Source organism: Homarus americanus, unplaced genomic scaffold (assembly GCF_018991925.1).
Source record: "Homarus americanus isolate GMGI-L3 unplaced genomic scaffold, GMGI_Hamer_2.0 scaffold46583, whole genome shotgun sequence".
Lineage (NCBI taxonomy): Eukaryota > Metazoa > Arthropoda > Malacostraca > Decapoda > Nephropidae > Homarus > Homarus americanus.
The window spans coordinates 1,866,974-1,970,748 of NW_024731675.1; the positions used below are offsets into that span (position 1 = coordinate 1,866,974).

Sequence of the window (103,775 nt, forward strand, 5' to 3'; positions counted from 1 at the left end):
CTGCTAAGTATTGGGGCAGCTGTGTTAGCAGCTTTGTTTTTCCTGGTGGTAAGGTCTTGATGATCAAGTGTTGAGAGATATTGTCACTGTTGTTCCAGATGTCTTTAACACAAGAGATTCAGTAAGGTTAATTCTTGTCAGTCATGTTATTGTAAAAGGTGATCTGCAGGTCCAAGTATTTCCTTCAGATAGTAAACAGAAGTTTTCTGTATGTTATCTGTTTCAATAATACAGTTGCTGCATCACACTCATGTTATCTGTTTCAATAATACAGTTGGTGCATCACACTCATGTTATCTGTTTCAATAATACAGCACACTCATGTTATCTGTTTCAATAATACAGTTGCTGCATCACACTCATGTTATCTGTTTCCAATAATACAAGTTGCTGCATCACTCATGTTATCTGTTTCCAATAATACAGTTGGTGCATCACACTCATGTTATTCGTTTCAATAATACAGTTAACAATTATCTGTTTCAATAATACAGTTGCTGCATCACACCATGTTATCTGTTTCAATAATACAGTTGCTGCATCACCATGTTATCTGTTTCAATAATACAGTTGGTGCATCACACTCATGTTATCTGTTTCAATAATACAGTTGGTGCATCACACTCATGTTATCTGTTTCAATAATACAGTTGCTGCATCACACCATGTTATCTGTTCCAATAATACAGTTGGTGCATCACACTCATGTTATCTGTTTCAATAATACAGTTGGTGCATCACACTCATGTTATCTGTTTCAATAATACAGTTGGTGCATCACACTCATGTTATCTGTTTCAAAATACAGTTGGTGCATCACACTCATGTTAATTAGTCAATAATACAGTTGGTGCATCACACTCATGTTATCTGTTCTAGTCAATACAGTTGGTGCATCACACCTAGTTATCTGTTTCAATAATACAGTTGCATCACACTCATGTTATCTGTTTCAATAATACAGTTGGTGCATCACACTCATGTTATCTGTTTCAATAATACAGTTGGTGCATCACACTCATGTTATCTGTTTCAATAATACAGTTGGTGCATCACACTCATATCTGTTTCAATAATACAGTTGGTGCATCACACTCATGTTATCTGTTTCCAAATACAGTTGCTGCATCACACCGTTATCTGTTTCAATAATACAGTTGCTGCATCACACTCATGTTATCTTTCTCATAAGTTGGTGCATCACCATGTTATCTGTTTCAATAATACAGTTGGCATCACACTCATGTTATCTGTTTCAATAATACAGTTGGTGCATCACACTCATGTTATCTGTTCAATAATACAGTTGTGCATCACACTCATGTTATCTGTTTCAATAATACAGTTGCGATCACACTCATGTTATCTGTTTTCAATAATACAGTTGCTTAACACCATGTTATCTGTTTCCAATAATACAGTTGCTGCATCACACTCATGTTATCTGTTTCAATAATACAGTTGCTGCATCACACTCATGTTATCTGTTTCAATAATAAAGTTGGTATCACACTCATGTTATCTGTTTCAATAATACAGTTGCTGCATCACCATGTTATCTGTTTCCAATAATACAGTTGCTGCATCACACCTATGTTATCTGTTTCAATAATACAGTTGCTGCATCACACTCATGTTATCTGTTTCCAATAATACAGTTGCTGCATACACTCATGTTATCTGTTTCATTCAATACAGTCTGCTGCATCACACTCATGTTATCTGTTTATCATGTTGCTGCATCACACTCATGTTATCTGTTTCAATAATACAGTTGCTGCATCACACTCATGTTATCTGTTTCAATAATACAGTTGCTGCATCACACTCATGTTATCTGTTTCAATAATACAGTTGCCTCAGTGTTGAGGTCACCAATAAGTAACATGGTTGGTCTCACTCAGATCTTGTCTCTGAATGTGGTGGAAACCCTGGGTCTAGTGTTGAGGTCACCAATAAGTAACATGGTTGGTCTCACTCAGATCTTGTCTCTGGAATGGTGGTGTAACCTGTCTGGTGTTGAGGTCACCAATAAGTAACATGGTTGGTCTCACTCAGATCTTGTCTCTGAATGTGGTGGTGTAACCCTGGGTCTAGTGTTGAGGTCACCAATGTAACATGGTTGGTCTCACTAGATCTCTGAATGTGGTAAACCCGGGTCTAGTTGAGTCACCACAAGTAACATGGTTGGTCTCACTCAGATCTTGTCTCTGAATGTGGTGTAACCCTGGGTCTCTGGGTCTAATGTTAGAGGTCACCAATAAGTAACATGGTTGGTCTCACTCCAGATCTTGTCTCTCTAGATGTGGTGGTGTAACCTGGGTCTGGTGTTGGGGTCACCCAATAAGTAACATGGTTGGTCTCCTCCAGATCTTGTCTCTAGATGGTGGTGTAACCCTGGGTCTAGTGTTGAGGTCTGTCCGTGTATGGTTGGTCTCCATCAGATCTGTCTCTAGATATGGTGGGTGTAACCCTGGGTCTAGTGTTAGAGTCACCAATAAGTAACATGGTTGGTCTCCACTCCAGATCTTGTCTCTGAATGTGGTGGTGTAACCCTGGGTCTAGTGTTGAGGTCACCAATAAGTAACATGGTTGGTCTCACTCAGATCTTGTCTCTGAATGTGGTGGTGTAACCCTGGGTCTAGTGTTGAGGTCACCAATAAGTAACATGGTTGGTCTCACTCAGATCTTGTCTCTGAATGTGGTGGTGTAACCCTGGGTCTAGTGTTGAGGTCACCAATCAGGACAGTAGGTTCAGTGTGTACAAAGTGTGGGAGATCTGTCAACTTAAGGTGATCTGATAGATCATAGGCATTGAGTGTGGAGTTACCCAGTGGTGCTGAAGGTTGTCTTTTGTGATACAACAGTGATTTGTTAACATGTGTAAGTTGAACTATACACATAATTGGCTTACCATTAGGTGTGAGACACACAATATTGATGTCCTCAGTCACAACTTTGTGGTGTAGGTCAGTGATGAGATGTTCCACCATCACCTCTGTGTCAACACCGGCCATATGGAGCCCTAGGTTCTTGGAAACAGTTCTTATACAGTACTGTACTAGTCAGCAGTACTGTACAGGGTATTTCATCACACACACTCTGGTCATCCTCACAGTTATCTTTACTGTGTATGACCACAGTAACACTGCTCCCAGTGCTTGATCATGATGGTTGTTGATTATCAACATCTGGTACAGTACAGTACATGTGTGTTGCCCCATGATGATCCTGTGGCCAAGGTGTTGCCCTGTAGCAGTAGTGTTTCTTGAGGCCTGCCTGCAGGGTGTTGGCTGTAGGGTGTTGCCCTGTAGCAGTGGTGTTTCTTGAGGCCTGCCTGCAGGGTGTTGGCTGTAGGGTGTTGCCCTGTAGCAGTGGTGTTTCTTGAGGCCTGCCTGCAGGGTGTTGGCTGCAGGGTGTTACCCTGTAGCAGTGGTGTTTCTTGAGGCCTGCCTGCAGGGTGTTGCCCTGTAGCAGTAGTGTTTCTTGAGGCCTGCCTGCAGGGTGTTGGCTGTAGGGTGTTGCCCTGTAGCAGTGGTGTTTCTTGAGGCCTGCCTGCAGGGTGTTGGCTGTAGGGTGTTACCCTGTAGCAGTAGTGTTTCGTGAGGCCTGCCTGCAGGGTGTTGGCTGTAGGGTGTTACCCTGTAGCAGTAGTGTTTCTTGAGGCCTGTCTGCAGGGTGTTGGCTGTAGGGTGTTGCCCTTTAGCAGAAGTGTTTCTTGAGGCCTGCCTGCAGGGTGTTGGCTGTAGGGTGTTACCCTGTAGCAGTAGTGTTTCTTGAGGCCTGTGTGGGAGCCTTAGGATAGCCAGAGTGCTACACAAGGACCACATCTGTTTTACAGTTTATACACCTCTGTTGAATGGTTCCCCCTTGATGAACTTTATCTCTACAAACCTGCATTGTGAGCAGAGACCACACCATGGCTTGGTGGGGTGGCGTCACGTGGCCGAGGCGTTGACACTTCTAACACCTGATAGAGTTACCTTCACAGTCCTACAGGCACCACTGTCTCTGGTAGGCCCCTGAGCCAGTCCTGTCACCAATGACTGTGTTCTTGCCCCCGAGTTGCTTCATCCTTCTATTATTGGGATTCTTTTCTTGCTCTGTGGTTGAGATGGTCGTTCCATGGTTATTCCTCTATGCTATTGGCGAGGAGATCTTGTTTAATATCTGGGTCGTTTTTCAGCAGAACGTGATCTTGTGTATTAACTCTGAACTGAAAGCCAGAGTTTGGTTGTCTGTTATATTAAGCTTCAGGTGGTGTACTACTGGGAGTTAGTCTGGTTGTCTCTGTTATATTAGGCTTCAGGTGGTGTACTACTGGGAGTTAGTCTGGTTGTCTCTGTTATATTAGGCTTCAGGTGGTGTACTACTGGGAGTTAGTCTGGTTGTCTCTGTTATATTAGGCCTCAGGTGGTGTACTACTGGGAGTTAGTCTGGTTGTGTCTGTTATATTAGGCCTCAGGTGGTGTACTACTGGGAGTTAGTCTGGTTGTCTCTGTTATATTAGGCCTCAGGTGGTGTACTACTGGGAGTTGGTCTGGTTGTCTCTGTTATATTAGGCCTCAGGTGGTGTACTACTGGGAGTTAGTCTGGTTGTCTCTGTTATATTAGGCTTCAGGTGGTGTACTACTGGGAGTTAGTCTGGTTGTCTCTGTTATATTAGGCTTCAGGTGGTGTACTACTGGGAGTTAGTCTGGTTGTCTCTGTTATATTAGGCCTCAGGTGGTGTACTACTGGGAGTTAGTCTGGTTGTGTCTGTTATATTAGGCCTCAGGTGGTGTACTACTGGGAGTTAGTCTGGTTGTCTCTGTTATATTAGGCCTCAGGTGGTGTACTACTGGGAGTTGGTCTGGTTGTCTCTGTTATATTAGGCCTCAGGTGGTGTACTACTGGGAGTTAGTCTGGTTGTCTCTGTTATATTAGGCTTCAGGTGGTGTACTACTGGGAGTTAGTCTGGTTGTCTCTGTTATATTAGGCTTCAGGTGGTGTACTACTGGGAGTTAGTCTGGTTGTCTCTGTTATATTAGGCCTCAGGTGGTGTACTACTGGGAGTTAGTCTGGTTGTCTCTGTTATATTAGGCTTCAGGTGGTGTACTACTGGGAGTTAGTCTGGTTGTCTCTGTTATATTAGGCCTCAGGTGGTGTACTACTGGGAGTTAGTCTGGTTGTCTCTGTTATATTAGGCCTCAGGTGGTGTACTACTGGGAGTTAGTCTGGTTGTCTCTGTTATATTAGGCTTCAGGTGGTGTACTACTGGGAGTAAGTCTGGTTGTCTCTGTTATATTAGGCCTCAGGTGGTGTACTACTGGGAGTTAGTCTGGTTGTCTGTTATAGTAGGCCTCCAGGTGGTGTACTACTGGGAGTTAGTCTAGTTGTCTCTGTTATATTAGGCTTCAGGTGGTGTACTACAGGGTGGTCTGTTGTCTCTGTTATGGTAGGCCTCAGGTGGTGTGCTACTGGGAGTTGGTCGTTGTCCTCTATATTAGGCCTCCAGGTGGTGTACTACTGGGAGTTGGTCTGGTTGTCTCTCTGTTATATTAGGCTTCAGGTGGTGTGCACTACTGGGAGTTAGTCTGGTTGTCTCTGTTATATTAGGCTGGTGGTGTGCTGCTGGGGTTAGTCCTGGTTGTCTCTGTTATATTAGGCCTCAGTGGTGTACTGCTGGGAGTTAGTCTGGTTGTCTCCTGTTGTGGGCTTTGGTGGTGTGCTACTGGGAGTTAGTCTGGTTGTCTCTGTTATATTAGGCTTCAGGTGGTGTACTACTGGGAGTTAGTCTGGTTGTCTCTCTGTTATATTAGGCCTCAGGTGGTGTACTACTGGGAGTTAATCTGGTTGTCTCTGTTATATTGACTCAGGTGGTGTACTATAGCAGTTAGTCTGGTTGTCTCTGTTATGTTAGGCCTCAGGTGGTGTACTACTGGGAGTTAGTCTGGTTGTCTCTGTTATATTAGGCCTCAGGTGGTGTACTACTGGGGAGTTGGTCTGGTTGTCTCTGTATATTAGGCTTCCAGGTGGTGTACTACTAGCAGTTAGTCTGGTTGTCTCTGTTATATTAGGCCTCCAGGTGGTGTACTACTGAGGGAGTTAGTCTAGTTTGTCTCTCTGTTATAATGGGCTTCAGGTGGTGTGCTACAGGGGTGGTCTGGTGTCTCTGTTATATGGGCCTCAGGTGGTGTACTACTGGGAGTTAGTCTGGTTGTCTCTGTTATTAGGCTTCAGGTGGTGTACTACTGGAGTTAGTCTGATTTGTCTCTGTTATATTAGGCTTCAGGTGGTGTACTACTGGGAGTTAGTCTGGTTGTCTCTGTTATATTAGGCCTCAGGTGGTGTACTACTGGGGATTGGTCTGGTTGTCTCTGTTATATTAGGCCTCAGTGGTGTACTTTTTGCAAGGAGTTAGTCCTGGTTGTCTCATTATATTAGGCTTCAGGTGTGGTGTACTACTGGGGAGTTAGTCTGGTTGTCTCTGTTATAGTGACCTCAGGTGGTGTACTACTGGAATCTGATTTGTCTCTGTTATATTAGGCCTCAGGTGGTGTACTACTGGAGTTAGTCTAGTTGTCTCCTGTTATATTAGGCTTCAGGTGGTGCCTGGGAGTTAGTCATAGTTTAACCTCTGTATATTAGGCTTCCAGATGGTGTACTACTGGGAGTTAAGTCTGGTTGTCTCTGTTATAATAGGCTTCAGGTGGTGTACTACTGGGAATTGGTCTGGTTGTCTCTGTTATAGGCTTCAGGTGGTGTACTACTGGGGTTAGTCTGGTTGTCATTATATTAGGCTTCCAGTGGGTATTACAGGGAGTTAGTCTGGTTGTCTCTGTTATAATGAGCTGGGTGGTGTACTGGTGCGTCTGGTTGTCTCTGTTATATTAGGCTTCAGGTGGTGTGTACTGGGAGTTAGTCTGTGGATTTGTCTCTATGTCATTGGGCCTCCAGGTGGTGCTACTGGGAGTTAGTCTGGTTGTCTGTTATATTAGGCCTCAGGTGGTGTACTACTGGGGAGTTGATCTGGTTGTCTCACTATTTATATTAGGCCTCGGTGGTGTGCTACTGGGAGTTAATAGCTCTGAACATCTCTGTTATATTAGGCCTCAGGTGGTGTACTACTGATTTAGTTTGTCTCTGTTATATTAGGCCTCAGGTGGTGTACTACTGGGAGTTGGTCGGATTTGTCTCTGTTATATTAGGCCTCAGGTGGTGCACTACTGGGTGGCTCTGGTTGTCCTGTTATATTAGGCCTCCAGGTGGTGTACTACTGGCGGGTGGAGTCTGGTTGTCTCTGTATCAACCCAGGCCTCCAGGTGGTGTACTGCTGGGAGTTTAGTCTGGTTGTCCTCTGTTATATTAGGCCTCCAGGTGGTGTACTACTGGGGTTGGTCTGGTTGTCTCTGTTGTATTAGGCTTCAGGTGGTGCTACTTTGGAGTTGGTCTGGTTGTCTCTGTTATAATGGCCTCGGTGGTGTACTACTGGGAGTTAGTCTGGTTGTCTCTGTTATATTAGGCTTCAGGTGGTGTACAGGAGTTAGTGGGTTTGTCTCTGTTATATTAGAGCTCGGGTAATTGTGTGCTACTATGGGGAGTTAGTCTGGTTGTCTCTGTTATAATAGGCTTTGGTGGTGTACTTCTACTGGGAGTTAGATCCGTTGTCTCTCTGTTATATTAGGCTTCAGGTGGTGTACTGCTGGGAGTTAGTCTGGTTGTCTGTTGCTATTAGGCTTTGGGTGGTGTACTACTAGCAGTTAGTCTGGATTTGTCTCTCTGTTATAGTAAACTGGTGGTGTACTACAGCAGTTTATTTTTATTTTACCCGTGTTCAGGTTGTAGTTGTCAGTCGGTAAGGGCCTCTGCCTTCCTATTGCCGGACAGTTGTAGATGAAAGTCATCCTCTCAATTGGTGTCAGCACCATGTGGCTCAGGAGGGCTAGAGAGTATTCCAGTAACAAGACTTGACCCTATATGACTGTGTCAGAGGCACCCAGCTGGGAGGCATAACCCTCTCACATGACCAGCTGGTAACTAAGTCGCCTCCTTCTTTATCATGACCCAGTTTGTGTCCATCAAAGTGAAGGAACACTACAGAGTAAATCCTCACTCTGAGGCGCCATCTGCTTGTAGAGGCTCTTGATGTTGTTTCTTCTCTACAACACTGTTTGTTGTACTCCAGTCTTGGTGTGTTCGTGGTCATAACCGACAGTTATTGACGGTGAAAATGTTTTTGTGTTCGTGGGAACTGCTGTAGGGCGTGTTCCCCTGCCGATGAATTGTTCCATTGATCCACATTGGAAACTGATCCACCGGGAATGCCTTCGGGTCTGTAGGCATAAACACAATACTTAGCAGTGACTAAAACAACTGTAAGACATTCTTATGGTCATGATAGTGAAGCTGCTTTACATCATCAACTGTACTACAATATTTTACATAACTGCCTTGGTCAACTCAATGATGGGTTTGGTGAGCATAATATTAGACTACTTACAGTAATTTATAGTCCTTGGCCAGAATCCAGGGATTGTGTATTACTTGGTGAAAATCTTGCCCCATCAGCTAAACTCGTAGGTGTCCACACCGAGTCGTCTCTTCCGGTAAGTGAATGTCGCGTGTCGTTTCTCAAATGGACTGCCTCATATACACAAGCTTTATGCAGCTGCCCTGATATTTGGTACAAGCACTGCAATATGTGAACACTCCTTCTCAACTGCCACCTGCTTACACCATACAGGCGTTCAACGACTCCTCGTAGAAAAAGTAACCTGGTCTTGCTTGAACAAATTCTTCACACTTTGGCTCTAAAAAAGAAGGCAAATTTTATTGTATTGAGTCACAAGGCAGTAGAGTACAGTACTGTACAGTAGTATTTTCTCTCCATGTTACTATAAAACATTATCATTATTGTCTTATTTGAGAACAAATACTTTTCTTTCAGTTGTTGGTTGGCGTACAGTACAATACAGTACTTTACTTTATATAATTCTTTCCTATCTTATATTATCATTACTACTATAATAATTCATAAAATGTTGATTTATTAGTTGTCATAAATAAAGTTCTCTTGTATAATTGGTTATATTTCCAAATGGTTTCATTACAAGTAATAATGTCATATATGGTAGAGCCATTAATAAACAATCTTGTCCCCCAGGTCAGGCTATCAATGTGACGATGGGTCTTGCAGATAATTTACTATTTGATAAACAGGCAACTCCCACAAGCCGTCATAACTAGGGAGTCAAGTATAAGAACATACAGTAAGGTTCACTCATTAACCAATACTACTCAAAATAATTGTAAATGTATCAAAACTCAAACAGTATTATGGGATTTGATTCTAACAATATGATTCTCATTATTTATACTGTGTATAGAATAGGTTTAAGAACCTATTGAGCCAAATGTCAAAATAAATAAGGTATTTGTGCAGATAATAGACTCAGGAATCTGGATAGTAAAGCCTATAAGAAAAAAGACAATATTTATGGCAATAAAACCCCCAATATGAGGCTCTGTCATTTATTGACAAGTTAAGTAAGACAGGATTCAGTGTTTATTGACTTAAGAGCGCACGACAACACTGGCTGCCACGTCGTGTCTTTTGGCAGATGGTCTACGGTAAACGGTTAATTTTTTGGCGTACAGAACACGTAGAGACGTCAGTTTAGTGTCGCGCGATCAGTTCTTGACCGTGTTTTACCACATAATTTGCCTCATGCCCTGTCCACTACAGGTGATTTATGTTCAGAGTTAGAGAAGAACAAAAAATACTGGTACAGTATTTATAATTAAAATAAAAACTTGTATCAATTTTATTAATTAATATAATATTAAGACATTTGTGGCCACCCAAAGATTGTTAACCATTTTATGGTTGTAATCAGTAGTTTTGACCATTCTAAAACACTTTTCTTCTATGGCATTTATGTCACAAATTAAGTACTGTATAAGAAAGATAGTTTGCATTTTATTAATTTTTGTGTTAACCAATCAGATCTCGGTATAGTGCATGGTTAGGTTAAGTTGAAGTAGGTTAGGTTAGGTTTCCCTAAATTAATTATATAATCAATACTAATACTATAATAATACAAATTAATTACCTACACTGTACATAGTTTTCCCATAAGGTTATTGACAATGTCCAATTTTTCCCCCAAATCAAAACTTTTTAATTATTAATTTGTACCAAAAAATGTAAACAATAAAATTGACTGTATATCACATTTTAGAGCCATCAATTAAAGTTCCAAATGGTAACAAGTGATACTGTGTGGTTCAGTGGTGGCCACCAAAGGGTTGGTTTAACTATGACAGGATGCATTACACTCACTGTGTTAGGTCAGTCTATACCTTCAGGTGTAGTATTAACAAATGGATTTAGAATTTAATCAACTTTTATCTTCCTTTTATCAGTAATTTTACATCTCAACTTGGTCGATTTTGTTACAATAGTTTAAAGTATTTTCTGTGGCCACAGTTTATTTTATTATATGTTAGTTAATAATTGAAACACATTTATACAGCAAAATCAGACGTAAATATAATAATTATTATACATTATATAATTGAGGGTAAACTCTAACCTGTGCCAGGAGAGCCCTTGCCCTAAGGGTCTCTCCCTGCCACCATAATCCCTGCACACATCTCCTTCACATTAATCAATCCTCACAACACAATATTACACCAACACAAACCAATTTACTTCACCAGACGAAGCTGCTGTGTTGACATGGCGGCCCAGGCTCACGCTCCCTCTCACGGCCAACACAATGCAACACTTTTACCTTACATTTGATAATTAAATACTCTAAAAATTATAAAATTACTATATAATATTATTAATTACCTTTAATTGCGTAAATGTTGTCTGTGTGTTCTTCACCACTAATGTCTTCATAGTTTTATATAAGGCCTCCCTCAAGGGCCGCAGGATACTCCTCACTAAATGAACCGAGAAAAATAATGACAACTTAATTATTTTCTTGACGATAATCACATTATCAATACTTTTGGAACCATAGTTTTTTGTGTGTATGTATTTAGATTTATTTTACTCATATCTGACCCTCATTTTTTGGGGCAAATGGGCGAATTTTGTAAAAAAATATATTTTTTTTTCTCTAAAAGATTCACCCGTTTGTACAATAAATTAAGGTCATTCTTGCTGTTTATCCCAAATTTGCTAGCCCATACTGATTAGTCTTCAATTAGAATATGACTCCAATGTATGTGATCCACTGACCTATATATGCTGCTGGTGAATGTGATGTATTTCCTTCTTTGTGTATGAACCTCTGTCCTGCGTGGCAGTGAACAGTGGCATTACCCACATGAATCTGACCTATATATAGTGTCAATGAATATGATGCATTCTTTGTGTACGAACCTCTGTCCTGTATGGCAGTGAAAAGTGACATTACCCACATGAATCTGACCGACGTATATGTATGTATGTGTGCGTGTGTGCATGTATATGTACGTGTACATGTATATGTGTATGTATATACGGATATGTATGTATATGTGTGTGTGTGTGTGTGTGTGTGTTTACATATATGTATATGTACTGTCAATGAATATGATGCAACTCTTTGTGTACGAACCTCTGTCCTGCATGGCAGTGAACAGTGACATTATCCATATGAACCTGACCTATATACATTTATAGTTGTTAATGAATATGATGTATTTCTTTGTGTGTGAACCTCTGTCCTGCGTGACAGTGAGAAGTGATACCACCCTCAGTGTCAAGACCTGACTGAATTACTCAGAATAGGCAAACTGTACTACAAGCCCTGCCAATAAATTTGTTAAACTAAAAAAAGGTCAGTTTTGAATAAAGCAAATCTAAATATATAAGAACCTAACCTCACCAAACTGCCCACAATGCTGATCCCCTTCAGAGCTCCTAAGACAAAAGTTCTAACACAATAAATATTTCCTTAATGCACAAATTATGCCATTATATAAAATAAACAATAATAGAGGAGGTTTTTACTATCAACTGGAACACCGACCATTACAACCCATTTCTTCCACCCACTGACTTACCATCATAAAGAACTTTACTGTACATCACTGAATTACTTAATTTGTCAGCACTGGTGTGACTATTGTTCATTATAATCAATATTATGTTGCCATCAGCCGAGTGTTTGATGCAGCAGCACCAATGAATCTGTTTCAGTTGCACAAGTTGGGTTTGTTAAGGAGTTATATAAGAAACTAAGGAGTCTGCAATAGGCCGGTTGGTCTGTGCATGGCAGCTCCTGTCGAGAGTTACTACCACTCTCTATCATCCATGAATCTATCTAGCCTCCTTTTAAAACTTTCCAGCATTCCAGCACTTACTACAAATTTGGTAAGCTTGTTCCACTCGTCCACCACCAGTTCCTTCCTATCTCCCTCCCAAACCTCAACTTATGTGTTTATTTTTCTGGTCCCCGAGGTTATACTAGAGACTGTCGGTTGATTGAAAACGTCTAAAGGAGGACCACCAGATTGGTGCCTGCTCTACAGAACCTCAGTTACCCAGAGAGATTGGAGCGCCTGCAACTACCCAGCTTATACTACACACGGGCGACCTAATCAAAGAGTATAGGGCACACTACTGGGTTGAGTGTACATACCTGGAGCTGGCGGACGTCTGCCCCACAAGGGGTCACAGCTCAACCTTGAAGAAGCCACAAGTCCAGAAAACTGTGAGGGCAAACTTTTCCGGCGTGAGAGTTGTGAACTCTTGGAATACTCTGGGCAAACTTTTCTGGTGTGAGAGTTGTGAACTCTTGGAATACTCTGTATGAGAGTGTGTGATTATTCTCTTAATACTTATATAAGTTAGGTTGTCTCCCAAATTTGCCCTGGGAACAGGTCACATTTACGAGGAACATCACTCATGTAAAGTGGCAACTTGTTGACAGTTATTTCCTATATTATAATAAACAAGGTTAAAAGAGCACTGGGATTTATCAGTACTTTATTTATTACGTTTGTAACAGGATGGTGCCACATCATACAGTGTGTGAGGTAATAATGAGCGAGGTACTGTAAACAATGGGATGATGAAACAAGCCTGTGGGTGGTGCAGCATCAGTGTGAGGTAATAGATGGGTCCACAGATGATGAAGCCTGTGGGTGGTGCAGCATCATACAGTGTGTGAGGTACTGTAAACAATGGTCCACAGATGATGAAACAAGCCTGTGGGTGGTGCAGCATCATACAGTGTGTGAGGTGTAAACAATGGTCCACAGATGATGAAACAAGCCTGTGGTGGTGCAGCATCATACAGTGTGTGAGGTACTGTAAACAATGGTCCACAGATGATGAAACAAGCCTGTGGGTGGTGCAGCATCATACAGTGTGTGAGGTACTGTAAACAATGGTCCACAGATGATGAAACAAGCCTGTGGGTGGTGCAGCATCATACAGTGTGTGAGGTACTGTTAACAATGGTCCACAGATGATGAAACAAGCCTGTGGGTGGTGCAGCATCATACAGTGTGTGAGGTACTGTAAACATTGGTCCACAGATGATGAAACAAGCCTGTGGGTGGTGCAGCATCATACAGTGTGTGTGCGGTACTGTTAACAATGGTCCACAGATGATGAAACAAGCCTGTGGGTGGTGCAGCTTTACTCTATACAGTATGTTGGCTGCTTCTGTACTGTATATAATTGTATATTGTTTACTGTAGTACTGTACTGTATCTATCTATAAAAGTATACATTATATATTGTTTACTGTAGTACTGTACTGTATCTATCTATAAAAGTATACAATTTATATTGTTTACTGTAGTACTGTACTGTATCTATCTATAAAAGTACACATTTTATATTGTTTACTGTAGTACTGTACTGTATCTATCTATAAAAGTATACATTTTATATTGTTTACTGTAGTACTGTACTGTATCTATCTATAAAAGTATACATTTTATATTGTTTACTGTAGTACTGTACTGTATCTATCTATAAAAGTATACATTTTATATTGTTTACTGTAGTACTGTACTGTATCTATCTATAAAAGTATACATTTTATATTGTTTACTGTAGTACTGTACTGTATCTATCTATAAAAGTATACATTTTATATTGTTTACTGTAGTACTGTACTCTATCTATAAAAGTTTACATTTTATATTGTTTACTGTAGTACTGTACTGTATCTATCTATAAAAGTTTACATTTTATATTGTTTACTGTAGTACTGTAGTACTGTATCTATCTATAAAAGTTTACATTTTATATTGTTTACTGTAGTACTGTACTGTATCTATCTATAAAAGTATACATTTTATATTGTTTACTGTAGTACTGTACTGTATCTATCTATAAAAGTTTACATTTTATATTGTTTACTGTAGTACTGTACTGTATCTATCTATAAAAGTTTACATTTTATATTGTTTACTGTAGTACTGTACTGTATCTATCTATAAAGTTTACATTTTATATTGTTTACTGTAGTACTGTACATCTATATAAAAGTTTACATTTTATATTGTTTACTGTATTACTGTACTGTATCTATCTATAAAAGTTTACATTATATATTGTTTACTGTGTACTGTACTGTATCTATCTATAAAAGTTTACATTTTATATTGTTTACTGTAGTACTGTACTGTATCTATCTATAAAAGTATACATTTTATATTGTTTACTGTAGTACTGTACTGTCTATCTATAAAAAGTTTACATTTTATATTGCTTTATCAGTACTGTACTGTATCTATCTATAAAAAGTTTACATTTTATATTGTTTACTGTAGTACTGTACTGTATCTATCTATAAAAGTTTACATTTTATATTGTTTACTGTAGTACTGTACTGTATCTATCTATAAAAGTTTACATTTTATATTGTTTACTGTAGTACTGTACTGTATCTATCTATAAAAGTTTACATTTTATATTGTTTACTGTAGTACTGTACTGTATCTATCTATAAAAGTATACATTTTATATTGTTTACTGTAGTACTGTACTGTATCTATCTATAAAAGTACACATTTTATATTGTTTACTGTAGTACTGTACTGTATCTATCTATAAAAGTTTACATTTTATATTGTTTACTGTAGTACTGTACTGTATCTATCTATAAAAGTTTACATTTTATATTGTTTACTGTAGTACTGTACTGTATCTGTACTGTAGTACTACATTTTATATACATTTTATATTGTTTACTGTAGTACTGTACTGTATCTATCTATAAAAGTAACATTTTATATTGTTTACTGTAGTACTGTACTGTATCTATCTATAAAAGTATACATTTTATATTGTTTACTGTAGTACTGTACTGTATCTATCTATAAAAGTTTACATTTTATATTGTTTACTGTAGTACTGTACTGTATCTATCTATAAAAGTATACATTTTATATTGTTTACTGTAGTACTGTACTGTATCTATCTATAAAAGTATACATTTTATATTGTTTACTGTAGTACTGTACTGTATCTATCTATAAAAGTTTACATTTTATATTGTTTATGTAGTACTGTACTGTATCTATCTATAAAAGTTTACATTTTATATTGTTTACTGTAGTACTGTACTGTATCTATCTATAAAAGTTTACATTTTATATTATTTACTGTAGTACTGTACTGTATCTATCTATAAAAGTATACATTTTATATTGTTTACTGTAGTACTGTACTGTATCTATCTATAAAAGTACACATTTTATATTGTTTACTGTAGTATTGTACTGTATCTATCTATAAAAGTATACATTTTATATTGTTTACTGTAGTACTGTACTGTATCTATCTATAAAAGTTTACATTTTATATTGTTTACTGTAGTACTGTATCTATCTATAAAAGTATACATTTTATATTGTTTACTGTAGTACTGTACTGTATCTATCTATAAAAGTATACATTTTATATTGTTCACTGTAGTACTGTACTGTATCTATCTATAAAAGTTTACATTTTATATTGTTTACTGTAGTACTGTACTGTATCTATCTATAAAAGTATACATTTTATATTGTTTACTGTAGTACTATACTGTATCTATCTATAAAAGTATACATTTTATATTGTTTACTGTAGTACTGTACTGTATCTATCTATAAAAGTTTACATTTTATATTGTTTATGTAGTACTGTACTGTATCTATCTATAAAAGTTTACATTTTATATTGTTTACTGTAGTACTGTACTGTATCTATCTATAAAAGTTTACATTTTATATTATTTACTGTAGTACTGTACTGTATCTATCTATAAAAGTATATTTTATATTAGTTTATCAGTAGTACTGTACTGTATCTATTCATAAAAGCATACATTATATTGTTTTACTGTAGTAATTGTACTGTATTCATCTATAAAGTTTACATTTTATATTGTTTACTGTAGCATTGCATTGTATCTATCTATAAAAGTATATTTATATTGTTTACTGTAGTACTATACTGTATCTATCTATAAAAGTTTACATTTTATATTGTTTACTGTAGTACTGTACTGTATCTATCTATAAAAGTATACATTTTATATTGTTTACTGTAGTACTGTACTGTATCTATCTATAAAAGTTTACATTTTATATTGTTTACTGTAGTACTGTACTGTATCTATCTATAAAAGTTTACATTTTATATTGTTTACTGTAGTACTGTACTGTATCTATCTATAAAAGTTTACATTTTATATTGTTTACTGTATTACTGTACTGTATCTATCTATAAAAGTTTACATTTTATATTGTTTACTGTAGTACTATACTGTATCTATCTATAAAAGTTTACATTTTATATTGTTTACTGTAGTACTGTACTGTATCTATCTATAAAAGTATACATTTTATATTGTTTACTGTAGTACTGGGTACTGTATCTATCTATAAAGTTTACATTTTATATTGTTTTACTGTAGTACTGTACTGTATTCATTCATAAAGTATACATTTTATATTGTTCACTGTAGTACTGCAATTGCATCTATCTATAAAAGTATACATTTTATATTGTTTACCAGTAATTGTACTGTATCTATCTATAAAAGTTTACATTTTATATTATTTACTGTAGTAATTGTACTGTATTCATTCATAAAGTTTACATTTATATTGTTTACTGTATAATTGCAATTGCATTCATCTATAAAAGTATACATTTTATATTGTTTACTGTAGTACTGTACTGTATCTATCTATAAAAGTTTACATTTTATATTGTTTACTGTAGTACTGTACTGTATCTATCTATAAAAGTATACATTTTATATTGTTTACTGTAGTACTGTACTGTATCTATCTATAAAAGTTTACATTTTATATTGTTTACTGTAGTACTGTACTGTATCTATCTATAAAAGTTTACATTTTATATTGTCTCACTGGTAGTACTGGTACTGTAATTCATCTACTAAAGTATACATTTTATTATTTACTGTAGTACTGTACTGTATCTATCTATAAAAGTATACATTTTATATTGTTTACTGTAGTACTGTACTGTATCTATCTATAAAAGTTTACATTTTATATTGTTTACTGTAGTACTGTACTGTATCTATCTATAAAAGTTTACATTTTATATTGTTTACTGTAGTACTGTACTGTATCTATCTATAAAAGTTTACATTTTATATTGTTTACTGTATTACTGTACTGTATCTATCTATAAAAGTTTACATTTTATATTGTTTACTGTAGTACTGTAATTGCATTCATCTATAAAAGCTTAATTTTATATTGTTTCACGGCACTGTACTGCATTCTATCTATAAAAGTATTATTTTATATTGTTCACCGTAGTACTGTACTGCATTCATTCATAAAAGTATACATTTTATATTGTTTTATCAGGCAATTGTACTGTATCTATCTATAAAAGTATACATTTTATATTGTTTACTGTAGTACTGTACTGTATCTATCTATAAAAGTTTACATTTTATATTGTTTACTGTAGTACTGTACTGTATCTATCTATAAAAGTACACATTTTATATTGTTTACTGTAGTACTGTACTGTATCTATCTATAAAAGTATACATTTTATATTGTTTACTGTAGTACTGTACTGTATCTATCTATAAAAGTACACATTTTATATTGTTTACTGTAGTACTGTACTGTATCTATCTATAAAAGTTTACATTTTATATTGTTTACTGTAGTACTGTACTGTATCTATCTATAAAAGTTTACATTTTATATTTTGGTTTAAAATCTACTACAGTTCTGTACTGAGGACAGTCATACACACTCCCAATGCACCAGAGCCGGCCAGTGTACATCATGTCAGCCTGCAGCCTCCATGGCCAAAGGCAGTGTACATCATGTCAGCCTGCAGCCTCCATGGCCAAAGGCAGTGTACATCATGTCAGCCTACAGCCTCCATGGCCAAAGGCAGTGTACATCATGTCAGCCTGCAGCCTCCATGGCCAAAGGCAGTGTACATCATGTCAGCCTACAGCCTCCATGGCCAAAGGCAGTGTACATGATGTCAGCCTGCAGCCTCCATGGCCAAAGGCAGTGTTGGTTATTTTATTACTCAACATTACCCTAAGGTGAAGCTTCAAAGTTGTTCTATATTTGTAAAACTCATTTGTCCAAGAGGTAAAGGTACAACTGACGTCCAAGGAAGAGATTATACCCTCTGCATCTACTGTACTCTACTCGTTACCCACAAACTAGGGATGATTTTCCTCCAAGTTTGACGTAAGTTTAGAGGAAATATTCCTCCAACAAAGGTTTTTGGAAGGAACAGGAAATAGCCAACTGGAGGATATCAGCCGGGGACATTTGTTCTGTAATACAATTAATTTTTACTCCATTTTGAAATACATTTGAGGAATACACTTTATTTACATATTCAGACATTTTATATAAACACAGTAGTCAGGTTTTTTCCGAGCTGGGGGATCCAGGGAAACACCCACCTGGGAAGTTTTTTACCCTATTGAATTTAATATCTTACACTGTTACTCATTTGGTCAGTACCTAATAGTTAAAACACACAGCAGCCCAAGTCAAACCTGTATGTTTATTGCAACAATACTTTTCATGCACTTAATAATTCCTTTACTAATTTTTGTTGTTAGTAAACTTGAATTTGTTAAATATTTTTAATTGTGCAACATTATTGAGAGAAAATAAACTAAAAGGTAAGATTTTTTTTGATATGTATTGTCTGAGAATTCAAAATTGAACACTCACCAAAGGGATTAATCTCTAATGCACCAGCAACTGGGGTTTCAATAGTTTGTGTAGTACTAAATCACAAAACATAAGCAAGTCTCATGATCTATACAAACAAAATATTTAGTTTTCTTTCCCGTGTTATATTAACTTATTTGGTTTGGTTTTATTATTAGTTTTAATTGCATCAGTTAGTTTTATCAGGGAGAGTAAACACTTGTTTTTGTTGCTGGAAGGCCTCTCTAATACTCCTTGATTTTTGAGACATTTCCTCACACAGTTTTCTTTGACTCTGTTTCTTTATCAAAAACTTCCTCTTATTTTTTTCCTGCTACAACCTCTTCTGCTTTAACATGCTTCTGTACCTACTGCTGGAGAGTTTTATGTTGCTACACATCATAGGGTCCTCCTAGTGAGGTACACATACATACCTTACAGCCCTGACCTCCTAGGGGGGACACAGCCTACAGCCCTGACCTCCTGGGGGACACACACAGCCCTGACCTCCTGGGGGACACACAGCCTACAGCCCTGACCTCCTGGGGGACACACCTCCTGCACAGCCCACAGCCCCTGACCTCCTGGGGACACACACAGCCTGACCTCCTGGGGGACACAGCCCAGCCCTGACCTCCTGGGGGACACACACAGCCATGACCTCCTGGGGACAGCCCACAGCCCCTGGACACACACACACAGCCCTGACCTCCTGGGGGACACACAGCCCTGACCTGGGACACACACGCCCTGACCTCCTGGGGGGACACACAGCCTACAGCCCTGGACCTCCTGGGGGACACACACAGCCCTGACCTCCTGGGGGACACACACAGCCATGACCTCCTGGGGGACACACAGCCTACAGCCCTGACCTCCTGGGGGACACAGCCTACAGCCCTGACCTCCTGGGGGACACAGCCTACAGCCCTTCAGCTCCAACAGCTGAAGAAGAAGCTCAGGAGGATGGCAGCCGAACAACCTAAGGAGTGGCCGCGCTACATTGGCCCACTTCTGTTCGCGTACCGGGAGGTGCCACAGAGCTAACTCAAGGTGTCTCCCTTCGAGCTTATGTATGGCAGGTCCGTCCGGGGACCTCTACAGGTTCTTTGGGAACTGTTGGATGATGAGGAACCAGATCCGGAAGTCAAGACCACTTATACATACGTCATTGACTAAGCTGATCGTCTCCAAGAAACCTGTCAACTGGCAAAGCAAGAGCTGATAAAGGCTCAAGAGGTCCAGAAGACTTACTATGACAAGAAGGCCAAGCTTCGTTGTTTCAAGCCAGGTGATCAGTGCCTGGTTCTGTTGCCTACGATGCGCAATAAGTTACTGGCTCAGTGGAAAGGTCCATTCGACATTGCAGAGCGTGTCTCGGATCTGACTTACATCGTCCAGGTGGGATCTCGACGAAAGAAGTTCCACATCAACATGCTGAAGAAGTACTTCCAGTCACCGATCGGGGGTACAGTCTCCACTGAGGAAGACAGGGACGAGCCTTCCCAGTGTGATTCAGGGGTAACTTGTGCTGCCACAGTGATCTCTGTCAGTGATGAGGAAGATGGGCCTGTCACTGCACGTTCCCGCCAGAGTGAGACTTTCACGGACGTTGAGGTGAACGGAAATCTATCGGCAGAGGAACGAGATGCCATTGGCTCTCTGTTGCATCGCTACAAGGACATCTTCTCTGATAAGCCAGGAGTTGCCCGGATCGACTGTCACACTATTGAACTGACCAGCCCTACACCTGTTCGGGTAAAGCCCTATCCTATACCTAGGCGACTACTGGACACTGTCAAACAAGAAATTGAGGAAATGGAAGCAGTAGGAATCATAGAGAAATCATCGTCTCCATACTGTAGTCCTATGGTAGTCGTCCGAAAAAAGGATGGGGGTGTCAGGATCTGTGGGGATTATAGGAGAGTAAATGCCATTACCCAGGTGGATGCTGAACCTATGTGTGATCAGAAAACTATTTTTTCAAGAATAGCTGGTTCCAAGTTATTTACCATACTTGATCTGACCAAGGGGTTCTTCCAAATCCCACTGGACCCGAAGAGTCGGCAGATCACAGCCTTTGGCACGCCAGGGGGTCTCTATCAGTACAGAGTCCTTCCCTTTGGTCTCACAAACTCCCCTGCCATCTTCAACCGTGTCATGAGGCAAGTCCTAAACGGCATCAAGGGAATTGAGGCATTTGTGGACGATGTGTTAATCCATTCAGCAACATTTGAGGAACACCTGGAACTCTTAGAGGAGGTGTTCCGGAGGTTCCAACAAAAAAACATGACCGTGAAACCAAGCAAGTGCGAGATCGGTCGGGCTGCAGTACAGTTCCTCGGACACACTGTCGGCAGAGGACGCTGCACCTGTCAGAATGAGAAGATCAAAAAGGTCCAAGATGCACCACGGCCCACTACAAAAAAACAAGTGAGGTCATTTCTGGGCCTCGTAGGGTACTACCGGAACTTCATCCCAAACTTTGCCGTGGTGGCTCTCCCTTTATCTGACCTGCTCAAGAAACATGCATCTAACAAAGTGCAATGGGGACCTGAACAAGAGGATTCTTTCAGTGCCCTCAAGAACCTGCTATGCAAGCAACCCATCCTTCAACTGGTGAGGAAGGAAGAGCCTTTCATCCTCCGGACCGATGCTTCACAGGATGGGGTTGGTGCAATGCTACTACAAGAGGCAGATGGCGAGGTTTTTCCAGTTGCGTATCACAGTCGGAAGTTGAAGCCTGCGGAGAGGAATTACAGCATGGTCGAGAAGGAACTTTTGGCAGTGGTGGAAGGCATCAAGAAGTACTACTACTATCTCTACAGAGGTGAGTTTGTGTTGGAGACAGACCACATGCCGCTCACCAGTCTCCGACCATCTAAGAATGCAAATGCTCGTCTGATGCGGTGGGCACTGTATCTCCAGCAGTTCAACTTTGTCCTCCGGTGCATCAAGGGCAGCCTGAATGTGAGGGCTGACCTCCTATCTCGACTTGTAGGGGAACCAGAGCAACTGATTGAGAGGGCATCTTCCCAAATGAGTGTGGAGTTGGTCTAGACTCCAGTAGACTCGAGCCTCCAAGCGTCTGGCGGCTCGTCATATGTCATGTATATTTTTCTCACACCTTTCTACACTTGAGAACATAACACAACACCTGTGCCACCTAAACAATGTCTACATACCCTACACCACACAACACGTTGCTCTAATGTAAACGTAGCGTGCTTACGCTTAGCATGAACTATTGCTCGGGAATTGTCACCCTCGCCGCGGAGTTTTCCTCTAGACAGAAAAACTAAAGTAAATGTTGAGGTTTTCCCTCAGTGGCGATTGGCGACTATATTCCGTTGCAGTGTTAGTGTTAAACACACACCACAGTGTGAATGTCGAATTGTGTGTCTGGGCTAGGCATTCTTTTGATTGTATACAGGTGCTGAAAATTTATTCTCCAAGAGAAAAATTTTTCTTAGTAAGGGCGATTCTCATGGGTTGCGTTGGGCCTCCCGCACAACCCATCCCAAATGTTTGTTTAGGGTAGAGATAAGGCAACCGGCCAGCCATAACTGGGACATTTGTTTTCCATTAGTGGTATGTTAGCCAGCCGATAGGGGCGGGGGGAGGGGGGGGGGAGATTACCAAGTGCATATTTATCAGTCATATAGAGGGAGTTTAAGTTTTCACTTGTAAAATGTCACTGGCTTGACTTAGCACTAGACAAAATTTGTAGTAATTAACTTAGTACATTTAAGTACAGGTTTGCCCTTAGGACAATTATTTCTTTTACTTTTTTCACAATATGTATTTAGGATGGTGTGTGCATGTAAAGAATAAACGAAGAAAATTACGTATATCTACCCGAAAATACGAGTTGAAAAAGAACCATAACGCCTCACAGTCTGGCCCAGAAGCTTGGTGGTTGCAGTGATCTAACCTGACTACAATGCCACGATTAATCATTATTAAGTATTATTATATCAGTAAACACTAATAATAACAGTGAAATATGGCAGGGAGGGAGGACACTCAACCAGTCACTTCCCTTACCCGCTCCCTCTGCCAGACGTACAACTGAAATATGTACGGGAGAAATACAATACTATATTGTAGTCTAATTTGAAAATGTTGACAGACTCAGTGATAAACAAATTATATAAACCAAGCATTTACCTATGATAACATAATAAGAAACAGTGTATCCTTACTAGAGTGAGTGAAATGTTCCCACAAACAACAAATAACAACTGTTTGTTTCTCACCTGTGGCCGACTGGTCAGCCAGCACCCATGGTCCCAAGATGTTCTTTGTTCTTTTACTTTACTTTTTTACTTTTATCCTCTTCTGTTTTGGGGATGATTCTTAGGGAGGCGTCTTGGCCCAGACCTCCAAATTTTTTGTCCGAATCTTCCAAAATCCGGATTTACAGGGTCCGAATCTTCGAGGGTTGACTGAAATGATGAATATACTGTAATTATTGAGAGCGAGGAACAACAAACAATTGTTATAGTATATGGCACAGTGTGTGAAGGACTGTATGGTTTATTATAACATAACAATAGACAACAAGAATATATAACACATTGTTTTCTCTATCGAGTACATTAGTCCATTACATTTACCCATACATCATTTATCTTACAGTTACAGAAAAAAGTCTACATTGGAATATTATTATGAACTTCACATTAACAGTCATGAAAATTATGAGAGAATTAAACATATGAATTGAAACATTAGCCAATTAAGGCCCATACAGTACAGAAGGTCACTTACAAAAATTTCAGACAAAAATGAGATGAGAATTTACTAATCCAAATATGTAGAGTACAGTTTACTTCACAGTAAGATAAGAGGTGTTTACTTGAAGCAACAACATAAAAAGATTACTCTGTGGCATGTAGCACTATGTAAATGAAACTTGAAATTATCACAACTGATATAAAGAACAATTATGAACAATGAACTGAACATTTCAAAGATTATTTCAGATAACAAGTAAAGACAAAAAACATTAGAGGAAAAAATAAATAAAAGAATTCTGAATAATGCCTATAACAAAAAGGATACGAGTATACTGTACACTGTGTTACTAGACATGTACAGTATGGGTAGTAATAAGGCAAGGTTATTGTAATAAGCAGTAGAGTATACTGTACACTGTGTTACTAGACATGTACAGTATGGGTAGTAATAAGGCAAGGTTATTGTAATAAGCAGCAGTATACAGCTAACACTCCATTAACTGGATCGATGGGTGTAAACCTCTTCTGGGAATGAAACATTACAGTAAAGCCTCCGATAACGACGGTTCAACTAATGAAGCTTCATCTGTAAGACCCTGGTTAATTTAGGACCCAATTCAATTTATGCCATAATTTTCTTCGTATTTATGATGAAATAAAAAAAATATACACAGTATTACATTTTCGCATAAATAATAACTAAATCCCGATATTATAAAAAAAATTAAAACACGCCTTGCACACGGAGGCTGCCGGGCTTGTTAGTGGTGATGCCAGCATCACTAGTATAAACAATCGCAGCTGGCGGGCCCTTTGTTTTCACTCATCTGAACAGGAAAAGGAGAAAACTTTCTCAGGTTTCTTACAGCATTTTTGCATCCCTATTCAACAAGAGCAAGAGAGCAAGTGATGGTAGTGCTGGTTCAAAAGCTAATAGAAAGTGTATAAGCTTAGCCGAGAAACTAGATGTGTTAAAACGATATGAAAAAGGTGAGAGGTCTGTGGATATTATATGGAGCAAGCAATGAACATATTTTCTGAAGTGGATCCATTAACAGAACAAAGCATTAAAATTTAAATAAACACAAATGACCTCTACATAAAGATGTTTAATGAGAAAAGAAAGCAGCTGTGCAAGGTTCTTTTGACAGCTTTATTATTCAAAGGCCTAAACCATCAACTTCAGCTTCAGCATCATAAGCAGCTTCAACAACAACTTCAGGTTCAGTAACAGTTTCAGCAACAGCTTTATAGAAAGCTGCAGCTTCAGCCAGAGTTGAACCTGATGACTTTGTCATCCGAGTAAAAACTTGCACAATATTCATTGCCTGTCCTTATGTTTTAGACTTTACCACCATTGGCGAGTAGAATTTTTGTTTTACATTCGTAAATATTATTTAAAACATATATGAACAGTAAATAACTATTGCTTTCATATTCTTATGTAGAGAAATGACGATGTGTTTTCACCTGTACTCACTGTACATACGTTGGCGTTCCCAATCGTCTTGCTCTATTTCTTTACCATTAGTGGTTAGCTACTTCTAGTGTTCCATTTATAAACATTAAATAACATTACTTAAAACATTCATATATGTATTCAATTTTTTTACATTAAGGTCACCTCAACTACAACCAGGGTCTTATATTCTTCAGTTTCTTATGTAGAACCATCGTCACTCATGAAAACAATGCCGTCTTGTCTCCTCTACAGTGATCCCTCGGTTAACGAGCGCCTCGGTTAACGAGCGCCTCGGTTAATGAGATTTCGGTTAACGATTTACCTTCCATAAGATTCTTAGCTTCGGTTAACGAGCAATCCCTCGATTAACGAGTTTTTTACGAGCCGACCTCAACATGTTTTCGCTTGCATTTGGCGGTCCACCAGCTGTAGTATTAGTCCGCCAATACAGTAATCGGTTTTAGGGCTTAAATTCCTTACTATTTTAGTAAATATCAAGAAGTTTATACTATTCAATAATTTTAAAAGTTTAATATTAACTTTTTTTAGTCATTTTAACAATTATTGAACATAACTGAAGGTAAAGAAACTAGTTTCTGGTGCGCCATCCAGCCTGTCAACACACAAACAGGCGTTAGTCTCTCTCTTTTCACTGGAGGTAACATATTGCTTGAGACTCTCTTCAACTAAACGCTTTTTTCTGTGTTTCCAAGCAAATTATTGGTCATTTTGAAATTTATTTTACATATTGACAATATATAATGCAGTGCAGTGTTGATTTAAAGAAAATAATCTTGAATTACACCAAGAGAACTATAATTTTATGGGTGAAATAGCACCATGGGGTGACTTCTCTTCCACCCCAATGCCTTCTCTTCTCCCTTCTCCTCCACCCCCATTCTAATTCCCATCATCATCATCATCCAGGAGCCTTCTACATACACACCTCAAAGTAAGTGTACTTTTCTACCTTTTTTGTTGAATTTAGGCAATTTTCGGTGAGCTGGAACTAATTACCCAAAAACCCATTGAAACAATGGTTTCGGTTAACGAGTTTTTCAGTTAACGAGCAACCTGCTGGAACGGATTGTGCTCATTAACCGAGGGACCACTGTAGTGTGTTTTAATATGCTACGTATTATTAATAAATTGTGTTGTTCATTTTGCACATATAAAGATTAATTCAATCAAATACATATTCAGTAATAAACAAAATGAATCTTTTGTACATATTCTTAAAAAGATAAATGACGCGGTATCCTTAAATGCACACGTATATGTTGGCGTTCCCAATCCATCTCCCTTATTTTTTCTTTACGATTTAGTGGTTAGCTACTTGTATTGTTCCATTTATTATAATTAAATAACATTATTTAAAACATACTTACTATTAATTTTTTTACATTCATTTTACTACAGCTACAACCAGGGTCTTATTTTCTTCATTTTCTCGTGTAGAACTATCATCCCGGACTCCCGGCTGTAAACACAAACGAAAACAAAGGCGTCCCATCTCCTCTTGTGTGACATTATCATTACTGATATATATTGTAAAAGGTGCAGTCATAAACATTATTTAAAGAATATAGTTTGCATTTTTCATTAATTGTATTGTTTTGGGGGAAAAAGGATAAAAAGCCACACAAAAGATATGAAAATGTCACACTTGGGAACACATCTCATTAGTATTGCTTTATTTTAATGGTAATTAATGATTCGCGAGACGATGATTCATCTTACACTGCAATATTGGAGGACACATTACCGTCGTTATTTGAGGCTTTACTGTACTGGGTATTGGGACGAATTTTCTCTTCCTCGGAAAAAATCCCACATCCCCTGAATTTTTCCGAGTACTGTACTGGGTAAAGATTTAAGAGTCTAAACTACTCATCTTGCATAACAGACAAAGAGCTGTATATTTATGCAAACACAACTGTACAAGTACTGTAAACCGTATGGTATTGTAAATAAAATATACTATACTGTAATGACCAATAAATGCTTTAGTCTTAAACTTGTGGTAAGGCAGGCCATATGATGATACAGGATGGTCTGCCTTTGTCCTGGACCCTCTACTAGAGCAAGTGTTACAATCATTTTCTCCCTCTATGAAGGAGGGATTGTACACATACTGTATACTTTACATAGACCCCTTACAAACTTGCCTACAGTAGGCATACACTGTCCACTCTGCTATGTACAGAACTTTCACTGTATGTACAGTACAGTTTATGTAACTGTACAATATATCTACTTTTTATGTCATAACACTGCTTTAACACTGTATTCTTGGCTGATCCAGTACCATACTATCTATATTGTGTTATGTAACAATCCTGTTACATAAGCAATAGAAAAATACTCATTGATAAAAATGATTGTCTATAATTTACATTGTGCAAATCATTCTAATTTATGTTTTGCTCCAACAGATTCTACCAGAAACAAGGCTTCCTGGAGTAATAGGTGCCATAGTCTGCACACACATACCCAGGTAGAGCAATGGGTGAAATTTATAGAAACAGGAAGGGCTATCACTCCATCAATAGCTGGGCCAGGTTACAAAATATCTGCAACAGACCAATGGCAAGTATCTTGACATGATGGTAGAATTTTTGACAATATTCAAAGTGAAACAAGTGATGGAAGCTGGCAGCCATGGACATCTGATTGGGGACTCTGCTTATCCATGCAGGCCTAACATTTTAACACCTCTGAGGAATTATGTCAGCAACCTTGAGTGGAGATTTAACCACAGTTGATCTTCTACAAGAATGACAGTGTAATGTTGTATTGGTACCCTTAAAAGAGTTTCCTTGTCTTGGACACCAATTAAGACTTAAGAAAATTCAGGACAGTATTCATGTTACTGTGTCCTGCATATAGTACAACAATGTAAGAGGGACATTCATGTACTAGTCATTAACATTGAGCAGTACAATTTATTGGCACACATGACAGATGATCCATCACATGTTACCAAGAATCAATAACACCTAATTCACATAAGACACTTGGAAAATGTATTTTTATTCACTTTATTCAGTGTATAGGGTGATTCTCAAGTGCATACAATATATTACAGGGTGTATTCCTGGGACAACTGTAAAGCAAAAGGTTGGCATCCAGATAGTTTGCTAGCTACAGCTCTTGAGAGATGTTGAGGTAATGACAGAGAGATTGGAGTGAACCATCAGTATACTTTTGTGTAATTTACTGTATGTAACTACACAGTGTGATACAGTTTGTTATTACTGTACTATATGTTTAAAATTCTCTGCCTCTGTACCTTACTGTGTAGCCATTAAATAAAATAACAAGAAAATACTTACAATTTTACCCTTTAATCTATGGCCAACATTACTGATAAACAGTCACCAGATCTGAGGTTGACGAGTTCCACAATAATTTAAATAATGAGTTACTTAATGCACAAAGGCAGTAGATACCATACAGAAAACTCAGATCAAATAACAATGACCCTTAATGGATATATAACTTTTCAAAGAATATTATTGGACAAAGGAAGGCTATAGGCAGGAGAATAAATCGTGGTGAAGTTTACCTCCGAGATTGTTATGAAGTATTGGCCGGTAGGGTTAAGACCGAGATAAGAAAAGTAAAGAGGAATAATGAACTGAAGGAAGCAAGGGAGGAGAAGTCAAACCCCAAGGGATTCTATCAAATGTATCAAACTAAAACACGAGAAAAGATTGGACCAATAGTCAGATACCGGCGAGCTAACTGATAACGACGGAGAAATGACCAATAATCTGAACAGATATTTTTCAACAGTTTTCACCACCGAAAATTTAAACATGATACCCGAGGCACCGACTCTATACAGAGATAGTGAAGAAAATAAATTAAGCAAGATAGTAGTGACTAGTAACGATGTTATTAAGGAAATAGACAAACTAAAGCCTAATAAGTCACCTGGTCCCGATGAGATATTTGCCAGAGTATTAAAGGAATGTAAGGAAGAGCTTAGTATGCCCTTAGCAAAGTTGTTTAACAAGTCCTTAAAACAGGTGTAGTGCCAGTTTAACATCAATTGTAGGCAAATTACTGGAAGCAATAATTTCAAACTCTATTCCAAATCACCTGGAGAAGCACAAGTTATGAATGTGAGCCCTTGGTGTTCACTCTCTGTATTTCAGTGAACAACAAGAGACATAAAACAAATCTCAAACTCATTCCTGAACCTCTAGTCAGCTACTTGTTTGAAGTGTACAAGATGGCCGAGTCAGTAATGTATGGGCCGAGTTAGTAATGTGTGGGCCGTGTTGGTTGTATAAGATGGGTCGAGTCAGTAATGTGTGGGCCGTGTTGGTTGTATAAGATGGGTCAAGTCAGTAATGTGTGGGCCGTGTTGGTTGTATAAGATGGGCCGAGTCAGTAATGTGTGGGCCGTGTTGGTTATATAAGATGGGCCGAGTTAGTAATGTGTGGCCGTGTTGGTTATATAAGATGGGCGAGTCAGTAATGTGTGGGCCGTGTTGGTTATATAAGATGGGCCGAGTCAGTAATGTGTGGGCCGTGTTGGTTATATAAGATGGGTCGAGTCAGTAATGTGTGGGCCGTGTTGGTTATATAAGATGGGTCGAGTCAGTAATGTGTGGGCAGTGTTGGTTACTTATGGTAACCCTTAGGCCCCGGGTAACGTTCCAGAATGCGCACCTTTTCCCGCCACTGTTTAAATGGCCAGCGCGGGTTATCAGGTTCCAGTGTGACTAGTTGCCTGTCACGCCACCCCTCGGCCACAGGGAAGCTTCCTGGACATAATTACCTACTTTTGTTTGTTTCATTTTCAATGTTTGTCCATTTTATCATGTTGTATCAAAGTAATATTACTAAAAGTAGTGTAGTTGTATTGTATTGTAGTATTACTGTAAAACAATGCTATGATTATGTTATAAATGTATTTATATGTGGAATTATTATTATTTGATGCACTACTTGCTCAACAAACACAAAGACAGACAGGCGACCAACTGGTGATTGTTGCCAACCACCTTTTTATGATAAATTATGAAAATAAAATATTCTAAATGAATTACTTATAACAAATAAGTATTAAGATCAGTAAATACAGACATTATTGGCCACCTCGGACACAAAGGCGAGTTAACAATAGCTGCTAAGAGAGGAAAGACCACGAGCATCAGCTGTCACACCAACTCTGTCTCCCCCCCTTCCTCCCTCTGTTCAGTCACTTTTTTTACTTACTTTTATCCTCTTTACCATTGATCGGCTCGTTAGCCGCCCTGGCGATCGTTCACGTCTCTGTTACGCACTGTTGGCAAGTACTGGTCATGCAACACATCTTCCGGTGCGATAAACCTTCCGGGCTCAGCAATTACTGATGTTCGTTATCGACATCTAAGATGTACGACTGATTTGTGAGAGCTGAAAATATTAATAAATACAGTAACGGAAGGTTTTGAATGAATTTCACATTATATCTTGGGCAAACTGACTACAGTATAAGGATGATATGAAACATACTCACTACCAAAGACAATGAAAGCACAAAGTGAGCAGTGCTTTGAACTCAAAGGAAATTGTGGGGTAAGAACACAAAAAATGAACCAATCAAACCCAAGGAATCCTGACCTAACCTGACCTAACCTAACATTACAAAATCTTACCCAAAACTAAGCATTTACCCCAGAAGGTTTTGTGCACGGCACCGGCTCCTGAATGTACCTGAACCTGCTCCAGTGTTGGTCAAGTCTGGTCTTGAAAGAGCTCACACTCGGTGCCGTCACAACACTCTCTGGTAGAGTGTTCCAACAGTTCACAACTCTCACTCTGAAAGATGGTCAATATATAGTTCTTCTTGTTTAATTTGTATTGTTTTATCATTTTAAAAGGTTAAACAATATTTTTATTAAAGTTGATTTTTCTCAATTTAACCCCGAGTGTGTGGGGGGTACTGCCACCAGCACCCTAACCCGGGGCTTAGGGGGTTATTAAGGAGGGCCGAGTTAGTAATGTGTGGGCCGAGTTGGTTATATAAGATGGGCCGAGTTAGTAATGTGTGGGCCGATAAGCACACAACAAAAGTTCTCTAGCCCTGACAACTTAGGAACATATCTCATATCTTGATGGAGGATTAGACAGTTAACCATCACATCCTTCACATAAAACCATTAATACTTTGGGCTACTCTAAAACACTGATTGATTAACTTGACTCACGGACACTCACCAGTGAAGCAGCTCAACCCCCCAACACCACACACTAAATTTACCTCCTGTGGGGTCCAACACTAAACGCTTCACACTTTTCCCTTAAGTTCTAGTACAGAAACCAGATAGTGAAAACTCTTCGAATAATACAAATTACACTAAGAAATGCCATAGAATAATATTAATAAGTTATAATAATGCACAAACTAAAATATTCCATCTTCTTTCTTTTAATTACAGGGGTAACTAATATATAACTCGTCCACCTTACTACACATATAGTTAAACCAATCGCTGTACATTTGACTATGAAATTCAGTGTCACGGATCAAGTGAATTTCTTACATCTATTGTTACAATCTAATCATAGGTTGAGCTTGACAGGAAAAGGTGAAATGGACGTTAAATACACGCTGACATCGTTACTTTCACGGACTCAGCAGAGGTACAAACAAGACTCTTCATGGGGTTGAGGGTGCCCATAGTCACCAACCCGTTTCGTCACCCCGTTCATTCCCATCATTATATACTCGAAAATAACTGTTGCTTGGATAAAATAATAAAAAAAAACACTAAGACAATTTATTAAAGACGAAAATATTAAATAAAAACATTGTTAATACGCCTGCAATCATCTCACTGCTCGGTGGTTTATGCGCTGGTGCCAAAATCACCTTCATTTGTACTGTATTTTGCTTATTTACCATTGTTGAATAGTTTCTTCATTAAATAATTAATATTCATGTTTAGTAATAACACAAAAATTCTTCATTTGTTCTGTACTTTGTTTAATTATCAATGTTTTATTAATTTTCTTCATTAAATAATTAATGTTCATGTATAATAATAACACAATACTTCTCGAGTGGTCTGTATACATGTGTAATTTATATTAGTGTAAAATTATAACTTACAATTTGACACTAATACCAGTAACTGTTAGTGATGACGAAATGAATTTGATATTGGTGACGAACCGGGTCGGTGACGATGTGGATTGGTTACGAAATGGGGTGCATCCGTGGGGATACGTTAGACCCTGGAGATTTGCAGTTTGAGATTCTTTTCAGGAAATTAATTGCTTACTTAAATAGACAACTGACAATAATCAAACTACAAACATCGGATTCTCTTATCTAATTTCAGTAGCAATTGGAAACTCAGACATCTCCCACTTATTTAACAAGTTTCAGCCTTCAGCATCATTCACAAAAGATCCTGAATGTTTCATCTGTAATCAGCCATCAAATACAATATTCTAGGACGGGTTTCTCTCTCAATTTCCAATCAATGAACATGGTTTGAGTTCTTAAGAAATAACATAGTTTCAGAGATACAGGTTTTATGGACTACTGAGCGTTAATTTGAATAATTTAATTTTACCTTAACTAACACATACAACCGTGGTCATTACAACAGAGAGCCAGTACTTAACAACAGTGTGTAACAGAGAGCTAGTACATACCTAGTACTTAACAACAGTGTGTAACAGAGAGCTAGTACATACCTAGTACTAGCGTTTATGACCGGAATAACCAGGTGAAGTTTAACCACCCCTTCACTATTTACCTTCTTTGTTTACGTCATATTCTTGGTAAGGGAAAGTACAATATTCTTTTATAAACTTAAACATTAAAATAGTGAAAAAAATTCTCTTAATAACACTAATTCATATTATATATCCTATTATATATCATTAATAATGCTAAAAATAATAATATGAGTGAGTTAGGAATAATATAAGACAAGATAAGGTTGTACTCAGCGGTGGGATGAACTAAGGGTGCGGACGGCCTGCTTCAAAACGTATCTGCGTACAATTATTCTTCCTGTCCGTACTAAGCTTGGTGGCGTCCGTATGGTAGGTTAAACTTATTATTTCACGTGTTTTAATTAATTTTATTATGTTTGTTAATGTTTTAGTGGGTTTAAGTACCTTTAATCGGTGGGATATGTTTACTATAGGTATGTGGTGGACCCTAATGGATGTAAGGGTGAATGGAGGTATTTCTATGTGTATATTTTTGTATGTGTATATTATGTGCATACTATTAGACGATTATACTTAATAAATGTTTGTTTATAAATAGTTTCATCGATTTGTGTCGTGTATTTGAATGATTTATTTAGTTTTGTTCTGGATGAGAATTCTATAATTATATGCAGAAAAACCCCATTTAGTGGACTATAGAGATGGAAGTGCATTATATTGAGGGTCTGTTACTTATGAAACCTCCATCTAACAAACTATATATAGAGAGAAGCCATTATCTGTAGGTGTCAATGTAATTAATACTTTGTGGGGGTAAGGGACAGCTTGTGGGTACAACCTTTAGAAAACTTTTGTGTTGAGGATAACTTTTTGGGGGTATTTTTAAAGATCTTTTGTGTTCCTTAACTACTGTACCAACTTCTGGACACGTCACTATAGAAAGATTCTTTAATTCGTGAAAATGACAAAAAAGTTATGAGGTTTGGTTAGGTTAGGTTTCATATCTAACACACTCACAATATAAGAGACTCTCTGTTAGATGGGGGTTTCACTAAATCAATGTAAAGTACAAGAATTTAAGGTAATTCTTGCTCTTAGATGTTTCAGAACAGCGGTATTTGCAAGAGTTAGTTTATAATAGAGAATTTCTTTCCCCAGATAGTCTCCACTGATTGGTTGACCTGAGAGCTAAAGAGGAAGAGTGTCTTTGTAAGCTGAGTACAAGGAAGAGGAGTGATTACAAGCTTGGTACAAGGAAGAGGAGTGATTACAAGCTAAGTACAAGGAAGAGGAGTGATTACAAGCTAAGTACAAGGAAGAGGAGTGATTACAAACTGAGAATCTCTACTCCATTGTGGTTTGTGTCAAGGAGTCGCCAACACTCCTTACTTTTAGACTCGAGTTTAAAAATCTTATTAATAATTTTGTGTTACATTAACCTCAGAAGTAGATGATCTCTTTTATCCAGTGTTTAGTTTGGGTCATTATAGTTGCATCTTGTCAGCCACGAGTAAAGGACGATGTGTTTTTCCCCGTTTGTTCTCACAGGTTCAAAGACTATGAACTTGTGTGTGGTCCAGTGTTTGTGGTGGTGTGAGTTGGTGACCCTTTAAGATACTCCCAGCGCTGAAAAATCCTGAGTGGTGAAGACTGTCAGTTGTGTCATACTCAAGGTATCAGTATGGAACTCTCTGTGGCTCTGTGTGTGTGTCAACAATACTCTGGTGTCTCATAAAAGCCGTGGGAGTCGTGGGTTAATTTTTATGTTAAGTTTCAAAATCTGTAGAGTATATTAAGCACAATTATTTACCCCGAGTTTTGACGGGTCTTGGCCGTTTATCTTGAGGGTAAATAACGACATTATTGTTACCGTGACAACATGGAGAGCAGCTGTACGAGTCTTATACTGAGAACTCTGCCCCCGAACCTGAAGGCAGTCGGGTCCAAGCTGATCGAGGCGTCGAGAGCCACCGAGGAAGAGAGACGCCTCAAAGGTCGCAGTCATAAATATCGTAAACACCACGATGGCCTGCGGAACAACAACAATGGTGAAGAGCAGGACGAGGAGCAGATAGCCAAAAGGAAGATGAAGGCAGAGAAGGCAGCCCAGCCCCTCGCTATAGCAAGACTGGTGATGGAACTGTGGTCGCCCCGGATGCGTCGCCATGCCGAGAATGTGATCTTGAAGAGAGCGGTCGAGGAACGGTACCTCAGAGATGATCACCTGAAGTGGGTCCATGCAGTCGAGGAGGAGGAGTGCGGCGACTCGGGATGGCTCGTAGAAGATGTAGACGACCTCATAGTGGAATTAATATGGAACAAATTCAACCTAGAGAAACACTTCCAGCAAGTGGCCGAACACCGAAAGTGGGTCCAGAGGAGTTACGACCGTCTCAAGGACTTCATGCCGTCCCTCCCTCCGAAAATCGTCGAACGTCACGATTTAAGTAAGTTTGCCTTCAGTCAGGCTATTGGCTACACCTTAAAGTGGACCCACAACACCCACCATGACATATGGAGCAAGGCGTGTGACCTTCATCTTCACAGTGAACCTCATCACCCCAAGATGTGGAGCACACAGTACACGCCCCAAGAGAAGCACCAGAAAATGACTCGCTGGATGAGGGACGTGTGCGATTTCCACGACGGCCATCCGTACGGGATGGACGTCGTGAACCTCGACCTGGAGTCTGAGGATTTTCCCAAACCTTTCCTGCTGGAGAGTTTTGTGGACATGGTGGGAGTAGAGTGGGAGAGGAAGAAGGGAAAGAACCTGGACATCAGCACGCGGGAGCTGGTCTACATGGACGACAAGTTTCTGGCCCGATACACCAGGAGGCAGCACTGGACTATAAAGGACCTCATGGACGAGATCATTGCCTCGGACGACACGCTCGACAAAGTCGTGCTGACGGAGAGAGAGAGAATGCTGATGACCACCGTACCTCGACTCAGGCGCTCCACCTTTGTGTTTCAGATCGAAGTCCAGAAGAAAATTGAAGAAAAACGGCTGATCGGTTCAGCCTTAACGGCCAAGGGAGAGAATGGGGCCGCCGACGTGTTAACTAATAGGGCTCATGACACGGCCTACCTCATCATGGTGAGTAGAGCGGTGACGGAGCTCTGGGGGCGACCCCTCAGACAACAGGCACAGAACGTCATCCTCCAGCAAGCCATAAAAGATAAATTTATCACCCAAGATCAACTCAAGTGGGTGTTAGTGTTTAATAGTTTACCCGAAGATGCCGAGAGTCAGTCCGAACGAGACCTGCCCGACGGGCCGACCAACGACGACTTTCTGCTTCGTTTACTGTGGGTCGACTTTAATATTAGGGAGCACTTCTCACAGGTACACTCTCACCGCCAGTGGGTGAGGCAGAGTTACCGCCGACTCTCTCGTTTTATGCCAGAACTGTCGGAGGAGGTGATAGAGCGCCACGACCTCTCCAAGTTTGGGCTGTTACAGTGCGTGGGATACACCCTCAAGTGGGTGCACAACATAAACCATTCCATTTGGCGCAAGTCCTGCGACCTCCACCTCAACCACGAGCCGCACCACACGCAGATGTGGTCCAACAGACACGCCGTCGACTTTAAACAATCTTGCTTAGACTCTTGGCTGTCCGCGAAGGACGGCGCGGAGGTCCTGGACCTAACCTCAGAGAACATGGCCCGAGCGTTCCTGCAGGAGAGCCTCGTGGACATGGTCGCTATAGAGTGGCAGAAGAACAAGGAGGGTAAACCTGACCTGACTTACTCACAGCTCATCTACATGGAGGACAGATACCTCTCTCAGTACTCACACCACGATAAACTTTATTTACAGAATCTGATGAGTGTTATTAGTGATGCTGATCAGAATATAACTGTCATCACCTGAAACACCTCTACAGTACAGTGTTAGGTGACAGTGACTCACAATACTGTACTGTGCTGTAGTGTTTTGTACTCTGTAGTGGAAGTATAAGAATCACTCCCAGTAAAACCAAACCAACCCAAACCAAACCAACCTATAACCTACCTATATAATTACATAATATAAACGATCCACGAATTATCCAAAGTACAATGTTGTATTATTATATTTAGTTATTAATTTATATATTTTTCTAGATCTATATTTAACTTACAGAAAATATATTGTGATAAGAGTTATTTTTGGTTGAACTTGGTGAAATCTACTCATTTGTGTTCATATACTTGCACCATCTATGTAAATTGTATACCTGCTTCTAAATAAATATCTCATAATTTATATATTATTTATTTACCTTATATATATAAAAATAACTCAATTTAAGTAATATGCAGACTTAACATCCACATCTTACACTTATACTGAAGGTGGGAAGTTATTTATATACTGTGCACGTGTTAATACGTTTAGGAAGTTGCCAGTACACTGTAGTTGTGGGAATAAGCATTGTACATCCAATACAACATGTATACAGAGAGCACATTGTGAGTTTCCTTTCTCCATTCCATCCCGAGTGTGAACCAAATATTCTGAACCCCACAAATGGTGACCCCGGAGTGACCAGTTTCTCCTCCATCCTGTGTGAGTGAGAATCTCCGGAGCACCACGTCCTGCCGACCCCAGCACACCCGTCCTGCCTCAGACGCCGACCCCGGCCCAGCAGTAACCCCTGCCGCCCCTGCTCCTGACGCGGACCAACACACCCGTCCTGCCTCAGACGCCGACCCCGGTCCAGCAGTAACCCCTGATGCGGTCTCTGTTCCTGAGTGCGGACCCACACACCCCTCTTTTCTCCCTTAGGTACTCCCTGCTACTGTCCTGCACCCTGCTGCTGTCGTGGACCCAGCTGCTGTCACGAGCCCTCATCCGCTTCTGCTGACGCAGCCCCTGCTCCTGACCCAGGCCCACACACCCCAGCAGGCACATCTGACGACTCTGTACCTGCCATGAGGGAAGCACAACGTTCATCGCCTCCACACACCCTTTTTCTCCCTCTCTTCTCCCACAGATAGTGTGTATCTAGACAGTTGTATCCAGCGACAGGCTCATCCACGCCATCGCCGTTGTCTCACATGAGGCATGCACTGCCCGTTCTGCCTCACATGTGCTAAGCAACCCTGCAGACAAGTCTCCTACACCGCCTGGAGGGAAGGGGGAGTATTGTAGTGGATTTCTCCCCTACAAACGCTGTTTGTCGCTGAGTAATCGACCCCACCAATTCCCTAGTGTATGCCTCGTGGTCTAGGTCAACCAGCGCCGCCATACATCACGGAGCGGGGGTCAACTATTAAGCCACGCCTACCTCCGCTATTTAAGACCTGACCTCGTGGTGACCTACCTCTTCTTCTAGCTACAGCCGCAGCAAGGAACAACACCTCCGCCTGCCTGGCGGCCCTCGCTCCTCCTCCGCCGCTGCCTGGCGGCCCTCGCTCCTCCTCCGCCTGCCTGGTGGTCCTCGCTCCCGCCGGTGAGTATGGCGACCCACAAGCTGGTCCTCCTCTGAGCACCCTCACCAACCAGCTCTCTCTACATCACGCTTGTAACCACGCTGCCTTCCCAGCACCAAGCTGCATTGTACATCCAATACAACATGTATACAGAGAGCACATTGTGAGTTTCCTTTCTCCATCCCATCATGAGTGTGAACCAAATATCTTGAACCCCACAATAACAATAAAAATAACAATAATAATAACAATAATAATGATAATAATAATAATAATGACAATAATAATAATAATAATAATGACAATAATAATAATAATAATAATGACAATAATAATAATAATAATGACAATAATAATAATAATAATAATGACAATAATAATAATAATAATGACAATAATAATAATAATGACAATAATAATAATGACAATAATAATAATAATAATGACAATAATAATAATAATAATAATAATAATAATAATAATAATAATGACAATAATAATAATAATAACAATAATAATAATGACAATAATAATAATAATGACAATAATAATAATAATAATAACAATAATAATAATGACAATAATAATAATAATAATAATAATGACAATAATAATAATAATGACAATAATAATAATAATAATAATAATAATGACAATAATAATAATAATAATAATAATAATAATAATGACAATAATAATAATAATAATACAATAATAATAATAATAATAATGACAATAATAATAATAATGACAATAATAATAATAATACAATAATAATAATAATGACAATAATAATAATAATGACAATAATAAATAATAATAATAATAATAATAATAATGAAATAATAATAATAATGACAATAATAATAATAATGATAATAATAATAACAATAATAATAATAATGACAATAATAATAATAATGATAATAATAATAATAACAACAATAATAATATAATAATAATAATAATACAATAATAATAATGATAATAATAATAATGACAATAATAATAATAATGATATAATAACAATAATAAATAAATGACAATAATAATAATAATAATGACAATAATAATAATAATAATAATGACAATAATAATAATAATAATGACAATAATAATAATAATGACAATAATAATAATAATAATGACAATAATAATAATAATAATGACAATAATAATAATAATGACAATAATAATAATAATAATGACAATAATAAAAATAATGACAATAATAATAATAATGACAATAATAATAATAATAATAATGACAATAATAATAATAATAATAATGACAATAATAATAATAATAATGACAATAATAATAATAATGACAATAATAATAATAATAATGACAATAATAACAATAATAATAATGACAATAATAATAATAATACAATAATAATAATAATGACAATAATAATAATAATAATAATAATAATAATAATGACAATAATAATAATAATAATGACAATAATAACAACAATAATAATAATAACAATAATAATTCTTTTGTTGGGTGGTAAGTCTAAAGGTGAACACAAGTGAAGATCAACATTAATGAAGTTGAACGTCAATAGAGATGAACGCAAGAGTAAATGAACGCCAGTGAATATAAACGTTAGGAAAAATAAACGCTACTAAAATTAGACGCCAGTAGAAATGATCGCCAGTAAAGATGAATGCTAGGAAAAATAAACGCTACTAAAGATGAATGTCAATTAAAATAAGCAGTACATGACGGGGACGTGACCGACTGCCCAAGGGATTAACGAGTTGGCTTGTTGGGTGATGTTGACATGTTGAGGGCTGTTGTTGGAATGTAATGACGCAGTACGGACTTCTCTCCTTATTTACTGGATATGTGGAGTTTATTACCCTTAAGTTATGTAAATAAAATAATAATAATAATATTCTTGTTGTAAAAATAATCCCCTTTAATATTTACATCTATTTGTGTTACCGTAAAGCGTTATCATAGTGAGGAGACTCATGTTACTATAGATACCATGATCGTCATTACCATTTTGGGCTATAAAGAATTGGAACCTTTTATATAAATCCACATATGTATACTAAAGAGCAGAGTGAATGTCTTTTGTTGTAGAGTTTATAGAATCTGATCCTACTTGCGTTAGGTTTAATAATTTATACTGGTATATTGATTATTGCAGGGACTAGGGAGGGTAAGAGCGTAGTCTGAGTTGAGGCTTTGTGCTGTGAGTGTCTCTGCTACTACTACTACTTCCAATTACCCCAAGATGATCATTTTCGCTAAGAACGGAAAGGAGAAGGAGAAGCTTGAGAAGCCCCTTGTGGTCAATGAAGTTCTGGTAAGAGCTAAAATACATAAAGCCACAATAAAGGTTCAAAATGTCGACCCCTTTAACCTCGCCCATTTTAGCTTTAAATCGTATCTAATTATCCAATACCATTTTTATTCCATTGTTTAATTCATAGTTAAAGTTAGGATATTTTAGTAGTATCTTCTTATTTTAATGACTGTTTTGGTAAATATCTCTATAAATCATTAAATTACGTTGTTATAGTTCTCTTAATTAATTCCTAGTTAAATATATAATACCAATATTTATATAAATTATCCTTAATTATTGGCAATAAATTACTATAACATAATTAATTACCTTCTCAATTACTGTAAAATAATTAATTACATCTTGGTGATGCCACGGAAAGGAATGACCTGAACTGTAATGGCCTGACTTTGTAATGACCCGATGATTTCTGACCCTGTAATGACCTGACCTCTGACCCTGTAATGACCCGACATAACTCCTGAACTTGTAATGACCCGACATAACCTCTGACCCTGTAATGACCTGATGTAACCTCTGAACCTGTAATGACCCAACATAACCTCTGACCCTGTAATGACCCGACATAACCTCTGACCCTGTAATGACCCGACATAACCTCTGACCCTGTAATGACCTGATGTAACCTCTGAACCTGTAATGACCCAACATAACCTCTGACCCTGTAATGACCCGACATAACCTCTGACCCTGTAATGACCCGACATAACCTCTGACCCTGTAATGACCTGATGTAACCTCTGAACCTGTAATGACCCAACATAACCTCTGACCCTGTAATGACCCGACATAACCTCTGACCCTGTAATGACCCGACATAACCTCTGACCCTGTAATGACCTGACATAACCACTGACCCTGTAATGACCCGACATAACCTGACCCTGTAATGACCCCTGTGACCCTGTAATGACCTGACATAACCTCTGACCCTGTAATGACCCGACATAACCTCTGACCCTGTAATGACCTGATGTAACCTCTGAACCTGTAATGACCCGACATAACCACTGACCCTGTAATGACCCAACATAACCTCTGACCCTGTAATGACCTGACATAACCTCTGACCCTGTAATCTGACATAACCTCTGACCCTGTAATGACCTGACATAACCCCTGAACCTGTAATGACCTGACATAACCCCTGAACCTGTAATGACCTGATATAACCAATGAACCTGTAATGACCTGACATAACCTTTGACCCTGTAATGACCTGACAACCTCTGACCCTGTAATGACCTGATCTGACCTCTTTAAGCTGACAGTTATTGACGTATATTTCTATTAAGCTGAGAGTGTAACATTAAGCTGACACAATACAGTACATTTATGTATTACAAAGTGTGGGGTGATCTGTAGATTAACCACCCCAGCTTATTTTAACTGGATTACTCACTCTTAAAGCTCTCCGGAACTTTCCAAAACTGTATTTGAAACTGGCTCGGAATTTTCCAGAATAACTATCACTTCTGGGTCTGTGAACAAGTTTTCTAGGTTGAAAATGAGGCACAGCTTCCGTGAAATTCCAAGAAAACTTCCGGAAAATCTCGGCAAATTCTTTTTTTCCGGCTCTGGGAGTAAATTCCGAGGTTGAATGAATTAATTTGTACTTCTGGGAAATTCTGAGAAGATTCTAGAAACTCTCTCCAATCCCCCTCCTCGTGCCAGGAAACAAATTATGAAGATAAAATTATGTTTAGACTCCAAAATGAAATAAGTTATTTCTTATTATAAACTTGATTATAAGCGATGTGATTATATATTTTAATTTCTCTATGGGAATTTTTTTTTAATGTACGTAGACGGAAACTACTTACTATTAATTATGGGTTAGGTTGGGTTGGGTTAGGTTAAGTTAGATAAGGTTAGAATAGATTGGGCTAGATTAGGTTAAGTTAGAATAGATTAGGTTAAGTTGGGTTGCTTTGTCTCCCTGTATAAAAATCAATAACCCCTCAATCTCCTTTTGTTTTGATTTGTTCATTCCGTCGATGCATACTCCCGATTCGTTACATTTTAAATAAAGAAAATAATTATGTGATTTCTTTGATACACTAAACCTTCTCAATCACGGACTTCTCAATAACAGAATCCTCCCAACAGCAGACAGGGCTTGCAAGAATTAGTCCAGTATTGGGAGGGTTTAGTGTATCTGTATAAATGATTAATAACTTTTGTTTTAGTTGAACCATATACGAGGTCTGTCCGGAAAGTATCCAGCCATTTACTATTAAAAAAAAATATTGCTTACCTAGGACAATGGTGCCTTAGTCCCATTCCAGACTGTTTTGAAAAGTGGAAGGGATGCTGGGAGAAGTGTGTGAGGTCCCAAGGGGAGTACCCTGAAGGGGACTAAGGCACCATTGCCCTAGGTAAGCAATATTTTTTTTTAATAGTAAATGGCTGGATACTTTCCGGACAGCCCTCGTATATGAGTCTGGCGGTTCCATCTCCTCACACTAATTGTTCTTATATATTTTTCAGAAAGCAGTGAAGGTTTGTTAAGGAAATGGTATAATAATATAGTTAGAAGTATTATCATGTTGGTAGTGTAATAAATAGCAACTTGTACTGTAATTATATGAAATGCTATCAGTGAAAAGGAAGAGTTATATGTACTGAGTGTAATAAATAGCAACTTGTATTTATGAAATGCTATCGGTAACAAAAAAATATTACGTGGAAATTGTGTAAATTATAGGAAACTGTAGTTAGATTATTTATGAAATGTTATTAATAAGCATAAAATAATGTATCAATAGACTATAGTAAACTGTATAGTATTTATATAATAAGTACTTAATATACCAAACTTATATGCCTCAATATAGTAAGTTGGGGCTGGTCACTTATAGCTGCTTAGACTGTATGACTATGGCCTGACCCAACCTTGTGTAAACTAGAGTAGGAATTAATACTGCCATATATGTGTTGTGTTTCGTCTGGTAAATACTGTGGACTTTAGGGAACACCTGAAGATCAACCCCCCACTTCCCACCCACCCATCCTGGTTTATTTGACATGGTGATAAAACTTCTGTTGTTATTTAGTGGGTTAGGTTAGCTTAGATTGTGTTACTATGTTAGGTTAGGTTATATTTAAGTTAGGTCTATTTGAGAGGTTAGGTTAGTTTTCCCTCGTCTAAAACTAAACATTGATAATTTTCTGCCTTGTATAAAATTAGTCCAACTTTATCCCACCAGGGTTCAGAATGTGGGGTGGACCACACTGTACTGGACCCCAATAGTGGGGACGTGGAGGCGTGGCTGTCACCCAGCACCCGTCGTCGAGTGTCAACAGCCACCACCATCTGTGTTTTCATCACCGCTCTCTTGGTGATGAGTATTGGCATCATCGGCGGTGTGTACCTCTACCGCGCCTTCTCTCACCACCAAGTACGTCTACACCGGGCGTCATACTGTACAGGGTGTCTCATAAGTCGTGTTACAGGGTGTCTCATAAGTCGTGTGTCATACTGTACGGGGTGTCTCATAAGTCGTGCACTATAGCAAGATTATTACAGTACTGTCATTTTTTTTATCTTCTTAAATTGAGGGAATCACAAGGAGAAAATTGAATTAACAACACCTAGACATTAGTGGTATTGAGCCATCTTGTTTTCTGTACTTGAATATTAAACTGAATCTTTGTTGTCAATATCCACTTCACCGCTGATTGGTCTGTCAGGAGCTTGGTCACGTCTCCGTTAATGCTGTTCCTTCGTGCCGTCGAGATGTGTGATAAATCTACTTACCGTTGGTGTGGTTTAGCGCGGCCTCTTGCGTTTCGTGACGTTGAATCTTTTAACAGCCATTCCAGTGACCAGAGTTCTTTCAGTAGCTCTTGACAGTCTGTTTGGTTCTTAATTTCTCTCAATAACTTGGCGTCGTTCACAATACGTAGGGACAAATAGCACGACATATCATTTATTTCTCTCTTGTCTTCACTGATTAGTTGTGATTCTTTTAACCTGAAAAAGAAAAAAATGGACATTATAATTTCCCTATAGCACTTAACCTATGGCACAAGCTATACATTAATGAGGTGTAAGTGAGGAGCCTATGAGCCTATAGCATCAGTGTGTGAACCTATAGCATGAGTGTGTGCGTCGTGGCTGTGAGAGAGAAGTCTGTCAATTGGCTATTATCGGGAAACCATTTATAAAACTGATTAAATCGATCTGTTCTGTTTCAGGAGATGACACACCTCTTGGCACAGTATACAATAAAATATTAATCATAAAACCAGTACAGTATCTTGTAATGTTTTTGTATTCATATTACACATCAATCTCCATTCTCTGTAACTCTGTATGCATGCTGAATTCTATGTATACATTTCGGCATGTATGTAGATGATACATGTATACAGAACACAACAGAAGTATACGTACACACCAGCATGTATATAGACAACACACATACACTTTGTAAGGTTAGCTAATGGTAGTTTAAACACAATGAGAAGAGAATATACTTGTGTAGCATTGATTAGATAGTGACTCAGGTGTATAAGACCTATGTCATATCACCACCACACTACATTAATCTCACTCCCTTTATCAGTGTTTTTTCTTTATTCATCACCTTCCTTGCTACTGCATTCTTCCATCATTTCTTTCCTGTACAATAAACCTTTTTCTTAGTAACCCCGCCCCCCCCTCCCCCATAATGTGCTTGTCTGCCTCACATCCCACCATATTTTCACCTGCCATTCTGTACTATATCATTATTTCCATTGTAAACACAGAGCATCACATAGTTGGTGTGTGTGTGTTGCAGGTGTGTGTGTTGCGTGGTAGGAAAGGGTTACCAGTACAGTATCAGATAACAACACCCTCACCTAGTCACCACTCCCTTGTTCGATTACAATACTGGCTTGTGTTGACAGTTTGACTCGCCAGTTATCGATACCGACTGGTTGTGTTCCGTGTATTGTGCTGTAGAAGTTGTGGGGAATAAAATCTATATAATGAATGTTCGTATGTCAGGAAGGTTGGGTTAGGTTAGGTTAAATTGGGTTAGACTAGGTTAGGCTAGGTTGGATTAGGTAAAGTTAAATTGGGTTAGACTAGGTTAGATTAAATTGGGTTAGTTTAGGTGTGGTTAAATTGGGTAAGGGTAGGTTAAGTTAAGTTATCATGAGAGTGAAATCATGTAGAAACTGTGTACGTGCACAACTAAGTGGCTCAGAAGCCCTATAACTCAGTGGCCCTTATGTGCTTCTGTGTTGAGTTTTTCAGCGCCATAAAATCAGCGACTATTAAATGTTGGTCCTGAAGGATAGAATAGAATTTAAGTTGATGTAATGAATAGGAATACTGCAGTGTGTGTGTGTGTGTGTGTGTGTGTGTGTGTATGACCTTTAACCTTTGACCTCTATTCACCAGACGTCTCGCTTCCGTGGGTGGTGCGGTATTCCCTTCGAGCGGGAGTCCCTCAGCTCTATGGGTAACCCTAAGCTGCCCCTTGAGGGAAATCCATCCATTTATAGGGTAAGTTCCTCCTTGTTTGTTATATTGACGTTAATGTAAGGTTGGGGGTGATTAATCTTCATCTGATCCTCTGGTGACCATGGAAACATACCAGTGAGGAGGGGAGGGGTGGGGAGGAGGTGGGGAGGGGTGTGGGGGTGTGGGGGAGGAGGTGGGGGGGGAGGAGGTGGGGTTGTGTGGGGGAGGAGGTGGTTGTGTGGGGGAGGAGGTGGGGGGGGGAGGAGGTGTGGTTGTGTGGGGGAGGTGTGGTTGTGTGGGGAGGAGGTGTGAGGTGTGGTGGGGGAGGAGGTGTGGGGGAGGAGGTGGTTGTGTGGGGAGGAGGAGAGGAAGTGATCAACCCACAACAGGATTTGATTGACCCTGTGTATGTGATGAAGGATGGCCACAGCAGCTGTGTGGCCCTGACAGTATGGCCCAACCACTGGCCTGGTCTGTCCTGCACCGCCACTTAGATTAAACCCCTCTTGCACTCACAACCTTTCCACAGTGTTATGTCAAGTTTCATATATTTTAGTTTGTCTCCTTAACACCAAATACTTCATTAAAACTCTAACTTATTTCATACTTACTATAATTGTTTCTTTGCTTTTAAGTTTACATTCTTAGGTGGAGTTAAAAGCTGTTTGAATAGGGCAGAAGGAATTAGTATGTTGTTTATAGAGTGTGGTAACTGTGGTGGTGACTGGAGCTGGGTGGAGTGTAGGGTGACCCATGGCTGGTGCTCTGTTTCTGTGTTGTAGTTAGTGGTGTGTGTGTGTGGGGGGGGAAGAGTCAGACATACAGACAGATTCAAGGCTGCCTGTGCTTCAATATTATAACATTTCTTAGTAAATGTGAGAGAGATAGGAAGGAGTGTGTGAAAGGAGGGAAGGAGAGAGTGTGTTAACAATTTGATCCCAGCCAGTACAGCACAGTATTCATATCAGTCAGGACAAATAAAAATGTTATGGTTATATTTAGCCAGATTTTGATATACGTCACGTCCTGGGGACCAGCCGGATGAAGTATAGTGTTGGGGGAGGGTAAGATGGCGCTGAGCATAAGTGAAAATGATGACAGGAAGCAGCTCAAGGTTATAACCAACTCCTCTGCTGTACAAACTGGCTCATAACATCAAGTTCATGCATGTAAGCAGTACCGAATGTCTAGCTGTTTTTTATTCTCGCTCGGTCTTTACTTGTTCGTTCACCCTGGTAGAGTCGTTAATTAGAGTGTTAATTTATCTAACTCGTGGTCTTTGATGCTATCCTCCTCTCCTAGCTCGACCCACATGTGTTCCAGAACTTGTGTTGGTCAGGTCTGGCCTTGAGGGAGCTCGCACTTGCTGACATCACCCCAATGTGCAGCGGAGTTTTCCAAGAGTTCACGTCCGTGTGGCCGACGTATATTTCGCCTTAATCCGGGGTTGTTATCTGCGCCGGGCGAGTGTGTTGCTTCAGTACACACACTTGGCAGGCTTTAGAGGCCCTCACTTAACTGAACATTCTCACTCACCAAACCAGGACCCCAATTATCACATGGAAATTACACAAAGATGGTGACGACAATAAGACTGGTACTACTTGCTCTTGGGTCTGTTGGCTGGGTTTACTTTATTAGTAGTTGGTGTAAATGTCACCACTGTTGGTAACTTCCTGAGTGTCCCACAAGGCGGTGGTGTCCTGGTTCCTTTGTTTATAACTGGTGGAACTTTATCAGGGAGATCTATATGTATGTCTTGTTGATCTGTCTGTCTGTCCCAGTTGTCTATTAACAGATCAGAGGTTGATGGCCGAGTCTACCAATACCACAAACCTTATATTCAATCTATCCCCATCCCCTCCCTCCCTACCCCACAGAATGATGATATAGAGGGGCCATCAGAGAGCCTGTTCAACGAGGAGTTCGAGTTGGACCTCGATGAAGACATGTACGAGGAGATCCACGTCCCTGACTTTGGATTTGGTCGTCAGGGTCGCTTTATCCACGACTTCAAGACTGTAAGTTGATGGCGCGGTAGTGGGAGGAGACGGTGGGGGGGTTACTTTTCTAGACTAAATCATGATCCCTAGATACTTGACTGTTTAGAAAATGTGACAAATTGTAGAAAAAATGACAAATTCTAGTTTAAGAAGAATAACCGTCACATAATCTGTTTTTATTGTTTTTGTTTAATCTGCGTTTGGTTTACAGAACATGACCGGAATCATCGACCTGAGTTCCGGCCACTGCTACGTGATGCCCCTCGACCGCACCCACGTTCTGCCTCCACGCACCATCATGGACCTGGTCAAGAAGATGTGGTTGGGTACGTACAGATCGTCACGGGCTTGATGATAAACGGACTGTGATTGTTTTACACCGGGCAAGATTTCAATGAGGAATATAATCATTAGTTTTGTGGATAGATTATAATACTAAACTTGATCTGGTCTTAACCTTACAGGCTACTACAACGTCGACACTCAGGTTCTTCGTCAGACTATGCGCGTCACTCGTCCTCCCGTCGTTGACTTCACATCCCTGGGAACGTTCATCGCCCATGACTGTGCCACTTATCCCACCTTCCGTCTCAAGCGCATCTACACCTCTGGTAAGATGATGTTCTTTTCCTAGTATGGAGTTAAAAGCTTTGTCATTCCCTCATTTTCAAACCTCTCGTTGTTTTTTGTTTTAAAATTAATAACCCAAGCTTATTTGACACTCAGATTAACCACTAATAAACCAAGCTTATTTGACACTCAGATTAACCACTAATAAACCAAGCTTATTTCACACTCAGATTAACCACCCAAATGCTAAGCTAACATAACCTTACATAACATACAATAACCTAACCAGCTACCCTAACTTAAGCTCAACTACCCCCCAGCTTATTTTACCTCAGGATTAAATACTCTAAACTTAACTTAATCTACCCTAACTCCCCCCCCCCAAATCTCCCAGCTAGTATTAGGGTGTTCAATCCTCAGGTGAAATAAACTTGGTGGCTAATATTCAGGTAATTTAATATTTTCTCGGTAATAACAAGAATCTCACAACTATTCTCTCAAATATTGTACCTCACCACACACACACACACACACACACACACACACTGTGGTAACATACAGGAGTAATACACATACGCCCTTCTTGCAGACTTGAAGAAACGCAGCGTAGACAATCTGGAAGAAAGCAACAAAATCGACTTCGTGGAGTTTGCCGGCAACAAGATCATCAAGTTGACCATCATTGACGACAGGAGTGACAGTGAACAGTGAGGAAGACCAGCGTGAAATAATTAGGGAGAAAAAAAAAGAAAAAAAAAAAAGAAAATCCTCCGCAAGAGATAACAAAAATGAAACCCAAACACATAAGCTTTGCTCAGACTGATGATAGTGGTGGCGAGTGAGTGAAGGAACGGCGGCCGTCGAGTCCACTAAAAAAAAAAAAATAGTTCACACACGAATGTTTAGAGTTTGTACAGTACCGAGTCGAGCGTTTCGTGCCCTCGCTGCATCCTCGACGTCCGGTTAATACGACAACGGACGAGCTCACAACAAGGAGGTGGAAGAATGCCCGAGGTTGTAAGAATAACTCTGTGAAAACTATAACCTTCACTAACTTAGAGTACAGTATTATACACAAGTTAATTAAGATCACAGAACAAGTGTGTGGAAAGAATTAATTGAGACTTGTGGAAATAATTATGTTTTGTTTTCCCCGGAGATGAAGGGTACGTATGTAGGGGAGATCGCCATATGGTCGGGTGGGTCGGTTAACGCTCGAATCGTCGCGTCGTCGGGTTAACGTTGGCCCGGTGTTAGAGGTACTCGGAGTAATACGGTCATTTATGAGATGCATGCATGTGTGTGTCTGGGACCTTGACAGAGATATTATTTAGACAAGGGGGAGCATGGGCCACTTGGTAATTCAGATCATTATAAAAGTATCGTAGTAACATCGAGAAACTTTAGAGGTACAACAAACTTTCTGAAGAGTTAATTTTTCATCGGGGAGTGAGTGGAGCCTCTTCAGTACAGGAACCAGAAGTGTACGTACAGCAGTTTACGTCCTTTTGCCGATGATGATGACGTTCTCTTTGGTTTATTTCCATTTTTGGGGTTGATGTTTAGTTTTTTTTTACTCGGAGGTTAATTTTAAGAGGACGGGCCAACACAAGTACATGTATTAATGGAACTGCTTATTGAAGATTTGTTTCTCCTTAAAACTGTATAATGTTTGTATGATTACATTCAGTAGCTGACTCTTGGGTTGCTGCTTGACTCTCGGCTCGCTGGTTGACTCTCGGCTCGCTGATTGACTCTCGGCTCGCTGGTTGACTCTCGGCTCGCTGGTTGACTCTCGGCTCGATGGTTGAGTGCACTTGTGTGGGTTTTCTGTATGTATTTCTCAGCTTGACTGATGTTAACTGTTATCAAAACTGGTTGAAGAATTTGGAACACGACGAGGTGACATTATTACCGGGAATATACTCTAATAACACATCACTTTTACTCCATCTAAAACTTTCACCAGAGTCAAGATAATAATTTCCAGATTTATTTGGGTAGTTTGTCGCATCATCAGTCGCCTCACAGTGTACCCATTGACGTCACCGCCCGCACATCGACCGCCACAGATGCCATCGCTTTCAAACTCCTGCGGGAATGTTGGAGCGATGACCTTAATTATTTTTTTTCTTTTTGTGCCAATAAAAACAAATAATAAAGTTCCTATATATAGTTAATTGTGTTAATGATGGTGGAGCACGTTAGGGGGCATGACTCACCTGTATAACTGATGGGTCACCTGTATAATTAATGGGTTTCATCAGGTAGACATATTGCGAGGAGAGAAACTATAGTGAGGTAATTTAAAGTCTTGTTTACACTCACCGGAGGCCGAGAAGAACAGACGTGACCGAAAGACTAAACGGACCCATCGGTGACGAAGAGGATTAAGTAATCATAAAAATGGAAAATATTATCTGTCGGTAATTAAAATGACAGACAGACACGAAGTACTACTGGAGACGAGACAGTATTATTTTCCCTGTAAGACACTGGACAAGGTTCTTTAGGGTACACTGTATGGTACCTGAATTCTGCAACACAGTTAATTAAGACTGATTTAGGGTGTCAAGAGTTTGTGTAATTCAGTGTAGTACCTTTCTTGTTGTATTGAATATAAATGTTTATTTATTTTTAAGAATTTGGATTAAATATATATATATATATATATATAGACAGAGATATATACACCTGTTAATGTTTCTCTATACCCCCTCCCTCAGGGTACAGTATGGTGTAGTTACCTTACATGGATCAGGGGTACGATGGTCAATGTTCGTCATAACTCAAGATGTAATGTTGTCCTTATTACTTCATCTCACCTCACTTGACTTCATTCAACCTAATCTAATCAAACCTACTCTCTTCAGATCTAATGTGCAGCAGAAAAATGTTATCTAGAATTAACAAATATTAACAGATTTCACCTTAACTAGATCACTTGAGTCTACTACTTGGAGGTGAAATTATGGGAGAGGATGTTTGTTTTTTTCTCACAGTATTGGTTATGCCCAGAGGTTGAGTCTTGGTGTGATTATCGTCAACACTAGAAATTATTCTCGTGATTTAGGTCAGGTTAAGCAGTTAGGGTGATGTTCTTTATCTTGTGGAACGACGAACATTTATTGTGTGATCCTCTCGTGACTCTGATCCCTGGACTGTTTTATTTGTCGTTTGGTTCATTTTTCGTGGGAGGATCAGTTTTATATTATTCAAAACATAATTCCCATTTAAATTTACGAGTGAGGAGATGCGTTAAATCACGGCCCGTTCAGCGTCGGAGGAAAACTGTAATAAATTGTTAAAACGCCGTTGATGCAGGAATAATGAACGCGTGTACCGAGAGGAAAGATACGGTGACTCCTCCCCCCCCCCCCAACATGCAAACGCTATACAATTAAAAAAAAAAGTGCGAAGAAGAGTTTTTTTCACCCAAGGCTTTTGCTTAAATGAATTCCGATCGCTTTGCTTTCGCCAATTTCAGTGTCCAGGTTAATTTAGGTGTGTTAGTATCTCTCGTTGATTTCCATTGTGTTTTACTTCATGCATATCATAGAATAAAGACAATCTTTTTATCCTCCAAATACCGGTCATTATCATTGTTATAATCGCGCTCCACCGGAAATATTTAACGCTGCCAAACTTTACTCCGTGTAGACTCATTCTCAACGGGCATTACCGAATTCAGCGGACGAGAGCACCGGGTTAATGTTTGCTTGTTTATTTCGCCGGTTATTTGGGTTGTGATGTCTGGATGTCGACTCGTCCGTTGCTTACGAGTGGCGTAGGTTGTGTGGGCGTTGTGAACTGGCTCGGCGTGTCGGAACAATTTATAACGATGTACGTGAAACTGGGAACCGTTAATACTCACTCTCGCCCGATGTTACAGCGGCCTCGTCATCCCTCGGAGGGTCGTTGAGGTTGTTGTTCTGTATCGGCCTGTTGAGACTGTTTATGTTACAGTACATATGTGGAAGTTATCACATATAAGCAATATTATGGTTTACATTATAAGTTTTTCATTACTTCTTAAAAAATGAATTAGGAAAGAATATACCGTATCTATAATCCCATGCCTTCGGGTTTTTGCATTACAGGTAGACCGCTGTTTACGTGAGTGTTCCTTTTCCCGAGATAGTTTCCGTAAATTGAACCTGGCAAACCGGGGTCTACCTGTACAGTACCTGCATTGTAAAGTCAGAGGTGAGGTATAATATTTTACTGGTGTGTGTGTGTGTGTGTGTGTGCGTGTGTGCGCAGTGTAGAGGAGGAACATTTGCTCTACTGAACCAGCCATTTGAGTTACCGACGGCTCTTGTTGTTTGTATCAGACAGTCGTGTTAACCGGCTGGAGGCCCTAAACTGCTTTACGTGTATGTCCTTTTCAATGGAGATTCGTCAAGTGTTACGATCCGTACTAATATTTGCAGATTATTTGGCACAATGTGGTCATAAGGCCTGAGTGAATTAAGACAAACTGTAAATTTTGAGCCGAAAGTGTCGGTCGATATTATACACGAGAGAAACGTCAAATGCGGCCAGTTAAAGTTCAATAAACTTGACGGATCTTGGTAGAGTTCCCCTCCAGCGAGCTTCTTCTTCCCAGGATATAGATCGCTGACGTCGTGATGCTGCCCGTGGGTAACTAAGTCATCAACTACCATATGGCCAGTTAAGAGGAACCTTCAACAGTAGATTGGAAGTGAGGAGAGTTATGATGGAGCTTCAGTCAACCTAGCGAGTCCCAAACACCGTCACACTCGGTCATATTCATCACAACCTAACCTAACTTCAAAGTTAACCTAATGTAGCCAGTCAGTCGTACTTCTTTCCTGGTAAATTAAGGACTGGAGAATATTCACAAATCCATCGATAAAATAAATCCAGTCGTCCTCTTTATCAGAACTGGAGGCGGTGCTGTTAAACTTTTTCCTACACGGTCAACCACTCTCTTGTTTAAGGCTACAACAACACGCCTTAAATTTGTCTAACCTAACCTAACCCTCTTCACCCTATATCTTCCTAATTACCCCGAGGCAACACAACATTATAACCTGCACAATACATCATCGGTGTGAGTCACTGGGATGTAACACACAGCCTCGCTCTGCTCCAAGGGTCTCGGTACTGTGGTGGCCGAGGATGTGTGCCAGGTAGCTCATAGACAGTTTCTACCTGTGACTAATTATACCTCTAACATCATCAGTTATTTTTTAAACTACTATAAACAGCACAAAACACTAACTGGCCATATATCACAAGTTTAAGAAGATAAATTTATTAGTTTATATAATGGTGTGAGATGCTTGATTGTCACCACTTAAAGAGGTTATTGATGTAATACTTATTTAAGTTAACCTTGAGGGCAGTAACGTGAGGTCAAGCGGTCTAACACAATATTTGTTGGATATTGGAGAATTTTTCCTGTATGTAAAATTGGCTCTAGGTTGATGTAGCATTCAGTCAGGTACTGAAAATTAGTTTTTACTGTATATATATATTATATAAAAGTTCTCCATATATCTCTCCTCATAGCTTTAAGGAGCAGTTTTAGTTAAAGGATGATAAAAACTATCAAGTATTTTGAATTTATGAAATACAGTATTGGTGCAAAGAACTGTAGCGGGGCCACACCTTCCATCGTGTGTCAGTTGATGAATCGCTGAGAAAATTCACTTGACAGTCTTAAGGTCTTCTCGTAGTTCGCTTCATACCTCACACCGTTAACGGCGGTGTTGGGGGAGTTTTCCCGCTGGCGGTCACCACGAAGACGGCATAGTTATTGTGTTGCTCCGCGTCGGTAATTTATCGCCGTCAATTTATTCGCCTTTCCACGAGTTTATTCGCCGGACGGAGCGACGAATCGACACCGGCAGACGGTCAGAGCGGGGCCCCGTGCAGTATGCATTAGACGACGTATTTTTTATATTCGGTCGAGGCGTCAAATTCAGAATGCTCGGTGTATTTTGTACGGAACGAAAGCTTCCGTCTCTCCGTACTACCAAAGAGACGGGAGCTGGAGTCATCTCATGTGATATGTTCACCGCTATATACCGAATGAAGTCTATTATATCCACATTTTATATAGGTAGTTAAAAAAGACTGAACAATGTGTGTGTATTATTGATGTCCAAAACAAAACACAGGTAAGTCGTCTCTTCCTTGTTGGTAAATTACTCTTGTGTGTCGACCAATGATGCTAATTATTATATAATAACATGGACTATAAAATAAACTCATACATTGTCAACTTATTGTTTTATATCCAACTTTATATAAGGTGGTGGAACAACTGACTATACTGTGGTTAATGCTGACCAACATTATATACAGTACTGGATTATATAGTTAAGATGAAACAAATGTGATGGGGGGGGGGTGTGTGGTGGTAATGAGTGCTGGTCATCAGGTACAGTAAGATCACTTATCGAACAACACACCTGCCTGAGAAAAACGGTCAGCACCCCACAGGAAAATATTATCTCTACACGTCAACAACTCGGGCCGTCAAACACAGAAAAAGGTCGGTAATTACAAGAGATGGGAATCCAAATTAATAAATGATCTGTTCTTGCTTGTAAATTTTCAACACAATCCCTCCTCCCTCACGGTATAAATTTAACTCCCAGCTAAAAATGTTCATCCTAACTTGACTAAGAAGGATAAGACAAGTATTTTTTTTTACCATTCTTTAAAATCTTTATTAATAATTCATAGTATCAAATGGATTGTAAGTCTTATTATTTCAACACCCAAATGATTCAAGAAACAAAGCCGCATCACTTTAGTATTATTATGAACACACAAGTAATTATTCTTTAATTAACAAAAATGAGAAATTCACATAATTCTAAAATTAAAAAAAATTATTACCACACAAACCTCATCGCTCGGTCAGACGTCACTAAAACTCCTTAATTTTGTCTCCACGTATTTTATATTCTGATGAGGCCGTTTACATTCTCACTGTACCACCACTAGTCAATTTTATACTCCAGCTCGGAGATTCCCACGGGGCAGTTTGCATTCTCGTCGTACTCGCACCATTCTTCGTCTAGGCTGAGGTTGGTGAAGGGGGTCTTGCTATCCGTCCCCTGACACTGCCACCCGTCCTACACGACAAACAAACGTATTATTGCCATACCACCGACAGAACACACAAACAAATACACGTTTCTTATTTAACTGTTTGATATAATTCCCATTTGGTAAAAAGTTTAGGATCGCCTGAATATTTGCCACCCCAGCTAATGTCACCAGACCATTAACCTAACCTAACCCCCAGGAGGCATTAGGGTGGTTACTCATCAGGTGAAATAAGCTGGGATGTCTAATCTTCACGTGATCCCAATTTTCAGTGCAGTTTCTATTCATTATTATACTAAATTAAAAGTATTTCTCATGAGGTATAATGTTCCCAACACACTGAGGACTTACACCAAACTTGAAGTTAACAACACTAATTCCTCGACACTCAAATGCGATGATTTCCTTAAAGTTGGGGATGTCCTCTGCAGTGTACCTCTGCTGCCTGCTTCTGAGCACATCTGAAAACCATCAATACAATATAACAGTACATTACCTTATTAATTAAATTAGTTAAAGAATTACATTTCAATAAGTTTGTTCTGCCAGAAGTATAACAACATTATCTGATTTATGAAATAGTTTTGTTCCTGATAAACCTTTAATAAACTGAACAACTTCCCATAGACTGCCAGTATAAAAGCTGAGATGTTCCAATAAAAAAATAATTCCCCAAAATGACTATAAGAAACTATAGAACAAGTACAGTATTTATGATCATCTGTGGTGTACTGAATGACTAATACAGTACAGTACAGTCATGAAATAATACCTGTACTCAAGACAAACTAGACAATATATTAAACAAAACGAAACCAACATTTTTAATAACAACAGCACCCTAATATATCGACCCCCATTATATAATCCCACACCTGCGAGCCCTGACTCCCACACCTGCGAGCCCTGACTCCCACACCTGCGAGCCCTGACTCCCACACCTGTGAGCCCTGACTCTCCCACACCTACAAACATTTCTTCAATGCCACACATCACAGGACAGTAAATTATAAGGAGAAACTGGACAATCGGGTAACTTGCCGAGAGACTGTTGCTAGGGACACTCAAACTAATCTAACACAAACTAACCTCATCTCATCTCACTTAACCTAACATGTGTAGTGTCTCTCTGGCAGCCTACAGCAACATGGTCACCTCACCCAGTGTACTGTGACGGTTGCAGAGCTTGCACTTGACGGCCATGTTGCAGGTGCCCCGGGATTTAGGCGTGTCCACCTGCTCATCGGCGGAGACGTACTGCCACTTCTCGCTCACTTCATTGCATGAGTTACATTTAGTCTGTAGTGTAGAAGAGAATTATTACATCACCTGAAGATTAAACCCCCTGCTTATTTTACTAAAGGTTAAACCCCCTGCTTATTTTACTAAAGATTAAACCTCCTGCTTATTTTACCTGAAAATTAAACCCCCTGCTTATTTTACTAAAGATTAAACCCCCTGCTTATTTTACTAAAGGTTAAACCCCCTGCTTATTTCACCTGAAGATTAAACCCCCTGCTTATTTTACTAAAGATTAAACCCCCTGCTTATTTTACTAAAGATTAAACCCCCTGCTTATTTTACTAAAGATTAAACCCCCTGCTTATTTTACTAAAGATTAAACCCCCTGCTTATTTCACCTGAAGATTAAGACCCCCTAACACTATCTTGTAAGGTTAGATTACGTTAGTTATACGTTGTTAACCTCTAAGGTGAAATAAACTCGCGACTAATCTTGAGGTGATCAAAACTTGGCCGCAGTTTTTACACCAACACAACACAGTCACCTCAACACAGTCACCTCAACATTGACCATAAAACTAACAATAACAATTAGTTCTGGTGTGTAGGGTTAAGGTCAGGGGACATATTCGTGAGTCCAGCTTTACTCTTGGGGCTGCCAGACATATTGTAACAAATATAATAAATGAAAGTTGTACAGTGAAGTGAAACCTCCATATAATGTACATCTTTCTCCGTATTAATCTGTTGGATGTGAGTTTCAGACTTAACGGACCCTCGATATAATGGACTACCCTCTCTATATAGTTCCTTACATGGGGGGTTTCACATCTAACGGACCCTCGATATAATGGACAACCCTCTCTATATAGTTCCTTACATGGGGGGTTTCACATCTAACGGACCCTCGATATAATGGACTACCCTCTCTATATAATTCCTTACATGGGGGTTTCACACTTAACGGACCCTCGATATAATGGACAACCCTCTCCATATAATTCCTTACATGGGGGTTTCACACTTAACGGACCCTCGATATAATGGACTATCCTCTCCCAGTACAGGTAAACCTCGATACTAAATATATAACACATTACTGTATACCTTACCGGACTTTAACAGATAATAAGGTATAATGAAACTCAAGCAGTCAACTGGACACGGGGAAAGGTTTGGTCGCAGCTCTGACAGTTCATAAATAAAAGATTACTTATATCACTCGGGGGAAAAACTCGACGTTACCTTGATGCAATACCTGAAGTCTTCTCCCGGAGCCTCCAGATTCGTCACATTTTCGAACTGAGCGCGAATAGTTACCTTATACACCTGAAAGTATAAATAAAATAAATAATAAAACAATAATTAGGTTAAAAATCACTAAAATTATAGAATATTTTATCGTTATTTCAGTCGTGTGGAGAAATGGGGGGGGTGGGTGGGAAGGGTCATGTGAAGATTAGTGACCCCAGTTTATTTTACCTGATGATTAACTACCCTAACGATACAAGGGCTAGGATAACTGCTAGGATAGGTAAGGTTAGTATTAGGTTAAGTAAGGTTAGTGTAAGGTTAGGTTAGGTTAGGTTAGTATTAGATTAAGTCAGTTTAGTTTAGGTTAGGATAGATTAGGATAGTATTAGATTAAGTCAGTTTGGGTTAGATTAGGATAGTATTAGATTAAGTCAGTTTAGGTTAGGATAGGATAGGATAGGATAGGATAGTATTAGATTAAGTCAGTTTAGGTTAGGTTAGGATAGATTAGGATAGTATTAGATTAAGTCAGTTTAGGTTAGGATAGGATAGGAAAGGATAGACTAGTATTAGATTAAGTCAGTTTAGGTTAGGTTAGGATAGGATAGGATAGGTCAACACTGTCTGTCGTGGCGGCTTTGGACTTTATGTGGATAGATGGATAGATAGATAGATGGATAGATAGATAGATATTCAAAGAAATCGTAATACAAGTTAATCTCTTAATAACGTGTACTTATACCGTTCTTCCACTCAACTCCCTTATACTGTATATCTGTTTATTTCTCTATTTATTAATAACGCGTAACTGTATCTGACTCAATACATCTTAATGGTCGTTACTTACCGGCATGATCACCTTGTTACCACCGTCTCTTCTTGTAAACAGCAACAGTAAACAGGTTAATTATGTCTTGCAACTCACTATGCAACGTTGTTTACATCAATGTGACAGATGACGATGTTACAGTAACTACCGCGAACATGACTACGGGCCCAAATACTTTAATGTTAAGGAACTACCGCGAACGTTACCTAATTTATTATTATTATTATTATTTTAGCTCTTTTACTTCACCTTGGATATGTTTTATTATTATTATTATTTTTAATTAATAACAAATAATAACAACTAATTAATATTTTAAGTATAAGAATAAATTTGATGGTAGTATTCGATTGTTGTTTTAATAGAGACAAAATATTTATACATTCTGTCTATTACAGTTTTAATTGTGTACATTATTTAGTTTAATATAATATAATATAAGAAATTACTTTTTATATTTATTGATAAACTTTAGATATAATTAATTAATTTAGGTAGAAATATGTATGGGAATTATTTTGCCTTCTACTTCTTGTGTTTATTAATATTAACTCCGTATATTCAATAATTAACCTAAATGAAATGTATTTAATTAATAATCTGTTTTATTATTTAATTTTAGTAGAAATTAACCATTATTAGGAGGAAATATTATACTTTGACTCGCTGAAGAATACCTCATTAGGGCAGCACACGTCAAGGTGACAACTTCACTCCTAACAAACCCAATTATCTGGTCTTATAATTAATTCTGGGTGATTATAGTAATTAATTTAGATCTATAATGGAGGACGAAGTTATAACACAGGAGAAAATACCGGAAAACACCCAAAATAGTCTGCAGGAAGAGGAGGTTATGAAGGAATGGCTCTCCAGTGCTGCTGATGGCCCGGTTAACCTTACCTTGAGGGAGAGATGGAGTTCAAATGTCATTAGAATAAAGTCACAGGTCATCAATATTAGGTCAAAGGTCACCACGATGAGGAGGTCATTTGAGGGTGTCGCTAATGATGACCGCTACGCCATGGCCCGACTGACAGGTGAGGTTGACCTTCCTCCATCTTGGTTTATTATTGTACTCAGGGCAGGTGTACTCGGGGCAGGTGTACTCAGGGCAGGTGTACTCGGGGCAGGTGTACTCAGGGCAGGTGTACTCGGGGCAGGTGTACTCAGGGCAGGTGTACTCGGGTAATTAAGGTAGATGTGCTCAGGGTAGATGTACTCTAGGTAGTTGTAGTGGGTATTTAAGGCAGGTGTACTCGGGTAATTAAGGCAGGTGTACTCAGGGTAGATTGTACTCGGCATGTGTGCTTAATTTCCAGGCACAATTAACAAAAAACGTACTCAGAAGGTCATAAGTCACTAAAATAGGTCAACAGGGTACAGTAATCACAGATGACCTTCAAGCAGTGGTGGCGTACTAATTACTCATCAGGCAATTAGATGCTGTGTCTGCTTGTTATATAATGTTTATTAATTTTGTGTTAATATTTTGGTGATGGGAAGATAATGAAGTAGTTACTATAATATTAACATGTTATTGGTTACATTATAGAGGTTAAATAAGCCTCCTGGTCTGGGAAATAAATTAAATATGGCTATGTCGTTTGTGTTAATAAGTTCTTTACTAAACTATCCATCTATGCAATAGTTAATGGGAGGAATAAGGTTATTTAGAGGTGTTTAAAGGTGTTAAGATATTGGTGTTGCCGGGGAGGAGGAGGGAAGTTAAATATGGCGGGGGTTATAGTGGGAAGAATCACCGTTTTCTGTCTCCTGTGGGTTATATCAGGTGAAGGAAGTGGTGGTCTTTCTGAAGCGAGTTGGTATTGTGGTGAGGTGTGTGTGTGTCTGACTTCCTTCCTCCTCCTGCCCTTCAAGATGGCTGCCAATCTCGAGTATTACAAGGAACAAGCTGTTAAGATCCTCTACCAGAAGAATAAACTCACTGACTTCTTAACAAAACTTGAAAGCAAGACTCAGGTCAAACGGGAATACATTGCTCTAGGTAACGTTATAATCATCACTAATTTCTCCCCCCCCCCCCCGTTCCCTTATTTTGGTTTTAATTAACTATATTATTATTGTAGGGTAATGTTTGGGGTGTAATTAGGTATATTTAATTATGTGAGGTATTGATTTAGGTGGGTTAATTAGAGAATGTGTGTGTCATTGGGTGGGTGTGAGCCGTCATGGTGGAGGGTAGTAGAGGTCTTTCCCGACTTCCTGCCTCGTCTAGGACATATTTAACGTTATTACTCTTAAAATACGATAATTAAAGTACTATTATATATATTAGCTATCATTTCAACCCCGATGGAGAAGAATTAAATTGAAAAAACGTAAATACTTCACTATTTATTCATTCCATACTTCAATCTTTCAATTATTATCGTCACTTTAAACATATTTTTATCACCTACAACCTCTAATATACCATAAAATAAATATTCATAACTACAACTAAAAGAAAATGTATAATTGGTGATATATATGAGTAATGGTGATATATTCTGATTAAATTTATCTTGTTAAGTAATGAAAGTTCACTCTCAAGTCTCTTATTTTGCCCAGTCATGGAATTAAAGTACCACAGTATTTTTAGAACACCTCGTCTCATGTATAAGTATAAGTATTTATTATTTATTAAGCTTATAATGAAAGAAATAAGGGAAATTAAAAGAATAATTTATAATTTTGTACTTAAGAATCGCTAGAAAAAAATTATACCTGTACAAAAATATACATCTATAATGACTTAACCAACAAGAACTTATTACATTGTTGATAATTTTGTATATTTTGTGGCTAATGAAATCTCGAAATTGGGAAATACATGTTGAGTAAAGTTATCTTTCTATACTGTAGTTTTCATAGTTTTTGTATTTCAATTTTTTTTTCTTATTTCTCTCTCTCCTCTTGTCTTCTCTCCCGTTTCTTCTGTTTTCTCTCTTATTCTCTTTATTCTCTCTCTCTCACACAATACAGTACTTTTTTCTCAAGTATTACCTCTATAGTACTCGGCACAAGTCAAAAACTGTACACTTGTGGTATTACAAAAACTTCTGGAATGTTGGCTTTGAGCTGTGATTACCTACCTAGCCTTTGGTATTTCTGTCCCTGAACCCCAAGTACTGTATACCACCACCAAGGCCAATCTCCGGGAGGCCAAGTGGACACCCCGCATCTTGTTATTGTGTCTCTACTAGTTCTCTTCTAGCTATCTGTTGTGCTTGTCTGTGTTGGAAGCTCTTTGTGACAGCTAGAAACCTGATGTGGCTTTTTTTTAAATTTATTTAGATTACCGGTGATATCATCGAGAAATAATGTACATTGTTTATCGATGGCTGATGTGCGTTTACTTCCTAGTTGTCTGTGGTTAAACAAATTGACTTGAAATGTAGAAACTTTAAAAGAATTTCATCTTAATCAAAAAGCCAAGTGTTTATATAGAACTAATATAAGCTAATTCTTATAGTGATGGGAACGTGTACATTCCTCGTTTCTGGTGGTACGGGTTGTGTTCTAATCTGTGGTTGAACCCAAGTGATGTGAAATCTAGAATCCTGAACGTTAAAAATTGCCGTAAAGTTTATGATGGTTAAGTAGTGTCGTTTAGAACTAATGTATGGTGTTTTCTTTAGTGATGACAGGTGTTTTCTTGGATCAATGGTTAGGTTAGGTTAGGATGGGATAGGTTAGGTTCAGTTAGGTTGGGATAGGTTCAGTTAGGTTAGGATGGTTTAGGTTAGGTTAGGATAGGTTCGGATGGGATAGGTTCAGTTAGGTTGGGATAGGTTGTTAGGTTAGGATGGTTTAGGTTAGGTTAGGATGGTTTAGGTTCGGTTAGGATGGGATAGGTTCAGTTAGGTTAGGATGGTTTAGGTTAGGATGGGATAGGTTCGGTTAGGTTGGGGTGATTAATCTGTAGGTGAAATAAGCTAGGGTGTAGATTCATCAGGTGATCATATCTTTTTCTAAGCAGACAACAGGCAGCTTAGTGTTGGGTAGAAGTAATATATAGGTCATTGATGGGAAAGTTTTGGTGATGCCTGAAGCTAATGTGTCGTGTAGTAATTATGTGGTCAGGTCATAAGGCTACGATGTTTATAATTTTTACAGTAACGTAACCCATATTTTACCAATTGCTGTAGAGTAACATATATATTGCTTGTGTTTTTTTGTTGCTCGTTATATAAATTAACTCGTAGTAAAGTAGAAATAGTTTTAATTCTGACTTGACTAGATATATTTAAACTCTGACTTGACTAGATATATTGTAACTCTGACTTGACTAGATATATTGTAACTCTGACTTGACTAGATATATTGTAACTCTGACTTGACTAGATATATTGTAACTCTGACTTGACTAGATATATTGTAACTCTGACTTCACTAGATATATTTTAACTCTGACTTGACTAGATATATTGTAACTCTGACTTCACTAGATATATTTTAACTCTGACTTGACTAGATATATTTTAACTCTGACTTCACTAGATATATTTTAACTCTGACTTCACTAGATATATTTTAACTCTGACTTCACTAGATATATTTTAACTCTGACTTGACTAGATATATTTTAACTCTGACTTGACTAGATATATTTTAACTCTGACTTCACTAGATATATTTTAACTCTGACTTCACTAGATATATTTTAACTCTGACTTCACTAGATATATTTTAACTCTGACTTCACTAGATATATTTTAACTCTGACTTCACTAGATATATTTTAACTGACTTCACTAGATATATTTTAACTCTGACTTCACTAGATATATTTTAACTGACTTTAGATATATTTTAACTCTGACTTCACTAGATATATTTTAACTCTGACTTCACTAGATATATTTTAACTCTGACTTGACTAGATATATTTTAACTCTGACTTCACTAGATATATTTTAACTGACTTTAGATATATTTTAACTCTGACTTCACTAGATATATTTTAACTCTGACTTCACTAGATATATTTTAACTCTGACTTCACTAGATATATTTTAACTCTGACTTCACTAGATATATTTTAACTCTGACTTCACTAGATATATTTTAACTCTGACTTCACTAGATATATTTTAACTCTGACTTCACTAGATATATTTTAACTCTGACTTCACTAGATATATTTTAACTCTGACTTCACTAGATATATTTTAACTCTGACTTCACTAGATATATTTTAACTCTGACTTCACTAGATATATACTGTAATGATAATAGTTTTGTTATGTGAATTATGTGACTCATGATTTTGTATTATAATGTATTAGAGAACATAGGATTATTAAAGGGAATTCGAAACTGGATTAAAATACAATTATATATCAATTTTCAGTCAATTAAGATATTGTAAGGCAGTAATATCTAGTCAAATTATTAACACCACCAGCTCAAATGAACCACCTTAACCTAACCAGTGAGGCTTTATAACACAATGCCTTCAAGCTAAAATAACAGTAAGATCTTCAATAAACATCAACCTTAATATAGTGGGGAAACATTTATTACTTGTATGTGTAATTTAAAATTTTGTTTCCATTTTATTTATTACAAATTAATATATTGAGGTGAGTCATTGTTAGGAGCACTTGAAGATTAGTCCTTCAGTTTATTTCACCTTCAGATTAACTTCCTTGATGCTAACCCAACCTAATTTAACCTGATTGAACTTAACCTAATATATCTTAACCTAACCCAGGTTAACTTAACCTGACCTCACCTAAGATAACCTAACCTAATGTATCCTAAACTGACCCCCCCAGGTGACATAAGTTGAGGGGTAACTCTTCAGGTGAGCACTTGAGGGGAAGGGGTTAATGATCAGGTGACCCAAAATGGCTAAAATTGCGAATGGTCTCGTTTGTGGTCGGGTCTACATCGGTGTTTGTGTCCATAATAGTGAAACAAGTCAATAATGAATGCAGATGATATTTCTTGACGATGTACGAGCGAGTGTGACGGAACTATGGGGTTAATAAAACACGTTGTCCTCCCGTTGTGGCGTCGAGTGAAGCCGTTAACCCGGAAGTTACAGTTAACCGACAGACGTTGTAAGTATAATGGTTTTAACGTGGCTCCGAGGCACAGAACTCCACACCGTCGAGGACTCAAGTGTGTGGTAGTGTTGTTCTCACGGGGGAAGTGTAAGAAATTAATTTTTTTTAATTTTTGATGATTTACTAAAGCCGTGAGGTCTTTGTTTATTAGACATACAGTGTGCACATTATTGGGATCACCTGAAGATTAGCCACCCCAATGGTAGCACTAACCTAAAATGACGTAAGGTGATCTAATATGACATAATGCATCCTAACTGATATATCTTAACATGGCTTAACCTAACTTATAATTCTCTAACATAACATAATAGGAAATAGCATTATACCTAGTGCGTACACGAACCCGTTATGGTTGAAGTTGTGGTTTGGTTCTTTTAATTTTTTTTCATTTTGCAGTCACACACAGGTTCTGGTAATGTGCACAATGAGAAAAATGTAATTGAATTAGATTTTTTTTTTGTATCTATTTCACCTTGATGAAAGAACTGTTTATTTCTGTACCCGGAGCCATGTTCATGTGTGTTGGTTGTCGTGAGTTTTTTTTTTATGGTACAACTTTGTAATGTTGTTTTAATTTGTTTGTCAACCATTAGAAATAGTCTAGGTAGATCTGGTGTTGGGAGATCTGGTCAAGTATGGTTGTCAGCGGATTTGGTTCTCAGCCATCGGAAATAGTCTAGGTAGATCTGGTGTCAGGTAAGGTTGTCAGCATATTTGGCCAGGTAAGGTTGTCAGCATATTATGGGTAGGTAAGGTTGTCAGCATATTATGGGGAGGTAAAGTTGTCAGATTGTCAGCATATTTGACCAGGTAAGGTCATCAGCCATCAGAAACAAAGAGAGGAGTACTGTAATGGTGAAAACATGCAGTGCAGAATGGTTCAAGTGTGTTTGGCAGCTACACAAGACCTTACTTCCTGCTTGTCCTGAGAAAGAGTTAATTAATACCATACTGTCCACCTGTAACACACCTGAGGGCCTATTAGCCATCAACACAAAGAGAAGGTAGATCTATGTACTCAGTAGTGAAGATCTGGATTGGTATATATATAAGAGGGGTAGAGACTGAGGTGAAATATAGCAATGCTTGTAAGAGTGAAGGTTGGGAATGTTGGCCCAACCCCAAGTGGGTACTGCCAAGGTGGTGATGGTTGTGGTCATAAGAGAGGTGCTACTCTACTTTTATTCATCCTGATCACTGGTACATTGAAACACCACTGGTATGGTACACTAACACACACCACACACACACTACATGAGACCCTCTATATCACCCCCCAGAGAAGGAAGTACCAACACTACATCACCCCCCAGAGAAGGAAGTACCAGCACTACATCACCCCCCCTCCCCCCACAGAGATCTTCTACTACACCATATTGTCAGTTATTTATAGATGACCTGTATTTTCACCCCAGATGTACAGGTTGTACCGAGGAGTATTTGATTCTTTTGGTAAATACTGGTTAATTCACTCCCCCTATACCATTGTATATTTTCAGTCCGTTTTATTATTATTATTATAATGTATACGGTTTATAGATTCGATCTGTACTTCTATATTTATTTATTTTTTACTTACATTTTTACTTGTTAAATTGCTAATGGTGGTTTGGCAGAGTGGTGACTGGTAATGTGGTGGTGTGGTAGTGGGGGTGTAGTGGAGGTTGTGGTGTAGTAGTGGTAGTGTGGTGGTGTAGTGTTGACCATGTAGTTGTCACACACATTTCATTATTTCCTGCTCGTATCATCTTGGGTTGATAGCTTTTATCTTATTATCAGCATCTATCTCTCAAATCATTTTTCTTATCTTAGTAATGTGAGGTTAGGGTAAGGTTAGGTTAAGGTAGGGTAGGGTTAGTTAAGGGATTGGTTGGGTTTGGTGGATTACAGTCTTGGCACCACCAGAAAATTAGTCCCCTCCCACATATCCAGGTTTGATATGAGCTCTGAGTCAAATTAAATCACATGGTAACAAAGTGATTATTAAGTAGACGTAATTTTAGATAATACTTAACTCGTTTGATAAGTGAGTAAATTGTAAGTAGGCGTCGCGCTACATGACCGACCCTGCGACGTTAAGTGTTGCCCCCGAGATAAAGATATTCGGCTGTCTGTGACTCCGCACGTCGAGGATTTTCTTAATATTGTTTAGCCTCATCAGAGTTAATGTGGGCACAGTGAGGTAACAGAGGATAGTGTGGCATACCGGTGTGGCTGATCTCTCATTGGTGGATAAATTCTTGATAACATGTGATTATCTCTTCCTGCCTTGTTAGTGGTAGTTGTGGTAGTGGTTGTAGATAAAGTTATTGGTGGTTGGTAGTGGTATATGATGTTGGTTAATGGTAGTGGTGGTAGATGAATTATTAGTGGGGTGTGGATACTGGTAGATAGGATAGTGGTGGTAGATGAATTAGTGGAGGTGTGTACTGCTATAACAAGAATAGTGGTAGATTAGATTATGGTAGAATTATGGTAGGTTAACATGGTAAAAATGATAATTGACCAAGATACACAGTAGGTAGTAGCTTTTGGCATCTTTAGGTACATTTCCCAGATACAAACACTGTCGAGAATGGTATCAAGGCAACACACACACACACACACACACACACACATGGCAACACCCCCCTCCCCCCCTCCTCCTTGCCATGACCTTGGGTACTGGTTGTGTGGTGGTCTTAACATATTAATGGGAGAGTGTCATCAGCCTCAAGTGTCATGCAGTGTGGGTGTCGTGTCATGAAGGGGGAGTTTTGGGAGCAGCTAGGTGTATGGGTCTTATGATTCACTGTGGGATGTGGTTGGGTTTGGTTATACTGTTGTGTTGTGTTGTATAGTGTTGGTTATTTTGTATTGACTTTAGAACATTACAAATACAGACGTACACATTATAGGGTTTTATTGTAATATTTTGTAGTAAGTATGATGATTTAACCCCTTGAGTATGATGATTCAACTCTTTCAGCACTCAGGGGTTAAATCATCATACTCAAGGGGTTAGTACAATGCATATACAGTATAGTCAAACTGTTGTATGTAACACATACATACACACACACATGCATACATACATACATACATAAAAGTATGCATGCACACACACACATACACAAAAGCATGCACGCATGCACACACACACACACACACACACACACACACACACACACACATATGCACACACACACAGTCATGCCATCTTTTTGTGACAGTAATTCCAGCTTTCATTAAGTGAGTCAAGACCATTGTAGAGCAAAGGGTGGATTTCTCTCTCCTGTCTCTTCTCTGTCCTATCTCTGTCTTTCTTTCTCTTGTCTGTCTCTCTCTTCTGTATATATTCTTTCTTTTTTTCATTCTCCTCTCTTATCTTTTATCACCTGCCACTGTCCTGTCTCCCTCCCTCCCGCTCTCTCCTGTCTGTCTGTCTGTCCCTCACACACCTCATAAACCACATTAATTCCTTGAATAGCTCAAGTCAACACCCCAATGAAAAAACAAAAACAATCCCCCGTTGCGTATTCGAGCAGCCACATCCCAGCACCAGCCACCTTGTGACCTACGAGACCCTAGGGACATTACCTCTGACCTGACATGGAGGGAACTGTTAATAGGGCTGTTAGGGTCATATGCCACCTGTCAGGTATATAATGTAAAGGGTTTAATTAACGTACCCTGTCTTGTCTCTCAGGCTAATTAAGGGGTGTTAAAATATCTCCTGTATGTTAACTCCAGTTTATTTCACTTGATTAAATGATTTTACCTGGAGGAGTTAGTTTGGGTTAAATGCTCTACAGGTCACATAAAACTGGGTTAAATAGACTACAGGTCACCTACAGGAGACTAGGTTAAACACAGTATTGTACCAGTATCCATAAGCAGCATCATGTTACCTAGCAGGAATAGTGTTTAGCATTTTATAACTATCTCTACCGAGTTAGCCAGACTGTGGACCGCTGCCAGGGATCACCACAAGGTTGGGGGGAGCTAAACATCAAGCAATGTTCCCCTTCGACTGGCTCCAGGGCGACAAATATTGTGAGAATTATCGCGTACTGTATTAAGAAAAAAACAAAATTCATTGGTGTTTTGTTGTGAAGTGAAGGTATTGGTGGAGAGTCGTTTATTGTGGTGGAGGAGGAAGGAGGTGTGTTGGGGCGATGGGTTTCCTTGTGGTGGAGAGATGGGCGTTACAGCTCGGAACATTTCTGCGTTAAAATTCTCTCTCGGACGTTCAACAAGAGAGATGTATCTAACAGCCCTACAATATTGGTGGGGTCTAGATGTCAGAGGTTCAGGGGATCGAGCTGTAAACTTTGCCCCCTCCCCCGCCCTCACGTAACTGATAGTAAGATAGGGAGGTGGAAGAATACATGAGTTATCTCTGGGTGGCATTGTGGTGTGTGCTGCAATCCCTTACTCATACAAGTATTTTATTTAACCTTTCTTGATACTTAACTGTTGTGGTAATCGATTCTGGGTATTGTAGGATATTTATTTATATTTATAGTATTTTTATTCAATTTTATTTATATATACCATTAAACATTTTGATAGTTTATTCATAATTATATTCACTTGTACAATGTATGTTTTCTTTAATTTATATATATATATTTATATAGTATAGTACTGTGTTTATATAGATTGTACAAATATTTATATACATTTGTTAGTTATAAGATCTTTTCACACTACAGTCCAGGATGGTAAGAATCAACACTCCATAATTTTCCGTTGGTGTTGACTGCTGTACAGTACTGTATACGATATATGCTTCAGTATTTGTTGCCGGTCCAGTGTCTCGTCTCGCAGTTAGTAACAAAACACATCTGTCGTCATTGTGTTATCAGCATGAGAAATATTCAGGTATATCGGGGCATATTAAGCCTTAAGTATAGTGGACAATGGCAGCAGATAGTGATAGTATAAAATAGTATGTACTAGTTAGGGAGGTAGGTTGGTTGTGAGGGAGGTAGACAGGCAAGCAGGGAGGGAAACAAGGAGGTAGGTTGGTTGTGAGGGAGGTAGACAGGCAAGCTGGGAGGGAAACAAGGAGGTAGGTTGGTTGTGAGGGAGGTAGACAGGCAAGCTGGCCAGGATGCAGTCGAAGCACAACATTGCCAGAGCTGCTGTGATAATTTAATCTAGTAAAGGTCGCAAGGTCTTCCTGTGTTGAGATAGTCACGAGGAGGAGCATTAAAAGTTCAGTGATATTCTTTCTTTCTTTATCAGAGACCGGTCATAATTTTAACCCTGTAGATCACCTCAAGATAAGCTCCTCCTGTTCCTTCCCACCGTCCACCAGATAGTTTTGAGGTGGTTAGGCTTTGGGTGGGGGGGAGGGGGGGTTACTCGGGTAAGCACTTGAGGGAGGGGACTAATCTTCAGGTAAGCACTTGAGGGAGGGGATTAAGCTTCAGGTGAGCACTTGAGGGAGGGGGCTAATCTTCAGGTGAGCACTTGCGGGGGATTAATCTTCAAGTGATCCATTAAAGCTAAAATTACATACGATGTTCATAATTACTTTGTCGTTCTGTTTTACTTATGAAACTGAAAGCTTGTGTAGTGTGGTGACTCTTACCTTTGTCTACCTCTGTCATTAATACTGTACACTTAATTAGTATCTGTCGTCTACTGAGGGGACAAGCATGTAAGAGAGATGGTGTTAGGTTAGAATTACTGGTGGGGTATGTGTATGTTTTAAGAATTTATCATCGTTATAGTTTATATACGTACATGTTGCGTATAGTGTATAAATTTGCACGTGTTTAGTTAAATTTGTCCAACATTTAATACCGTACAGTTCCATGAGAAATAAAAGTTTTCCATTCACAGAAAAGTTTGTATAGCTTGCGTCAAGAATACATACAACACAATACAGTATTTTTGATCATTCATATGTATAGAAATTTGTTAGTCAGTGCTGTTTTGTATACATAAAGAACACCTAGGCATTTAATTCTCAAAGCAATGATAAGAATAAGCCTAAGATAACATTAAGAGGCCCCAGTCTAGGATAACATAAAGATCAGGGATTGGTAAGAGGTGAGGGTGTTTGGTGGACGAGATTATAAAAGGTTATCTTGTGCTGGGGGCCGAGAACCACTTTTGGTGTCGAAGTGTTTGTGATGTACTGGCCGGCTATTATGTAAGGGGAGGTGAAGGTTACGTTAGTGTATTAGGTGAATGGTGACGGTTAGGTTAGTGTATAAGGTGAAGGTTAGGTTAATGTATTACGTGCTTGATGGTTATGTAGATAGATATTTATATGGCAAAATTATCGTACAAGTTTAAAATTCATTCTGCATGTACAGCACTAAATATAGACAATGTTGGTATTGTACACTGCCTTATAGGGATTATCTGAAGGGTTGTATAATTATCAACATTGTCCTTATTATTGTGTGAGGTTTGCCATAAGTGAGGACAATGTTGATATTCACACAGTCACCACTAAAATCTAAAGATATTGTATTTCTTCCCTACTCGTTAGTTTAATCTGAATGTTTTTTACGAGTTTATCAAAGAGTTGTCGTGTTGTATCGAGTTTTTCATATTTACACATACACTCACACGTACCAAAGTCACATAAATTATTGGTTTTACGCTGTGCCGGTATATTAAAGAAACCATTTTGATAGTTTATGAATACGTGTACCCCACTAGTCGCAGATATCAAGCGAAGGTTATATAAATTATTAGTTATATACATTTATTAAAGGAAAGACCATATAGAGGATTTATGAATACATTTGTCTTTGTTTATACTATACTATATACACAATTTACCGATGTCAAAAGGCCTAGATTAATTTGATACAATACTTGGTGTGTGGGAAGCCTGTATCACTTCTATTCATTGTGATTAGGTTAGGTTTTAATTTTTTTTATCTACGGTGCAGATATAACGTAACGTAAATATTGGTGTTGGGGTCAATTATCTGCATTGTTTAGTACCGTACCGATAGTGTGTTATTATTTTTGACCGTAAACTGAAATACGAGTACTATTGTGGGTGTATTGCATCGCGTGTTGGGTTAGTGGTATACATTGTCTGATTCTGTGGCAGTACTGTGTATATGTATGATCAGTTAGGGGTAGACTGAACCATAGTGTGATATAGTGCAGTAGCTGTGTATTGTGTGGAGGTCGACATAACCGTTCTCCAATATATTAACTTGCGTAATATGTTCTTCTGTATCGGATACATACCGAGGAATTGAAGAGTACGGGTATCTGTAACTTATCTTTTCCTTATCACTGTATTGGGGTGAAACGTTGGACTGTTGGTATTTAGTCCGTCAGTTGCCGGGGAGTGTGTGTGTGTGTCTGTATACGGATCTTTAACTCTCTGGTAACTCGGCCTCCGGTTAACTGGCGAAAATGCCGACCGCGGTGACAAAAGATCAGCAAGAGGAGTTTAAGATTCTGGATATTGTGGACTGGATGTTGAAGGATATTTTAAGTGACGCCAGGTTATCCGAGCTCAAGAAGGAGAAGAATTGGCCTTACGTTAAGTATGGTAGGAGTTTGACGTCTTTGTGTTGATTTGTCTGTGGTGAGGAGACAGATGAGAGATAAACACACTGAGAGAGAAAGATTAAAAAAAAAAGTGAAGGATAGGTGAGAAAGAGATGAAAGATAACTAGAGAGAGAGAGAGATAACAGGGTAGATGTAGAGTAAGAGAGAGGCAGTGTGTAAGGCATCGTCCACTGTAGTCCTTCGTGTCACAGGCCAAGGTGTACGGTACGTTGGTGTGTGTGTATCAGCGTCGACCAACCACATTACCCGCGTGTCTTACTCAACCTCGTCAAATACCATACGATGTTTTATTATCTACTGTACACAGATATAATGTAAATATTAGTTTGTCGTGTTTGTTATATATTACCACGGTGTGTGTTGGGGTAGACGAGACCAGAGTGTTGTAGCTGCTTGTGTGGAGGTCATCCGAGCCATTGTTCGACGACTGTGTGTGAACTTTGGGATGTGTGAGGATGTAGAATTTTGCGTAGTATTTGTTGATGTTCCTCGATTGCCTTTATTTCACTCGATCGGAGCCTTTTCGTACTGTAAGGGTGCGGCCACGGTAGTGTTCATTTGTCGTCAACATGTGATCGACAAGATGGTAGGGTGTGGCTGCGTGCACTAGACCAGTATTTCTTCTTGGTGATCGCACAGTGGGGAGGAATTTATAGATGGCGGTGAAAGTCATTACCCCGTCATAGAAGTGTAACAGTATTTAGAGACTTAAATCTGGACGCCTGAGGTTCAATGTCGTTGTTGTATTTCATTAGGATGTGTCTTAGATAATATATTGTCCCCCAGAGTAGATAAGTGTGTGCTTTTACAGTGTTGATACAAAGATCTTTAGAATTCTTATCACTACAGGATATAAAACAAGATATTCCCCCAACAGGATATTCATATGTTGTTACATCATTATTTCAGTGTTTAATGATTTACAAAGCCTCTCAGAAATATATATACACACTGCAGATTGTTTTGGTGATCATCTGAGGGGTATAAACAGCCTACAATCACCACAATAATCGGTAATGTAGTTTGTACTGTATAATTATTTCTGGGAGGGTCTGTATATTATCAAACACTTCCTAAACACTGAAATAAAGAGTTAACAACATATAAGACGATGATAAAGATGTTTTGAGGCAGCCTGTATATGATGTTGAGAGAGAGAGAGAGAGAGAGAGCACGAGCACCCAAAACAGTAATGTATCTCTCCACAGGTGGCATCGTGCTCCTCAGCTTGTACCTGGTGTTCGGGTATGGTGCCCAGCTCATCTGTAATGTGATTGGCTTCATCTACCCAGCCTACTGCAGCATCAAGGTCAGTCTGTGTTTGTTTTTGGAAATATTTGTCGGCGTTTGAAAGCACATTTATAGCATCATCATTATCACCATCATTCTCTATCATTATCACCATCATTCTCTCTCACTATCATCATCACTATCACCACCAATGCTTTACGGCTGTTTTCCACGCTCATGTTCACACTGGCAGCCAGACTAACACTCGGTACGATACATAGAACCTCCGTGAAAGACGTTAAGGATGCCGGGACCTAAAATAAATGGAATAAAATACTGTACGAGGTAAAAAAAAAATTAATGGACTTTCCTATGCTGAAGTATTTTGTGATTGTGATTAATTATGTGATAGTGTGATTAATTATGTGATAGTGTGATTGATTATGTGATTAATTATGTGATAGTGTGATTGATTATGTGATTAATTATGTGATAGTGTGATTGCAGTATCTATAGTTACTGTTAGGTGGTGGCTGGTTGGTTCATGTACAGGACTACTCGACCACTAATACTAATGTTGCTTTATTTCACCTGGTAACTCGATCAATAACTCCACGAGGTACCGCATATGGTGGTACAGTACAGTAATTAATAGTGCACATATGTTCATGCATATTACACCTGTGAAACATTTCCTATTTTTAAAATCACTTGAGAAATTGGTAAATCTTTGAGTATTTTTAATTAAAGATGAATTTTGTTAATGATTTATCTGGTTATAGAAGGTAGAGAGATTCTGTTTAAGTTGGGACCAGAGAAGCCTTGGTGTCCAGCCTTGTGCAACAATGTTATATTATACTTAGAATTTATTTACCTATTTTATCTCTTATGTCTCCATTATATTGTACTTATTATATTATATTTTCACACATAAGGAATTTCTCGATATAGTCTTGGGGTGACCGGACTCTTACGTTCATTATTATCCGTCACTTTCATTTATTTTGATTGCCTTGCTAGTGTGTTGTGCCACCATCTTCACCATCCCAGTCACAATGAACACCATATTTCCCTCAATTACCCATATAACTAAAAGGACAATATCATTATAGGGGAAAATGATCAGTAAAAGACACACACACACACACACACACACACACACACGCACACGCACACACACACCCACCCACCTAACTCAACCACAGATGACATTCCTCTTCACCTGCATCCAATTGTACCACAGTGAAGACCCACACAATCCTTCCCTCACATTGTAACAAGAAACCCTTCAATCTAACGCATTCTTCCTGCAGATTACTTGTATTGAACCTAAGCACAGAAAAATTCCACATGTAATTGATAACACAGACGGTGAAATGCTTTTTTTTTATAAATCATTGGATCCGAGTAGAGAGGAATTTGAAGCACAGTCGATGGTTTGGGCGATGAGGCGGTCTTGTGTGTTTTAGTTTAACCTGTTGTGGTATTGCAGGCTCTGGAGTCGCTCAAGAAGGAGGATGACACACGCTGGCTGACTTACTGGGTCGTGTTTGCTCTCTTCTCCGTGTGTGAGTTCTTCTCGGACCTCCTCCTCTCCTGGTTCCCCTTCTACTGGCTGGCCAAGGTGGGTAATCTCTCTCTCTCTCTCTCTCTACTCTTCTCTCCCCCCCCTCCCCTTCTCTACCTATATTAACTCTTCCACCATTCAGTAACTTATTAATATCAATCTTTATGTTAAGGCTTGTTGTTTTAATCATTAATTTATCAGTCACTTATCTTCTTTCATTTCGAAATTGTAATTAGGATTTTACCATTAATCTGTGTTGTGCAAGTGTGTGTGTGTACAAATGTGTGTGCTTGTGTGTGTGTGTGTGTGCGTGCATGTGTGTGTGTGTGTGTGCATGTGTGTGTGTGTGTGTGTGTAAATGTGTCAATTATATAGGTGAAGGTATATCTCTGTGTTGCCTTACAGTGCATGTTCTTGGTCTGGTGTTTCCTGCCTGTGTCCTGGAATGGTTCAGATGTGATCTACAACCGTGTGATTCGTCCGGCCTTCATCAAGCATGAGAAGGAGATCGACACTGCCATGTCCAAGGTGACGGACAAGATCAACGAAGTGGCCGACGCTGCCACCAAAGCTGCCTTCGACGCTGCCAAGAATGATTAAGGTTCGTACATTTACTGTCTCAAAGAGGGAACGTTAGGTCGGGTTGATTTTGGACCCTTAAATGGTGGCCGTTCTATATGCCGACGACGGCCATTATATGTGGAAGTTTCACGTTTGTCTGGGTTCCGTTTATACACACCTGGAGAAGAACAGGGAAGTCTTGGCTACAGATTAAAGGTTAACAGTCGTGGAGAACAGGTCTGACACTTTCAGATTCCAAATATTACATTTAAATATTCAAATTTCACACAAAAATTATCTTTTATAGACATATTCTCTGACCATCTCCTCAGTTCACACAGTGGGCAGCCATAGAGGTGTGTGAAGGCCACCAAAATACCTAGTGATTTCCTTATTCTTGCATTTACACATTTAATCAGTCACTTATTTGAGAATTCCTATGAAATTTTAACGTTGCTTCAAGATAAACCTTACATAAAACCTGGATGTTGACTGTGAGCTTAAATTTGGCATAACTCTTCTTTGTGTAATGAAGTGACTGTCTTTGAAATTGTACACAGCAGCTTTAGGAATAAGTCAAGTTGCTTCGAAGACTGTAAAAATAATAATAATAATAATAATAATAATAATAATAATAATAATAATAATTAATGGTTTATTAAAAGAGCTTGGCAGCCAGAAGGCTGATGAAAATATACAGTTACATATTTGGGGAATGGGTTTTGAATTACAAATAATATACAAGTAACATAAGTGATACAAATAAGATATATAATAACTAGATGGGGAAAAGCTCAAACTACAGTGCATTTCAACATAGTGACAGTGCAAGAAGTAGTATTTACTGGGAGTGAATACACTGGTTTATTACAAGTTATTGATAATTTTTACAATGGTAGGGACTGGGCTGTTCTTATAGTGATCAGTTCATGCAGGTATGGGCTGGATGCGGTTGTGGTGTCGAACAGCAATTCTCGGGCTAGGGATCTCAGGTGGTAGTAGGAGCCGGTGTCGAGGATGGTGTAGAAGCTTCTTAACAAATTTGCAGATGAGGTCGTGGTGATGGTCAGTGAGAGTCGAAAGGATCAGTGTGTGTTGAGCGCTTCTTGATATGTGGAGTAGGAAGGGGAGAGAATAATCTTGCATGCCCTCTTTTGCACTTTTTCTAGGTGTTTACGTTGTGTGGCATTTAGGGAGGAAGACCAGGTAGGGGAGGCATAGGTGAGCTTGGGAAGTATGAATGTTGTGTAAACACTGAGGAGCTCGGATGCAGGAACTCTGAGGGACTTGAGTCGGCGGAGGAGGTGGAGACGGAAACTGGAGGATTTGACAACTTCACTGACGTGTGGTTTCCAATTTAGTTTGTTGTCTATGGTGACCTCGAGGAGCTTCTTGGAATCTACAACCTGGAGTGTGTTTGGACCTAAAGTAATGGAAGGAGCTGGGACAATGTCGGAGGAGAGGTTGATGTGCATAACCATGGTCTTGGTATGGTTGTTGGTGGCCCAGTTTTGGAGACTGTTCAATAAATCCTGAAGGGCGGTATAGTCGGGAGCAGAATTGTTGACGCTGATCCCAATGGTGGAGTCGTCGACATATTTCCAGTGTGTGTATGTGTGTGTGTGTGTTAAGGGACGTGTGTGTGCACCTAGGGATGTGTGTGTGTATGTTTAGGGACGTGTGTGTGCACCTAGGGATGTGTGTGTGTTAAGGGACGTGTGTGTGCACTTAGGGATGTGTGTGTGTCAAGAGACGTGTGTATGTGCCTGCCTGCCTGGTGTGGGATATTATGCTCCGGTGATGTACAGTGTGATGGATAAACCAGACATGTGTACAGTGTAGTACTGGGGCCTCACTGTAGATGGAGCCACACTGTATGAGGGGACGTCTGTGTTGGCTGGTATGAGGTCTAGTGATCCATAACTTGTAATAGTAGTACTGTAGTAATAGTAGTTGTAGTTAGCAATAGTAGTTGTAGTAGTAGTGACAATTTTAATGGTAGTGTAATAGTAGTTCAGGGATAAGCAAATGGTCTCGGAGAACTGCCAGCACTGTGTCTTTAACATCATTTTAAACCAGATTTCAATTGGTTTTTTTCTTATTTACGAACAATAAACTCTCACAGTTTTGACTTTAAGATGGAAAACAATAAAATTACTGAGGTTTTCTTAAGAGTGATTCTGTTTATAAGACATTGTATTTAAACAGAGGCAACACTACCAGCCAGTGCTCAGCCACCCAAGAGTATGATGACTTGAACTTAAACACCTCCAGCTTACATGTGGCAAGAGTAATAAGGATTAGGTTAGGTCTGGTCAGGTCTGGTCTGGTCTGGTCTGGTCTGTTGAAGTGAAGTCAGGTTAGGTGAGGTCAGGATTTAGGGCTAAGCAGATCACCATCCTCCCTTGGGGGCACACAAGCACGTCCTGCTGAATGTGGTGGCCATATAACCTCTCTCGTGACTCTCCGTAAATGTGGTGATGCGAGTTACTGAACTTTGCCTGAGGGGAGGTGGAGATGTTGTTAAATTGATTGGGTTACTGTAATTATGAGTGATGGTAGATTTATATGTTTAATTCTTCGCTGCTTAACTCTTGATGAAAGATTTTTGAAGTTGTTTGGTATTTACTGATGAAAATTTTTGGTGTTATTAAAGTGTCTGTGAGTTAATGAATAATGATAGAGCTTTGTAGGTTGTTAAATTTGGTGAGTTAGTGAATGATGATAGATTTGTGAGTTGTTAAATTTGGTGAGTTAGTGAATGATGATAGATTTGTGGGTTGTTAAATTTGGTGAGTTAGTGAATGATGATAGATTTGTGAGTTGTTAAATTTGGTGAGTTAGTGAATGATGATAGATTTGTGAGTTGTTAAATTTGGTGAGTTAGTGAATGATGATAGATTTGTGAGTTGTTAAATTTGGTGAGTTAGTGAATGATGATAGATTTGTGAGTTGTTAAATTTGGTGAGTTAGTGAATGATGATAGATTTGTGAGTTGTTAAATTTGGTGAGTTAGTGAATGATGATAGATTTGTGAGTTGTTAAATTTGGTGAGTTAGTGAATGATGATAGATTTGTGAGTTGTTAAATTTGGTGAGTTAGTGAATGATGATAGATTTGTGAGTTGTTAAATTTGGTGAGTTAGTGAATGATGATAGATTTGTAAGTTAAATTATTTTGTTAGTAATACTTCAATAATAGATACAAACAAGATTTAGCACAGGGATCATTATGCTTGACGTACTCTTGAAGGTAGAGTCGGTGTGTTATTCCTACCTCAGTTTTCTCTGGAGTTCATCGAGGGTTTAGATAACTTTGACACACGGCAGCACCCATCAACAACTTGTTCTTACACACACACACACACACACAGCCACACATAACCATATTTACCAATCGTATTCTTGTTCTATCTTAATCTATCCCAAAATCAACACACGTACATAAAACTTTGTTCTAAGCTAAATTAAACACACATACCCCACAAACACCCCCCCCCCATCACATGTCGTCCTCAGCATCAAATATAACCGCCACCTTCTCTTCTCACAGACAAACCTTGGTGACGAGGAGATGAACTATACTGTACTGTGGATGACGGCAGATGAGATGATGGGAACGTCTCGCCGACAAAATTCTACAAATAAAACCAACAAAAGGATGTGAATAATAAGATATAAACTAATTGCTGATGTATATATTATTTGTGTAGCTTTGCCAGGCTTTTTTCACTCAAGATAATCTTTGTAATACAGAATTTTTGCAACAGTGTAGTCTAGTCAGGTTTAGCAGTCCCACATTGAAGTATTAATTAGTCGGCTGCTTTAATAAATATACCTTTTTTTTTTTTTGTTGGTCTTTCATAGTTAAGTTTGTAGCTTTTATTACTGTTTTTCTTGCGATAAATTAAAGGGATTTTGTGGTCCTGTTTGTCTTTCCACTATAATGGTGTTCTTAGCTTAGAGGTGCTCATGACACTCGACACAGTTATAACACAAGGTCCCTATGGCACTCAACACAGTTATGACACTTAAGACACGACACACCAACTTAATTAAAACCAAAATTACAAAGTTAATTATTGGTGTGGTAGTAATTGTGTTAGTGTCAATAATTTAATAACAGGTGTGTGTGTGTGTGGTAGGAAAGGTTAACACAAGTGGCTGTTTCCTTCTCTACCACACTCCCAGATGAACGGCACGAGTTACAATACTCTGTACGGCGGTGTGAGCGGTGTGATCCCCTGAACTAAGAACACCACCACAGCTGTTCGTCCTCTGAACCGTGCCCAAGACCTCATGATCGTTTAGCACAAGTATTGTTTATGACCAAAGGTTTGTTATTAATTGTACTATAATGCTCCACGTTTAAGATCTTTCCTCTTTTTTTTTTTACACACATTGGGCATTATTATTCTTATCCTTCATATTATTATGGTAATAAAGTTTTCCATTACTCCAGTGTATTATTGTGTGTTAAGCCTTTGTGGGTGTAGTAGAGGGTGTATGACGGTGTTTGTTGCTCATGGATATACACAGTACCAGTTCAGCTCTGTAGTCTGGCGGAGAGGTTAAAGACACAACAAGAATGGATTCTCAAAAGTTCATGTATTAAATTTGTCTCGAGAGAAAATACAGGAGTAGACCTTAACACTTAACAAGGATCACTTAACACTTACATAGGATCACTTGACACTTATATAGGATCACTTGACACTTATCTAGGATCACTTAACACTTAACTAGAATCACTTAACACTTCTCTTAGGCCACTTAAAACTTCCTTACCAGAAACTTTAAATGCTGTAATAACATTCATAATTTAAGCCTTACTGAATCCCTTGATGATTACCTTCCCCAGATAGTAAGCACTTGAGGTGGGGGCGGGGGGTGTAATCTTCAGGTGATACATAAAAGTTAAAATATCACATGGCCTCATTGGTAGTTGTAATTACACAGCTAGTTAGAATTTCAATAGCAAGCAAAACACATAGTTATTCTATTTCGACCACATTATTGATTTGGTCTCTCGGTGTGAATATGATGTCTTTAACAACCTAACCTATTTCAGGCTAACCTAATCTTAAGTATATCTTAATTACTCTCTTTAATAACTTCAGTATGTGTTGTGTTGACAGTATAGATGGCTGGCTTCACCATGTGTCTAGTTTGGAACTCTAGAGGGTTTGCCCCGGGTATACACGCCAGTTTGGCCGCTGACTCCAGCTGTGTAGATTCCAACTGTTGGGAGAAATAATAACCTGTTGACTGTATACAATAATTTATCTTGATGGTAAATTTACTTTTATTTATTATGAAAACTTAACATGTAATTATACCTTGTGAGTGGTGTTTTGGGAAGAGGGTAATGGTGTCAGACTGAGTGGTGTCGTGTGGGAATTTAGTGGTGGATGCAACACCAATCATGAGACCAAAAACAACATGACTCAAACCAGGTGTAGAGTAACGACGACGACCCTCACCTTTTTCATGACCTTCTCGCGCTTGACCTCATAGTAAGGGTCCCCGGGCATCAGGTCAGCATCATCCACCTCTTCTTCGGTATCCTCGAACAGCGGACAGACTGAGACCTCTGCATTATCCGAACTGTAAACAAACGACTTATCAATAAAGAGGGATCTCGAACAGTGAACAATCCGAGCATTCTGTGGTCCCCGAAATGTAAATAATTTATTGACAAAGACGAAAATATGCACAATGTGATTGGTGTGTTGCCGAGGTATGATGATGGTGGACGGTGTGAAGTTAGAGGAATAAATGAAGACTTACGGTGTTACTGTTAGAAGTATCACCAGAGAAAAGCTTTTATGTTACACCTGTATGAACGAATCAAGGTAAATGAAGGTAGTGTGTGTGACTATATATATATATATATGTGTGTGTGACTGTATATATATATGTGTGTGTGTGATTGTATATGCAAATAAATCACTGTGTACGTGTAATCCATGTATATGCTGATAACCACATATGAAACGAAAACACGAAGTTCCCAAGAGCTTTCATGTAATTCGTGAGTATAACTGTGCGTGTGTGTGTAATAATAAGGTGATGAATGACCGACTAAGAACCAGATATAGGCATGAATGACCCACCAACAAGGCATCAAGTAATAATATATATTGTGCTTCTGTGTAAATGTATGGTCCAATAATTTAGGTTTGGGGTTAGGTTAGGTAGGGCTGTGTTTGGCTATGTTACGCTTGGGTTAGGTTCGGCTATGTTTGGGTTTGTTAGGATAGGTTTGGCTATGTTATGCTTGGGTTAGATTATGTTAGGCTTGGATTAGGATGTTTAATCAGGTGAATAAGCCAAGGTGTGTAGTATTCACATGGTCAGATATTACCTACAGAGACGGACAAATTTAATCCATACCTGCTAGTGGCTACTGGTCCACCAGCTGATGCATTGGCCATATAATTCTGAAAAGTGGAAAGAAGAATATTAATATAAATGTAGCGAAAGAAGAATAACGGGGAAATAATGTTGTCTTATGACCCTTTGAAACACTATTAGGGATTCTCTCCACTACAACACCGATGCGTAACTTTCCGTACAGCGTTCAAAATATCTTCTACTTGAGAAACAAAATAACATCGGAGGTACACAGACAGATACACACAATGGAATCAATTTGTATATATCCCCTCCTCTCAATCTCTACCAAAAAGAGTTGTCAATCAAATTCAATAGTAAATACAGTATTAATATTTACATTTTAATTAATAATTGCTAAAATTTACGGAACAAGACGTCGGGAATCTTTAGCTGCCACGAACCAGTCCAGTACACCTCGGCACTAGACTCACCCTGGAGGCACTAGACTCACCTTGGAGGCACTATACTCACCTTGGAGGCACTATACTCACCTTGGAGGCACTAGATGGTAGAGGAAAAAAGTGGAGGTGATAGAGATGTGATTGTGAGTTGTTATCTGTCACGACCTGCTTTAGCCGGTCTAACATCTGTAGCATCTTGGCGGCACTTCCCGGACTTAACTGTGTTGGTTCCTTGCCTTCCAACAGTTGAGCTAAATACCTGTAAATGACATCCAACAGCTGAGTTAAATACCTGTACACAATATCCAACAGCTGAGTTAAATACCTGTACACAATATCCAACAGCTGAGTTAAATACCTGTACACAATATCCAACAGCTGAGTTAAATACCTGTGGATATTTCACAGGATTAAGTTAATGACCTGATGTCTCCTAACTCACCTGTAAATTTCACTGTAGTTAGGATCCTCTGGCCCTGACCCCTGATAGTGTTCCTCGAAACAAGCAGCATACATCATTACCTGTAACACCAAGATCATCATCACTACCTGCAACACGGAGGATTGACCCTCAGTACCAGACATGGCAGGTTGTCTCCTCCTGTTTAACACTGAAGGTCATAACACAGTAGCAAAGAACTGATCAACAGACCAACCACCCAAAAGGCATGTACAGTTATCTGGTGAAATTATAAATACAATAAAAGTAATATAATGTTAATAAACACTCTCTAAGAACAGGCAAATGAAGAATTTGTTGCAGAAACGACCCTCAAACACAGTCTCACCTTGCTCATCAGTGACATGTGGTCACCGTGCACTCGATTCCGAGGTTTACGACCCCGACGCTTCTTGATCTGATTTGTAGAGCCTTGCAATTGGTGGAGTTTTGCTGTCATGTCGATCCAGCGCTTGAGTGGCGGTTCCTCACCAGGCTCCTCCTCCTCCACATCTGTTACGACCTGCAGAGGATAAGAGAATGAGTTAAGTTCAAGGTGAGAGAGTGAACTGTGTGTAAGGTCAGTAGTGGGAGATGATCTATTTTACCCATCCACTTGACCATGGCAGGTAGACCATCAACCCAAGCGACTGAGTTGACTGAAAACGGGAAAAAGCCAGATTGAAGACTTCACCCTTGTTGCACGAGATCCCTTGTATAAAGATTAATCTGCCTCATATAAAGATTAATCTGCCTCATATAAAGATTAATGTGCCTTAGATAAAGATTAATCTATTTGTGTAAAGATTCTGAAGAACATCAATTACTAAACCATACCTTCCGGGCACGTATGCGATAGCGGTTAACTGTAGCCAGTAAATGAGACTTGGACCAACCAGGTAAAGCCTTTTTGAGGGTTTCGACATCAGTTCCGTATTGATACAGAGCCTCGATAAGGTCCCATTTATCTTCTGTTGTGATGTCCATAATGGCTGGTTGTTGTTGTGCTGAAATAATACAGTACTTTATTATACAGGGTGTCTCATAGGTTGTGTTATACAGGGTGTCTCATAGGTTGTGTTATACAGGGTGTCTCATAGGTTGTGTTATACAGGGTGTCTCATAGGTTGTGTTATACAGGGTGTCTCATAGGTTGTGTTATACAGGGTGTTTCGTGTTATACAGGGTGTCTCATAGGTTGTGTTATACAGGGTGTTTCATAGGTTGTGTTATACAGGGTGTCTCATAGGTTGTGTTATACAGGGTGTCTCATAGGTTGTGTTATACAGGGTGTCTCATAGGTTGTGTTATACAGGGTGTCTCATAGGTTGTGTTATACAGGGTGTTTCATAGGTTGTGTTATACAGGGTGTCTCATAGGTTGTGTTATACAGGGTGTCTCATAGGTTGTGTTATACAGGGTATCTCATAGGTTGTGTTATACAGGGTGTCTCAAAGGTTGTGTTATACAGGGTGTCTCATAGGTTGTGTTATACAGGGTGTCTCATAGGTTGTGTTATACAGGGTTGTCTCTCATAGGTTGTGTTTATACAGGGTGTCTCAGGTAGGTTGTGTGTTATACAGGGTGTGGATAGGTTGTGTTATACAGGGTGTCTCCATGGGTTGTGTTATACAGGGTGTACAGGGTGTCTCATAGGTTGTGTTATACAGGGTGTTTCATAGGTTGTGTTATACTGTACAGGGTGTCTCATAGGTTGTGTTATACAGGGTGTCTCATAGGTTGTGTTATACAGGGTGTCTCACAGGTTGTGTTATACAGGGTGTCTCATAGGTTGTGTTATACAGGGTGTCTCATAGGTTGTGTTATACAGGGTGTCTCATAGGTTGTGTTATACAGGGTGTTTCATAGGTTGTGTTATACTGTACAGGGTGTCTCATAGGTTACACACACCATACTGTACAGGGTGTGTCATAGATCACACACGCCACTAGTGCTGTAGTAAGACCTATTGTATTGTTTAACTTTATTTATAATTTATTCTATCCTGTATTACTCATTCTACAGAAGTATATATTGTATTAGTCAAACCTATCTGTCTTTAACTATCTATATACCTACAGTGTATCTACCTATCTCTATCCCTATAACTACTACCTATCAATCTCTCTCCCTCACTTTATCTACCTATCTACCTGCCAAAGACCAAAGAAATTATCTAAATGGACATAAATTGTTTAATAAGACGAAGAAAAACAAAAGATGCAAAAAAATAACTTTATTCATCTAATTCTAAAAACGTTATCAAGAGAATATACATTAATACATACTAGATATATACAGTAAAGTACAGTATGTAAAGTAGTTGTATCTTTCTATGAAATTTGATTAAAAACTGGTAGACTGTACTACACCTGTGTCCACCATTCAATCCAGGGGGAGGGGTGAGGGGGGGGGACACATCTATGAGTCAGTACACATCTATATGAGTCAGTACACAGAGGGGTGAGGGAGGGGGGGACACATCTATATGAGTCAGGACACAACGTCTTTATTGGTTACATAATGTTCTCTATCACACCACCGTTGTCGTCATCGTAGTCGGCACCATCGACAATAACGATTCTTTCCCTGACGTTGAACTTTGCCAGGGACGGTTGTTGCTCCAGAATGGCGGCGTAGGCGTGACACAGGCGGTTAAACTCGGACATTGTCAGTTGGAACGGTCTGAGGGCGGGGTTTACGTCCGCCACCGCGAACATCTTTTTAATTTGCTCGTCTCGCTGATCCTCGGGGAAGAGAAGACCGGCGCCCCTCTTGCAGTACTTCTGCCTGAAGGAGAAGACGCAGCGGACCACTTTCTCCACCAGCCAGAACTCTAACGGTATCTGGGGCTCAACGCGAGGGACAAAGTGAGCGATGGCAACGTCGACGTCGGGTTTAGGCACAAAAGCGCGGCCCGGGATGGTGAACTTGTGCGTCGCCTGACACCAGTTTTGACACATGATAGACAGACGACACCTCTGGGCGTGTCCCGTCGGGGCCACCATGCGCTCCACCACCTCCTCCTGGAAGGTGAGCGTCATGCGCACTCGACCGTTCACCCAGGCGTTACGTCTCAGGCTGATGTCTCTTAACCATCGTATAATGAGCGGCGTCGCCACGTTAAAGGGCAAGTTTCCTATCAGGTGAATCCGGGGAGGCCGGTCTTCCCACGGCAGAGCCAGGTCCGGCGGGAACAACTTCTCCATATTATAAGTCAAGACGTCGCCGAGCTCTATGTGGAGTTTACCGTGGGAGGCGTCCCTCAGCAGCTCCAACACCGGCAAGAATCTGGGATCCTTCTCTACGACCGTGACGCGGGCAGCTCCCTGCTCCAGGATGCTGCGCGTGATGCCGCCCGGCCCCGGCCCGACCTCACACACATGACAGTCTCGGATGCGGCCGCTCTTACGAACTATTTTGCTGCTCAGTTTATGATCCATCAGAAAGTTCTGGCTGAGCTGCTTCACCGCCCGGAGGTTGTACAGCTTGACCAGGTCGCTCGTGGACGGCAGCGGGGGTAGCCTGAGGCACGCGGCGGCTACCTGCTTGGCCGTCGTCGACCCTGCCTTCCCTGCCATGACCTGCCGACATTACCAGACTGTCAACACCAGATATGAGTCACCACGATGAACTGAAACAGTACAGTACAGTACAGCACAGTGCAGTACAGTGTTCAGAAATACTAAGACCTTCCTTTAATGTTGCTGCTGCTCTACTGTACCCTACCCTACCCTACTGTACCCTACCCTAGTCTACAATAAAACACAAATATACTAAATGGTGTACAGTGAAACCTCTTTTTAACGGACTATATGGAGGAAAGTCCGTTACATCGAGGGTCTATTAGAAGTGAAACCCTCATTTTAATGAACAACAGTCTATTGGACCTCGATATAAAGGACTGTACTCTCCCATATAGTCAATTTGTTCTCAGTGTTTAATTAATAGATAATAAAATGTTTTCCGGGGAGATATACTACAGGACGAGATTGTCTGGCCTTATTACCTAACATAAAACATAACATAAAACATTTCTTACCTCGTGAAACAACATCTAAACAAACACATCAAATGAAGGAGTGTTGACGAGGCTTCAAGTCCTACGTCTCTCTCCACCTAACGTTAATTAACAACTAATATTAAGACTCACGAAGGTTAATATAAGGCTTAACTCACCCTTGATCACTATGTTAATGCTTCATAGAGGTCTACTGGTGGAGAAACTAACTATTGTTTACTGAGTCGTCCACCATCTCCCTCGGCCGTTGTTGTTGTTGTTGTGTTCATTAAGTTCCTCAAGAATAAGAAACTCAAAAACTCCTCAGAAGTTTTCGGTAATTTTCTTTATAAAAATGTAAATATGAGATCAATTTTGAATTAATTAAATATGAATTATTTTTTATTGGTTGATAATGTGGAAAACTAACAATATATTTGTGTTTAGTTCAGGTAAAATGAACATTAATTTCAATACAAATGTAAAAGTTTTGGCTCATTTCTTCCTTAATACTATAAAGTTTTGGCTCATTTCTTCCTTAACACTATATCTCTACACCAGGTTTAATGTTTAACAACGATAAAAAATATTAGTTTAGGTTCTTATTAACTAAAGTTCGTAGAAGTTTTTACACTATTAATACATGTTGAATAAAGGAGTATTTAATAGCACATGATCAGTGTATGATGAAGGAGTTGAAGACTTCCATAAGGTGTTGGATACTACTAGTCTGGTCCCGTGATGCGAGACACTATTGTCTTAAACAAACTTATATCAACTTAATATAAACAAAAAATTAAAACTACATAATAAAATACGTATTATATATAAATAATTTTATAATATTAAGATAATATATTATTATTTATATTTATTTATTAGTTTTATCTCAATATAAGGTGTTGATGTGACTCCCCCCTCATCATATGATTGTTGTCTGCTCATCATCGACCTGACCGCTGTTTGGTCCTCCTTCCTCTCTGTTGTTAAGAGAATATCTCGCAAGAATGGCGCTGAGTGATGCTGACGTACAGAAACAGGTGAGTTATGGTCATATACAACTATTGATTGGTAGTTAATGTGATGAGGCCTCGGGGAGAGTAGTCTAACACCAACCAGTTTTATCGTTAATATATTCTACTTCTTTATGTTATATTGTGTCAGTAGTTTATTTATTGCCTGGTAATTGTTATTTAAGTTGTTTTAGTAGTAGTTGTGATGATATGAGTGTGTTAAGAGTATTTGGTGTCTGGTGGATAGAGTCGGGGCTAAGACTGACTAGAGTTGTCTTATTTAATATTGGTTTTAGTTTTTGTTAATTACCTGAAGATTATACACCATAGTTTATTTCACCTGATGATTAGTCACCCTGACGCCACCTGACCAGGCTAGGTTAGGTTTACGTTAGGGGTTATTCCTGGGGTATTGTCACACAGCGCCCCCTATGGTTACTGAAACATTTACGTCTCACTATTCTGAGCATTTTGAACCCCATATATACCTGGCGGAAATGGATGATGGCGACACAATGTTATCTTTGTTATCGGTGCATCACACACGGGCAAAGTTGACCGACGTCATTCAGTCGTGACCGATGATTTATTGATATCATCACCCAAATTTTTTTCGACCAATTACATTTGATTTTTTTCAAAGGAAGCAGCCTGGGGCCCGGGGTAATTTCATTGACCATTCTGACAATGGCCGTGGTGGAGGTTGGCTGTCATCTGCGCTCGTACGATTATTTTAAGTTTTACGAGAAAGACGATCATTCTATCCAATGGGCGAGTTGACGGTCGGACTTCTTTGGTAAGATGGCAGGTCGGCGGGTAAAGAACGAGCTTACGTTCACTATGGTGATGATTCTTTAAATAAGTTGGGCCAAATAAGGGTTAAAGTTGGTAAAAAGTCACGTGACTGTGAAAAGTTCTGTTTGGTCGTGACGTCACTGACTAGTTCGAGCCGCCCGGCCAGCTGTGGTGTGTGTGTTGTTACCAGCAGACTTGTGGCCATATACAGTACACTGTCATACATTATTGTTAGGTTAACATAAATTACTGCTCAAGTATCATGGTGTGTATTTACTCGCTGGCTGCCGCAGTGATGCACAAGACAGGCAACTCCAACAGAGAAGCTTTCTTCACTGTTGTGGGAGGACTAGGGACGATCATGGCCAGGGAATGGTCAGATGACAGCTGTAATTTAACGTGCTTCATGGCTGGATGGCGGAGTTCTTGATAATACTCTACAGTCATAAAGACGTCTACTCTTGGTAATTTTTCTTTCCTCTGCCTTGATGAACCCTGGAGGTAGTTGTCCGTCCTTCTCGGCTGATCGGCTCTGTAAATAAATTTTATTAGATAATTAATTGTGCTTTACTGTGCAACACAGTAATACTATTTTGAATATATAAATATTACTAAGCACATTAACTAATTCAATGGATATTTGCTGCCCCTACTACAAATTTCATAGTATAAATATTTCAAACATTATTGGTATTATTTTGGTTTTGGTCATCTGGGGGATCCTTAAGTTTTAACTATGGGATTAAGTACTTTAGACAGTAAGACACATTATCTGTACAGGTTTTCTGTTCTCAAAACATTTTTTGATTGCATTAGGAAATACAGGTCATCGGTAAGGAGGGGTAGTAACTCAAAACTGGTGATTTCCGATAGAAGTGAAAGTCCAAATCATTCATAACACATCGCAAACCATCAGAAAAAAAATATAGTCTGACTACTCTGTATATCTAAGTACAGGGACGACCAAAACTTAAAACTTTCCCAATATTGCCTATCTCGAATCTAAACATCAATATACTTTTGGTAGTTAAAGTCAAATTTCACCCATTAATTAATATAAATGATGATATGTCCCAGTGGTTCATTAGTGAATCATCAAAACAATGTCCAGACAATGTCATTACTTGTCAATTAACCTGTATCTACATCTGTACGTCGCCTGCAGGGTAGTTGGTGACGTCACTGCAAATGGCGGCCGTTTCCAGAGAAATCTATTTATCTCGACTACTATAGCAGGACTTTAAACAAATTATATGTCCCGTATCACTCTTGGAACGCGGCACAGTGTATTTCTTGTGTTTACCCTGAACCGTTAACTCGTCCATTCTTACGTATCCCTGGTCCTTCCACTTCTGACTAAGGTATTGTACTTTAGGACATGGTGCGCCCCAAAGTTTTAAACTACTGAAACATTTAGGTTAGTTTAAGCTTGGCTACTGGGGGTCCGGGAGCGGAGCCCCCGTCTAGGGGTTAGGTTAGATAAAGTTAGGGTAAAATTTTACTTTAGATGAGTCCCTATGGGTTAACAAGGTATGTTTATCCAGTGTATTTTGGTGAGTTTTAAACGAATCTGACCTTTATTTTGGGCGGAAATTGATCGTCCCCCCCTCCCCCCAATAATAATGAGGGGAGTCAGAGAAATCGGGGTTTTGGGTGGGGGAGAAAACAAAAACGAGTCATCTGACCTAACATAACCCAGCCTAGGTGTTATTACAGTATCAGCCACAACTTGGTTATATCTTGTTGATAGGAACATATTTTTCTAATATCACTTCCGTCACAAATGGATATTAACGTAAGTCTGCAGTCATCTGTGTGTTCAGCGGCACTGAACTGTGAGACTGTCGCCCACTTTATTTTGTTATTTTTTCTTGTTGAGAATCTGGCAGCTGAGGATTCTTCACCTGTGAGTTAAGAGGATCCTGGAGGTCATGTCTGTTTGGTTAGGTCAGGTCAGGTCGTTGTCCTAGTGGAGCGGGGCAATTAAAAGCAAATAAACCGAATGCTTTTGTTAGATGGCCTGTTAACCTGGGACCCGGTTAGTTCACTTGAGCACAACAATGCCTGCCAGATGCTTTAATATTGTTTGTTGTTACAGATCCACCATATGATGGCCTTCATTGAACAGGAGGCCAATGAGAAAGCAGAAGAAATTGATGCTCGGGCAGAAGAAGAGTTTACCATTGAGAAAGGTCGACTGGTGCAGCAGAACCGCCTCAAGATTATTGAGTATTATGAACGCAAGGAGAAGCAAGTAGAGCTGCAGAAGAAGATGTGAGTCAGTGGTGGTGTGGTGTAGTGAGTGTGACACAAGGTCTACAGTGTGTGATGGTTAATACCAGTGGCGAATCCTGACCTAAGATCTTGATCATGCTCTCTATTTTTTAGAGCGGGGGGTGCTGTACCTAGGTGGTTTAACATTAAATACTGTTTTGAGATAATATGATAATAAATGCTCTCAAGTAGGCCTGTTCATGCCATTGTATTATTAACTTAGCCAGTCAACCAATGCGTGCTTTCGTACTGCGTGATATGAAAATGCCTAACATATTCTTTGTTTTTATCTGTATGCATCTTTGTAAGTCCTGGACATGGTCTGCGTTTTCCTACGATTTCAATTTTCTCAGAAATGTTTCTTCTCTAAAACGTCTTTTCCAGCAGTTCCTTAACTAAACAAGTGTCCTCTTCTACCACAGTTTCCATCGCAAGTAGAATATTTATAACACTATAAGTCTATAACACTCGGGTAGCAGAAGCACCACAACACGCACCAGCGGAAGAATGTAAACAACACGCACGACCCACACGGACTCGTGGGTGGAGCTCCACGGCCTGGCACATCATATCTTCCATTTCACCGTGGTATGACTGTGACGTCAGCGAGCTGTGCGCGTAGGCTTTCATCGAGGCGAAACGGCACCTACCGATGCACTTGGGAGAGGAGCTAGCCCCGACCTCGCTCCCTTACACAGTGCTGTTACTAAGCTCTAGGCTGCACTTTAGAGTATAAATGTAAATTTATGATTTAAGATGAATAAACGAAAAAAAAGGTCTGAGCAGTGAGCATTGGCCACTGGTAAATACAGTTAGTATACAGTAGTAGTGATGCTGGACTCTGGTGGGTTGGTAATTGCTCACTATAATGGTAATGGATTTCCCAGGATGCCATGAAGGTTATTATAACACACTGGGACATTGTGAAGAGTGGACCGTGTCTAGGATAAGCCAATGTGGGATTTATTTATATTTGTCCAGTATAAAGTAACATAACCTAAGTGTCATTGACAGACTCTACAGACATGACAAAGCCGTGACCTCCAGCTGACCTGTACTGTACATGGTGTAGATCAGAAGCAGGACTTTGGGACTTACAATTAAAAACAAATGTAGGAATTGGACATAAAATCCCACATCCATAAATTGAACAAATATATCTACAGTATTAATTTTGTATGCAGAGTTGAATGTGTGTGTGTGTGTGTAATCATAATAATAGTTTATGGTTCATTGAAGCAAGGTTGAACATATACAGTTAGATAATTGGTGAATGGGTCACTTGATTTACAAATAATATACAAGTAACATAAGTGATACAAATATGATAACTAGGTCATACTACAGGGCAGTTCAACATAGTGACAGTGCAAAAAGGTAAGATTGACTGGGAGTGAATACACTGGTTGATTACAAGTTATTGATAATTTTTACAATGTTTGGGACTGGGCTGTTCATATAGCGATCAGTTCGTGCTCGTAGGGCGGTTGTGGTGTTCAACAGCAATTCTCGGGCGAGGGATCTTGGGTGGAAGTAGGAGCTGGTGTCGAGGATGGTGCAGAAGCTTCTCACCAAATTTGCAGATGAGGTCGTGGTGTGTGTGTGTGCAAGATGACTGACCTTTACAGTACATTATATGAGGTTATATGGTCATGGTACATTACCTACACACAGTCACCGTAGGTCATGATGTATAAAAGAAGCTTAAGAGTACTTGACAGTTTTCCCTAATTGATTGGAATTATTTACCATTAGCACACCCAATATACTTTATACCAAGAAGGTGTTGATGTATTGTATGTGACTCTCAGTGGTGCAAGTAACCTGTTGAACAAGTCGAGGCTGGAGGTGCTCAAGGCTCAAGAGTCACACATCAAGAACGTCTTGTACGAGGCTCAGCATAAATTGAACCCCATCTCTCAGGATCATGCGGCCTACAGCAAGCTACTGGAGGACCTCTTGTGCCAGGGATTGTGTCAGGTACGTGTGTCGACTCATATCCTGGTACGTGTGTCGCCTCATATCCTGGTACGTGTGTCGCCTCATATCCTGCTGTGTGTGTTGCCTCATATCTTGGTATGTGTGGCGCCTCATATCCTGGTATGTGTCGCCTCATATCCTGGTATGTGTCGCCTCATATCCTGGTGTGTGTGGCGACTCATAACCTTGTATGTGTGACACCTCATATCCTGGTTCATGTGGTGCCTCATAACTTGGCATTTTTTTTTTTTTAGTACTGCCTCACCTTAACTGTAATACTGACAATACACCCCGGCTAATCGTGTAGACAAATCCCATCACATTGTCTCTCATGGTTGGCGCGTTGTGACCTACCATTATAATGTTGTAAATGATCCTCAGATGTTGGAGCCACACCTCACGGTAAGGTGCCGGCGAGCGGATCAGACCGTGGTGGAGCAGGCCATCGTCAGAGCTCTGACAGTTTACAAAAATATCTCCGGCAGGGACAGCAAACTGGAGATAGACACCAATAATTGGCTTCCTGCTGATATGTGAGTAAATTATTCAACACAAACTGTAAATATATCTCTCGGTGAGTTGTGTACCGGCATAACACTTCCGGGAGAATGTAATTTAGTACGTTTAGCTCGACAAAAACTTGCCCTCCGTTTGGATTGAACCTGAGATTGCCAGGAGGTGAACTAGAGCCAGTGACCAGTTGAAAGTTATATGAGATCTCATGAAGATTAGGAACCCCATCTTGTTTCACCTGTTGATTAAACACCCTAATGCTAACCTAGCCTTACCTAACCTAACCCATCATTTAGCATTAAGGTGTTGAATCATAATCTGGGGTTCCTAAACATCACGACTCATCATATCTAACTTATAAACATTAGTTAAGACACAACCTTTGTACAGTGGGTATGCTATAACGAATCTAATTGGTTCTAGAACCTTGTTCGTTATAGCATTCGTTCGTTATAGGATTAATCCGTTCCAGGCCCCCAAATACAACCACTTAACACTGAAAAATATAATATAAAATTGTAAAAATTGTAAAAAAGTGCATAAATATGCATCTAAACCCCTGAAATAAAGAATATCATTAATATTTGTAATAAAAAAACAATAAATTAGAAAAAAAAAAAAAATTAAATTAATGTTCGTTGTAGGAGTTTCGTTCGTTATAGCATTCTCAATTTTATAGGTAAAACCGTTCGTTATAGGAATATTCGTAGTAGGATCCGTTCGTTATAGCATACCCCACTGTACTTGTGATGGTTAAGGATAATTATTATATTCCTTCAACAGTTGTGGAGGCATTGAACTGGTGACCAACGGTAATCGTATCAAGATCTCCAACACCCTGGAGGCCCGTCTGGAGATGTTGTCCGAGCAGATGCTTCCAGAGATCCGTGCTATGCTCTTTGGCGCAAACCCCAACCGCAAATTCGATAACTAAGACGGTTTACGGCCGTCGTCTGGGTGACGTAAGTAAGACGCTCCGTACGACTGGAGGTTAGAAGCACAACATTACAGAGGGGCGTGGACACTTCAGATGATGCAGTCAAGTGTTATAATACATAGTTGTTATGCCTGTGAGTTCAGGTGGACACAACTACTGATGGCAGCACAACTTTGAGATTATTATGGGAAATATTGAATGTTTAAAAGATGCCACAAGTCTGGCCACTGTGCTGAATTTTGATTCCTCGGGTAACACCGACCAACCCAAACCTAAACCACCATACGATTGGTCAGTTTGGTTTAGTTCCCGTCATCTCTCTTCAGACGGCATAAAACTGGTGGACTTATTTGTGGCAGCTTTTAGACTTATGATAGTTGTGTGATCATCATTGTAAAATTCCCTCTGAGTTATTAAAAGAGAATTGATAAAATAATTGGCTTAAAATTAATACATTACAATTGGATGTAAAGGAATGAATTACTTACATACCCTTTTGGTTGAGACTTAAGGCACCCAGATGAAGTTACTAATAGAACCTTAAGCCAAGTCTAAACATTCCTCTCTTGTGATTAAGTTATGTAAATAGTGAACTAATACTTTGTAATTACTGTCTTCACGGTAGGGGTTAAAGTCCTCTCCCTATTATATATAAGTTGAACCTTCCGGCGAGGCTCTGTTATGGTGGACGGAGGCTTAATGTAAGTGTGTGGGTCACCTGTTGGTGTTGTCTCAGTGTTGTAGCAGTTCTCTCTTATTGTTCGCCCAGCAGCACAGGGTGTGTCAGGTGATCAGTGTATAGTACTGGGAACACTGCCATTGATGTGTTTTAAGAGGTTGCTGAAAGATTGTCTCCTCTCAGCTTGTTTCACCTTAATATTGAGCATCCTAACCCAACCTATCTTAAGCTCACCTCACCTCAACCTAACCCACCCTAACCTCATCTTAACTCACCCTGACCCAACACCACCTCACCCTACCCTAACCCACCTCGCCCTAACCTAACCTAAGCCAACCCCCCCACCCCTCCCCCCTTCCACCAGATACTGTTAGGGTGTTTAATTATAAGTGAAATAATCTAGGTTGGCTAATCTTAACGTGATTATATTTTTTGACAGTAGATGGCGACACTGACATAACAAGCCTGTGGTTGGTTAGGTCAGGTTCGTTTACATTGGCTAAGAATATAAATAGATCGGCAGTGTTGTTTCTGGTACTTATTTAACACTGACCATTTTACAGACTAACATAGCCCTTTGAAATCTTGGAAATTTGTGTACAGAATAAATACAGTAATTAAATAGAGTAGTACAGTACTTGTTTGGATGGGTTAATTTATAGTGTGAATAATAATGGAAATTGTAGCAACTTCCTTGTTAACTTGTGAAGGTTGTTTATAGGGATTGAAATCTGGAAATAAAAGATTATGATATTGATGCTGTGTTTCATGATCACCAAGGAATGTATGTATAGTATGCCTCACTACTGTGGCCTGGGTTTAATCCCCTGCCCGGGACACGTGTCAGAAGGGTGTGACACTACCAAACACAGCAGTTAAGAAGGACAAAGATCTAGACAGGGTGTGGCACTACCAAACATGGCAGTTAAGAGGGACAAAGATCTAAGACGGTGTGGCAGTACCAAACATGGCAGTTAAGAAGGACAAAGATCTAGACAGGGTGTGGCATTTATATCGCACATATTTATTATTGCTTCAAAATTACTGAACTCTGTAAATGCTATGTGTAGTACAGGGAGTGTGCTGTGACAACACCATTTATTTCTTTAAAAAATACACGGGACAAATGGGACGGTGTGTGTGTGTGTTGTTAGGTCGCAGTGTTCTATCATTCAAAACTTTTAGGCAACACTGGAAAAAATATATGAGTAGCTCTGCCAATACTACTGCAGCAGTGATGATTACAATTGTGTCGGATAAGGAAAGTATCTCTAAAGTTTATGACCCATTTAGAACATTTAATAATTATTTTGTTATTATCTAAGAAAATAGTTCAGTAGAATATGAGAGGAATTACTTATCAATTTGACGGATTTTGTTGTTAGCAAGAACCCATCTCCATAAGCACCCTGTTGTAATGGAGACTTGACCATCATATTTCTTCCATTAATACAGTACAGTATTAATAGATTATCTGTATGTTTTTAACCACATGTATTAAGAGTATACTGTACAGTGAAACGTCTGTATAATACCAGCCTGCCTCAGTTGGTGTCTGATGCTGCTGCTGGCAGGTGCTACTGCTGCTGATAGGCCTACTGCTGCTGCAGCAGGCTGACATGATGTGCACTGCCTTTGGCCATGGAGGCTGTAGGCTGACATGATGTACACTGGCCGGCTCTGGTGCATTGGGAGTGTGTATGACTGTCCTCAGTACAGAACTGTAGTAGATTTTAAGCCAAAATATAAAATGTAAACTTTTATAGATAGATACAGTACAGTACTACAGTAAACAATATAAAATGTATACTTTTATAGATAGATACAGTACAGTACTACAGTAAACAATATAAAATGTGTACTTTTATAGATAGATACAGTACAGTACTACAGTAAACAATATAAAATTATATACGTACAGTACAGAAGCAGCCAACATAATAGAGTAAAGCTTCACCACCCACAGGCTTGTTTCATCATCTGTGGACCATTGTTTACAGTACCTCGCTCATTATTACCTCACACACTGTATGATGTGGCACCATCCTGTTACAAACGTAATAAATAAAGTACTGATAAATCCCAGTGCTCTTTTAACCTTGTTTATTATAATATAGGAAATAACTGTCAAGTTGCCACTTTACATGAGTGATGTTCCTCGTAAATGTGACCTGTTCCCAGGGCAAATTTGGGAGACAAACTAACTTATATAAGTATTAAGAGAATAATCACACACTCTCATACAGAGTATTCCAAGAGTTCACAACTCTCACGCCAGGAAAGTTTGCCCAGAGTATTCCAAGAGTTCACAACTCTCACACCAGAAAAGTTTGCCCAGAGTATTCCAAGAGTTCACAACTCTCACACCAGAAAAGTTTGCCCAGAGTATTCCAAGAGTTCACAACTCTCACACCAGAAAAGTTTGCCCAGAGTATTCCAAGAGTTCACAACTCTCACACCAGAAAAGTTTGCCCAGAGTATTCCAAGAGTTCACAACTCTCACGCCGGAAAAGTTTGCCCTCACAGTTTTCTGGACTTGTGGCTTCTTCAAGGTTGAGCTGTGACCCCTTGTGGGGCAGACGTCCGCCAGCTCCAGGTATGTACACTCAACCCAGTAGTGTCCCCTATACTCTTTGATTAGGTCGCCCGTGTGTAGTATAAGCTGGGTAGTTGCAGGCGCTCCAATCTCTCTGGGTAACTGAGGTTCTGTAGAGCAGGCACCAATCTGGTGGTCCTCCTTTAGACGTTTTCAATCAACCGACAGTCTCTAGTATAACCTCGGGGACCAGAAAAATAAACACATAAGTTGAGGTTTGGGAGGGAGATAGGAAGGAACTGGTGGTGGACGAGTGGAACAAGCTTACCAAATTTGTAGTAAGTGCTGGAATGCTGGAAAGTTTTAAAAGGAGGCTAGATAGATTCATGGATGATAGAGAGTGGTAGTAACTCTCGACAGGAGCTGCCATGCACAGACCAACCGGCCTATTGCAGACTCCTTAGTTTCTTATATAACTCCTTAACAAACCCAACTTGTGCAACTGAAACAGATTCATTGGTGCTGCTGCATCAAACACTCGGCTGATGGCAACATAATATTGATTATAATGAACAATAGTCACACCAGTGCTGACAAATTAAGTAATTCAGTGATGTACAGTAAAGTTCTTTATGATGGTAAGTCAGTGGGTGGAAGAAATGGGTTGTAATGGTCGGTGTTCCAGTTGATAGTAAAAACCTCCTCTATTATTGTTTATTTTATATAATGGCATAATTTGTGCATTAAGGAAATATTTATTGTGTTAGAACTTTTGTCTTAGGAGCTCTGAAGGGGATCAGCATTGTGGGCAGTTTGGTGAGGTTAGGTTCTTATATATTTAGATTTGCTTTATTCAAAACTGACCTTTTTTTAGTTTAACAAATTTATTGGCAGGGCTTGTAGTACAGTTTGCCTATTCTGAGTAATTCAGTCAGGTCTTGACACTGAGGGTGGTATCACTTCTCACTGTCACGCAGGACAGAGGTTCACACACAAAGAAATACATCATATTCATTAACAACTATAAATGTATATAGGTCAGGTTCATATGGATAATGTCACTGTTCACTGCCATGCAGGACAGAGGTTCGTACACAAAGAGTTGCATCATATTCATTGACAGTACATATACATATATGTAAACACACACACACACACACACACATATACATACATATCCGTATATACATACACATATACATGTACACGTACATATACATGCACACATACATACATATACGTCGGTCAGATTCATGTGGGTAATGTCACTTTTCACTGCCATACAGGACAGAGGTTCGTACACAAAGAATGCATCATATTCATTGACACTATATATAGGTCAGATTCATGTGGGTAATGCCACTGTTCACTGCCACGCAGGACAGAGGTTCATACACAAAGAATGCATCATATTCATTGACACTATATATAGGTCAGATTCATGTGGGTAATGCCACTGTTCACTGCCATGCAGGACAGAGGTTCATACACAAAGAATGCATCATATTCATTGACACTATATATAGGTTTGTTTCATAAATGATATGCCTGACGTTGTACACTCCTCCATACAAATGTTTGCCAATGATGGCAAGTTATTTCGGGAAATTAAGAACCAAGCGGACTGTGAAGAGCTGCAGAAGGACCTCTGTGGGCTCCAGGAATGGTCGAAGGAATGGCTGCTGAGATTCAATGTCACGAAGTGTAAGAGGATGCACCTGGGGCGTACCATATGTCCCAACGGGATGAAGAAAATGTACTAGTTGAGACTGTGTGTGAGAAGGACCTAGGTGTGTATGTTGACAATGAGCTGAAGTTCTCGGGCCATTGTGAGAAGAAGGTAAATCAGGCAAATCAATTATTGGGTCTTATAAGAAGGTCGTTCAGATATCTAGACGGTCCGTCCCTCGTGACGATCTTCAGGAGTGAAGTGCTTCCCCATCTGGAGTACTGTCACCCCATCTGGTCCCCGAGATATGCTAGGGACTGTCAGTTGGTTGAAAATGTTCAAAGGAGGGCCACCAACTGGTGCCTGCACTTCGGCACCTCAGCTACCCTGAGAGATTGGAGCGCCTGAACTTGCCTAGCTTATACTACAGACGGGCAAGGGGGGACCTAGTTGAGGTTTATAAGCATCTCAGGGGGCACTACTCAGTTGAGTGTCCTTACTTGGAGCTGGCGGACGCTCGCCCCACAAGGGGTCACAGCTCAAGATTGAAGAAGCTGCAAGTCCAGAAAACCGTGAGGGCAAACTTTTTCGGAGTGAGGGTTGTAAACTCTTGGAACAATCTACCAGAGAGTGTTGTGACGGCACCGAGTGTGAGCTCTTTCAAGAGAAGACTTGACCAACACTGGAGCGGGTTCAGGTACATTCAGGAGCCGGTGCATGCCCAGTATTTGCCAACAGTGCGTGACAGAGACGTGACCGATCGCCCGGGCGGCAAGCGGGCCGATCAGTGGCGAAGAGGATAAAAGTAAAAGTAAAAGGTAATGCCACTGTTCACTGCCACGCAGGACAGAGGTTCGTACACAAAGAATGCATCATATTCATTGACACTATATATAGGTCAGATTCATGTGGGTAATGCCACTGTTCACTGCCACGCAGGACAGAGGTTCATACACAAAGAAGGAAATACATCACATTCACCAGCAGCATATATAGGTCAGTGGATCACATACATTGGAGTCATATTCTAATTGAAGACTAATCAGTATGGGCTAGCAAATTTGGGATAAACAGCAAGAATGACCTTAATTTATTGTACAAACGGGTGAATCTTTTAGAGAAAAAAAAATATATTTTTTTACAAAATTCGCCCATTTGCCCCAAAAAATGAGGGTCAGATATGAGTAAAATAAATCTAAATACATACACACAAAAAACTATGGTTCCAAAAGTATTGATAATGTGATTATCGTCAAGAAAATAATTAAGTTGTCATTATTTTTCTCGGTTCATTTAGTGAGGAGTATCCTGCGGCCCTTGAGGGAGGCCTTATATAAAACTATGAAGACATTAGTGGTGAAGAACACACAGACAACATTTACGCAATTAAAGGTAATTAATAATATTATATAGTAATTTTATAATTTTTAGAGTATTTAATTATCAAATGTAAGGTAAAAGTGTTGCATTGTGTTGGCCGTGAGAGGGAGCGTGAGCCTGGGCCGCCATGTCAACACAGCAGCTTCGTCTGGTGAAGTAAATTGGTTTGTGTTGGTGTAATATTGTGTTGTGAGGATTGATTAATGTGAAGGAGATGTGTGCAGGGATTATGGTGGCAGGGAGAGACCCTTAGGGCAAGGGCTCTCCTGGCACAGGTTAGAGTTTACCCTCAATTATATAATGTATAATAATTATTATATTTACGTATGATTTTGCTGTATAAATGTGTTTCAATTATTAACTAACATATAATAAAATAAACTGTGGCCACAGAAAATACTTTAAACTATTGTAACAAAATCGACCAAGTTGAGATGTAAAATTACTGATAAAAGGAAGATAAAAGTTGATTAAATTCTAAATCCATTTGTTAATACTACACCTGAAGGTATAGACTGACCTAACACAGTGAGTGTAATGCATCCTGTCATAGTTAAACCAACCCTTTGGTGGCCACCACTGAACCACACAGTATCACTTGTTACCATTTGGAACTTTAATTGATGGCTCTAAAATGTGATATACATTCAATTTTATTGTTTACATTTTTTGGTACAAATTAATAATTAAAAAGTTTTGATTTGGGGGAAAAAATTGGACATTGTCAATAACCTTATGGGAAAACTGTGTACAGTGTAGGTAATTAATTTGTATTATTATAGTATTAGTATTGATTATATGATTAATTTAGGGAAACCTAACCTAACCTACTTCAACTTAACCTAACCATGCACTATACCGAGATCTGATTGGTTAACACAAAAATTAATAAAATGCAAACTATCTTTCTTATACAGTACTTAATTTGTGACATAAATGCCATAGAAGAAAAGTGTTTTAGAATGGTCAAAACTACTGATTACAACCATAAAATGGTTAACAATCTTTGGGTGGCAACAAATGTCTTAATATTATATTAATTAATAAAATTGATACAAGTTTTTATTTTAATTATAAATACTGTACCAGTATTTTTTGTTCTTCTCTAACTCTGAACATAAATCACCTGTAGTGGACAGGGCATGAGGCAAATTATGTGGTAAAACACGGTCAAGAACTGATCGCGCGACACTAAACTGACGTCTCTACGTGTTCTGTACGCCAAAAAATTAACCGTTTACCGTAGACCATCTGCCAAAAGACACGACGTGGCAGCCAGTGTTGTCGTGCGCTCTTAAGTCAATAAACACTGAATCCTGTCTTACTTAACTTGTCAATAAATGACAGAGCCTCATATTGGGGGTTTTATTACCATAAATATTGTCTTTTTTCTTATAGGCTTTACTATCCAGATTCCTGAGTCTATTATCTGCACAAATACCTTATTTATTTTGACATTTGGCTCAATAGGTTCTTAAACCTATTCTATACACAGTATAAATAATGAGAATCATATTGTTGGAATCAAATCCCATAATACTGTTTGAGTTTTGATACATTTACAATTATTTTGAGTAGTATTGGTTAATGAGTGAACCTTACTGTATGTTCTTATACTTGACTCCCTAGTTATGACGGCTTGTGGGAGTTGCCTGTTTATCAAATAGTAAATTATCTGCAAGACCCATCGTCACATTGATAGCCTGACCTGGGGGACAAGATTGTTTATTAATGGCTCTACCATATATGACATTATTACTTGTAATGAAACCATTTGGAAATATAACCAATTATACAAGAGAACTTTATTTATGACAACTAATAAATCAACATTTTATGAATTATTATAGTAGTAATGATAATATAAGATAGGAAAGAATTATATAAAGTGAAGTACTGTACTGTACTGTACACCAACCAACAACTGAAAGAAAAGTATTTGTTCTCAAATAAGACAATAATGATAATGTTTTATAGTAACATGGAGAGAAAATACTACTGTACAGTACTGTACTCTACTGCCTTGTGACTCAATACAATATAATTTGCCTGCTTTTTTAAAGCCAAAGTGTGAAGAATTTGTTCAAGCAAGACCAGGTTACTTTTTCTACGACGAGTCGTTGAACGCCTGTATGGTGTAAGCAGGTGGCAGTTGAGAAGGTCTGTTCACATATTGCAGTGCTTGTACCAGATATCAGGGCAGCTGCATAAAGCTTGTGTATATGAGGCAGTCCATTTGAGAAACGACACGCGACATTCACTCACCGGAAGAGACGACTCGGTGTGGACACCTACGAGTTTAGCTGATGGGGCAAGATTTTCACCAAGTAATACACAATCCCTGGATTCTGGCCAAGGACTATAATTTACTGTAAGTAGTCTAATATTATGCTCACCAAACCCATCATTGAGTTGACCAAGGCAGTTATGTAAAATATTGTAGTACAGTTGATGATGTAAAGCAGCTTCACTATCATGACCATAAGAATGTCTTACAGTTGTTTTTAGT

At 39.2% G+C, this 103,775-nt stretch overlaps 6 protein-coding genes and 2 long non-coding RNA genes across 15 annotated transcripts; 5 read left to right on the forward strand and 3 right to left on the reverse strand.

Moving 5' to 3' along the window:
- The first annotated feature begins 12,936 nt into the window (after window positions 1-12,936).
- On the forward strand, window positions 12,937-13,302 carry LOC121867750. The gene is made up of 3 exons (XR_006089235.1): window positions 12,937-13,035; window positions 13,156-13,225; window positions 13,292-13,302. It is a non-coding gene; the product is annotated as an uncharacterized LOC121867750 (long non-coding RNA).
- A 4,867-nt stretch (window positions 13,303-18,169) lies between these two features.
- Window positions 18,170-33,202, reverse strand: LOC121867749. Of its 3 annotated transcripts, XR_006089232.1 has the most exons (5): window positions 33,082-33,202; window positions 31,050-31,194; window positions 30,610-30,789; window positions 23,433-23,621; window positions 18,170-18,785 (listed from the first exon to the last, which is right to left on the reverse strand). It is a non-coding gene; the product is annotated as an uncharacterized LOC121867749 (long non-coding RNA). The 3 variants fall into 3 exon arrangements; XR_006089233.1 differs by lacking the exon at window positions 33,082-33,202 and having other exon boundaries at window positions 31,090-31,162; XR_006089234.1 differs by lacking the exon at window positions 33,082-33,202 and having other exon boundaries at window positions 31,032-31,106.
- Window positions 33,203-33,328: 126 nt separating this feature from the next.
- LOC121867748 lies at window positions 33,329-37,321 on the forward strand. The gene is made up of 2 exons (XM_042367817.1): window positions 33,329-33,435; window positions 34,225-37,321. The coding sequence occupies exon 2, from the start codon at window positions 34,946-34,948 to the stop codon at window positions 36,944-36,946; it is 2,001 nt and encodes a 666-aa protein (XP_042223751.1). The 5' UTR covers window positions 33,329-33,435; window positions 34,225-34,945; the 3' UTR covers window positions 36,947-37,321.
- A 3,343-nt stretch (window positions 37,322-40,664) lies between these two features.
- Window positions 40,665-49,620, forward strand: LOC121867751 (integral membrane protein 2C-like). Its single transcript, XM_042367818.1, has 7 exons — window positions 40,665-40,820; window positions 44,033-44,224; window positions 46,219-46,323; window positions 48,162-48,302; window positions 48,496-48,610; window positions 48,749-48,895; window positions 49,444-49,620. Exons 1-7 carry the CDS (start codon window positions 40,749-40,751, stop codon window positions 49,563-49,565), a joined length of 894 nt encoding a protein of 297 aa, XP_042223752.1. The 5' UTR covers window positions 40,665-40,748; the 3' UTR covers window positions 49,566-49,620.
- A 3,461-nt stretch (window positions 49,621-53,081) lies between these two features.
- Window positions 53,082-59,403, reverse strand: LOC121867752 (CXXC motif containing zinc binding protein-like). The gene is made up of 5 exons (XM_042367819.1): window positions 59,287-59,403; window positions 58,431-58,514; window positions 57,104-57,242; window positions 56,295-56,404; window positions 53,082-55,969 (listed from the first exon to the last, which is right to left on the reverse strand). Exons 1-5 carry the CDS (start codon window positions 59,290-59,292, stop codon window positions 55,835-55,837), a joined length of 474 nt encoding a protein of 157 aa, XP_042223753.1. The 5' UTR covers window positions 59,293-59,403; the 3' UTR covers window positions 53,082-55,834.
- Window positions 59,404-61,049: 1,646 nt separating this feature from the next.
- LOC121867754 (receptor expression-enhancing protein 5-like) lies at window positions 61,050-80,707 on the forward strand. 4 transcript variants are annotated; one of them, XM_042367824.1, is made up of 5 exons: window positions 61,050-61,276; window positions 74,103-74,203; window positions 75,617-75,748; window positions 76,097-76,292; window positions 79,805-80,707. In XM_042367824.1, exons 1-4 carry the CDS (start codon window positions 61,150-61,152, stop codon window positions 76,289-76,291), a joined length of 555 nt encoding a protein of 184 aa, XP_042223758.1. In that variant the 5' UTR covers window positions 61,050-61,149; the 3' UTR covers window position 76,292; window positions 79,805-80,707. The 4 variants fall into 4 exon arrangements, with proteins under 4 accessions (XP_042223758.1, XP_042223760.1, XP_042223761.1 ...); XM_042367826.1 differs by lacking the exon at window positions 61,050-61,276 and adding an exon at window positions 65,243-65,342; XM_042367827.1 differs by lacking the exon at window positions 61,050-61,276 and adding an exon at window positions 69,335-69,386.
- Window positions 80,708-80,840: 133 nt separating this feature from the next.
- On the reverse strand, window positions 80,841-87,772 carry LOC121867753 (dimethyladenosine transferase 1, mitochondrial-like). 3 transcript variants are annotated; one of them, XM_042367822.1, is made up of 8 exons: window positions 87,670-87,772; window positions 84,328-84,497; window positions 83,840-84,013; window positions 83,494-83,573; window positions 83,142-83,310; window positions 82,648-82,694; window positions 81,735-81,858; window positions 80,841-81,492 (listed from the first exon to the last, which is right to left on the reverse strand). In XM_042367822.1, the coding sequence occupies exons 2-8, from the start codon at window positions 84,475-84,477 to the stop codon at window positions 81,346-81,348; spliced, it is 891 nt and encodes a 296-aa protein (XP_042223756.1). In that variant the 5' UTR covers window positions 84,478-84,497; window positions 87,670-87,772; the 3' UTR covers window positions 80,841-81,345. The 3 variants fall into 3 exon arrangements, with proteins under 3 accessions (XP_042223756.1, XP_042223754.1, XP_042223755.1); XM_042367820.1 differs by lacking the exons at window positions 80,841-81,492; window positions 81,735-81,858; window positions 82,648-82,694; ... (2 more) ...; window positions 83,840-84,013; window positions 84,328-84,497 and adding an exon at window positions 85,712-87,074; XM_042367821.1 differs by lacking the exons at window positions 80,841-81,492; window positions 81,735-81,858; window positions 82,648-82,694; ... (2 more) ...; window positions 83,840-84,013; window positions 84,328-84,497 and adding an exon at window positions 85,712-87,124 and having other exon boundaries at window positions 87,670-87,770.
- Window positions 87,773-88,385: 613 nt separating this feature from the next.
- On the forward strand, window positions 88,386-96,438 carry LOC121867755 (V-type proton ATPase subunit E-like). Its single transcript, XM_042367828.1, has 5 exons — window positions 88,386-88,530; window positions 91,397-91,572; window positions 93,384-93,552; window positions 93,934-94,085; window positions 94,849-96,438. The coding sequence occupies exons 1-5, from the start codon at window positions 88,498-88,500 to the stop codon at window positions 94,997-94,999; spliced, it is 681 nt and encodes a 226-aa protein (XP_042223762.1). The 5' UTR covers window positions 88,386-88,497; the 3' UTR covers window positions 95,000-96,438.
- Window positions 96,439-103,775: the final 7,337 nt, after the last annotated feature.

Excerpts from the sequence above, each read along its gene's own strand:
- LOC121867748 (XM_042367817.1), top strand. The coding sequence starts at position 34,946 with ATGGAGAGCAGCTGTACGAGTCTTATACTGAGAACTCTGCCCCCGAAC.
- LOC121867751 (XM_042367818.1), top strand. The coding sequence starts at position 40,749 with ATGATCATTTTCGCTAAGAACGGAAAGGAGAAGGAGAAGCTTGAGAAG. Across the intron at positions 48,611-48,748 it reads GGTCAAGAAGATGTGGTTGG|GCTACTACAACGTCGACACT; the intron begins GTACGTACAGAT and ends TTAACCTTACAG. Across the intron at positions 48,896-49,443 it reads CAAGCGCATCTACACCTCTG|ACTTGAAGAAACGCAGCGTA; the intron begins GTAAGATGATGT and ends CCCTTCTTGCAG.
- LOC121867752 (XM_042367819.1), bottom strand. Across the intron at positions 57,243-58,430 it reads ACTTCAGGTATTGCATCAAG|ACTAAATGTAACTCATGCAA; the intron begins GTAACGTCGAGT and ends TCTACACTACAG. Across the intron at positions 55,970-56,294 it reads TTGTTAACTTCAAGTTTGGT|GACGGGTGGCAGTGTCAGGG; the intron begins GTAAGTCCTCAG and ends TTTGTCGTGTAG.
- LOC121867754 (XM_042367825.1), top strand. The coding sequence starts at position 72,735 with ATGCCGACCGCGGTGACAAAAGATCAGCAAGAGGAGTTTAAGATTCTG. Across the intron at positions 72,874-74,102 it reads TTGGCCTTACGTTAAGTATG|GTGGCATCGTGCTCCTCAGC; the intron begins GTAGGAGTTTGA and ends ATCTCTCCACAG. Across the intron at positions 74,204-75,616 it reads CAGCCTACTGCAGCATCAAG|GCTCTGGAGTCGCTCAAGAA; the intron begins GTCAGTCTGTGT and ends GTGGTATTGCAG.
- LOC121867753 (XM_042367820.1), bottom strand. The coding sequence starts at position 87,071 with ATGGCAGGGAAGGCAGGGTCGACGACGGCCAAGCAGGTAGCCGCCGCG.
- LOC121867755 (XM_042367828.1), top strand. The coding sequence starts at position 88,498 with ATGGCGCTGAGTGATGCTGACGTACAGAAACAG. Across the intron at positions 88,531-91,396 it reads ATGCTGACGTACAGAAACAG|ATCCACCATATGATGGCCTT; the intron begins GTGAGTTATGGT and ends TTGTTGTTACAG. Across the intron at positions 94,086-94,848 it reads AATTGGCTTCCTGCTGATAT|TTGTGGAGGCATTGAACTGG; the intron begins GTGAGTAAATTA and ends TTCCTTCAACAG.